The sequence below is a fragment of the Pholcus phalangioides genome, unplaced genomic scaffold (assembly GCF_987345545.1).
Source record: "Pholcus phalangioides strain wild (caught in Gottingen) unplaced genomic scaffold, Ppha-v1.0 ptg000008l_1, whole genome shotgun sequence".
Lineage (NCBI taxonomy): Eukaryota > Metazoa > Arthropoda > Arachnida > Araneae > Pholcidae > Pholcus > Pholcus phalangioides.
The window spans coordinates 42742327-42866901 of NW_028301601.1; the positions used below are offsets into that span (position 1 = coordinate 42742327).

Here is a 124575-nt window from a genome sequence, read left to right on the forward strand (position 1 = left end):
CGCTCATCCTCAATGTTGTTAAGGCAAATGAGAGATCTCTGCGAAGGTCACGTTCATGATAATTTTTTGAAAAATTTATGGTTGCGTAGATTGCCGATCACAGTGCAAACCGTCCTGGCCATTAGTTCCGAAAATTTGGACAAATTGGCACAGATGGCAGATAAAATTTGCGAATGCACTGCTGTGTCGGTTGCTTCCGTAAATGTCTCTCATTTGACTGCTGGTAAAAGTGATGAAAGCGCAACACTAGTTGATCTCAAACATCAGGTAAATGAATTAACAAAACAAGTAGAGAATTTGACCGAGTTGAGTCACCGTCAATCAAACAATAATCAAGGTCGATATCGCTCTAATTCTAGAAATCGTAATGCAGTAAAAAAAGAAAATTGGCTTTGTTGGTACCATTTTCGATTGGGGGAAAAAGCAACTAAGTGGGTTTCGCCCTGTTTCTATGGGTCAAAAAACGAGTCAAGCAATCAGAAGTAGCTGCGGCTTCTGGGAATTTGGTTTTAAGTTGCAGGCTGTATGTGAAAGATCGCTTAAATAAGTCTGAATATTTGGTAGATACAGGTAGTGATGTTTCATGTTATCCTAGATCATTTATGAGTAAAGAAACTGCTGTGAGCACATTTAATCTCTATGCTGCGAATGGGACATGTATAAAAACATATGGTGTCAAATTGCTCACTTTAGATTTAGGATTACGCCATACATTGCAGTGGCCATTTATCCTTGCCGATGTCAGCAAACCTATTATAGGGGCTGATTTTTCACAGCATTTTGGTTTGCTTGTTGACATTAAAAAACGCAACTTAATTGACCCCTTGACAAATCTTGTGTCTCATGGTCGTGCTGGTTTATGTGAAATTCAGGCAGTAAAAACAGTTTCGGACAAATCTGTGTATGCCGATCTTTTGCTCAAGTATAAAGAGATCACGCACCTCAAAATACTGTAAAGCACAACACGTTACATTTTATACCTACCGTAGGCCCTCCTGTTTCAGCCAAAGCACGCATATTAAATCCTGCGCAGTTGAATATAGCCAAGCGAGAATTCGATTATATGCTAGATAAGGGTATTTGCAGGCCTTCAAAAAGTAATTGGGTCAGCCCTTTACACATGGTTCTCAAGGGTTTGTCTGACTGGCGACCCACGGGTGACTACAGAGCTCTGAACCGCATTACTGTACCGGATAAGTACCCTGTACCACACATTCACGATTTCTCGCATATGCTCAATGGAAAGTGCATATTTTCTAAAATTGATTTGGTTCGTGCCTACCACCAAATTCCAGTTAATCCACCGGATATACCCAAGACTGCCATAATAACACCATTTGGGTTATTTGAATTTCCATTTCTGAATTTTGGCCTCTGTTCAGCAGCACAAACTTTCCAAAGATTTATCAATGAGGTTATGCGTGGCTTAGACTATGTTTTTTCATACATTGACGATATTTTGGTTGCTAGTGAGAATCTGGAGCAGCACAGGCAGCATTTGGAAGAAATTTTTAAACGTTTTTTGGAATATGGTATTTTCATTAACGAATCTAAATGTGAATTTGGCAAAGAGCAAATTGAATTTTTAGGTCACACAATCAATCAAAATGGTTGTTGTCCTGCTAAAGAAAAAGTTGATGCAATCTTGAATTTTCCCAAACCTATAGTCCGTTTCAAGTTAACTTTGCAGTGAAGAGGAAGCTGCGAGGGAACCTCATCACTCGTTGCTATGGCAACAAAAGCCTTTTAACCAATGTATCGATGCGCTGCCTCGGAAAGGTATGGACGATTTCTAGGGTATCCGCACCAAAATGTCGTTGTGGTTGCTATAGATTTTTGGATAATGGTAAAAAATATTTTTTTCTAATTTAAAAATTTCAAACGAAGAAACATCGGTTCAAAACGATATTTTTTCATTATTTTTTCAAAATCATTAAAAAAAATTGAAATATTCTGTATAAATGATCATCATAAAACTACGATTTATGAGAACTTTATTTTGCGGCGAAGGAATACACTCTCTACCTTTCTCTCCACTGCAAAGTTAACCTGAAACGGACTATAGTGATATTAGCCAACTTAGACGATTTTTGGGGATGATAAATTTCTATCACCGTTTCATTCCATACAGTGCGGTCATTCTTGCACCCTTAAATAAGTTACTGGTTGGGGCAAAAAAGAATGACAAGCGGAAAATCGAATGGAATTCGGACTTAGACACAGCTTTCGAAAAAGCAAAAAATGCCATGGCTGAGGCAACTTTATTGTACCATCCTTCAGCAGATGCTAAAATGGCTTTGGTCACTGATTGCAGTGGTTTTGCGATGGGTGCTGTATTACATGAAGTAACACCTGATGGTCCAAAACCTCTTAGTTATTTTTGAAAAAAGTTGTCACCTACAACAACCTACACCTACAATGTAATTATTTAGCTTATGATAGGGAATCGCTTGCTGCATATTCAGCAATTCAGTATTTTAGGTATTTGTTAGAGGCTAGGCCCTTTACTTTATTTGTGGACCATAAACCCCTCATATTTGCATTTCAGCAAAAACAGGATAAATGCTCACCTCGTAGGCTTAGGCAGCTTGACTTCATTTCACAGTTTACCACAGATATTCAGTATTTACCAGGTAAAAGTAATATTGTAGCCGATAGTTTATCCCGCATTTGTGAAATCCAATTCTCCTCATTATCAGACATGCAGTTATGGAGCAAAATGCAATCTGAAGTTGAGGAAATGAAAAATATCCTGGATGGTAATATTGATTGTAGTGTAGAATTAACGAAACTGAGGATGCCTGCTTCCGATGTTCACCTCTATTGTGATAGTTCTACTGGAGAAAATAGATTTTGTATCCCTCAAACCTTAAGAAAAAAACGTTTCGAACAGGTGCATGGCTTATCTCATGCTGGCATCAAGGCCACTAAACAATTAATCAATAGCCGTTATTTTTGGCCTAATCAAAACAAAGACATAACTGTTTGGTGTAGAGCATGCGTGCTATGTCAGAAAACCAAGGTGCATAAGCATACAAAGTCGCCTTTGACAAAATTTTTAGTCCCCGATGAACGTTTTTCACATGTTCATATAGACTTGATAGGACCACTTCCTCCGTGTCATGGTTTCCGTTACTGTCTAACGATGGTAGATAGATTCACGAGATGGCCCGAGGTAGTGCCACTAACCGACATGACGGCTGAAAGTGTCGCCAGAGCGTTGGTACATGGGTGGATTGCACGATTTGGTACACCTCAGAGGATAACATGCGACAGGGGTGGACAATTTGAATCTGGTCTTTTTCAGGCTCTTTCCCGAATGCTTCGCATCCAAATTGCAAGGACCGCTGCATATACCCCACAGTGCAATGCAATGGTGGAAAGGTTCCATAGGCCACTCAAGCAAGCATTGATGTGTCATATGCTAAAGCCAGTCCTGGAAGGCCTCGACTCAGACTGCTATGAAGCTCTCCCATTGGTTCTTCTTGGGTTAAGGTCAGCATACAGGAGTGACCTTGATGCCTCAACAGCCCAGCTGACTTACGGTTCCTCACTTCGTCTCCCTGGTCAGCTGTACGATGATCAGCCATTGTCTAACCCTCCCGACTACATTGCCCGATTGCAGAGGATCATCAGCTCTCTGAACCCAACGAATCCTGTGCGGCATGGACTCCCAAAGATCTACGTCCCGAAGGAGCTCACCACCTACACTCATGTCTTCATCCGCCGTGGTCTCTTCAAGAAGTCTCTCCAGTGCCCGTACGAAGGTTCATTCCGTGTTGTGCGTAGATTGACCAAGGACTTCGTGGTGGAAGTAAATGACGAAGAAAAGGTGGTCAACATCGACAGATTAAAGCCGGCATTTTTGCTGTTGGATGAAGCCGTTCAGAATGACTCATCACGTTCCAGTGACAGTTCCAGTGATAAGAACAAAACTTACATCTTCCGATACGGTCGCAAAGTTCGGTTTCGTCTCACAAATGAAATGTGAGACTGGCGGGGGAGTTGTGTGGCGGAGTTTCGCCAACGCTTGGCGTTAAAAGTGACCACGCCGATTACGCGCGCCAAGCGACCGGAAGAAGAAAAAATATACAGTTGTTGCGAGTCAGTGTAAATAACATGTTGATGTTTTTTCGTGTGTGTTAATTTTTGTAAATAAATTAATTTGGTGATTGTTGACAAGTCGTCTTTTAATCAGAGTGGAGTTAGATGAGCGTTATTAAATCAACACTGTCAGAATCCCAAAGATGATACAATTTATGTGAAGCCGCAACTCTGAGAACAGTACGCAGGGTATTAAAACGAGCAACGGGTGAAAACAAGTCATCATAATCTTGACCTTTTCTTTGCGCAAAACCTCTTGTGACAAGCCTTACTTTCATCTTGTCAAGTGATCCGTCTGCTACCGTTTTACCGGTAGGAAGTTCTGTCAGTTCCCATGTTCGATTCTCTTCCTGAGACCTCATTTCTTCCTCCATGGCATGATGCCACATTTTCGCTTCAGGTGAACTTACAGCTTCACTATAGGAGTTAACACCAGTCAAGGTACTGACCAACAGCACATAGTTTTCTATAAGAAAAGGGGGTGGGCTGCGTTCTCGAAGAGGATACCGCCTTTCGAAAACTTCTGGGTTCTCTCTTGGCGTTTATCATCAGTCCTCAGGGACACTTGGATGTTGTCATCTTCATCACTGCACTCATCACAGTTTTCGATGAAATCAACAGTTTCGGATTTGAATGATGATTCTTTACAGAAAATAACGTTACAGGTTAATTCGACAGCATTTTTACATGGTATGTATAGTAACATATGTTACGGTAAAATCCTGAAGAGTGGTAAATCCTAGGTTTTACCAAGTCGAGTTGGTGAAAGCCCGAAATTCGCTTGAAAACGTATACATTTCGGGCTGTTACCAAGCACTTCGGTAAAAGCTGACATTTAGTGACTTTCATGAAAATCAGTAAAATTGCGAATTTTCTGATTTTTATAAATTTCAAAGCTTGTCTTTCAAAACTTCTTTTTCTGGATTTATCTTCCAGCTGTCAAAACCTTCGTAGTAATATCGGCGAGAGACATCATCTTCGGATATTATCAAAGACTTTGCAAATAGGAAATGAAACGCGTTAGCGGGGGGGGGGGGGGAAGAGACCTTCAATGCCCGTGCTTAGAAATATTCACACTATAATTTAGTCTTAGAGCTTTAGATTAATTACACTCATAGTACTGACTATAGATATGCTACATTTTCTCTAGAATACCGTTCTATTTGGACCGGATTTTACCATCGACGAAGCAGAGTGGATAATGGCTGAAAACTCTTTGTTAGAAGAAGTCGATTGGTGTTAAGTTGAGAAGGTTAGATTCAATTATGTGTGCCTCTCATGGGCGGAGATACAGGGGGGGGGGGCATTGTCTCCCTCCCCAGCGTCTCAAAGGTGGAGTCGACTGATCTAATGTATATATGAGCTGACATCATCACCTTGCCCCCCCCCCCGACTTCCAATTCAATCCCCGCCTATGGTGCCTCTCAACTTTCTTTTTCATTGTTTTTTTTCCTTCATGAGTATATACATATATTCTTACATTAACTCCGTTTCTTGAATAGGAGGTCATGGATCAGATAGGCCATGGAAGAGACTATGACCCTGGCGAGGGTACATCCAGAGTAAGTTTTTCGAATGATTATATTTTTTCTTTGTATATTATGATTTATTTTTATCTGCTGTGATGCCACAGCTCCTTTCTCTTGCAGGTCACGAAATCATACGTGTTGCAAGAAAAACACCCGTTTTAATACGGAACAGATCACATATACAACTCGGATACGAACGGAGGTTCTGACAGATCCGACAACCAGATTAAATCTCCAGATTTAAATCCAGTTAGAAAATAAAGCAAAAATTTTATTTTTTATATAGATCGTGATTTTGAATTGGATGATGTTTTTTGATATAATTTTTTCAAATTGTAAGTAAATTCAAAATACCTGCGCGCTTCTTTAACCTTGGCAAGCTATATATATACAAGAGTATTCTCCCGCTGCACACAAGTTAACTTCTACACGGGGCCCCTCTCAAATCATCATTTCAAATAACATTAAAAAAATTAACAAAAGTAAAGAAAGAACAAACAACAAATGTAACATGAGCGATGCTCCAAGAAAGGAATTCGGCCCTTAGGACTAAAACTTCTGAAAATCAAATAAAATAAAGGATGAATTTTAAAATAAGATGATGAAAAAACGAGTGAGCACGAGGGGAAACAAATTCTTTGCTGTAGCATGCCTTTCATGCTAGTAGTTTGTTTCAGACCAGCTTTTCCATAAAATGACGACCCTTTAACCAAGGAGCTTTCATTCCATGCGCCTTGAATTCAAGTTATGATGACATCACACGGTATGCTTCCGGGAAGGGAGCTAACGATAGTAGTTCAATGAATGGAGGGAGAAAATTAACGTTTTTGAACCGGTAAAGTTCCTCCTTAAAGTAAAGAGAAACACAGACAGCAGAAAAGCGCAAGACCAAGGTCATGGTTTCTTTTGATAAAAAAGTGGAACAAGTGATCTGGGCCTGAAAATACATAATAAAAGTGACCAGTTTTTAATTTTTAGTGGAATAAGTAACTTGCGCCCCTGCACATGTGATACAATGATATTCAATCACGTCTGGGAATGTGTTCCAAGTTTTTTTTTGGTTTTATCATTTACGTTGATATATATATTTTGAAAGTTGTTTTTTATCATTTCTTTCGTCAAAATCTGCAGTTGAAGTGGCCTACTTGTTTCACATTTTTCTGTCTTAACTCTGATCTGATAACTGGTTTTTTTTTAGTCAAATAGATGAAATGTTAGTGGCCCTGAATTTCAATTATTCTGATTTAAGTTCATTGTTAGATGAAGATAATAATTATAAGAGGGATGATAATTTGAGGGACTGTAATGATGATGAACGAGATGAAAGTGAGGAAGAAATTTTTGTTTCAACACAGTGGGGAATACATACAAATCAATTTGATGCAGTTTCTTTTCAGTTCAAAGGTGGGATGTACTGAATATCAGAAGTCAAAATCCATAGAATATTTTATGGAGTATTTGGATGAAGGCTTTTTAAAAGCCATGACAGACTTCACAAATATATTTACATTAACTGGCAAGAGGCTTAATGTAATCCAAGAGGAAATGTAGACGTTTGTTGGTTGTAGTGCTTTTTTGACCTGCTATGGGTATCCTAGAATTAAAATGATATGGGAAATGTTCACGCAAGTACCAATTATTGGAGACAACATTACTATACTCTGTTCGCTCTAACTTGCGTCCTGATGTAAATAAACCGCTGTACCAATTTTTGATATCACTCTGCATCCTTTATCTCTATTAGTTGTAATTTCACCCGCCCCTTCATTACGTGTTCAGAACACGTGCGTATTTTTCTCAAACGTGAGATTGTAAATTCGTTATGAAGAATTTTCCTGGAATTTTTTTTCACTGTTCTCCAAATTTTGTTGAAATAAAAACTGTTGATAACACTAATTAAAATAGAAAGAGGTATATATCTCCCAAACAAAAATTCGAGAAGGTATTCTGTCGTTATCATGGCACACTCCTCAAGAGTTGGGATGACAGGGTTCCAGCCCGGACATTGCCTGACACAATTCTTGTCATTTTTTTATGTTTTACGCTAAAAGTTTACTACATAGAAGGGTTGTTGAAAGGTTGGTCTGAGAGCCCGCCAAAGATCACAGCCTTTGGGGGGGGGGGTCTTAAGGCAGGATGTGGGGCCATGGTCGTTACAAACGCTTGTGCGAGTTGTTTATTATTTTACGGCAGATAGTGAGAAAAAAAATCTTCATTTTTTCTTCAGAATTTTACTATTTTATTTCTAAGCTAATTTACGCCGTATGATTTTCCTGGGCCGGATGTGCTACCAATTGTAACGTGAAACAAATTATGAACAACTTACCGTTGTGTTGTCGCTTTTTATTTTTCTTGCGGGTCTGTATAATTAAATATTTCATAATAATCCACGGGCTGTAGCAGTTCCAATTTGACGAGAGAGTCATCCACATTATTTCGTTTATTTACTTCAACCTGTTGTTGATATTCTGTTTTTTGTCAAGACAATTTCAGTTTTTTATTCGTGCGTAGGTTGCGAGCCCCTGGACTGGGATCTTTAATGGGCCCCCAGGCCAGGCTTTCTCACGGAATCTATAGTATCTGTCATGAAACTAACAATGAAAAACGAGCATTACTCTTTCGAACCAGATTTTCAAAACTTTACCTTCATGTCTGCGTGATAGTCCTCAGACTTTTTCGGGGCTCGCCGACTCCGACGAAACCAATATCACTTCCTCCCAACAAGCTGCTCAAGCAGAAGTACGAATTCTTTTGAAATGCGTATATTCACCACGCACGATAAGCGACCCCACCCCCACCCCCCGTATCCAGTGTACGTCAAAGCGAGTGGGTGAGAAAAAAATCTTATTGACAGCAACTTTGTTTGAGTCCAGAGCAGCCGCAAAGAAATGAATTTTCAAATGGCTCTGCCAAACAAAATAGACAAGCATATTTCATTTATGTCATCAAACGATAAAGAAGAAAGCTCTTTTTCTTTCAAGACCTCTTGAAGAAGCGTATACAAGTGTATATCAAAATCTGTTTGCGAATAGGAATAATAATAATAAAATAAAACTTCCATTTATAAAGGGGACAGTAATGTTTGAGGGAGAAAGGGGTATCCTCTCAACACCCACCCTGAAGACATAGCAGCAAAACGGCTTTGCCCGATCTTTAAAAAATATTTTTTCCCGTCTTCCAGATAACTTTGAAATAATATGGAATCAATATTAAAAAAAAATAAAAATTATGAGGTATTTTATGGTATGAGGAGCAAACGACAGGCCCGTCATTTAGGAGGGCCCCCCCGGACTTTTGAAAATACACTACAAATGGTATATATATATATATATACAAATATATATATATATGCGTACCTTTAGTACATGCTCTTTGCCCCCCCCCCCCCCCGGAAAAAGTTGAAATGACGGCCCTGGGGCAAACGACAAAGGACTATAATTTTTGGCAGTGTTGCACAGTAAGAAAAGGTGAAATGTTCTTCAACCAATCATTTTGGTAATCGCACACGTGCTTTTATTTACATCAGGACCCAAGTTAGAACGAACAGAGATTAAAGACCTTTTTTTTTAAATTCACATAATTTAGAAGTCGTGAATGACAATTTTCAGAAGGAAGTTAGAGAAAAGGATAAAAATTTTGGAAAGTCAGACCTCTGCTAAACAAAATTCGCGAACGTTGTTTGAAAAAGAAAAGACCGAAAGTTGTGCCAATTGATGAACAAATGATCCCTTTCATGGACAGATTTTTATGCAACAGTATGTAAGAGGAAAGCCAAATCCTGTAGTATTAAAAGAGTTTGTTATGTGTTAGTCATGTGGTTTGCCTTTGAACTTCATTTTTTATGAAAGAAGGTATCTCCAAAAGATACAAGTCTCTTGGACTTGGTGGGAAAAGTTGTACTGAAACTTACGAATTCATTACAACCTGGCTCATCAATACATGTGGACAGGTTCTTCACTTCAGAATTGCTGCTGGACTTCCTACTTAACAAAGAAGTTTATGCTACTGGCACACTAATGAAGAACAAAGTTCTAAAATTTTCGAATCTAAAAACAGATTCGGAAATGAAATGTGAAGGCCGAAGGTCAGTTGACCAAATTGTGAGAAAAGATTTAAAAAAAAAACGTGCCTTCTAAAATGGTTTGATAACAAAGGTGTGTTGTTAGTATCAAGGGAGCATCCCATAACAAACTGCGCGTGGTCCAAGAAAAACAAGGCATACTTGAGCATAAATGCTCATCCATTGTAAAGAATTACAATAATAACATTGGTGGCGTTGATTACCTCGACAGCACTATTAGCTACTATAAAATGAAACATTGCACTAACAAATGGAGTGTGTGCGTTATACTGCACGATAGATTTTGCCATGTCAAGTGCATGGCTCGATTACAGAAACAAGATGATAGAAAGAAAGAATGACATTGTTGATTATTTTGCTTCCAGCCTGGATATTTCGAATACTACTAAACTAGACATGCATCTCGTCCATATTCCTCAGTGGAACTTCTAATTGGTACATGTTGGAATGTGTGTGTAGTGAACCTTCTGTGAAGTTTGTTATGTGTAGTGCTGCTACCTGCCATTAATTTTCTAACTATGCATGAAGTGTAATGATTGAATAGTATACTGTTGTAGGCCTGTTGCTCTCTGCAGCGAGACGTTTCAACCAGGAAATTGGCTCATATTTGTGCCTTGAAGTTGGGAACCACAGAAAACCAACTTCAGCCGACCACCACTGTGGCAACAGTGGGATTCGAACCCGGGTCCTCAATGTGCCCACTGGTGGTCTTTTGGTGCTTAGTGCTCCGGACATTGCATCACTCTTCCACCATGGCCCAAACCCTCTGGGTGACCAGCTTATATCCCCTTTGGGGACAGAGTGGGGTCACAGTCGTTTCTGGTCCTCGAGATGAGAGTCCGTCACTGATTCATGGGTTAGTGAGTTGCCAGCTCAAATTTCTTCTCCTGTTTTAACCGATGATGAACCCCTTCAAAAGCGTAGAATCAAAACATGTATTCCGCATGAGGCAGCACACGTTAAAGAGGCCAGACATATGCCTGAAATGATTGGGGACAGAAGCCGATGCAGAAATGCCAAGTGACTGTACGCTGTATAGACTAAGTTGTTTTTGTGTTTCACATTCACATCATCAAGAAATTGTTTCATGAAAACGTAAAATAATATTGTGCCTATAACTTATTAATAACCTATAATTATGCTTCTGCATAGCATATTAATTATGCTTAATTTTCATGCATTTTTGTATTTATTGTATTGTGTGAATAAACTAGAAAAAAAACTCTTCGTTAAATTCAAGACATTCTGATATGCCTCATTCCTAATTTATCACACATGTCCCTAGCCCCCCCCCCCCTAAATTTTAAGACAACATTGAAATGTCACTTCTACTTCAAACTGTTCTTAACTAGTTAAGTAACTTTTATAAAGTATAAGACTTTTATTTTTGTCTCGGATCTGAAGAGGTTAAGATTTGACACAGAATAGCTAAAAACTGTGTTATGACTGTTGTAAATATGACCAACTCAAAAGGTGACCGTGCAAGCTTGATGTCGAAGGAGCATGTTGTGTTGTACAAGATAGTGAGTGATGTTGGGATAGCAATGGCACCTGTCGTACTACATGTATTTGTGTTAATTAAATTAACAATTAGAAGTTCTGGGTGATTATTCTACAATGACCACCGAGTTTTTTGTGTTTTGTTGGTGTAATTATTAGCTCCATTTCAAAAGTTACAGCAATTGGACAAATATTCTCAGTTATGGTCATTTTTGTAAAAATAGTCATTTGAGGGTTCCCAAGGCACTGTCAAGGGTAAAGATCTAATTATATTGTATATTTAATTGTCCTAATCATTTTTCTTGATGTTCCTGTGTATTATAATTTTTTTTTCCTATGTCACACATTTTGGAAGTAGTCCCAAGTCGAGGCCTCCATACAAGACTTTAGTCACCAAAGAATGATTGTTGATCTATTTCTTGCGCATGCACAATATGAAAAGGGTTACTTTTCTTCAGCTTTAAAGAGTGCTTCGGGCTGTTTTGCGTGGCAACACATCGCCTTGTACCAGGGTCATTAACGATTTCACGTTTATTTTGTCATTACTGCTCATGTGATATTACGAGAAAAACCTGATTTTGCAACCGTTCCAAGCTTCACACCATTGGTTAACCAACAAAATGTACTTGACCATATATCCTGCTTTTAAAGAAATGTCCTTGTTTTTTGGTCTAGAATTATTTCCACTTTTCTTAATTGTGTCAACTGGAGTTAAACATAGAAAAAGCAGAAATACCTACTCTGGGTCTGGCTTAGTAATTTTGCGACCAGTTTAAAAAAATTTGCGGCCCCCCCTCCAAAAATTTTTTTTTATGTAGTCTCTTCGACTAATAAACGGGTTACGAATATAAATCTTGAAAAGGGGAAAAAATCGTTTGAGAAGAACTCATTTTTTTATATTTCAGAAATGTGTTGATAGTTGGGGTCATAATCAAAAGAGCCTGAAAGTTTAGGCATTAAAATTTATTCAAATTATTAAAGTAAGAGTGAGCAGAGAAACGAATTGAAGTTTAATGGATACACAAAAAGAGCCGTCCGAACTGAATGAACGCAAAACAACGAAAGTAAATAAAACATGTGTTGCCACAAATAAAGCATTAAAGTATATCACGGTTAACGGTTAGCAGGTAATTTTTAAATATTCAATATTCCCCCTAAAATTAAACATGCTAACAAATCAAAAAAAAAAAGAGAACAACCAATACATAAGCACAGATGCAAGATTACTGAACGGATACAAAAGGAAAAAAAATATATATATATAACGATACACAATGCAACACATCATTTTTCCTTCAATGCCCACATCCCTATCATTTCTTTCAAATGATTAAACCTTCCACAAGGAAGTGGCTTAGTGAATAAATCAGCAGCTTGCTCTTGAGTCGAACAGTTATGCACATCTAGTTGTTCTTTCTGGTACAGTTCTCGAATGAACTTGTATCTCACATCAATGTGCTTGGTTCTGCAGTGAAACTCTGGATTTTTTATGAGTCTGATGGCAATCTGGTTGTCGACCTGCAGTAAAGGAACACCACTTGAAATACCAAGTTCTTGAAACAAGTAATGAAGCCATACTATTTCTTTTGCAGCTTGACTCGCCACCACAAACTCAGCTTCAGTTGTAGATAGAGCCAGGCATTTCTGACGTTCACTCTACCCTGTTATTGCGCCACTGCTGCACAAAAACACCATGCCTGAGGTTGATCTCCTTGACACAGGATCCCCTGTGTAATCTGAATCACTGAATGCTTCTAAAGCACCAGCTTTGGAATCAGATGAGTACAAAATACCCCAATTTACTGTACCCTTTAGGTATTTCAATGTCCTTTTCACAACATTCCAATGACACTCTTGCGGTTTGTCTAATACCGAGAGAGCATACCAAGCGTGTAAGCTATATCAGGTCGAGTGACCGTAGCTAGAAACATGAGGCTCCCAATAGCCTCTCTGTAAGGAACATCAAGGGCTGGAGCAGCAGACATCTCTGCTGTTAAACAACACTTTTCAATAGGTGTGCCTACCGGATTTGCATCTGTCATATTGAAACGGGCTAAGGTTCGTCTGCAATAAGATTCCTGATGGATGAAAATCGATCCATCATCCAAATAATTAATTTGCATACCCAAAAAGTACTTGGCATTATCTATTACAACTGCAAATTTAGATCTGAGTTGGTCAAGAAGTATATTTAGCATTTTCAAGTCCTTGGAAAATATCAGACACTCATCCACATAAAGGATAAGAATAAAGGTTTTCTCTGCATTAGCAAACAAGCATGGATCTGAACTTGAAGATTTTAAGCCATGATTTCCTAGAAATTTGCTGAATTTTTCATTCCAGCACCTGGGGGACTGTTTCAGTCCATAGATGCTCTTCATCAATTTGCAGAACTGATTTGAACCATTCTCGAAACCTTCTGGCTGGTTCATGTAGATTTCTTCTTTTAGTTCTCCATGAAGAAATGCTGTTTTGATGTCAAACTGAGCAACTGTTCTGAAACGTTAAGACGCACCACTATATGTCGCGGAGGTTACTTACGATTGAAAAATAATCATTACGTTTTCAATTACAATTTACCTTTTATTCATTCATTGAAAATACTTCGACACCGTGAATTACACTAAACTCGATACAATTTACATTCAACATGGACACTCTCACTCCACCAAATTAAACACACAATAATTATATATATAGTTTGAATCACTCACCGTCATCTCGGGGCAAGGTTTCGAACTATCCCCTACATTGAGGGATCTCGACCCGGGGTTAGGAGGAGAGAGAAAGAGTAAATTCACGACTCCTCAAGCGCGACATGTTGGTCGTCCAACCTCCAGCAATACCTCTCTCTCTGGCAAAAAACCTCGTGTGTTCCCAAACCAAGTTGGTGAAGAACCTCTGCTATTGGTCAAAGGCAATCGCCTGATTTCTGTAAGGGGTTTCATTGGCCCAGAGGCACAATGTCTGTCTGCAGAGTTGTGATGGTGTTATGTAATACGTACTTATTCGGTGCTCAAGTGCGTCTTAGAAATACCTGGTGAGGGAAAGGAGAGCACACGTGTTGCATCCCATGTATGTATGTATGTATGATGTGTGGTTTGTGGTTTCTCGATGGGAAGAGAGTGTGTGTAAGGTGCACTCGTGACACAACCTTTAATTTCTTCTTAGCAGCCACGCTTAACATCGTTCTCACAGTATCCCAGCGAACAACTGGACTGAACATTTCAGTGTAATCTACACCAGGTATCTGTCCAAATCCTTTAGCGACCAGACGTGCCTTATATCTTGTCACTGCACCATCTGCATTTTTCTTAGCTTTGAACACCCACCGACTCCTATGGCTTTTCTATCACTTGGCAAATCCACCAGCTTCCATGTCTTGTTTTCAATTAGAGAATTCATCTCTTCTTGTAAAGCAGCTTGCCAATGACTTGAATCCTTTGATGACATTGCTTCTGTGTAAGTGACTGGTTCATCACATTCTGCCAGCATGACATAATCATCAAACTTGGATGGCTTCTTCAGCTTCGACCTGTCTCGTAAATTATACGTATCTGTGTCTGGCTGCGATTCAACTTGCTTAGAACCATCTGTCTCTTCTGTAACTTTTTCAGTAAACTCTGGATTGTTGATGAAAATCTGCTTGCTCGTGATTTCATTCTTGAACACAACGTCCCTCGAAAGCACTATTTCATCTTTACTGGGTATCCATACCCTGTAGCCATCTTTATCGCCACAATACCCAACAAAATATCCTTTCTGAGCTTTCTTATCAAACTTTTTTCTTTTCTATTTTGGAACATGCACAAAACATTCAGCACCAAACACACGTAAATGATTGAATGGCGACTCTTTGTTATACCACAGTTCATAAGGAGATTTTTCCTCAACACTACTCGGTCCAGTTCGGTTGATAACATAGGCTGCGGTATTAACAGCTTCTGCCCATAGCTTTTCTGGCAATTCCTTGGCGTGTAGCATAGCCCTGGCGGCTTCCACAAGAATCCGATTTTCCCTCTCAATTGCTCCATTTTGCTCTGGTGTGTATGGCATTGAGTTTCGGTGAATCAATCCAATTTCTTTTACAGTGGATTCAACTTCGGAATTCTTGAACTCTGAACCACCATCAGTTAGTAGCTCTTTAACAGTATGACCTTGAGTTCGTACTTCAGCAAGAAAATGCTTCACCTTTGAAGGAACTTCAGACTTTGCCTTCAAGAAGTATACCGATCTGTACCTCGAGAAGTCATCCTTGAATACAACATAATATCTGCTTCCACCCAACGATTTTTCAGGCATCGGCCCACAGACATCTGCATGGATCAGTTCACCAACTGTAGTTGGCCTCGTTGTTCTGGTACTGAAACTGAGTCTATGCATTTTACCATATGCACATGCATCACAAAAATTTCAACTGAACTGAATGTCCATACCTTTACTTTTGAGGAATTTCTGTACATGTTGATTGTTCTGGTGACCTAGTCGCTCATGCCACAGTTGAATATCAGAATTTTTCACAGCAAGACAAGCTTTAGAAATTATGACACGCATCAAAAGCTTGTACACACCACTGATTTGACGAATTCCAACAGCAACAGTCTGCTTCCCATTTCGGAACTCTCTTGTGCTTTGTGTAGCAACTTCGATGAGACCATGATTCAGAGCAGATCCCAATGAGAACAGATTCTGGTCAGATTTAGGGACATACCAAGCATTTTTCAATTGACCTGGTTTCCACTTCCCACATACCAGCATTTCCACATCAATCGTGCCGTATCCTTCAGCATACATGAAAGTTCCATCACCAAGACAAAGCGGTTTTGGCTCATCAAAAGGAACATACGAAGAGAAGAAATCCAAACGAGTCGATATGTGATGAGAAGCCCCCGAATCAATTATCCAACAGTCCTTGTTAACATCTGTGACAGACATGAATGCTTGTCCCTGAGAACTCTGGTCAGAAGTTTCATAATCTTTACTTGAACGGCAGTTCTTTTTGATATGACCGACTTTCCCGCAGGAGTAACACTTCACAATTTTCTTCTTCGGCTTTTGAGTTTTCGAAGTTTCGAGCTTTTTCTTAGCCATCGAACTAGCATTTTTTGCAATAAATGCTACAGTGCCTGGTACGGAACTGCTAGATCTCTGTTCTTCAAGTCTCTGTTCGTGAAGCCTGAGACGTTGTCAAAGTCGCTACACTTCTTTCGTTATGCGGAACTGACTCCCAAGCGTTTTTGAACTCCAGGTACTCACTCGGAAGAGTATTGAGTATCCTATTCAGCAACATTGAAACAGGAAGACTTACATTTTCTTCTTTGAGCTTTTCTTGCAAATCTTGCCAAATTCGTCGCAGTTTTGATACATGGGAGGCGATACTGTCAGCTGGATCCTTGGTGTAGTTAAATAGCTGCGAATACAGAAAGTCCAAGCGTCTCTCATTTTTCTGTTCGTATACAGTGTGCAATGCATTCCACAGATCTCTGCCAGATTTAAGGCAGGTAAGAATATGCTGCTTTGACTCACCGCGAACACTCGACCCGATTATATATCGTGCAATAGCATCACCTCCTCAAAAGCTTTGACATCAGCGGTAAACTTCGTGCGTTCAGGCTCGGTTGCGTTTTCATCCAATGAAGCAGGATACGTGACTTGTCCCGAAACGACCGGCATCACTTTTTGTATAGTCAGCTGTAGTTCCACATCGAATTTCCAGCTTGTCCAGTTCTGTATACCTTCCAACTTATCGATGGAATGAAGCTTCTCCATTTTCCCACTTGAATTGGAATCTTAAGCTCGAAAAGTAAACAGATACTAAATTACGTTTCCGAAGTCAAAATTCCGCAACCGTAGACACATGACCATTAAACAAACTCACTACGAAGTGGAGGGTCATTGGGCCCATAACCTATTCAAATTATTAAAGTACGAGTGAGCAGAGAAACGAATTGAAGTTTAATGGATACACAAAAAAAGCCGTCCGAACTGAACGAACGCAAAACAATGAAAGTAAATAAAACATGTGTTGCCACAAATAAAGCATTAAAGTATATCACGGTTAACGGTTAGCAGGTAATTTTTAAATATTCAATAAAATTGGCAGAAATAGGCAAACAAAAAGGCATTAAAAAGGTATTCATAAATTATGGAAGGAAATATAACTAAAAACTAAGGTATTAAGGGTTCAAAAACTAGCTGACAAAGTGGTTGCACTTAATCTGTCTACTGTTTCAATTACAGTTTATAATAACTGCATTATTATCTGAGTAATATTGATTTCAAGCCCAAAATAAAGTATTTGAGGTCCTTCAGGTCAATCCCAGGGCCACGGCGGGGGGTTAACCCTCTGGCTGCTCATCCCGCGATTTCCACGGGCTACTCAAATGTAGCAAAATCTGCTCATCCCGCGATCATGCGTTTTTCTTCCTTTACTGAGGAGCACATCCCGTTTTTTCCCCGTTTAACCACTGAAATAAATTATATACAGTATTAGACGTTTCATTTATGTTTTTGCCAACAGATATCGTTAGTTGTCCACTAAATTGCGCATTTGAAGACACGTGGTATTACCGCTCAAACTTCACTTTTTGAGTGAAAAAAATTACACAATTTTTGAAGCAATTTCGGTCCACAAATTGAGCAGTCAGAGGGTGAATGCTCCTCCCCAGAGCCAACTCATATAATGTGTATGCATATATATGAATTTGTATCATCATGCCCCCCACCCACGTCTATTTCTGCCTCTATACATACACCTCAGATTTACTTAATAGTAGGCAAACATATTGTCTTATCAGAAAATGACCTACTAGGGCTACAAGCAACGTAGCCTACATCCTAAATTTTCGGACCTTTGTGCTCTTTCATGTTTTTATGCATAAGCTCTGTTCATGAAACAAAATACCTTTAATGCTGTACTGTACTAAATGAGTAATTAGATTGAGGAAAAAAAATCAGAGCATCTTACTTTTTTTTTTTTAGAAGTTTAGTCAAAACTGAGAATTTACACATTGTATATCCATCCGAAATAGATGAATGATTCAGATGGTGGTGACTGAAAAGTACTCATACCTCCCTACGGAAACATGACAGTTCAGAGGTTCCCAGGAAGGCATGCAATTAACACTGGTATACAGTCGAAGTTGTCTCGCTTCGGGGCAGTCATCATCTAGAGATGTCCATGCTACAGACCAGATGGCAACTTTAACGAGAGTGGAGATTTTCAAAGGGAAAAAATTACTAGATTTCTTTTGTGGTGTCCCTTTCGTTTGATGCCTCAAGCATTTTTTTTCCCCTTGGTTAAGGGGACACAGGACTGTTGAAAGGTAAAACTAATTTTTTTATTTAAAAAATTTTCCAGATTTTCCAGAACATTTCAATAACTCACTTTTTGTTCTACAAGCAGTAGAAATAGAGATAGATGAGAATTTTATGTGTGACAAATTTTAAATTTCACAAGTTTAAAAGGACTTCAAGCCACGTGGCCTCGTGTTTACCTATGTTTTGCATTTATATACATTTGTTGTAGAGTTTGATTACGCTATCTACATTCGAAATATATCTCGCGAGTCTTTCTTCCTTTTTCTTCATTGAGTTGAAGAAAAAACTGTTACTCACACATTTTTTTTGTTTACATATGCTTTTTGTGCCTCAGCACGAGTCTATCACGTTCTTTTGTGTTACATTACAATTTAGTTTATAATTATTTCACAATTATTTTTTCATGAGAGGTTATTTGTTAGTGTAGTTATTGTTCAGTGTGAGTAAAACCCTTTAATTAATCTAATGGTAAAGGAAAAATATCGAGGATGAGAATGCATTGAACATACTTAAAGATTTAAAGTTATGTGCAACAGCAGTTCACATCTTCAGTGAATATTATCAGTATGATTACAGTCTCAACAATGAATATAAAACCATTTTAATGAAATAGGGAAAATTCCATTGAAATATTACTGAAAACAATAAAGGCAATGCAAAATTCATATTCATGTGTGGTGTCATGTGTGATTTGTTGTGAAATCCTGTGTTGTCATGTTGAGGTGATGGGCATCAGAAATAAGTTTACCAAGTTTGAAATAAGTTACTAACTTCTTCTCATTCACTTAAATAAGTGATCTCATTCAAATTGTAACCATGTTTTTTGTATCACACTTACCACTAAATCCATTCATTCTAATATACCACTACTTATAAAAAAAACCAACATTGAGGATTTTTTTAGTCAAAAATCAACTAGTCCTTGACTATTATGTCAACTGATCTATTTTGTCAGTTTTGTTGAGTCAGTTGCTAATTTGTCTCAAATATTACTCTCACAGAACTTACATTAAATAAATATAAATATATATATATATATACATACTGCAAAATAAATTCAAATGAATTTTTGCCTCATTAGTTCTCCAATCTGTTGCTTTTTTCAACTTACTGTGTGTCGAGCATTTGAAGCGGCAGGCATCTCAAAATGCCAAATTAAGGCATGAAAACATGATGACAATGTTAAAAACTGATATTATTGAACATTGAGCCTTTTCTTATAAATCTGTAAGGTATGGGTTTGAGAAAAAAAAAAATCATCAGAATTCATATTTCACATTCTTTAAATATGTTTTCATATCATCATTATTTGTAATATTGATGTGTAGACATCAATATTTGTCCCTGCATGCAGGATATCTCATGAACCATGTTTCCTACTTCCATGAAATTTGTCTGGTATGTGTCCCTTGCCTAGGCGCATAGAATGAACTAGAATGGTAGATATCCATTGAAATTTAAAATTTTTAGTAAAAGTTAAATTTTGAAAAATTTCATAAAATTTGAAATTTTAAAGTTTCTGAATTTTTAAAAATACTTTCACTTTGCATATCTTAAAGAGGCTAGTTCAGTGCATTGAAAACATCCTAGGGCACAAAACAATTTTTTTTTAATGCAGAAATTCAAATTTGAGCAGATGAAATTGCACACGCAGTAGTGGTGTGTATGATTTTTTTTAAAAACATTTCCAACTTTTGCTAGCGAACAAAAACAAACAAAAAATATTTAGCAAATTTGATGGATGCACATCATATTACACATACTTCAGATGTGACCCTCAAAAATTTGAACAAATTGGATGAATTAGGAATTTTTAAATATATGCTACATTTTTCTGTATTTCTCGGAGTCCTGTGTCCCCTTAATATAGCCATTATTCTTTAATGGCAGAAAGAAAAACCAGCCTTTTTTTTAGGGGTAAAGAATATGACCCCCCCCTCATCTGCATATACTCTTTTCCTCTTTAAAATAAGCTAATGCCATACCTAATAACATTAGCCTTTTTTCACAATTAATAACAGTTTAATGGGGAAAAAATTAATTTTAATCAAAAATTTCCAAAACATTTGGTGAGAAAGGAAAGGGTTTTGTTTGAAAAAATTGTGACCCCTGACATTTTACGGCCCAGTGCGACCGCACTTTTCGTAGCCCCAAAGTCCAGCCCTGTACATACTCCAAGGTTCCCCAAGGTGGAACTTTGGAGATTGTGAGGGGTTTCTTATGGTTCATAAACCCTGAACAAGTGAAAATCCGAATTATTTTTTTGCCTTTACTTGACCACTCCCAAAAAATAACTGGATGGGCTGAGGCAGAGCTCACACTATAAATTTACTATAGAGCACCCAATGGAAAATCTGACTTTAGGGGGGGGGGCTGCAGGAGAAGGGGTATGGCCAAACCAAAATGCACACTTGTCCCACGTGATAGAGTCTTCTTGTTTATGGTATCACAGCCCTATAAGACTATTAGCCCTGCTTGTTCCCCAAATTGTCAAGGTATAGCTCAAAAGAGTGACAACGCTTAGTGTCATCTGTTTTATTATTCTAAAAGTTTGAAAATTTGTGTGTCTAAACAAAAGCCTAGCCTGCCACCTGGGTGCACCACACCCTCACTTAAGTAGCCCCTGCATTCTATGGAAAATGGAAACCACACCATGGGTTTCGGCATACAAAAGCATCATCAAGTGAAAAAGAAACATGATTTCAATGTCACAAGTGCCAAAAGTCCAGGCATTTTGCTCAGGACTGATAGTCAAAGAATGTGAAAAAAGATAAATCTTCCTTCAAAGCAGAAGAGAAGTCTGTAATCATTTGTAGACAAACCACAAGTCAAATCATTCTTGTTTTTGGATAGTGGAAGCACATCTCACCTCACATATGTTGTGATGACTCCAGTTTCAAAAATATCATTGAGGACTCTGATAATGGAATCACATAAATCTAGCAGCAGTGAATAAACACGAAATTCCTAGGAAAAGAAACCGTGGAACTGAAATCCAACAGAGACTTTATAATGTCATAGTACTTGCCACTATGGTGGTTGAGTGGTAGACTCACATTGCTAGGACCCAGGTTCGAACCCCACTGTTGCCATAGTGGTGGTTGGCTGAAGTTGATTTTCTGCAGTTCCCGACTTTGAGGCGTGAATGCGAGCCGATCTCCCCATTAAAAAAGCTCACTACAGATAGCAGTCTTACAACAATACTATTATTCAATCATTACACTTCACTCATAGTTAGAAAAATTGATGGCAGATGGAAGCACTACACAGAAACAAACTTCACATCAGGTTCACTACACATTCCAACATGTACCAATTCATTAGAAATTCCTCGAAGGAATATGGATGAGGTGCATGTATGGTTCAGTAGTAGTAGTGTCGTGGGACTAGCTATCGTAAAGGCTAGACATGCATGCAAGAGTGTTGTTGTTGTTATCACTTGGAGCCAGTCAAGCATGGTGGTATATTTCTGTGTTAAACAATAGTAGTAAGACAATAAATGTAACATGGTGCCAAAATGAGCTTGAACCAGAAGAAAAAAAAAAAGTCATGCACAGAGTGAAGTCGTTTCAAATCCAGCATGTTCAGAAGCTTCCGTGAGTACTCGCCTGCTGCTGTCATTAGGCCTAGCCGGGCAAGAAACAGCAAAAGCATGGTGGAGCTGGTATCTGCAATTCGAATGGTACTCAATGATCGTTGGGCTAGAAAAAGCCTGTTCCGATGCAAGTAGCTTTAAATATATCGGCAATAGGGGTCGAAAAATACAATACATTTTCCAATGAGCAGAAGGAAACTCTTCATTCAATCATAAAAGCATTTGAAAGTTACTTCACGCCAAAACATTATGTACGAGTGCTCCGTGTTTAATCAAAAGGTACAAACTGCTGGTGAGAAGTTTTAAGAGTTCTACAGCGAACTTTTGCGACAAAGCAATTCTTGCGAGTTGGGGACACTGCATGCTAGCTTCGTCAGAGACAGTGTCATGGTCATCGATATTCAAAACGAATCCCATCGGGAAAAATTACTGGCAGAAGAGGATTTAACACCGGATAATACATTTAAAATCTGTAAAGCTGGTGAGCTCGTCCGCTATCAGCTGACAATGCTTCTTTTCACAATCAATAACAGTTTAATGGGAAAAAATTTAATTTTAATCAAAAATTTCCAAAACATTTGCTGAGAAAGGAAAGGGTTTTGTTTGGAAAAATTGTGACCCCTGACATTTTACGGCCCAGTGCGACTACACTTTTCCTAGCCCCAAAGTCCAGCCCTGTAAGCACTCCAAGGTTCCCTAAGGTGGAACTTTGGAGATTGTGAGGGGTTTCTTATGGTTCACACCCCCTGAACAAGCGAGAACCCGAATTATTTCTTTGCCTTTACTTTACCACTCCCAAAAAATAACTGGATGGGCTGAGACAGAGCTCCAGCCTGGGATGATTTTTGTCTTAATAATAATAGATTAAATAAACCAAAAATCAACGTGGTGAGAAAACAAGAAGCTGCCCAAGAAAAGTAAACAACAATGCTCTTGCACGCATGCCTAGCCTTTACGATAGCTAGTTCTATGACACGTAGTAACATTGAAGAATACATTGTATGTTCCTGAACTGATGACAGATTTACTATCTGTGAACAAAATCACTGAATATGGACAAACTATTATTTTCAAGAGGAATGAAGCTCTTGTAAAGAACCAAAACGGAGAAATAGCTTTGACTGTACCCATGAAAAATGGTCTGTACACATATGGAACTAGTAATCGACCTGAAAATTCAAGATATACAACAGAATTCAAGATTATGACCTCCAACAAGAAATTAGGTCATATCAATGAAATTGATCTAATGTCTGCACAAAGAAACAATGCTGTTCAAGGAATGTACTTTAATTCAAATGAAGAACTAAATGACTGGAAAGTGTGCATTCAGGGAAAAATTATAAAAGTCCCATTTGAAATGAGAAAAGATCCAAAACAATTGGACTTACTTGTTGGAGATGGTGCATTCAGATGTTTGTGGGCCGATACAAGTAACATCTCCTGGCGCGAATCAAAATATTTTATAACCTTTAAGGATGAATGTTTCAGATATTGCGGAGTGTACTTCCTGTCACGCAAAAATGAAATGCTGAAATTCTTCAAAGAATATAAAAATGAAGTTGAAAATCACACTGGCAAAAATATCAAATATTTGCAGTGACAATGGAGTGTACTAGTACATACTGAATTCGACAATTTCCTGAAAGCATGTGGAATCAAGAGAACATTATCTGTGCTGCCATATATGCCAGAACAGAATAGTCTAGCCGAGAGGAAAAACAAAACTCTTCTAGATAAAGTAAGATGCATGCTAATTGAATCTAGAGCTCCATTTTCATTTAGGGCTGAAGCCATTCATACTGCAAATTATTTATGTAACATAATGCCTTCAAAAGTGATTAAGCATAAAACACTCCATTTGAAAGATGGACTGGAAGAATTCCATCTGTAAAGCATCTCCAGATTTTGGGATCAAAGACTTGGTCTAAACCCCTTCGCTTACACATCAGGGTTTAAGCTAGATAAAAAATTCCTTTCACAAAAAAGCGAAAATGGGGAGAAAAGCTTTAGCAAAATGCTGCAATGCTAATGTGATGATTGATGGTTGGATGTCTACTCGTTCCGTACCTCCTGTACGCATTTTTGCAAAAATGGCTGCCACTTCTTCCGCAAAAATACGACCGTAGCTTAAACTCTGTTACACGTGCATTGGCAAGTCCGATGTTCTTTATTTTACAAATCAGCAATAAGTATAGTAACCTCGTCCTAACCTAACCACACGTTAGAAAAAGGGAAGGAGGAAGAAAAACCAAATGAAAAAGTAAGACAGCTTAATAGATAAGATAAGAATATAGATACAAAGTTAGATTTATTTTCACCCTCACCCCACCTGTTCTCTTTTACTCTTATAAGGTACATCATATGTGAGGAAAAAAATCCCCATCAGGGTATACAAAACATCAAAAGGGGGGGGGGAAAAAGTAAGGTTGTAACAAAGCTTCAGGATGATCAGGAGGCAAGGAAAGAAAACAATGAACTTCTTCGAATTCATTCCACTGGTGTTTGGATTTAATGTTACATCTTTTGACCGTAAAGTGGTGAGACAAGAAAAGAAAGAAGGGGAAGTTAGATCCAAGAGGTAATGTTGGTATGTTTGTTGATTGTGCTGTAGAATATGGAAGAATAACAAAAAGCAGATATTAAGAAGACACCATGAATAAGGCAAATACATGAGAAACAAAAAATTCTAATGCATTTCCACACCAATGGGTGTCGTCTTCATAGGAAAAATATTTAACCACTAATCACGCTGACAGTTTCCCACTTGGGTTGAATACCAAATCTTAACGCTTGGTTGCTCAGAGAAAAATGTATATATGTTCACTTCAAACGTCGTGGTCAGAATGAAGCTGTGAGCCTGTGTGGGGTACTAATGCAACATCTTGATTAGACGCTTGTGGAATGGTGCTACCCGATTGGTGTATCGAATTTTTTTAGAATTCTTGCTCGAAATGAATTAAAGCCATGACGTCGCGATCAGTAGTGCAGATTTATTATCGTTTACTAATATATTTTTGAAGGCCTGAATACACGTGCTTTCGTAGAAATCTAAATCAACTGGGGATGATGAAAAACTAGCTTCCTGAAATTTAAATCTATGACCCTCTTGCCAACAGTGAGCGGCAATGGTCGATTTTTCACATTCCACACACACCAAGCATGTTATCTTGCTTTTATGGGCTTCCTTGTCTGCCCAATATAACCAAGACGGTAATCACCACATGGAATTTAATAGACGTACCATTGTTTATTCTGTGGTATAGCATTGGTATCAAATGCATTAAGATTTTTTGTGTTTTTCGTGTATTTGTCTTATTAATTGGTGTCTTCTTAATATTCTTACGCAAAGTTGATCAACTCTTCCATAAAAGCAGAAATAGCCAGAGATGTGAAAGTACTGAACACTTTATACAATGACAATAACTCAAACAATGTTGGCGACATTGTAGAAAGAGAAGAAAAAGTGTCCAACAAAACAGAATTTAAAGTTCCTATCTCTGTTATGGAAAACTCTGATCAAGATGAATCCTCAGAATCTGATAGAAGTCAACACCCAGACAGATGATAAAGATCAATCTGATGAAATTGAAGATAAGGATGAAACTAGATTCTAAAGAACAAGACCACAGATTTGGTTCAATGACTATGAAATGTCAGCTTATTGCGAATTGAAAGCAGCACTCAAAAGTCCTGATGCTCAGTCATGGATTGATATGAAAAAAATTATTCTTTCACATTTAAAAAAATGATACTTTTGAAATTGTTTTAAAGAAAAATTTGATGAACATGTATGAAGATTCTGAGAACAAGTACTAGTCTAATGGAGATCTTGAACAAAGAGAAGCTCACTTAGTCGAAAAAGGCTATGATCCACGCCCAGAACTTGGTTACTATGAAACATATGCTCCTATAGCAAAGTCAAGTTCAATTAGGCTATTACTGGCATTAGCCATTGAAGATTTGGATCTGCATCAACAAGTTGTTTTTACAGCATTCCTAAATGAAGAAACTGATGACATTTTCATGGAAAAACTACAGATGCTTAAAAAACTTGTCTATGAGATAATGCTTGAACACAGCTCAGACACTGATCATACAGTCCTCTTGAAAGCCAGAAAGATGCTTTTTGATCTGAGAAATAATGAAACACACGAAGTCTAATTTAAAAAAAGTGTTATATGGACTGAAACAAGCAAGTCATCAATGGTTCACAAAACTTGATAAGCTCGAGGAACTTGGATTTCAATCACTGAATGCTGTGTGTGTGTGTGTGAGAGATTCATGTCTATATTCTTCATTAGAATGGGGAGAGAAAACTATTGTTGCAATATATGTGGATGATCTTATTTCAGTCATGAATAAGGTCCAACAATTTGAAAAATTGAGCTTATGAAATCCTTCGAAATGCATGACCTAGATATGGTAATGGAATCAAATTGAAAGGTGTAGATGGAAAGATTATAATGCCAGAATGTAAGCAAATATCCACTCTGATGGAATCATTTCTGTCGAAAGGGAAAAATATAACATCTGCATATCCCTATTAAAGTTTTATTGGTTCACTTATGTATTTATCTATAGGTACTCTACCACAGCGGTTCTCAACCTTTTTTTGCCCATGGTTCCCTTTCAACCTTTTTTCATTCCTGTGGCCCCCCTTGCAACCATGATCAATTTCCTACTCCCTATTTTCCCGTTAAAAGACAATTGTTCAAATATTGTTTGAAGTATAAATATGTGTTTGAATTTATTTTTAATTTATGAAATTAACAAAAAAGCAAAATAAACATAATACAACATTTTATCAGTAAAAAAAAAATATTTTCAATCAATGTAAACATTGCGCTTGAAGACGACAATGTCATCAAGTTACTGTATAGGATGAAGTTTGAATTATTTACAAATTACTTTTTCTCAGGTAAATATGAATTTGAGTGAATCAAAATTTCAAAAAAGAAATTATAACCAATTTCAAATAAGAAAATTATCGGTTTATTATAATTTTGATATGAGGAGATTTACATTCTTCATGGAAATCACATCTCGTTGAATGTCAAGCTATCTCCAAGTGGTCTTGGTTCTTTTTTGGTTCATAATGTGACCTCCCCCACAGGCGAACGAAGCAACGTGTGAGTTGGCTTAAACACAACACAATATTTCACATTACAGACCATAGGCGTATGCAGAATTTTCTCGAGGGGGGGGGGTTACTTTTTTTCAATGCAAAATAACACTATAATCTTAGCTCGGGAGGTTAGAACCCCGACCCCCCCCCCACTTTGCGTACGCCAATGTAACAGACTACATGTAATGTACAGGGTGCATCAGTAACAAGACGTATGGTATTTCACTGGCAAACCACGTTGACCCTACAGGAATACTTTCAATTCGAAAAATTATCCAAATAACGTGTAGTACTCAGATATGCCATTCATGTTTTTTGCAAGGGGTTGTACAGTGATTCTGATAAAAATGTTAACTTTTTATACGGACATCGTGTGCACAAAAACTCAATTACAAAGTTGTTGTCCGGCTCTTCTGATGCCAACAAAATCATTTTATCTGCATTTAATGTTTTTTTGGTTGTCTTCAAATAAATGTTACTGTCAATAAAGTGACACTGCATATATACATTCATCTTGAAACCTTATAGTTATTGATAACACAAGCTTATGACAAGGACTCTGATTTCTATGACCTAAAAAAGAAACGTAGAGCTAATAACTTATCAGCAACAATGTTTTATCTTTAGGTCATAAAAATCAGAGCCCTACTTATGAGAAATTGGTTACACACGCAAAAAAATCATTGTGTTTGTTTTCGTGAAACTCTTAAAATTTGATATTTCAAGTGCTAAATTTCATCTTTCAACTACTCAAATCTTTATCCTGACATTGAAATACCCTGCCAACCAACTGAAAATCAATCAAATCTTTGTTACTTAAATAGGGGGAAAATTGCAAAAAAAAAAATATATATAGATATATTCTATGCATTTTGTTTGAAATTAAATTTGTTTGGTCACTCTTTAAAAAAATTTCTTCATGGCCCCTTATCAGCAGCCATGGCTCCCCTTTTGTGATATTTTCCTCGATGGTTCCCGGTTGAGAACCACTGCTCTACCTGACATCACATATGCTGTTAGCTATTTAAGCCAATATAGTAATTGCTAAGAAAAACCATATTGGATGTCAGTGAAAAGAATCCTACAAGGTAGCACGAATATCATTAGTATACCAGAAGACTGGGAAGGTGATAGTTGGATATGCTGATGCAACATGGGCTTCATGAGGATTTTAAATCGTACACTGGTTACTGTTTCCAGTTTGGAGGTTCTGCTTTATCTTAAAGAAAAAATAGAACCATTGCTCTGTCATCATGTGAAGCTGGGTATATGTCCCTTACAGAAGATACCAGAGAAGCGATTTATCTGAAAGAACTGATAAATGAATTGGGACTGCATCAAAACCAGATAGTTATATATAATGACAATAAGTCAGCAAACAACATGTCAAGGAATCCATTTGTTAGTTCAAAATCGAAATGTATCAGCATTTCATTTGAGAAAAGGTGGCACCTGGTGATGTATCAGTGAAGTATAAGTTCACTGAAGAAATGGAAGCAGACATTTTGACAAAAAGTTCTACACCTCAAAATTTGTTCAAGTTTCGAAAGATGTTAGGACTCAATTGACTCTGATTGAGGGAGAGTGGTGGTATAATCTATTAGTCCCCCAATAGTATTTCATTCAATCTAGTGCACCCCTCAGGGTGCAAATTATGTTTCTTATGTGTGGCAACATGTTTTCTATGTTCAACTTTTTATATCCTGTCTTTCTGTCTTAAAATGATTGCAGTTCGTTCAATAACATCTTCAACTGATTACATTGCACTTCCTTTTTGTAGAAGAAAATGTAGTAATAAATTTCAACTATTATATATATGTATATAATTTATATTATTATAAATTACCTATTTTCCACAAATAAAAATAAGATCATTTCCATTTTTTTGGTTAAATTACGTAAAAAAAAAAAAGTATTTTCATTATTCTCTTAAACTTGTTCTTAAAATACAAGCAAGAAATAAAAACACAACTTGAATACTGTAGAACAATGACATGTTTTACAGAGCTCAGAATCTTTCAAGATTAGCTGAACTAAATGAATTCTATAACTTTATTGCAATAATTGAAGTGAATTAGTGAATCATAAAAATTTACAAAGACATAACATGTAACATTTTCGGCCGAAACCTGCCCCTTGACGAGATATCTCATTCCTGTGTAAATGGAAGAGATACATTCAAACTCTTTCTCCCTTCCTTTGGGATTACGATTGGTAACTCTGTTAAACAGAAAATTGTCTTTTATTTCCTTTATCTTAGCATTATTTTTTTCAAATCTTTCCCCTCTCTAGAGTTTGAGGATAAAAAAAAAATAATATTCAATGGGGAAAGTATAGCAAGAGGGGGAACCTGCTCTCTCCACTCTCATTCCCTCACTTTATTTCCTATGTGTAAACAATGACATGTTTCCGAGATTTATCTCTACTAGTTCAACTGCATATCATCCATATTTGTAGAAAGCCTGTACATTGGGGAGGGTTTAAAAATTGATTTTTCAAAAACTGATATATTCTATTTTTATAATACTTTATTATAGCAAAAGTACAATTCTTATGCAAAAGCTATCCAGTTTTACAAATACAAAACATTCCATCTTACTGGTAAGAGTTTTGTATTGAAATAAATAAATAAAAAATTTCCTAAACATCATTTGTGAATATCTTTTCCTTCAGTATTTGTTTCTATAACATCATAAATTAAATATATATTAAAATACAAATCTTTTTGCAAAAGTATGTGTTAAATAATTATGGCTAGAACTAAGAGATGTTTCGCAGCAGACAAACTCTGTAGCAAAATAGTAAATGGAAATATAAGGTTGTCCAATTTTTGACAAATTTAAATGGTCAGAAAAACATACACATTTTTTAGGGGGGTGGGGGTGGGGTCACTGTTCCAAAAGCAATGGATTCAGGACCTTCCTCAGCATCCACAATGTTTTTTCACAATTCTTGTAAAGTAGAAAAATACTTCGCTGAAAGCCTTATACAAGTTTGCACTTTTTTTGTTGTCTTTTCTGGGGTTCAGGGCGCAAGACTGCTCTAACTGCTTCATCAAATACCTAGAGAGAAAAATTTGTTTTTTTTTCATAGATCAACCAATACAGTAAACTTTAATAAAATGACCATTAAACATAACGCAACAAATGCAAAAACACATTTAATGTATAACATGCCAATGTATAAGCGAATACAGGTTCGTCAAACACAGGGTGGGGAGGTGGTAATCCACCTGTTATTCTTACCCATGCATGGTATTCCTACTACACTGATACAATTTTCTAAGTGAAGGGGGGGCAATTATACTCTTCACCTTCACCCATATCTATTTATGCAACCAGACATATCAAAATATCTCTCATAACGATGAATTTTGAGCTTTACCATGGGGAGGAGGCAACACCAGGACAACATAATCATAGTCCAATTAATAAAAATTCATATTTTTTTTAATTAAAAAAAAATTTGATTCAAACCTCGTTTAAATACAGCATTCCATAGACACCAAAGCCTAGGGGCTCAGATCAAATGCACCCACTTCTTGAAGCAACTTAGCAAAGTCCATCAGTAGTTTATAAATATTCAATGCAGTGCATATCCTCTTGCGTTAGTATATACAAACATCTAGCAACACTATATATAAAGAACCCCACCCCCAAAACGCTTTTTTTTCATCAGAGGTTCTACAGCAGTGTTTGTTAGGTACTGGCAGGGGTGGGAACTCTGCACCGATTGCGCCAAAAATATCTAATTTTGTATCAGTGTGCCCGAGTTTCGAAAAAGGATGCCATAAATTTTTTGTTTCTGCCTGCAGCAAAACAATTCTCTCTCAGAAGAACGTGTTTTATTCTTCCGTACATCTGCTGATGTACGGAACTTCCCTTCTTTCCAGCTTTCATATTCACGCTATCTCGTGAACTTGAAAAATAAAAATCTCTGTTGAAAAATAGTTTGACTACTGCAAAGTACAGTACTGCATTGGGGGAAAAAACTTGTGGGCTAACCATATGTGCTTTTTACACTTTACAAGCACTACAAAGATTTTTTTGTCTTTGTTTGAATGAAGATTTTCAATCTAAAAATATTTAATTTTTATTTATCCTTCACAACTTTACCACAAGACAAGATATAGAACAAACATGTCGACCCCCGATAATCCATCCAATCTCTCCTTGAAAAAGTTGCTGGAAGTCCAGATAAATTTACGAAATTAGAGAGAGAGAGTTTTTTTAAATAGATTTTCGGATTTTCCCAGAAACCATGATATTATGCATGATCATACAGCTGAAGATGGTTTACAAGAAGGTTCATCCTTGTCAGAAACTTTCTAAATAAAGGGGTACAATAGAAATGGCGACATGACCACAGAAAAAGGTTGCTATCGTAAGGAGTCCTCCACTGAAGGGTTAACGCACCAGCCTCTCAGTGAGTATAAAAAAGGCTGCAATTCGGAATCTGCAATAAATTGTAGGTTCCGGTTTAATTAGCCTTTGTGTGCAGAAAATGATCATGGTGCGACAAAGCTATTCAAAAATTCAATTCAGATGGTTTACAATTGTTGGCTCCCAACACAGTGACTGCGGCTTCAAATCAATGTATTCCAGGTGTTTCTTTCTATCGATTACAAAAGCAAACTTTATTTTCGAACTTGACACATTAACATGTGTAATCCCAATACGACTACACCCCTCTATCCCTTAATCAATTCCCTCTCAATACTGCCGCCTCTCATCCCTTTCAAATTCAACGTTCTTACAAGTTGCTCATTCACCTGAGCACAAAGTCACATTACATTTCTTCCTTTTCAGCGACTGTTCAATAGCTTCTTACACTCGGCCATCCTGACCTGCAATCATACTAATTGTCCCACAGTACTGGTCCTTATGTGTCAACCTCTTTGAATTATGTCTTGGTAACACTGGCTCATCTTCATCTTGCACTGAAATGCATTCATCATCTGACTCAGACTTACACCTCCAAGCTTTTAGTTGGCTAACGTGCGCTGTTGTTGTGTACAGATGACCTTTCACCATTGACTCCAATCCAGTAACCAAATACGTGTCATTCGGTAATACAGTCATAACAGTCCTCTGTACTTCTGTTGAGTCTTCATTGATTGTTCCATGGCTCTCCTCTCGGATTTCTCTTCATAACAACAACCTCACCTGGTTCGAACACTATTGTAGTACATCTGAGCTTATCGAAGCTGTTCTTCATTTTCCGTTGATTCTTTATGGTTATACGTCAAGCTTCTTTCCGTACTTCTGGATTCGTCCATGAGTTATTTTCCTCATATGCTAACTGTCTGAACAATCATCATTTAATCTTGGCCATGCACCATCTCAAATGGTGTCTTACCAGATGACTTGTTCATGAAGTTGTTCAGATTTCTTTCCATCAACTTGATTTTCACGTCCCAGTCTTTATGGTCTGTTTTCCCATACCTGTAGTTATTGATGACAATACAGTCCCATTTACTCTTTTGACCATCCCATTTGCTCTAGGGTGTTTTGTTGAATTGAGAGTATGGTTAATTCCATTGTCCTTGCAGTACTTTTCAAACTGCTGCGACGTAAAACAAGAACCACAATTACTTATAATTTGATCCGTTAGTCCAAAATCATTCACAAAGTTGTTGACCAATTTCATTACACAAGTAGTTGAAGTATTCCTAACCGAAAACAATCATGTGAATTTGACGAAGCTGTCAATGATCACTAGTAGCTCCCGATTTTCCTACAAACTTTTGACAAAAGGTTCCAGATGATCCATATGTATCACCGCAAACTGTCTTTCTCCTGGTTTGAGTGCGTGCAGCAATCCCTATTGCTACCAGCCGGTAACTTATTGACTAAACATTCCAGACACATTGCTATATGATGTTTTACATAGCATTTTATGTATGGGAACCAGTACAATTCCTTGATCTTCCCAACTGTCTGTGTTAAAATGCCCCATAAGATCATGGAATTTGATTACAGTACCTTTTCGCATGCACTTCGGAATTACATACAATAGTTTGTTTTCCTTTATCATCCACCTTCCTGAAGAGCTGGTTATTCTTCAGCTCATACCCAAGAACTAATTGTTTTTCCTCCTTGGTCCGCTCCATATCGTTTTTCTGTAATATTTCTCTCTTTTTCTTCAGTTCATCATCTGAATGTTGGATCATTAGGATTTGATCTCCCTCAGCGAGAGTCAAGCATATATGTAATTTCTGATCGATAAACGAGTCTCTAGTTTCTTTTGACTCTGCTATAGGTTCTCTACTAAATGCGCCTATATGTTATTTTTGATCCTGGTCTGTATTTAACCTCAAAGTCATATTCCTGAATTAAATCAAACCATCTGGTTATCTGTGGATCCATGCATTTCTTCACATTCATGTAGACCAAAGCTTGACAGTCAGTGACGATACTGAACTTGATCCCAATTAGAAATTGTCACAACCTGTTCTTATGTCTAAACAATCGCCATCAATTCCAATTTACTCGAGTGATATTTACTCTGTGGTCTTCTTGCTCACACAATATACTAGATGCCACTTGCCATTCGTCCCTTTCTGCAACAATATTCCCGCTAACCCAATTGAGCTCATGTCACAATGGACTTCGGTTTCTGCTGTCGCATCATAGTGTGATAACATGGGTTGACACATCAATGCATTCTTCAGTTCTTCAACGGCTCTCGTCTGTTCCTCGTTCCAAGTAAACTTTTTGTTCTTTCATGTCAATAGTGTCAATGGATGAGCTTTCTGTGCATAGTTCTTTATGAATCTAGTCAATCCTAGAAATGTACGTAGTTCATGAACGTCACCAGGAATCGTAAAGTCCTCGACAGCTTTCAACTTCCTTGGACCTGGCTGAATGCCTTCTGCATTGACAATGAATCCTAAGAACTTCAGTTCTTTTTTCCCCGCATTCACATTTCGTTACTTTCAGCATCAATCTGGCTGTTCTCAGTCTTTTTGAATACTTCTCTAATTTGCTCCATCATATCTGTCCAATCCTTCAGTGGTATCAAGATATAGTCGAGATAGCACAAGACTTTCGTGTTCATGAGTGAACTCAACATTTGACACATCAGTGTTTTAAACTCTTCTGGTGCATTTGCTAACCCAAATATCATACGTTCAAACTGTCCTGTTTCATCTGGAGTGATGAATGTTGTTTTCAACTTTGCCTCTTCCGTTAATGGTATCTGCAAGTATCCATGAGCTAGATCCAATGACGTAAACACTTTACACTGGCCAAATTTTCCAATAAATCATTGATTCGTGGCAATGGTAATCTGTCTTTCACCGTCTGATTTTCAAATCAACAGTAGTCCATATCTAATCGGTTTTCACCAGTCTTCTTCACCAATAACACTGGACTAGCATACGATGACCTAGCTCCAGTAACTATCCCATTATCTTTCCATTCTTTCACAATATCGTGGATTGCCCTCCTCTCATACAAACTTGTTCTATACGGCGGTGCACAAATAGGGTCGTTCCTTCTACTTCCTTGATGTCCATCTTAGTCAGTGATGTGCATCCAAGTTCCTCAATGAACAATGCAAAAACATCTCTATACTCATTAACCAATGATCAAACCTCATGCTTTTTTTCTTCCCCAGTTGAATTATCAAACTATCTCATCTAGACGAATTCTTCGTCCTTTATGTTCTCGTCTCTCACACATAGTAGAACCCACATTAGTGAACTTCTTATCGCAAGACTGATTCATCACATAGTTCATCCTTCGACATCACACTTGAAACGGCATCATCCTCACAGGATACTTCAATGTCCCTGAATCCCACGACGACTTTACTTACACAGCAATCAGTTAAAGATCTTATTTCTTCATCAACTGGAACATTTAAATTCTCATGTAGTAACTTCGACTTCAGAATTTCAGCTTCATCTGATTCTTCTAACTCCCTCAGGATCAGTTTATCAACAACGTTTGACGCACAACCAATACACTGTCCTTCACCAAACTTCATGCCATGTTCCCGAAAATTCATAATCGGAACTTTGTGTTTTCCCCTTCACGACTTCCAGCAAGACATCAGTATTTCCATGACTTCCTTACATTAGCACCAGTCTGTCTTCTACATTGTCTGTTCTGGCATCAATGATCTCCATCGTTGCACCGTCAACTACTTCTGGATTCATGGTTATCAGCTCTATCCTTTCCTCCTCATCTCCAACATTTCCCTGAATACATAGCAACTCACTGGCGTGCCACACGTGCAGTATTCCTCCACTCCCGGCAAACTCTATTTCCGGCGACATCAGATAGTTCCACCCAACTATCAAATTATACCACTGTGCATCATCATTGATGACCAACACATCCACAGCTGACTTTGCACCATTCACTTCCAAATCCACGTTAAGTTTCCCAAGTGCAACTGCTGATGGATTCACCAAATCTCCATAACTGAATAATTCTGATTTGGGCACGTACTTGAGCTTCACCTCCTCCGCTATGAACTTCTTTAACAATGTCACACTACTTTCAGTGTTGATCAAACACATGAAATGAGACATCCATCATTGATCCTAGCATTTTTGATGCAGTTCCCTTCGTAACAATCAGCACAACCATTTGCTGCCAAATCCACTTTCTTCATTGTAGTCTGATCAAAATGCTTTTGAATATGACCGGCCACACCCCAAAGGCGGCATGTTAAATTCTTCTTTCTTAAACAATCACACGAGACATGACCAAGGCATCCACACAAAAAGCATCTGGGCTCCCAGTCTCGCTGCTTGTTGTCTCTGGGAACCATTGGCCTGACACGTTGTCCCTTGCTGTCACGAAGAACTTCACTCATACACGAGGTCGATTGTTCCGGTTCAAAGTCCTTTCCATCATCTCTCCTTGGATCAACGTGCACAATTCAATACTAAGCAACAGTTCTTTGGCGAGCATCTACTCTTTGGTTCAAAAAATCTAGATTTTTGTTCATCAGTCCCGGCGACCTTGTGACTTTTCACATCTTGATCTCGAATCTCATAATTTCATATCCGCCAAGCTTCTTCGCTAATTCATCAGGGTTCACAAAGCTAGACCCATGGATTGATGAAATGTTCATGAATGTTCATCGGCACCAGCAATTTCATCTACTCTGTGACGATCACTTTCTTCAAGGACTTAAACTCAGTTACACCCAGAAGTGACAGCCACTCGGAGAAGACATTCAACTCATACCCGAAGTTCTTCCAAGTTTACTTCAGACGTCACGTGTGCTGGATAAACTTCTGCAGGGGCGCAAGCGCCCCTCATCTATTTCGGAGCAGCAAATTTCATTTTTGGAGCAGAAATTTTGAAAATGGAACAGAACTAAAAACAAACTATATATGCAATATAAGGAGTAATTTTTCTGTGAAATGCCTAAAAAGTTTTGCCAAAAATGGTTGAAACAATTCTAAATAAATTTCCTTCACAAATTAAAACCCATTTAAATTTTTTCTGAATTATCTTATCTGTCATTACTAAAACATGCATTACTGAAATGACGAATAAAAATTATGAGACTCTTTTCAAATTAAGCAACATGCATACTAAAAACCTAGGCAACAAGAATTTCTGCTGCTTGAACACCAAAATCTTATTCATCCTGATATAGCAAAAAAAAGTACGTGCAGAATATAATAAGGGTTTCCGTGAAAAAAATTAGCTTCTCACAAAATTTAAAGGAATTATTGAATTTAAAAGCAAAATGCAAAAAACGAGAAAAATATAAATACCTTATTTACTTAAACAATTTCTCAACATAATAGCATGTTAATAGATTACGAATCAGAGTCGCTTTCAGAAGTTCAACATCTCGATGACAATTTTTTTGAAATATTTGATGCCCTCGAACATAAGATTTTATGTCTTATTCCATTAAAGCATTGGATGGACAGATTTTTCAATGCTCGAACAGACTTTTATTTATTTGTTAACAATGAACTCTCTTTCACTCGTTACCATGTGCTAAAGATAAAAAAGCCTTCACCAAAATTGGCAAAATTTTGAACTTTGGGCTGCTTTCAAGGTTATAAAGTTTGAATATGTCTGCCCAATATCTATCTATTCTCTGAACTGATTTCACTTCTTGTAATTATTTGCATTGTAGTGCAACCCATTCATCACACATAATTAATAGTTCTGTTGGTGATACAATATTGAGCAACATCCCAGCAATACGTGAGGGAGTAATGTACCATCCCAGCAATGCACGAGAGGGAGTGCAAACGTTTCATTCTCTCCAGCATGTTTTGGAAAGGTAGGACATTAATATAAAAAAGGTATCTCACAGAAGTTATGTAAAATGAGCACATGCTCCTAGTACAAACTCCTTCCTTTGACTATTGTTAAGAGCATGCCCCTCCCCCACCAATGCAGTGGCCAGTGGCGGACCGTGCGGCCATATTGGGCGCCGCTCTAGGAGGGGTGGCAAATGGAATTGCAAGGGTGAAAAAAGCTTTGTTTACCAAAAAAAAAAACGCAGTCAGTAGCGCCAAAAACAGATTCCGCATGGGTAGAAATTGTTTTCCTCGAGCCGCCGCTGTGTTCACCAAATCCGGATTTTTGCAATGTGAAATTGCCACGATCGGCAACTGCAGACGATAATCACACGACCGCATAGTGACTAGATGACAAAACTATGAATATTTTAACTGGAGTTTTAACAGATCCCATTTTTTTCCAATGATCTTCGAAAAATGTCGGTAATTTAAACGAGTAAACCAATCCTCTTTTCGATGTATGCGGTCTTTGAACGCAGGTTGGCAGCCACGAAATTACCGTAATTTTCAGTATATAACCCGCAGGAGAAAAAACGGTCTCCGAAATCAGAAAATTTGGTATATTCATTCAGGGACTTTGATAGCCCGCCGGTTAACCAACAGTATAGGACTTTATACTTCAAGGTAGTAGAACTACTTTCCAAGGTCATGACATAACGCGATTGTGGTAGATGGTGGGAAGTGAAAAAAAAATTCAAGTTTCTCCCTCCGTAATTTTTTCCGTGTCTCGGAAAGAACGCGTCCCGTGAACAAAATTTTCATGCTTCTTTTTCCTAAATTCCCGGTATTTGACGCACTACAGTGCATTAGCGGTACCTCCGCGAACCAGAAACAAGAATTGGCGCAAATGCGCAGGGATTCGGCGCCTTGGCGCACCATGTAGCAAGAGAACTGTTTCGGCGCAATTGGCGCAGCTCTTGCACCCCTGCTTCTGCTATATCTTCTGTCATCAACTTGAATATTCAGCAACAGCCCTTTGACAAAAGCGTAATCGTTAATCCTCTCTTTGCATTCGCAAATTGCAATTTCTGAAACTTTGTAGGGCAGCAACACCAATAGGCTAGTGACCCACTGTTCCTCTGGTATTTTTGCGAGTTCAGCTTGGCACTCGAAGTACTGTAAATAGACTCAAATTTGTTATCAACGTCAAATTTCTATATCCTCTTCGTAAAATCACACAAAACGATGTGATGGCTTTCAGTGTAATCCTCAATATTTTGCGATGCACACATTATCTGAAGACGATTCAGTTCATACTGCTGCAGGGCTTCAACATCTCACTCCTGCCACTGGGCTTCGGCTTCTTCTATCTGTCGTCGTGCCCTGGCTTTTTCTTGACAGGTTTTGATGATCTGCTCAAGGAGTCCTTTACCAAAGTCCTCTTCATAATTCTTTGCATTGACAATAAGGGTTTTCAGATCGGCGACTTTGTCATGTGAAAACTGTTTCTTGCCCAATTCCAATGCCAGTATCTCCAGGTCTTTCTTCCGTCCTATCCCCAGAAATGACATTCGGCTCCTATTGCAGTCCCAGGGGTTGAAAACGAAAATTTGGTTTTTGTAGCAGGAAAAATTATCTTTGTAGCAGCAAAAAAATGTTTTTTTAGCAGCATTATAATCAGTTTTGTAGCACTTTAAAATTTTGGCAGTAAATAAAATACAGTTTTATATATATATAAGGAGTAGCATACACATGATTACATTTTACTTTAAGAAACTGTGTTATTTCAGCTCAGAAGAAGGGGGGTGTCGCCCCCCCCCACAAGGTACAAAATACATAACTTCCTCTAAAAGAAATAATTTTTTTAAATTATTAAATCAAAAAAATTTTGAGACTTCTTGATATTTATATTTGTACATTCTCTACAATATAAACAAATCAGAGGCTTTTAACATACAGACACATGGTGTGTTTCAGAATTCAAAAACAATTTGAAAATGAGTGTTTTTGGATTTCGCTTGTAGACTTGGTAGTCACTAATTAAAAAAAAATCACATAAGGAGAGGCTTGAAACACTCATTAGAAAAATAATTATTTTTCTTGTTTTTGCCACTGATGCAAGTCTAAGCAGTGCTTTTGTTCTCTTCAGTTTCAAGCATTTTTGAGCATTTGATCTTGCTTCTTTTACCAGAATTTACCCATTTCATATTTAAAATAAGCGTTTCTTTTCGAGTTCGCTCTTGATCATTACCTCAATTTGATTCAACATACTCCGAGATAACTTCTTTTGCTGGGTCATTATTTTAAATTATTAAAATTAATGATTACCATATATAAGTCTATTTTTCCCAGAGACATTTTTCGCTGTTCCTATTTTTTAGCTATAATTAGCCACTTCGCTTACTTTTGATATCATATTTGGTGACAACTACTGATTTTTCGTACTCAAAATCCTAATTCCCCATATTTTCCCTGAAAAAACAGGGTCAGCCTGAAATTGCAAGGACTGAAAGAGTATTTTCTTTAGAGATTTTTCATTCAAAGATTAATTTAAAGACTTTTAGGGATTTTTCTATGATGATACCAAAAATTGCAAGAATTTGATTTCCGACCAGTAGATTTTAATAAGGCTGAAAAATCAGAAGGCTTCCGGGTAAATCGGAAGCATTGGCACCTATGCTGACGGTAGGAACAATACATCATGAGGGAAGAACGACAAATCGTTATTTGTTCTTTTTTTAGGTGCTGTTTTAGCTGGGAAAAATGATTGTGACCGTTTTATTTTTTGTTGGTATAATAGCGCCATCTGCTGTGGAAATTAGGAAAAATGACATTGCCAAGGGTGTGCACTTAGACGTCCTTCTCTCAGTTTTCAAAATTGTTAACCCTAGCATAAAATGAATCAGAGGATGACTTTTCTCAGGAAAAAAAATTACCTGCTTTAATCCTCTTTGGGTGAGAGCAGAACATTCTAAATATTTAACTGCTCTAATTTTAGATGCAAGTTTCTGTCCTTGTTCCCTTTTGATTGGAACCAAGTTTTGTTCTGCTAACATTTGTATGGTATCTTTCTCTTCTCGCAAATCTATTTTAGTTCCTAGAAATAAAGTGAAAGCAAATTTTAGAGAAATTTCAAACAAACCACTTACATCTTAATTTGAAAGACTAATGATACGCAATTTTATATTTAAGAAATAGATGCAAAATTTACAATTTTGATGCATAAATGTGAAAAATTAGATTTTTTTTACTTTTCCCTGCAAAATCTTGATATTTTGAAGTAAAAATAGGTCTTTATTTTACTGAAGTTAATTCAAAAATCCAAGTTCGTGAAATATACAATCAGGTTACTTTTGTTTTGGAGTCAGTAGACTCAGAATCTTATCTGAAAAAAAATTATGGTGAAGGCAACAGTGCAATGGAATTTAAATGAATTCATTTTACACACAACATTCAATGGAACAAATCAACCATTTCAACATATTGTTAAGGTTCCAAGATGTGAAGCATTCACATCATCTTTGTACCCAGATTTATTATTGGAAAGCTTAAGCAATTTTTTTTTTCAATGATGTGCCAAGGGGTGAACTCATTGATGCAGGGGTGACTCATTCTTAATCATACTACTTTCATTGACCCCTATTATGGTCAAACTTCTGTTGAAGTCATGCAGATTTTAAATGCAATAAACTACTGCTTGAACTTTGCAAAGGCAGCTATTTAAAGCTGCCTTTGAGCAGCTAAATTCTGCCCAGTCCAGCGAATAAGGTGGATGCTAAAAATATTTTAGTATCTACAACGCCATTATTAATGATGGAAGGCAAAAGCTTAAGGAAAAAATGTATATATGTTTTTTGGGATTTTCACCCTCTCAACGTGGTATGCAACACCATGTTCCATTGCAATTTTTGTTTCTCTTGATGTCTACCAACAACCCTCTGAATTTGTCGGCTCATTAACAAAACATTCTGCATAGCAACTCAGATAACACTGGAGTAAAATGAGGAGATGGAATGACCTAATTAAGAATCTTTTCTATGTCAAATCACCCAACCATGAAACCCATGGTCACAGATTTTAAGAATTTTTTTTTATTTGTTGCTTTTACCATCCTTATTAACCATGTGAAATATTATTTGCATATCTCTAAAACTTCTTGGAAAAAAAATGTTGAAATTTATGAAAAAATGACGCAGATGACTTTTCCGCGGCTCAAGTTTTAAGCGGCATTGTTTGGGAAAATAAATCATAACTTTTCAATTTTCAATATATTCAAGTGAAATTTTCATTAAAGTGTTCACAAAAGACATACAGGATATGAATAAAAATAATTAATACACTTACATTTGAAATTTACATGTAAAAAAATTATGTAACCTCTGTTTTTTTATAGAATTTTCTGTTTGAAAAAATACAATTTTACTAACATAAATTTTTAGACCAAAAGCACAGCAGTTACCAAAACAACTTTTATTTTAAATTTCTCCAAAATATATGAAGTAAAATACTGGAGAAAAAAAAAGTTTTTTTATCATTAATAATATTTATTCTTGCTTGCAACACAAAATTCATCGAAATAAGACTTAATTGCTCCAATTTCAAATCATTCAACTAGACACTGAAATGCAACCCATCATCCTGGATTACAATTATTATTTTTTGTTTATTGCTTCTACCATCCTTGTTGACCATGCAAAATTTCATGTAAATACCTCAAAAACATTGAGAAAAAAAATGTTTTTAACCCTAACGAATGACGTCTCTAAAGCTAACCATTCAAGCAATATTATTTATGAAAATATATCAACTTCGCAGATTTTGAATACATTCAAATAAAATTTTCACTAAAATGCTAACAAAAAATGCAGATTACGAATAAAAAAGAAAATTTAAACCTTAGAGCAAATCCTATTAATATATTAAGACGACGACTACAGATGAGTAAACATTTTGACATTTAATACATTTGAGTAACAAAACACAATTGTACTTATATAACTACATTAATTACATTTGTACATTTTGACTTAATATAATTCACGCTTAATAAAAAGAAATTTATATTTTATTTTTCATGTAAACTTATACGTTTATTACAGTATTCACTAAATTAGGTTTTATGAGTAGTTAATGCAATAATTCAAAACATTTAATAAATTTCAAAGTTCTACGATTAAAAAAATTCATGAAATAATTAGAAATATTAATGTAATGTGTCAAATCAGAGTTGTTGAAAAAAAAAAAGATTTCTGGTTTTAATTTATACTTACAATAAATTCATTTATTGTTGAATAATTTTTTATAAATTAAACCTTCATAATCAGATTCTCAGAAAAGTGTTCAAATTCAGAATTAAAATAGTTAATTTCACTTTTAATTGATCTATAAATATTTCTTATGATGCAACAAAGGCAAAATTTTACAATCTGATATATTTTTGCATGAAGAATTATTCTGTATTTGATAAATCCAGATATTATTATTAATCACTAGCTATAATACCCGGCGTTGCCCGGGTTTTCTTCATTGAGGCTTTTTGGATCATGTGATATCTCCCTCTTTCTTTGAGGGACATACAAACCATGTTCAAGTTGAACCAATATGGTGACTTACTGCGTGACTCGCGAAATAAACAAATCTAGATTTAAAGAAATGTAGAAATGAATATATATATTTTTTCTTTTTCAAGGGGTGCCAAGTATTTCGATCCCCCCCCCTCTCTCCCGAAGTTCTAGTTATTCATCTGCCGGTTTCTGCTTCAAAAAATATTAAAACTATGGAATTTCTTCGATGTACTTTATGAGCCCATAATTAATTTTAAAACAATCTAAACTATATGAATTTATGCAGTTAGACAATAAGGCGATATTAATTTTCATACTTGAGAAGATATAAATAAAAAGTTGAAATCAATGTTACTGCATGAATATCCAATTCAAAAGTAGGTCTGGGGCTAATTACTTCATATTCAATTTTCTCTGGGCTTCGTATATCTCTAAGCAAACTCAATATTTCAAAAATCAAAAATTCAATACAATTTTTAAAATTATTAATGTGGCAGGAAACCCCACTAAATTTCAACATTTCTATTCTGGGGATCATCCTTTGCCTGACCCTCAAGGTGATGCTGATGATGATTATGGTGTCTATTCAAAAAGCCTCATTAATGAGAGTATTGAAAAAGGGGCAAACCATTACAAAGGCAAACTATTATGCATATACTAATAGGATTAGAGAAGTGACAAACCATTGTAAAGGCATAAAACACGTCTGAAACGCATTGCTAGGGAACCACGGTAACCAAAGTAAACGTTCGGAAAGTGATTGTTGAGGCCCAAAAACCATTGTTGCAAGACAGTTTTTTGCCCATTTGGGGCACTTGCCCTGCTCTGACGAAATTTTAAAGTAGCCTATCGTTCAAGTTGGGTCCCATTTGGTATATATGCAAAATTTGGTGATAATTGATCTAAAATTGTAGATTTGTATAGAGAACATGCACACAGACAGACAGAAAATCAATTTTATACATATAGATACATGTATTTTGAAATTTTTTTAACAGGCTTAATTATAAAGGTATTTTATCAAAACAGTGTTAAATTTTTTTTTAATTACTTTGATTTTTACAGCATATATTTTAATAAACATATATTCAATACTTGGGGGGGGGGGGGAAGCAACCCTGACGCCTTCAGCGTCCAACCCCCTCCCCACCTTCTCCAATGGACCTAACTACTCGCCACATCTTTAATTATAAAGCAAAATATTCCTCAGGCACTGCGAATGCCTGCAAAATAGTTATTCGATTGCCAGTGTCCCACTCTGATTTTGATAATCAATGCACTGCCATCATAAATACAGCATAATACTCGATGCACCACAATAGGCAATACAGCACAATAAGTAATGCACCACTGAATGCAGTCATCACAATAAAGAATGCACCACTATATGAGGTGAATTACAACACTCAAAGCACCACTATCAGCAATTAAGCACAATACTCAATCCGCCCCTGTATGTGTAATCACAATGAGAAATACAGCACAAAACGCAATGCACCACCATCGACAAAGCAGCAAAATAAGCAATGCACCATCATCAGCAAAATAAGTATTGCACCATAAGGAATGCACCAAAATATGCACAATACATAATGCATCACAATAGGCAAAGTACCATAATATGGAATGCATCACCATACACCATAAGCACTGCATTATAATAAGCAATACAGAATGTGATGAACTACAACATGCAATGCATAACAATATGCAAAACACACCACAATAAGCACTACTACTACCAAACCAGACATGCACCTCGTCCATATTCCTCTGCGGAACCTCTAACGAATTGGTACATGCTGGAATGTGAGTGTACATGTAGTGAAACCTGACGTGAAGTTTGCTTCTGTGTAACACTGATTATATGCAGTGCTGCCATCCGCCAAAAGTTTTTCTAACTATGAGTAAAGTGTGATGATTGAATGATTTATCGTTGTAGGCCTGTTGCTTTCTGTGACGAGACTTTTTAATGGGGAGATTGGCTCGCCTTCACGCCTCAAAGTTGGGAACCACGGGAAACCAACTTCAGATCGGGATGAAGCTGAACAGCGTCGGAACAACCGGTTCCCGCACATGCATGGAGAAAAAAAGAAATGAAAACAATACAACAGTTTTTGTGTTGCCAGATGTCAACTACCACAGTTGTACAATATTATTCAAAGTTCATGTGAATATGCAAATTTATTTGTCACACGTTATGTTGATTCTAGCACTGCAGAATCTCGATATGGATTGGTTTCTGTAATAATATGAGATGAGGAATTTTTCCTTACGCAGTGAACAGACACGTTGATCCTTGGACGCTACATTTCATTTCACCTGTGATGTTTTCATCCCGTTACATTCCAGAAGTCATGAGTAAATAATTTAGCTAAATGCCTTAGCATTGCTCGATCCGTTGATCAAACTCTTCATCTTCTAGTCAGAAAATCGCCCTGCCAGTGTTGAAGTCCCTATGAGATGTCGGCTCTCGGATATTCGTCGGGTTCATGTCACCTTGGATGCGTGATGCTGTTCCTATGAAGCTTTCTTTTGAAAGTTCACCTGGGGATCAATCAAGAAGTGAATTGCTCGTTCTCATGACATCTTGAAGGGTGTAATTGATGGACCGATTGGGTGAGAACGTTTTGAATCTGTGATATATTAAATGTTAAAACTCTAAAGAAAATTTACCTATGCATGTTGTGCAGATTTAAAATGTTTTGTAGTAAAATCTAAAGATTAATGCTGTGATAAAAGTTTTAAGTAAATGAAATAGTTGTGATATCATTGTTGTCATGTCTGACAAAATTATATAGGGAAAGACAAAAATGGAATCTGGAATGTAACAACAGCTTAATATTTCGTTACAGATACGCAGCATGCGATGCACCACAATACATAACAATATGCAATACAGTACAATACGTGATGCATCACAATAAGCAAAGCACCATAATAAGCAATACACCATGTGATGCATAATATGCAACGCACCATATTGCTGTGCGCCACAATAAGCAGTAGGCACGACATTATAATAAGCAATACAGCACATGATGTACTACAATACGCAATACAGCACATGATGTACTGCAATACGCAATACACCACAATAAGCAATACGATATGTAATGCATCGCAATAAGCAAAGAACCATAATGAGCAATACAGCATGCGATGCACTACAATATGCAATGTACTACTATTTACAGTGTACTGCAATACAGATCTTGAAATGTAATGCGCCACAATGAGCAATGTATCACAATAAGCAAAGGACCATAATATATGCAAAAAGCACTGCATTACAATAAGCAGTACATCACACAATGCGCTGCAAAGCGCAATTCACCACAATTAGCAATGCACTACAATAAGCAATGCAGCATAATACGCAATGCACCACCATCGGTGATTCAGTGCAATAAGCAAAACAATATAATGCGTAATGTACCCCATTGGCAATACAGCACAATAAGCAATGCACTACAATATATAGACACTACAATAAGTAATGAACCACAATACACCATAAGCACTGCATTAGAATAAGCAATATGGCACGTGATTCACTAATACAAATACAACGCCACGACAGGCAAAATGCCCAATGAGGTAGCTGAGAAAAAGATGCCCATAAAAATATGGATGTCATATATTTCCAAAAAAAATATAGCAACCCAATTAAAAATGCAATTAACAAAAATTATAATCAACTAGCTGATACCCGGCGACGTTGCCCGCTCCGTAAAAAATTTATATATGTATAGTTTATTAATTATTTCTTACTCAAAAAAATTTCTGCATCAAGTAAGAGAAAATTACTTTTATTTTCAAATATTTTAATTGAAATCTTCAGGCAATCGCTTGTGGATAAACAATATTTTTTCTTTTTCCATCTGGTGTGTAGATGTACAAATTTTTGCTATTACCAACACGCGAACAGGTGACGAAAAGGTGTCCGTGTGAAAAACAGGGCTCAAGTAAGTTGATACCTGCCACTGCTAACGACTGGCCTTGCGCTTTGTTGATTGTCATGGCAAAAGCTAAATGAATCGGGAACTGTGATCGCTTGAAAGTGAATGGCATTTCTTCAGTGATAATTGGGATACGTGGAACGAATACTTCTTTCCTTTGGCACATCCAGTTAGAATCGTCGCTTCAATGATGCAATTGTGCAATTTCTTCACGCAGAGTCTGGTGCCATTGCAGAGTCTCGGTGTGTCCAAATTTCTTAAAAGCATTATAGGTGCTCCGACTTTGAGGGTCAAATTGTGTGGTGACACACCCGGAATATCCAAAGGAGTTCAGAAATTCTGCAGGATACAGAACTGTCTGCGCTGTGTCAACCGATTTGTAAGATGTGGAGTCTCCTGGAATAATTTTTAGGATTTTTTCGTTGATTTTGTTCACACTGACATTTTTCGGTGCAGAATCGCTCTCAGAAAGCCACTCATGGTTTTGGTCATTTTGTTGAATGTTTAGGAAGACTGTCTGCAAGTTCTTGAACTGAGTTTAACAACTGGCAAAATTCATTTGGGAACGTAATCGGTCCAGTGCTTGGGTCTACTGGTTGGTCAACTGATGTGAAAATGATAGCAGTGCTGAGTCATTTTGCAGTTGAACTCGCATGTTGGTGGATAATGATAATTTTTTAACTTCGTGCCAGAGTGTTGATGATTTGAGGAAAGCATTGAGTTCATCAGTTGGCGTTGAACATTTTTATTCCCAGTTTTGTCAGCGTAGTTGTTGTTCTCTGTTGTTAGCGACGTCATACGTCCAGCTTGTGCAGCGAATATTATTCAAACGCCTTTTACGCATTTTTTAAATTGAATCTACACCTATACGATGGGCGGTTGATGAGATAAAGGCTGCATTATCACTTACAGGACAACCTGTATATAGGCTAGCAGAAATACCCGGCGCTTCCCGGGTTTTCTGCAATTAAATTGGAAAAGTGACAAACCGTTATAAAAGAATAAACTGTTATAATAACAGAATTAAAGGTGTGACAAACCATTGTAAAGGCATATATTCACGTCTGAAACGCATTGTTGGAAACCACGGTAACCAAAGTAAACGTTCCGAAAGTAATTGTTGAGGCCCCAAAACTATTGTTGCCCGACAGTTTTTCGCCCATTTCGGGCATTTGCCCAGCTCTGACGAACTTTTAAAGTAGCCTACGGTTCAATCCCGGACCTGTTTGGTATATATGCAAAATCTGGCGAAGATCGGTCTAAAACTGCAGATTTGTATAAAGAGCATACATACATACATACATACTTTCACATTTATATATAAGATATATACACATGATAAAATACTATACAATGCCCATAAAGAATACTTATGGTTGTCTTATTCTAAGAATGGATAGCTTCTCAATTTACCCAAATGCATTTTACCCAAATACGTAATGAGTAACAATAAGCTACTGACTAATATTTACAGTGCACCACAATAAGAAATGCACCTATATATTCAGTGCAGCACAACACGCAATACACCACAATAAGCAAAACAACACAATGCGTAATTTACCCCCATCTGCAATACAGCAAAATAACAAATACACCACCACCGTAGGCAATACAGCACAATAACAAATACACCACCACCGTAGGCAATACAGCACAATAAGCAATGCACTACAATATGCAATGAACCGCAATACACCAAAAGCACTGCATTAGAATAAGCAATATGGCACGTGATTCACTAAAATACGTAATGCATAACAATGCGCAATTTGCCAATATTTACAGTGTACCACAATACCCCATGCACCGTAAAACAGCACAATATGCGATAAATCGCAATAAGCAAAGCACCATAATATACGAGCCATAATAAGCCATGAGCACTGCATTACAATAAGCGATACAGCACTCAGTGCACTACAGCACGCAAAGCATCACAATCAGTAATGTGTGCAATCAGTAATAGTGCACCACAATAAGTAATGCAGCACAATACCCCATGCACCACAATTCGCAATACGACACATTATGCAATGCACCACAATTTGCAATACGACACATTATGCAATGCACCACAATTCGCAATACGACACATTATGCAATGCATCACAATACGAAATAAACACTGCATTACAATATGCAATGAAGCACAATGTGCAATGAAAAGCAAGAAAACAATGAGATTCATCCTCAACTTGAAATTAAACCTGTCAATTTCCCTATAAAGATATTTGTCCAATGCCCCGCCCTGGGTACCCGGACCCTGTGTGTTGGGAGCACTGGTGATGTATACATACCTCTGGGTACATGCACAAAACTTGGTCCCTACAGGCCAATCAGTTCCTGATGTGTTCAGGTGTTAAATGAAAACTTGACCTGTTATGTGAAGTGCTGCCACCTACTTTTCTAACCATGAGTGAAGTGTAATGGCAGATTACATACTGAGTAGCAACTTTATTATGACCACATGATAGTTTTAAGCAAATGAGCTATGGTTGACACCGTTGCCTCCAGAGGGTTAGGCTAGTATAAAAAAAGGAAACCTCACACAGTTCCTGACAAGGTTGGTATAAAAACCAAAAAGCCCTTCTATTTGAATATTATCATAATCGTTAATTAAAATAAAATGTTTATTAATGTAATTAGTACTATTCCCATATCATTTAATCTGCAAATATTTCTTATATTTTAACGAAAACCAAAGTTTACAATTTGCTCAACTAAATGAATAACTTTATGAAAATTCTTAATACTATTATTAACCATATAAGTGTTTTCTCCAGTTACTTTCAGTGTGCTTAATTAGGAAGTTATTTTGCAAAAACTGATAAAAAAATTAAGTGGATATAATGTATTTGATGCATAAATAATGCAGATTAATCAGCAATGATTTACGTATACAGGGTGATTATAACCAAAGTTCTGATTTCAAAACACTGTAAAAAAAAAAAAGAACCATTGTCAGAATGACTTGAAATTTTACATGAATATTCCTGAAGCAATGGAATTTTGTATGGCATAGTGGAAAAAAATACTTAAAAATGTAAAATAGACAATCCTGTACTCATCCAGTGCATGAGAAATTTGTTCGAAAAAATAGCCAACTACGGCAAAACTATAACTTAATTAGCATTGCACACAATTTCATAATTCATGGAAACATCACTAAAATGAAGTAATTGTACCTACCACTTGCTCAAGAAATGTTACATATGTTTCCCACCGTGTTCTGGCTATGAGGTGAGAGTGCAAAAATGCTTGTTCAACTACAGATCAGAGTACGCCATGATCATGATGTGAATATTCTTGCAATTCTCCAAAATTTGGTAATCCAACCATTGTTAATAACATTTTGAGCTACCCCATCCAGAAGTTGCAAGGGTCAACTGCTGTTCACATGGAACCCTACTCCACCTCAGTCCTCGAGGGTCTTACAGTCAGATGAACTGGTGGCCGGCCAGGTGTCGTGTCATCCTGTTATTGTCAAAATGGTTCTTAAAAAGCTGCTTTGCCTGTATTGCAATGTGCATCGTGATACAAGTTGTGTTATCCACACACTGATGTTGAAGTGCTGAAATGTGGTTTCACAAAATAGATTATACTGCTGGCCAAGTACAGCATCATCTACTTGCACATTTTGCACTACTTGCACTTTTTCCCTTTTGCGAAAGAAATTTCCATTGCTTCAGGAGTATCCATGCAAATTTTTAAGTCATTCTGACCAGTAGTTCTTATTGTATAGTTTTGAAATCAAAACTTCATTATAATCACCCTGTACATAGCTGATTATATTTCATTATTACAAGATATACAGGAACTAGATGTTGTGAAGATATTTATTATTTGAGATGTTAATTTTTTTAAGGAAGGAAAAACTCATCTCTGCCTCTACCGGGAGTCGAACCCGGGTTCAAATATCTTCACAACATCCAGTTCCTGTATATCTTGTATTAACAAGTGGAGAGTGACATTCATGTCATATATTTCATTAATCTGTTATTATTATATAGTAGAACCTTTATTAACTGCTCTTAGTGGTGAAAGCATTAAAAAAACGATTGATTATTAAGACTGGGTGATATACAGTATGAGATGTGCAACTTCTTATGGGAAAGAAAATGAAAATGTTTGCAAGGTAATGAATGTAACTACTAGTACGCTGGTCTTTGTCCTTTAGAGACAGCTGGTGTCTTTATTGGATTATAAGACCAGCTGTGCCCCTGCCATGATGGTGTCACTACTGTTGCTGCTTCTTCGTGAAGCAGTTACCTATAAAATGCATGATGCAATTCTCATTCATGAACTTGCTAAAGATAGAGCATAAAAATGTAGCCAAAAGTTAGGAAATATAGTAAGAATGAGAAATTTTGGTTTTTGTATACAACTTTAAATAACTAAGATACTTCATAAGGAAAAAATATATATATATTTAGGATACTTTTATGAGACTTTTTGAAAAAAAAAACCTTATACCATCAGAATGCATCCTAGGAATATAAAATTTGTGGTAAGAATGAAAAATTTGTGGTAAGAATGAATTTATATAATATTTTTCAAGAAATTTTTTTTATTTAGGCCACACGTTTATTTGATTTTTGAAAAAAACCAAACTTTTTTTTAAAAAAAAAGACCACTTATTTAAAACCAACGTGGTTTAAACCAAACAAACCTGGTTCCCGAGACCGTAGTATTAGTGAATTGTTTGTGAAGATATAGGGGAAAAAACTTGATTTAACCGCAAACTTGAGATGATTGCCACAGCAAAATTGCTATATTTGTGAATGTTCAAGAGCAGCTATAGTTAAAGTATTCAAAGACTGGAATGTTTCAACAGCTGCTGTTGTGAAGATGAATACAAGAAAGAAAATTCAACTGCCTCTGTGGGAAACGAACCTACATACTCTTTCACTTGTCAGATGAGTGCGTTATACTACTATGCTACAAAGACAACAAACCTCCCTTTCCTCAGAGCTTGAGTGCACTAAACAGACAGTCAGACCTAACTCAGACCAACTGCTAACACTGCCACCAGATTATGATTATCTGAAGATGTCACTTTCTGCTATTCAGATGCCAGTTCCAACAGTTGGCTGATGCAAAAATGAAAATTTGATTTTAGTAACAGCATTTTTATCAGCTTTGTAGCACTTTAAAATTTCGGCTGTAAATAAAATAGTTTTTATATACATATGTATATAAAAACTGTTAAAAGTAATCCTGTGTATGCTACTGCATATATTATATTCAGTAGCATACACAGGATTACTTTTTACTTTAAATGTTCTCACAGCTCAGAAAAAGAGCTTAGCCCCCCCCCCCCCTCCTCCAAGGCACAAAATACATAGAGAATTCCTCTGGAAGAAATTATATTTTAAATTTTTAAATCATAAAAAACTTTTGTAAAAATATAGATATACCAAGAAGTCTCTCATTCTCTACAATATCAACAAATGAGAGGCTAACATATGGTATTTCAGATTTCAAAAATAACTTGAAAAAGAGAGTTTTTAGATTTAGCTTGTAGACTTGGTAATCACTAATTAAAAAAAATCACTAAAGGAGAGGCTTGAAACACTCATTAGAAAATAATTAACTGTCTTGTTTTTTGCTGCTGATACAAGACGAAGTTGTGCTTTTTTCCTCATCAGTTTGAAGCATTTTTGAATGTTTGATCTCTTGCTTCCTTTTACCAGAATTTACCCATTTCAAATTTAAAATGATAAGTGTTTCTTTTTGAGTTCGCTCTTGATCATTACCTCAGTTTGATTCAACATACTTTGAGATGACTTCTTTCGCTGGGTCATTCTTAGAATATTTATTAGAAATTCTAAGAAATTTAATAGTGTGATTAAACTATAGACTTAAATTAGTTTAAACTTAAACTGTAGTAATTTAAAAACTGTGGAATTAAATTATTTTTAATTTAAACTATAGAAATAAAACTATAGAATGATGATTAAACTATTAGAAATTTCATAGAATGATTCGATTTTTACAAAAATTCAATCCGAGTACATTTGTTTCACTCCATATTTTTCACGGCCTTTCTTTCATTTCATTACTTTTCTGGGATTTCGTCACTTTTCCATGATTGTACACACCCCGAATTTACAAGCGGCTTTTGCGCCGCAACTCCTGATGGCGAAGACTGATTCGCAATTGCTGTTTTCCAGTACAATAATACGCTCTTTCGCGAACTTTTCCATTCTGTTTAAGGATGCACGAATGTTTAGTCAAGTACAGCCAGCCAGGGAAAACTGATGCAATTTAAAAAATAATGTAAGGAATGCACGTAAGGAGTCAACCTTTTTTGTAAAAAAATAGTTAGAAAAAGCGATCGAGGTCCTCCCCCCCTCCCACTGTTTTGCCGATGAGCAGCAATTCCCATAATTTGACACAGTTTTGTATATTGTTGGAAGCCTGGGCACCGAATCCTGGGGTAGGGGGCCTCAAGCTAATTCCATTTGTGGCTCCAAGAAACAAAAATTGCAGGAAAAACAAATGATGTTATCAAAAACTCTGCTTCTATTGTGATGCTTCTTCAAAGTTTCTTGAGGAAAAATTTTGTTTTTAACGCAAGATGGCACAGAATTGAAGAGTTTCACATTTTTATAGCAAAATTTTATTACAGCATAATTTGACTGCCTGAGGACAGTGGTTCGATTCCTTGCACAGGCAATTGAATTTTCTTTCCTAAAGTCATCTTTGCATTAGCTAGTTATTGAAACCATCAGTTTGAGAATGCTGTTACTGTCTGTACTCTGTAACTAACAAGAAAAAACACCCTGAATTTGATCTGGAGTGCAAGAATATTAAACAATGAATAATTTCAAACAAGTTATGTAACCCACCATGTTATGTTTTTTCTTGAGAGGTTGGAATAGAAATAAATATTTTCAAGATAAATTTTTCAAGATTTATAGATAGTTATTGGATACAGGTAAAGAAATGTTTTCTACAACTAAGATTCTATTATTGATGAATGAAATTTTCCCATATTGATTATAAGCTGCTGCAAACTAAACTATGGAATTTTCACTCAAAGTAGTAAAATCAGTGTATACACTGCCTAAGATGACATGCAAGAAAAAAAATTGGGTAGTATATATCTTGAAATACAATGAAACTTCAATAGGTAGCCACCTCCTCCTCATGCAGACTTCTCTTTGCGGCAGCTTTTCTACAAATAGATGATAGGTTCCATAAAACAGAATGCATAAACTACCCCATTCCACAGCCACCTGTGCATGCCGTCTGGCTAACCTGTCTGCTGTCACTTCATAAATAAGAGTTGAAAAATGTGTTTTGTGAATTTTTTTTAATGTATTTGAGTTGATGGTTCTCTTTATCTTTACCTTTTAATCTTTATACATCAGCATAAATACCTATTCAGATCAATCAAATTTGCTTTTTGTACGTGACACTCATGCCCCCTTCCCCAAGGGTGTGGCTGACAGGGCTCCAGCCTGGACGATCGAGATTGTTATCTTCATTTTTTTGTTTTTTCACACTAAAAATTGACTTTACAGAGTTCTGTGAAAAATCTGGCCTGGGGGACCTGCTAAAAATCCCAGCGTGGGGGGGGGGGGGGGGTGGCCTGCTGCAGGATGTGGGGACCCATGGTGACACTATCAGGTTGGAAACATTTGTAAATAGGATGACAAAGGCTAATGCTGTGCAGCTGATCCTGGTTGATAAGAGTGTAAAAATTTGCTTATGGGGGAACAGGATAAATGAGACAAACACAAAGCGATACGAAAACTAAAAAATATGCTTCTGAAAATTGAGAGCCCAGACTCTTCCTCCATTGATATGTTGGAAAATCTTGGTTTAAAAATTGAAAATAAAATTATGAAAGAAAAATTCAGAAAAATGACAACCAAAATTCTTGACTTTACAAAATGAAAATTTGTATTTGCATATATATGTTACCATTAAAGTGTATATGTAATGCAGTTATTTCATAGAATAACTGGTTATTTCATGAAATAACTGATCAAATGAATTAAAGTGTGTGATAGAACAATAATTCCACACTTTAACTAGTTATTCTACGAAATAACTAATGGTAGACACTTAAAGTATAAAATAAACAATATAACTGAATTATACAGCATAAAAAATGTGTATTTAGTGATTATTAAGGTTAATTTAGGTATTAAGATGAAAGGTAAAAGAAACATGTTTACCTCTCACCCTTACTGAAAGCTAAATGTGAATGTGTTTCTTTTTGAAATTACAGTTGAACAGAAATTAATAGATTGTTATTATATGAAAAATAACTAGTTAAAGTATAAAAGTGCATTTCATGCTTTCACTGACTTGATCAATTATTTCATGAAATAACTAGTTATTCTATAGAATATAAGATTTTTTAATACTTTAATGGTGACATACAGATATGCACTTGTATATGTATTTTTTTGGGAGGCATTGCAAATAAATTGAATACAACATTTTTCGATGACATTTGAAAATTGTTATTTTGACAATACCCCGTCCCTCATGAAACATTTTTTTCCTCTGATTCGAAAGTCACCTCCACAAACAAACTACCACTATTTTATAGAAAGGCAAACGGCCGCCTTAGAAGTTTCACAGAATTTTAAAATAAGAAAAATCTATAGTCACACCTCAACAAAAGACAATTCTTCAGCTGAAATGGGATTTCCCATATATTTATATGAAAAGCTTTAATTCGCTTCAAGCGTGACCCGAAATTTGACAATAAACACTATTGGATGAAGGAGAATTCAAAGCAAGATGAGATACTGAAAATCTTTTTATTTTCCACAATGTACACAATCCAGCTGAGCTCATAGGTATGCTCTTATGTGATGTGGTCAATTCATTTCTGAGTCTCATACTTATGCAGATTGAAAAATTTCCTGACCATTCATTTTGATATGAAGAGACTTGTACTGAAAAGACATGTGCAATGAAGACATTTAAGTCTCAGCTTCTTTTTTTGTGTGTGTATGCAAATACATTTTTCTTTAAGCTAAATGATTCATTTCAAATGAAATGCCTCAAAAGCTTTCTGGGAAAGAAATTATATATATATATATATATATATATAAAGTGATTCTAATGTGGGCATGAATTAATCAGGCTGAAGTAACAGTAGTTCTAGTAATGATTGGTGAGAAAATTCAGCTCACAATGTGGTTGTGTTATGCTAGTAAGTGAATCCACATACACCAAAGCACCCATTAGCCGAGGTAAAAATACAGTGAAAAGAAATCTTTGTGAGCCGAAAAATTCATAAGCCGAGAAGCAAGTTTTAGCTGAGGTATTTCCTGTATAGTCATTATTTTAAATGAACATTCAAACACATGCAGTAGAACTATATTATCATCTCTATAGGGAGTTATTCAAATTCTTGGTAATCTAAATTTCTTAGCATACTGTATAAACAAACAGTTATTACATAGCAATAAATTTCTTCCTAAAAACGTATGTCGATGCAGTGCTTATTCAAAAGAAATACAGACATGTTTTTCCTTACCTACTAAGATTATGGGAGCATCAGGACAATGATGTTTAATTTCTGGATACCATTTTGATGTAACATTTTCAAATGACGATGGACTGACAACGCTAAAGCATATGAGAAAGACGTCTGTCTGAAATTGAAAGTTAATCACAATTACTTCATTTTAAAAAGTCACTTTTGTTTCTATGAGGACATCCAGACAAACATGGTCTGCCCATCCCATTTTTCATTTGAAGGGGGGAGATTCATACAGGGTGGTCACATAAGTTTATTTACTGGGTTGAACTGAGACTATGGGAAACAAATTGATTCCAAACTCAAGAAATCATTTTTTTGCTGCATTTGCTCAAGACATACATTCTGCCACTGCAATATGTCACAATAAAGGCCTTAGTTATCAAATTAATGAAAAAAGTGCAATGTCAATACCCAAATTTTATTGAAGAATCAGAAAGAACTATGAAAAACCACCAAGAACATTGAAATTCTTGCTTGAAGTTCAGATTCGTCTGCAAAAAACCCCAGAATACATCAAGAAATAGGCTGTTGAAAGTCTTTCCTTGTTAACTAGGAGAAGACCCTTCAACTGCTTGAAGGAATCGACTTGAAAGTCCATTCTGCACCTTCTTGTGGTGCTGTAAGTAGCTATGTTTAACACGTGGTGAATGGATGCCGATGGGCTTCCTCCAACCCACACTGGCCAGCGTGGAGGATTATGGCCAAAAACCCACTAAAAAGAAATGTGAACTGTCTGTAAACTAAGGCTCTCAGGAGATTCTGAAGGGCGAAGAGATCGCTACGTATGTCCCAGTCACGTGTGTGGTTCGTTACTCATAGGGAAATCAACCAGAGGACTCTGGAAGTTTGTTCAAGAGTCTGATTGGAGATGCCCAGCTGAATCTGGACCAGAAAAGACGTGCAAAGTCGGCTATTGAAAAATTCCGAGATGTCTTCCCCATGTCATCAGTTGATGTTGGTCGAACCAGCTTAATGCAGCATCGCATTGACATTGTCGACCATTCACCAATTAAACAACATCCTAGAAGACTTCCATTTGCCAAGCAAGAAGAAGTTGGTAAATTGCTACAAGAAATGTAAGGCAACAACATAATCGAGCCATCAACGAGTCCATGGGCGTCGCCGATCATACTGGTGATAAAGAAGGACAGTTCCACTCGATTCTGCGTAGATTATAGAAGATCAAACGACGTCACCAAGAAAGACAGTTATCCGCTGCCAAGGATCGACGAAACTCTTGACACTTTTTCCAGAAATCAGTGGTTCTCTACCCTGGACCTGAAGAGTGGATATTGGAAAGTGGAAATCCGCCCGGACGATTGAGAAAAGATGGCCTTCACGACCGGACAAGGACTGTGGCAGTTCAAGGTGATGCCGTTCGACCTGTGCAACGCTCCAGCTACTTTCGAACAAGTGATGGGAGGCCGTTTTACATACTGTCTTACGAATCATGTCTCGTGTACTTGGACAACATAATCATTGTGGGAAGGACATTCTCGGAACATCTAGAGAATTTGAGCAAAGTCCTCCAGAAGCTGAGAGATGCCAACTTGAAATTGAGTTCGGCAAAGTGCCATCTGTTTAGACACGAAGTCACCTACTTGGGTCACATCATCTCCCGAGAAGGAATAAGGACAGATCCTGAAAAAACCAAAGCCGTGGAAGACTAGAAGCGGCCAGAGAATGTACATGAGCTGCGGAGCTTCCTGGGACTTTGCATATATTACCGAAAATTCATCTGAGGCTTCTACAAGATAGTGAGACCATCCACCGCCTCACTGAAGTCAAGCAAAAATTCCTGTGGACTGACGAGTGCGAAAGGGCTTTTACGTCTCTCTGAAATAAGCCCTAATATTGGCGTTCCCAAGAGTGGACAGAGAATTTATCCTCAGCACGGATGCAAGTAACAATGGGATTGGAGCTGTGCTGTCACAAGTGAATGGCAAAGAACACGTCATTGCCTACTTAAGCAAGAGTATGTCCAAGCCCAAAAGAAATTATTGCGTCACGAGGAAAGAGCTACTCGCAATTGTCAAAGCTGTTGAGCATTTCCATCACTATCTCTACTGTCGAAAATTTCTCCTTCACACGGATCACGCTTCCTTGAGCTGGCTATTGAACTTCAAGAACCCAGAGGGTCAAGTCACTTGATGGAAACAATGGCTGCAGGAATACGACATGGAGATCCATCATCGCAAAGGAGTCTCACACGGAAATGCCGACGCTCTATTGAGAAGACAGTGTCCACAAAACTGTCGTTATTGACTCAAGGCAAAGGAGAAGTAAGAGCCGGTGAAACCTCTAGTGAGACAGATAACATCAAGTCTCAAGTGACAATCCTTGGAGCGACGAGAACACCAGGAAGGCCCAGCTAGAAGATCCCAACATACGACCAATAATGGACTTGAAAGAATCCACCGGGAGTAAACCAACATGGCAAAACGGCGACTCTTCTAGTCTGACGACCAAAAGATACTGGGCGCTATGGGACTCTCTGGAGGTGAGAGATGGTGTGCTGTACCGCAAATGGGAGTCGGAGGATGGAAAGATGTTCCGGTGGCAGATCGTCCTACCAAGAGCTCGTTTGAAAGTTTTGAAAGAGTTGCACAGAAACCTGACCGGTGGATATTTCAGCATCACCAAGATGCTCCAGAGGGCCCATGAAAGGTTCTATTGGGACAAGTCCTTTGATCATTTTGGTCGCACCACAGTCATTTTCTGCACACGAGGGCTAATTAGACCGGGACCTGTAATTTATTGCCAATTCCGAATGGCAGGCTTGTTTTTTATACTCATCGAGAGGTTGGTGCGCTAACCCATCGATGGGGGACTCCCTGCGGTAGCAATTTATTGGGACAAGTCTAGGAGGACAGATGTGGATATACTGGTGACCATGGACTATTTTACCAAGTTGCTAGAAGCATATCCCGTTCCTTATCAAAAAGCAGTGACGCTGGCTGAAGTTCTGGTGCGAAATTGGGTGTCTCGATTCGGAGTCCCCTTGCTGATCCATTCCGACCAGGGAAGGAACTTCACTTCAGCGGTTTTCGGCGGGATGTGCAAGCTTCTAGGATCTAGGAATGGAGAAGACGCAAACAAACGAGCTCCACCCGGAATCCGATGGGATGGTCGAGAGATTCAACAGAACCATCTTGAATCATCTCTTGCTCTTCGTGTCGAAGAATCAACAGGATTGGGATGCAAAGTTACCACTTTTCCTGCTGGCCTACCGAACTGCCATCCACGAGAGCACCGGATGTTCACCAGCACAGATGCTGATGGGACGAGATCTTCGGCTGTCTGCTGTTTGGGCGACCGCCAGATGCTTCTCTTCCACCGGAAGAATACGTCCAGGGACTCCCGGAGCACCTCGAGGACATGCATAGAATCACCAGAGACAGGATTAACATCGGCTCCGAAAAGATGAACCACTACGATGCGAAGGTCACGTCTCATGACTTCAAAGAAAGAGACCTCGTCTGGCTCTGGAACCCGAAGCGCCGGAAAGGACTGTGCCCGAAACTTCAGACATCATGGGAAGCCCCTACAGAGTAGAGACTGAACAACGTTGTAGCTCAGATCCAGAAAACGCCATCCTTGAAGTGCAAGGTGGTCCACTTCAACAGACTGGCCTCTTACCGCAGTGACAATTCGTCAATTTAAGGACTGAATTGTCGGGACAAACAATTCTATGAAAGAGGACAATGTTACGATCTATAGATGATAGATGAAACGATTTGATCGATGGCTCTCAGAAATATCGAAATCAGTTGATACCGGTTTCAGTTTGGCGGAAATACCTGCTATTCGCAGAGAACTGGTGGGAACATTCTAGAAGTCCCACCCCTCCAGACATTGGTTAAACATCCCCATACTTGGCGCCACCAACTTGGAAACTGTATAATAGAATTTTGTAGAACATTCTTTTTCTCGAAGTTCCCACCAGGGTTATACATAGGGAGGCAATCACAGGAGAGGGAGATTTTAGAGCAGGGTTGGGAGATTTTTGACACATGACAATTTTTGACGGTTTAAACTGTCACGTCAAAATCCTTTGTCAAAAACCTCAAATATTGCTTTTCGATATAAAAATTCCCATTGGAAATGCACATGTTAATTGCATGTAATGTTTAAAGTGACTATGTTATACAAAGAATAAATATTTAATGATTCTAAAATAATTGTCTACTCTCAACAAAATTATTTTGCACAATATATATATATATATATATATATTTTTTTCCCTTATAAAATATACAATTTGAATAAAGCATAGCATAAACACGAAAGGGAAAACTATGGAATGATTTGACATTCTCTGATTCAAAATGATTCTTGACCTTCCAAAATTTCTTCAACTGCTTATATGTGTGTGCATTGATATAAACCATCTGCTGTACTCGTTTTACAGCAGATAAGAGTTTAAAAAAAGGTTTATTACATCATATATGTTAAGAAGACACCAACGAATAAGGCAAATACACGAAAAAGTCCTAATGCATTTCAACACCAATGGGTGCACCATTGGTGTTGAAATGCATTAGGACTTTTTATTTTCGTGTATTTGCCTTATTCGTTGGTGTCTTTTTAATATTCTTGGGCAAAGTTGATCAACTCTTGTCAACATCATATATGTATGGTGATTTCTGTTATTAAATTATCTAGATAACCACTGATACTTAAAACTATACTCTTGTTGTGCATAACATTGAAATATATCTAGCGATCAAAATACTAAATTGTAGGACTAAAATGTCATTTAATTTGGCAATACTAGCTTGTATATGTCAAACTTGGTTTATTCTTACTTTTGCACTATGATATGGTACATTTACTAGCATTTATAATGCAATGGTTTTCCAATTGAAGCTGTATTCAAACGTGCAAAACAAATGCTTTGGGTATCAAGTCTTGTCAGCTCTGCTTTGGTTGAAAATACTCTTTAAAACTCTGTGAATTTATACACCCTGATCTAAGAAATTTTTAGGGGAAAATAAATGAGTTTAATTAGTGCATCAACAGATGCTGCATGAGAATTTTTATATGGAATAAAATTTTTGGCAGATCAAAAAATTTAAAATAACAAAATAGATATTTTTCCCCAGTAATTATCATTCTGAATATATAAAACCCTTTAATCTAAATAAAAGTAAGTATTTTGTTATTTAACATATCTATCAAGTTAACAAAAACTATTTGACATCATTGACAGTAAGATTTTGATAGTTTTAATACAGAGTTAGTTTCTGGGGTCAAAAACCTAACCCTGATGCCCTATCATACATATTTTGAATAAGCAGCTCTATTCCACTTAGCAAATTAAACACAGGTAATGAGTAGCTTAGATAAATAAACCATAAAATTATATTTTATATGTACTAGGCTCTTTATGTTGAAAAATTCAAAATTGCAAATTATAATTAATATTTTGTTTTAATTATTGTAATAAATTAATGTTTAAAAATAAAACATTGTAATATGCCAAAAAGTAAGTTTTTCATCATGTTGTACACCTATTGTGTTCAAAACATTGCCAAAAGGCATTCATTTAGGTTTTTGATGGTTTTCGACAGTTTTTGATTGTTTAAACCAGTTTTTGACAGTTCAAACCAGTTTTTGACAGTTCAAACCAGTTTTTGACAGTTTAAACCCAACCCTGTTTTAGAGACACTCCATGAAAAGTCAGTTGTGATTGAACTTTGCGAGAAAGTTGTTAGCTCTCTGATTAGGTTGTAAATACGTGTAAATTGTTGTTCTGTAAATAAATCTGTTTGTCCGTCGAACCGCTTCTTGTTTTGCAATCTCGAAGTCTTGTGAAAAATTATCCAGAACAATATGAAGAAACAAAGAAACTGATGAAAGACAGGAGAGAATTTCAGATCAAGAAGAATGACCCGAAATCAAAAGTGGAATATGCAGAACTTCGCACGAAAGCGGATCACAGAAGATATCAGGAAGTTTAATTGCGATATTGTAAAGAAAGCACTGGAAGATAATAGGAGCTTAAAATCAGCAAAACAAAAACTGTTTTGGGAGGGAAAGGAAATTTTTGCACTAAAAAGGAAAGATGGAAATGAAATCATTAGTATTGTTGAGGAATTTTATAATACTCTATACAAACATGAAGAACAGGATTGTGACAGAGGAAAGGCAGCAGAAAGAAAATGAAGCTGAATTTGTAAAAGTAGCACCTGCACTGAAAGAAGAAGTTTACAAGGCTATAAGATGTATGAAAAAAGGGAAATGCCCAGGTGAAAATGGGATTTCAATAGACATTATTAAAGAAGCAGGAGAAGAATTTGCCGGTATGCTAGGTGCTTTTGTTCCAAATTGTCTCACAAAATCAGATGTGCCTGAAAATTGGAATAACGCAATGATGGTTCTTTACAAAAAGGGTGAAAAAGAGGATATCAAGAACTCTCAACCAATCAGTCTGCTATCAGTAATTTATAAAATCTTCACCAAAGTGCTGACATATAGGCTTGAATCAAAATTGGATGAAGCTCAACCAAAAGAACAGGCAGGATTTCGAAGTGGATACAGTACAATGGATCACAATCAGGGAACATATAGACACAAGGAATACAAATTACCATTGTGTATGGCCTTCATTGATTTTGAGAAAGCATTCCTTTCTGTCTTCACATCTGTTTCAAGAAAATATATGTAATTGGTATATTTGTCAAGAAAATTAATGACAAAGTAACTGCAATGATTCGTTTGGATAAAGAAAAAGCAAAGATTAAACTTGGAGTCAGACATGGTGATACTATCTCACCAAAACTCTTTACTGCTGTTTTAGAAGTATTCAGAAAACTGGATTGGGATAAAAAGGGAACTAAAACAAATGGAGAATTTCTCAACCATTTGCGTTCTGCAGACGACATTGTTATCAGCAGTAATCCAGACAAACTAGAAGAAATGATACAAGAATTGGCAAAGGCAAGTATTGAGGTGGGCTTGAAAATGAATCTGCAAATAACTAAAGTTATGTTCAACTTCTTTGCGTTGAAAAGGACAATCTTGCTCAACAACAGAGATAGAAGAAGTAGAAAGCTATGTATACCTGAGACAAGAAATTAACATGGACAACGGAATCATTAATGAAATAAACAGAAGGATCAGGATTGGATGGAGCACTTTTGGCAAAACTGTGTAATTCTGAAGAGTCACATGCCATTATGCCCGAAAAGAAAATTTTTAACCAGTGTGTGCTACCAGCACTGACTTATGGAGCTGAAAAATGGACACTCACAAGCAAGACTATACAGAGGATACAGACAACACAAAGCAAAATGGAAAGATGTATGCTAGGCATCACAAGGAGACAGTAAACGAATCACTTGGATAAGGAACCACACAAAGAAAGAATGAAAGAAAGAACCACACCATGGAAAGAATTGAACGTTTGAAATGGAAATGGGCTGGGCATATTGCAAGAAGACAGGACAACAGATGGACCACAAGTATTCTAGATTGTGATTTCCATGGGAAATCGGTCAAAGCCGTCCGGATATGATATATATTTTTTCCCTTGTGGTTATATATCTTGTAATTTGTGGTAGAGAAGTCAAAGCCGAGCAAATAAGATCCACTGCAATTTCTTGATTGGGATCGAGCATGCATTTCGAGATGCTCCAAATGAGAAGAAATGTCCATTAGAATGGTCTGCATTTATGAAGCTTCAGTGGACACTGCATGAACTGCAGCAGAGCTTTCCGCAAGTATGGCATTGGATATTTCTGCCAATTTATCCAGGCTATCATTGGATATTTGTAGGCAGCCGCTGGAGGAAAAGGGACTTCAAAATATCATCTCATCCGTTGCCCAGCTTTACTTCACATTTCCAGGAGAAGGCGTGATGGTTTCTGGTCACCCAGTTGCAATCCAGAAATTAGGTCGGGCAACCGCTGTACCTCCGAGTCTGCATACTGCTTGCACAAACTGTGTTTTAGCGTAGCGTAAGATGTTGCAGACGAGTTAGGTTCAGGTTGCCCTGCTAGTAGTTCTCTCGCTATCGCTGGCAGGGACTACCTGTGGGGAATCGGTCAAAGCCATCCGGATACGATATACACTGCTGGCCACCGTAAATGCAACACCCTGAAGGAAGCATGCAAATAATATGAAATTTACAACATGCATTAGCGGAGGTGAGATATGCAAATGATTAGAATTTCAGCGCAGACGCACATCACGCGCGCCTGTGGCGCCACCTCAAAGCGCTATTTAGGGCTTGGAGATTTCGACGATTTGAAGTACGGCAATTGTGTTTTTCTTGTGGTTTTTTCAAAAAAAACGATCAATTATGCCTCGTAGAAAACAGCGATCATCTTTTGCTCAAGTATCCGAGTTCGACAGAGGAAGGATAGTGGCCTACCGAGATTGTGGATTATCTTTCAGGGAAATCGGTAGTCGTGTTGGACGAAACCAAACAACTGTAATGCGGATATGTGATCGTTGGATGCAGGAGGGTACGACGGACCGACGTGTTCGATCGCATCCACCTCAGTGCACCACTTCACGTGATGACAGGCGTATTGTGCGTATGGCAGTGACGGATCGCTCAGCCACATCACGAACCATAGCACAGCACATTCAGTCTGTACCGCATCATCCAGTGTCTGCGCGTACCATTCGACGCCGTTTACAGCAGAGTGGTCTGTCCGCAAGACGTCCATTGCTTCGTCTACCCTTGACGCAGAACCACAGACGTCTCCGCCGCCAATGGTGCGATGAAAGAAGGATGTGGACGGCACAATGGAATGAAATTGTCTTTACTGACGAGTCACGCTTCTGTCTGCAACACCACGATGGTCGGATTCGAGTCTGGAGACACCGTGGAGAGAGGATGCTGAACAGCTGCGTTATGCAACGCCACACTGGTCCTGCACCGGGTATTATGGTATGGGGCGGTATTGGATATCACTCTCGCACTCCTCTAGTACGCATTGCCGGTACTTTAAAAAGCCAGCGCTACATCTCCGAGGTGTTGGAGCCAGTTGTCCTTCCTTACCTTCAGGGCTTGCCCACAGCCATATTTCAACAGGATAATGCACGACCACACGTGGCACGCATTGTCCAAAGGTTCTTCGTCAATCGCCAGATTGAATTGCTTCCCTGGCCAGCTCGCTCTCCGGATCTTTCGCCGATAGAAAACATGTGGTCCATGGTTGCTCAACGATTGACCCAGATTACATCCCCAGCTGCCACACCAGATCAACTTTGGCAACGCGTGGAAGCTGCTTGGTCTGCTGTACCCCAAGAACACATCCAAAGTCTCTTTGAATCAATGCCGAGGCGTGTGGCAGCGGTAATCTCCAACAATGGCGGCTACTTTGGCTACTGATTTTGGCAGGAACCACACTTCACAGAAGTCTATAAATTTAATCATTTGATGCTTTGTCAACATGTTATCTACAAAATAAATATTGTTGCGATATCTCTTGTCTTTCTTGGTGTTGCAATTTGGGTGGCCAGCAGTGTATATTTGTTCCTTGTGGTTGGTAGAGAAGTCAAAACTGTCAGGAGATTACGCTCTTTTTTTGGTTGTTTTGGCACATGTTGTTGCGCATGTGTGTTATGTCTGTTCCATGCGTATGTAGTGTTTTTTGTGGTTTGTTTTTGTTAATCAAATAAATTGAATATATTCTAGCATCATTCATCACTACACCCTCATGGTGTGAAACATCCGAGAAGGTGTCCCCATGCAAGATGGATCAGGAAAGTAGCTGGAGTCAAGTGGATGGCTAAAGCATCAGATAGAGCAGAATGGAAACATTTAGAGGAGACCTTCATCCAGCAGTGGATTGAAAATGGTTGCTGATAAGGATATCAATAAATAAAATACTTAGCCATTTAAAAGGCTAAAACCAAGAGGGGTTATTTTGCTATCAAGGTAATATAGTGACAACAGCACTTTTGTAAACAATGATTTTGTGTCCAGCGAGTAAGCGGTTTGGTAATTTTTACTCCAGTGCTTGGTTTATGTATCTCCACTTTTAACATAATAAATCTGTTATTAATGTTAAACCAGTTCTTGAAACATTGTTTATAATAATGGCGAGGAGGAAGTGTTCCAATAAAGGTAAATAAATCAAAACTTGTACGTGCTCAAAAAGAAACAGATTACGCTACAGTTACAATGTCGAAAGTAGACCTAATTGGTCAGTAGTCAATTTATGATGATGCCAATGAAGATTTTGACTTGTACATCGAACGGCTCGAGCAGTAACTAACGAAGTGGAAGATGAAAAATGTGTGCCGTGTTGATCTCCGTGCTCAGTGAAAAAACATAAAAATTGCTTCGTAACTTCCCAATGGCGTGTCCACCCAAGGACTGAGTATGAACAGCTCGTCAAATTGCTTCAAGAACATTTTCATCCTGCACCGATTCCTACTGAAAGATTCACTGACGAAATCAAAAGGAGGGCAAAAGCATCGTGGAATTGAAATGGCTTGCATGAACGTGAGTTTTTGGAAATTTTTTGGGCAAGGCTTGCGGGATAGATTCATTTGCGGTATTTGCTGCAAGGCAACTCAAAAACATCTACTGGAAAGGAAAAAAAATTTGAAACTTGCAAATGCCATTGACATAACTGTAGCAATGGAACTCGCTGAAGAAGGTTCTAGTAATATCAAGGTTACAGCCGCTATACTCTCATCGAATGTAAACAAAGTGGGCAAATCGACTTATCATCAAAATAAGCCAAGACGGAGTAAAGGTGTTCACAGTAACAAGGCTCAGAAATGCTATCAATGTGGTGCGTCACATAATGTTGAAAAGTGTAAATACAAAAATGCTAGGTGCCATGCCTGCAATAAAATTGGTAATATTTCTCCAGTATGCAAGTCAAAGCAGAAAAATTTCACTGCTAAAATGATATCTACTGCAGATAAATCAGACACTGAAGAGTATAATTTATTTTCAGTGAATTCAATTAATAAATTGAATGAAGAATCTCGTTTCTTGGTTAGCGTACAGATCTGTGGTAAAAAATTAGAAATGGAGTTAGATACTGCGGCAGATGTAGCCATTATCTCCGAGTACCGACTGAAGAAAAATTTACCCCATGTTGTTTCCAGATTTACAAATGTATTTCTCAAAGATTACAATCAAAATCTTATTGATGTTTCTGGGGAGGTGACATTGTAGATGTCACTTATGAGAACCAGACTTCCAAGTTTTGTACTATAATTGTCAAAGGAGATAGACCAGTATTGTTTGAAAGGGACTGGATAAAATGTTTCAAGTTGAATTGGCCTAAAATATTTTCTATACACAAAGTGAATGAATCTAATGATCCTGCTAAGAGGCTGACTGATAAATATTACAAGCTTTTCGAGGAAAATTTGTGGAGCATTCCAGTTGGTCAACACCTCTTGTGATCGTGCCAAAAAAGAATGGTGATGCTGTGGTGATTTTAAGGTCACTGTGAACAAGTATCTTCATCAAAATCAGTATCCACTGCCTACACAGCAGGATTTGTTTTCAACTATCAACGGTCAAAATGTATTTTTCAAGGTTAGATTTGAGTCATGCTTATCAACAAATCGAACTAGATCAACGCTCTCAAGAATGTCTTACTTTCAACACTCACCTAGGTTTAGTACGTTCACCGAGATTGTTGTATGACATAAATAGTACATCTGGAAGTTCTCAATCATCAATTAAAAAGATCCTTCAGGGTTTGCAATCAGTGATATGTTTTCAAGATGATATTTTGATTTCTAGTGATACACCTGATGCACATTTGAAAACATTAGAAAAGGTATTTAAATGATTTTCTGATTATAATGTCTAACTTAATTTGTGAAAATGTAGTTTTTTGCAAGAAAGTGTAGAATTTCTTGGCCATCTAATTGACAGTAAAGGTATTCATCCTACTGATGAAAAGATTAGGTGCATTAAGCAAATGAAAGTTCCTACTAATGTTACCGAACTGAAATCATTCTTAGGTCTCTTGAACTCAAAATTCATTAAAAATTCTTCTATGCTCTTGGGTCCTCTATATGATTTGCTTCATAAGGACACATCATCATGAAAATGGTCATCTCAGTGTGCAGAAACTTTTCAGAAATGTAAAAACATTCCATCATAAGATGCAGTACTTGTCCCTTATGATGAAACATTGTTATTTAAAAGTATCTGGGATGTTTTTTTTCATTTGGTTTGGGAGCTGTTTTATCACGTCATAGACAATAAGGAATGTCCTATGTTTCTAGGACATTAACTAAAGCTGAACAAAATTATTCTCAAATTCAAAAAGAGGCAGGAGCAATTATTTTTGCTATAAAAAAATTCAGCAATATTTGTTTGGTAAACCTTTTGTATTGGTAAGTGGCCATCGCCTTTTAATAAGCATTTTTGTACCAGACATTGTCCCTGTAATTGCGGCAGCTAGGCTGCAAAAGTGGGCTTTGTTGTTATCTTCATTCAAGTACTCTATTGAGTACAAAAAAAAAAGGTTTTGATCATGCCAATGCTGATGGATTATCTCGTGCTCCAGTAGAATTTGAGATTTGAGACAGATGCACAATCTGATGTATTTAAGATTTCATTTTGTGAGTATTTGCCGATAACTAGTTCAGATATTGCCAAGGCAACTCACAATGACCCAATTTTGGAAATGGCCTTGAAGTATGTTCAGAATGGTCGGCTTGAAAGACTCAATAATGAGGCTTTAAAACCATTTTTCATACGTAGGGATCAATTGTCCATGGACTGTGGTCATCTCCTATGGGGAATGTGTTAATTCATTCCAGAAAAATTTAGAACACGTTTATTAGGATTTACTGCATGATACACATTTCGGAATTTCCAAGATGAGAGCTATTGCCAGAAGTCATATTTGGTGGCCACAATTGGATAAACAAATCGAAAATCTTGTTCAACATTGTTCTGCACGTCAGAAAGTAAGCAAAGCTTTGCTAGGAACGCCACTTCAACCGTGCGGGCGTGGTCCAAATTTCCATGGGATAGGGTGCACATTTGATTTCGCACAAAAAGATCAAAAGAATTATTTTTTGTTTGTTGATAGCCACTCCAAATGGTTGGAGGCGATACAAATGCCTTCTGTTACTTCTGTTAGTACCATAGATGCTTTGCAACAGTTATTTTCTCGACATGGTTTACTGTCAGAGTTGGTTTCCAACAATGGTCCTCAATTGGTTTCAGAGAAATTCCGATCCTTTTTGAAATATAATGCAATTATTCATACTGATACCAACATATCTTCCTCAATCTAATGGGCTCGCAGAAAGGTCATTCCAGACTTTCCAGTATGCATTCTCAAAAATGTAAAATGGTCCAAATGATCATAGACCATTGAATAAGAAAATTTGTCAATTCCTTGATGAAATATCGTTCTATACCTCATTGTACAACTGGTGTATCACCCACTGAATACCGCTTACTTGCTGGAGACAAAAACATGTTTACAAAAGTACTGTTGCCACTTTTTGATAGCAAAATAACCCCTCTTGGTTTTAGCCTTTTAAATAGCTAAGTATATTTATTACAACTACCATATAAAGTTCTCGTAGAAATTCAAGAAAGAAACCCTTGTGAACTATATATACTCATTTATTATCATCATTATGCTGCCACTGTGAGCAGTTGTATTCAGTGATTCCTATTAGCAAATTTATCTCGCCAGTTGTATCATCAACAGTGATGCCACTACTACAATACTACACATGCACCTGGTAAATATTCCTCTGCAGAACTTTGAAAGAAACAAATTAGCACAAGTTGGAATGTGTGTTATGTGTTCTGTACATAATGCGAAGTTTGTTTCTGAGGAATGCTTATGTGTTCAAGACAAAACCAACTTCAACTGACCACCACTATACCGTCAGTGGGAATCAAACCTGGATTGCCATAACACGAGTTGACCACATAGTCAGATGCAACTATGGAAATTACACTATAGTTCCACTCATTAAGGGGTTGGGGGAATACAGGTTTTTCAACAGTGAGGGTTTTAAGAACTCAGGTGATGTGTATTCTAAATGACATCAATACATCACAATACTTCTGTAAAAGGTTAAAAAGAATTCCAGAATACCAGAGTAAAATTCTTACTTGTGGATATGACAATGGACGAAGTCTGTCATAGTCTTCTTGTCCAGCTGTATCCCACAAACCAAGGCTTACAGGAATACCATCACACATCATTGCAGCAGAATAGTTATCAAATCTGGGTTGGGTAGGGGATTTGAGAAATAACTAAGTAAATTGAGAATTGAATAAGAAATTCAGATTTGAAAAGTATATACTGTGATACCTTGGCTAACAAAGATAAATTATTCCAGAATCATGTTTGTTAGTAGAAACAAGATTCCCCATAGGTTTCTATGGAAAATCACTTTTAATTCATTCCAGGTACTGCATAAAAATAAAGCTAAGACATCAAGGAGCGTTACAAAAAAGCCAAAACATAACCAATGGTTGAAAAAGTGAACAGCTTCTAAACTTAATAAATGAGAATACACAGGAAGATGGGATACTGAAGATATTTTTAATTCGGTCCGCCACAAGATAATAATCAATACTATACTAAAATTACTGATTCCTCACAACCTCATTTGTATAGTGGAGAACATGCTAAAAGATCAAACGGTTGTGATTCCAACTGATGGAGGAAACGCGGAAAAGCATCAAGCCATGGGCTGTCCTCAAGGCTCATGCAGCAGCTACTATGGTCTATCGTGCTTGACTCACTGCTGAAAAAGAATTGGGGACCGGATGTCTATGTCCAAGCTTTCCCCGAAGATCTGGTCTTTGTGATCTTAGCGAGAATCCTCAACGACATTGGCAGCACTGTGGATGCCGTGTTTGACGAACTGTTGCAATGGCTAGAGGATCATCGTCTCAGCATGGAGGTGACTAAAACTAAATTACTATGGCCCCACCCCAAGAAAAAGTGTCCCTGCATAAGAATCAATGGTGTTCGACTGCAAATATCTAAATGCATGAAATATCTTGGAGTGCATATTGGCCATCGACACATGTGGCGAAACAAATTGATAAGGTTCAAGACACCATGCAAAAATTAAGACGCATAGCAGGCCCAAAGTGGGGTGTACACCAAAAATTTAGGAAAATTTTGTACAGATCGGTCGTACAACGGCAAATTTCATACGCAAGCGCTATTTGGTATAAAAACCCGACACAAAGACTCTGTAAATTACATCAAACTGGTGCTTAAAAAATGACCTGTTACAAAAGCGGCAACTGCTATGGGACAAGAATGTGTAACATGACGAACTGGGATCTCTTACAATCCTTATGTTCATTTAATTTTGTTTAGGCCCCAGGGTTCATTGGCTACCGGAAACCACCCGAGGCTTCCGCTGACAATCCGGTTTGGGTCAGTTAGTTCGCTTAGTCTGATGGTCGGGGGGTAGTGTCTCCTAGCCGTCGAACGAGAACCATACAAATTCTGCTTTACATCCATGTCAGAGATCCCAATAACTCATCTAGTTACCTTCTCTTTCCCTCTGGGGGGTTCCGTGGTGAGGTAGACACCTAGGAGTGTCTATCGGATGATGTGAACTAACACGTGAAAACCTGGACATGACGGTGAGATCGATCCCTTTTATTGTTTCATCGTAATATTGAGAGAAAAGCCTAACTGTGATAATTGTTGATAAAACGTTACATTAACAGCTAATATATAATTTAATAAATGTTTATAGTTTAATCAAAATCTTGTTTCTTTCATTGTTGTCATCCATTCAATGGTTACTGGGGGAAAAAATGTTAAAGAACCGGGAAATGCAAGGCAAACGTTGCAAATGCACATAAAGATGCCTACAAGATACAGAAACGCGTCCGGTGGAATGGTACCATTTGGTCTAGAGAGAAAGTGATTATGATAACTGAGTACAGCCCATTACTGACGTATCTAGAACGTTTCAAGAAGTCGGACAACGCCATGTGTGCTTGTGGTTAGATTGGATCTTTATGGCATTACTTGACATTTTGCCCGAATACAAAAAACTGCATTTTGGTGCTATCCCCGAAAATGGTCGACTGTGTTTCAAAAGCAGTTTTGAAGAGCCCTACGAGTCTTGCTCGGGTGCAGTGGATTATATTGTTCCTCATTAACAACTTACACCACATACATACTAAGAAGACTGGCAGTGCGCGTCTAAGCAGTGGGAGCGATGACGAGTTCAAACCTGCAAGAGCCCCTGGGATTGATCTTAAAGGAAATATGATCTTCGACCACGTGGGCGTCAACAGAAGTAACCAATAAATGGAAAACCGGAGCAAGTTCGCCTGCAAGGAGGAGATAAATCAAGTCATTGATGACAAGGACGAATTAAGTGCAATTTACTCGGCTATAAGGAATTGTGCTGATCTTAGTTCACCTGGTGACGATTCCTGTAACGACTTGCAGCTTAGATGATGACGATCTGCGACTAATTCACAGAGATTCAAAATTTTATATTCTAAGATTATCAGCAATCATTCAATCAATAGACAATTACTAGATTCAATTACGAAAATGTTGCCTTGTCTTTCTTAAGCCCCCCCCCCCCCAAATACACATTTATAAGTGCAATATTAACTGAAATAGTTGAATTCAAATGAGGGAAAGGACAGCACATGAACCATAAGAACAGCATACAACAAACTTCCCTTACATTAATATACACTGCAATTTTCTTCATTTTCAGCGATTCTGGAATTCATATACCTCTGCTAATATTGCACTTAGATATTGCACCTTAGATCAGAGATTTTTTTTTTGACAGGGCAAAAATTTCCTAATTGAAGTTAGAGAACAGGAACCATATATATAAAAAATCAAATTTTGTATGTCCCATACATATACGTGGTAAATTAAACGACATATCTAAAATAGGCATGTTATTCAGATACTTTTTTCATAACTACCACATCACACAAGCATGGGACTGAGATCTTAGTTCAACCTCATCTGACGTGAATTCAAAATTAATTCTTCAACTCCAGGAAGTTGTCAAGTGGAATCCTTTGTCACATTTTTAAAAGGGGGGAAGGGAAGAAATGTTTTCTAAAATGAGTTCTATGTCTAATTCGAGTTGGTGAAAAATATGCATATGGTATATAATAGATAAATACAGAGTATTTCTCGTCTGTATTTATGAGGGGTGGGGGGAAAGCAAGAACAAGATCGTGAATGAATGGAATTTTTTTTTACTCTCTACAGGGTTGCAATATAATACCAGTGTTGCACCTGAAAGAAATGCTGAAACACTTTTACCCTTACAGCTGAAATTTGCCCACATAAGGTGTGTTAAAAGTATGTTTCTTGAACAAATGGTTCATGAGCTATTTGACATGAAACAGACATTTTTACTCGGTATATAGCTAAAGTGTGTCCTATCTTTGAATATACTGGAGCAAAACATAAGAAATAATTCCATGCATATCAATGTATCTTATGATATAAAATAACTTTTTTTATCAAACCGAGCATAACTCAGGTATATCACCATCTATGGGTGATTTACTACCTAGTGAGTTGTGCCGGAAGTGTAACTGTGTGTACCTAGCAGTCTGAGTGCATATGTAGTGTTGCTTGATTTCAGTGCTGCCATCTATATTTCAGAAGGGAAGTGAGTGATGTGTTATGATTGAATTACATTTGTGCTGTTTGTAGGTCTGTTGCTCTTTGTAGGAAGATTTTTTAACGGGGAGATCGGTTCGCATTCGTGCCCAACTTCAGCCAACCACCAGTATGGTGACGGTGGGGTTCGAATCCGGGTCCTCGTGATGAGAGTCTGTCACTATGACCACTCGACCACCATATAGCAGCATATAAAATAACTGATCACTTATATGAACACACACTGGAGCCCTTATAAGTTATTAAAAAGTTCTTTGGATTTCCAACAAGTGTTGCAAAGTAAAGAAAAAACTATATATCGAAAAAGAACACACAGTATTGAGAGCAAAATCAAATTTAAAAATTACTCACACAGTAGGTACATATTCCCCAGGAAAACTATCAGTTGTATATGATATTAGCATACATGTCTTTCCCACAGTTCCATCACCAACAACAACACATTTTATTGGCCGTCCTGATGATACACTTCCAACTGGGAGTCTTTGCATCTGGGAATTCCTATAAATGTATTAAATGAAAAAAAAAGTAAGGAATACTTAACAAAAACACATTTGATAAATCAAAATAAAGTTATTTCATGGTATTCTCAGGTTTTTAATTTGTGGTATCTCCCCACTCTACCAATGTAACTTTTTCATGCTAAAAAATCATACAGAAAATCTGTCTACTATTCTATGTGTGTGTATTTGCACAGAGCTGACTCCAACTTCTTTATTCGCATTGGATTGGATTTTGGTTTTATTAACCCAAGGACTAATTAACTGCACCAAAACAAATGACCATATAAAAATAAGATTAAATTTGTTCTTGTCATGTCAAGGTTTGCATGATAAAAAAACACAATGTTGCTTGAAAAATAAAACTGACATAGAACAGTGTTTCTCAACTGCCAGGCCATGGCATCCATCATATCGTGAGAGATCACCTTTGGATCATTCTAATTGTTTATTTGCTATGCAGTTTTCCTGAACAGAATAACGAAATTACTTTAGAAACTTTTTTTTTCATAAGCAATACATAATTCAAATCTCTGTCCACAAAATCCATTACATCCCAATGTAAACCACCCCAAAGCAGAACATGCCAAAATCTGTGACATACATTGCAGAACAATTAGTGCTACTCTGTAGAACAATCTGGAAGAATTTTAAGAAAAGTGTAGTGAAGAAACACTATTATGGTAATTTCCACTGCAGAACATTTCTCAGTCAGCTGAGGGCTCGTTGCAGAACAATACAAAGCTTTGTGGGTAAACAGGTGAATGATTTCTGCTACGACAAGCAGGAATAGCCATGGGGGTTCCCTTTGTTCAACTCCAATGGGAATATCTTTCTCAAGGTGATCCTTGTTCACAAGGCTATGCGAATGGGGTGAGGGGCAGTCTGGTCTTCTTCCCTCAGAGAACTTTTTCCTTTCTTTTCTTTGAAGTGCAACTTTTAAGTGCTTGTCCTGAATGTCAGACAATTTTACGAAAATTAAAGTGCTCTCTCATGCTTGCCAAAAAAAACTCCCATGGCTATATGGGTGTTTTTTTATTATACATTTGATACATTGTTACTATAATCTGAATATTCTTAAGTGAAATACTACTTTACGTTTTTAAATATTGATGCCATGGAGACTGAAAATACATGTGCTAGTAATGCCAGTAATCAAGAGGCATCCTTCTCAACGTGGAGGTATTAAAGAATGAGAAACTTTTGGACAATTAAAATACTTAACCCATAAGATAGGGACAAAAGATACTGCTGTTGTTGATCATTCATAAAAAATACTCTTACAAATCCAATTACAACTTTGAATGGGGAAATCTTCCCCTTTGTCATCTGTATGGATAATGTTAATCATCAATCAGCAAGGTGCAGAGAAAATACTGTATTCCGGACATGAAGCTTAATAAGATATTGAAGCAGTCTGTGTCTAGTTCTCAGAATTTTGGACTTTTTATTTTCATAATTTAATTATGAACTTATTTCCTTTTTTTTGGAATATGAAATTTTTTTAAAATTTGTAATAAGTGAGCAAATTTAAATTTCATCATGAATAAGAGACGAGGGACTTTGTTTAATTTTGGAGTTAAAAATCCTGTATCAGAAATGAAAGTGAAAATACTGATTTTTCCAACTCAAGCCAGCAGGACAACTATCTTTAGTTTCAGGTTGTGCATAACGAGGAAAAAATAGCTAGTGTTAATCAGAAAAAAAAAACATTCATCCGTAAATACAATAACAATTATTTAAAATTTGGTTTCATTCTTTGCCCTGACACTGATCAATTGCCAAGATCTCAATGTGTAATTTGTGCTACTATTTTGGCAAATGAAGCCACCGTGTCTCATCCGACATCTCAGCACAAACATCCCGATTTTGCAAACAAACCTATTGCGTTCTTTATGCACAAAAAAGGTGTTCTTCAAACAGAAAAGAAAATTATTTCTCTAACTTCAATGACTGACGATTCACTACCAACGACATCATATTTAATATCACAAATAGCCAAATGCAAAAAACCATATACTATTGACGAACTCGTCAAGCCTTCTCTGATTACAGCTTGCCAAGAAGTGTTAGGACAGTCTGCGGCAAATAGAATAGACATTTAATTGTCAAATGACACCATAGAAAAGCGCATAGCTGGAATGGCACTACACACCAAAATGCAACTCGTAGAAGAAATTAAGACGTGAAAATTGTTAGCAATACAACTAAATGAATCCAACAATGTTCAAAACCATAGCATTTTGCTCATGTATGCTCGCTTTATTGATCACGGTGATAATGACGCGAAGGAAGACATTTTGAGCATTTTGGAATTAGCTGCAAACACAACCAGCAACAAAATTTTTGCAGTTTTGATAATTTTATAAAAGATAAAGGACTGGATTGGCAAAATTAAATTGGAGTCTGCACTGACAGTACTGCTACAGGTAGACATTTTAATTCCGTCGTTAGAATCAAGGATATGGCGAGTGAAAATAACTTATTATCAACACATTGTTTCATTTACAGGCAAAACCTGGTTTCTGAAAAATAATTTCTGAACTTCACAGTCCTGTTGCTATCAGGGTTGTAAAAACCGAGCCTGGGTGGGTTTTTTGGGCAAAATGGGGAAAATTGAATTTCCCATTTCCACAACCACAAAATATCTAATTTAAACATGTATGTACATTCTTTATGTGTACATCTTACATTATGTCTAAATATATATTTTTAGTGCATGTTAAACTTTGTATTTGATTAATAAAATTGACCATACAATAAGGGAATAATTGTTCACTTACAGCCCCGGGTAGGTTTTTTGGGCAAAATGGGATGAAAATTAAATTTACTTTTTTCACAACCTCAAAATATGTAACTTAAACATGCATGTACATTAGGGTGGGTTGAAAAAAATGTTTTTATTTTCAAATTGCTATAGTGCGGAAAAGTTGCCTCCTTTAATAAAAAGAATAACAAAAATTTTTAAAATCGGTTGATATCTTTCCGGTCACGCATAGTACTCATAACACTTGAAGTTTATGGAAACTGACAAAATTGAAAATTTTGCTTAATTTTTTTAACATTACTTAAAATTGAATGATCGACACGCAAAAGTTTATGTTTATTTTATGGTTCAATAAAGTAAAATAAATTAAAACTTAATATTTCAATGTTTTTAGGTCACACAATGTGTTTGAAAAACAGGAATGACCAAATTTTTTCTAGTTTAATTGAGCAGCTCTTCGCGTGCTTTGTCATAACAAAATGACCCAGAACTTACCAAGAAGAGGTGGCTGCCCATCGAGTTCCACCTACACCCTATCCAATTAACCAACCAAAGTAGGAGAGTGTGTATAATTAACATTATATTTAAAAACTATTTACCAAAATTGTGTGACACATTCAAAATCTGACGATTAGGAGAAATCAGGCGTAACTGATCTTAATAATAGTGTAGATCTGATGCAGCCATCTCTAGCTTCATGTCTACATACTTTAGTTGAGGCCTCTAACACATCTCTGGATTGTCCGAGTGTGACTGGGAAACTTTTTAATGGCTCTGATGTTAGTGTCGGAATTGATGAATATATAATTACATACTTCCCATAACATTGGGGGAGGATACAACAGGCCAGTATTCCAGTAAATAATCTGGCCACTGTGGTGGTCGAGTGGTCATAGTGACAGAATTGGATTGCGAACTTCGAGGTACAAATGCAAGCCAATCTCCCCATTAAAAAGTCTCGCCACAGAGAACAACAGGCCTACCACGATAAATCATTCAATCATCACACTTCACTCATAATTAGAAAAACTGGTGGCAGATAACAGCACTACACATATATAACAAGTATTACACAGAAACAAACTTCACGCCAGGTTTCACTACACATACACGCACATTCCAACATGCACCAATTTGTTAGAGATTCCGCAGAGGAATATGGACGAGGTGCATGTCTAGTGTAGTAGTAGTAAATAATCCGAAGGCAATTGGTAGCTTTAAAGTTGATCTTAGGTAGCATAAAGTGTCTGAACTGAACAGAACGAACCAAGCACAACCAGGCTCTGTCACATTAGCAATGTTAGCTCAGTGCCCAGAAGGGTGCGGATGTGCGGGAAAAAACTCCAGTCGGTAGTCCAGCCAGTTAATCAAGGAATCAAGAGAAAAAAAAAGTGAGAAAATTAAAAATGTAACAGAAAATGATAACAATTAAGCTAGGTTAATGGAATTAAGCTTAACATGAAGTGTTCAATAGTTTTTAATTCAGAGGCTGATTAACTTGCTTTTAAAATTCTTCTGTACCCAATCTCTCTCGAATGTGTTCTCTGTCATCAATGATCATAGCCAATAGTAAATTTTCAGGGTGTGCAAAGAACGCATTGTGTTCAATTACTGGATTAACAACTTGAAGTCGTCAAATAAATACTGCAATGTTTGAACTGCTAGAAAAACATGTTGAGCACATCACTGAAATACTTTTTATTTTTGATGTGGAGCCGTGACAGAGGACCAGGATCTCGAATTGGCAAATCAGAACAGTGAAATTAACAAGAATATTTTCGTTAACCCTCACCCCTTTTCAAAATAAAACAACTGCACTGTCTTTTGTTATCAAACATCTTTTCATCAGCTTGTTTTTGGTGTTTTAGGCTTTTGACACCTTGTTTGAAAGAGCGACTGTCATAAAAATTTTTTACATCCGTCTATTTAAGATGATTTTTGCTTACTGAGGGCACTATTTGCTGTTTTGAACAGCAGCACTTCAAACGAGCTAAAAATATTTTTATAAGTTTTCAATTTTTTTATACTTGGAAAGAAATTGTTACAAAATGAGAGAGAATTTCGGAAGAATCAACACGATGCTTGGCGATTCAGCACTCATTATTTAGCAAGATTGGCGATCTGACACTCGTTATTTGGCAACATTGCCGATTTAATGCTTGTTATTCTGCGGTTTCTAAATTAACATTTGTAATTCGGCGGGCATGCATTTTTTACTCCCGGAATGAAAATTTTTTCATGAAACATCAGGATTTAACACAATGATGATCGACTACAGTAGTCGGTTGAAGTTGGTTTTCTGTGATTCCAAACTTCAAGGCGCGAAGGTGAGCCGATCTTCACTTTAAAAAATCTCGCCACAGACTTACAAACAGTACAAATGTAATTTAATCATAACACATCACTCACTTCACTTTTGAAATATAGATGGCAGCACTAAAAAATCAAACACTACATACGCACTCAGACTGTAAGGTACACACACAGTTACACTTCTGTCACACAACTCACTAGGTAGTAAATCTCCCATAGATGGTGATAGACCTGAGTTGTGCTTGGTTTAAAAAAAAAATCTAGCAGTGCTGCTGTTCGGCGAAGTTGGTTTTCTGTGGTTCCCAACTTCGAGGCACAAATGCAAGCCAATCTCCCCTTTAAAAAGTCTCACTACAGAAAGCAACAGGCCTGCAAACGTTACAATTATAATTCAAACAATACACTTCACTTCGGAAATATAGATGGCAGCACTTTCTTTTTTCAAACAGAATACAACTCAGGTCTATCATCTATGGGTGATTTACTATTCAGTGAATTGTGCCCCAAATTTAACCATGTGTGTACCTATAAAAATGCGTAAATATATAAATGTGTGTGTAACTTTTAATTGCAGTGGATCCTGCTTATGTTTTTCAAAAAACTGTCATAAAAACGTTGTAAACAGGAAAACACTTTAAACAGGAAACCTTAATAAGAATTACTTGGAGTTGGGAACACTAAAATAAGTTCTACTAAGTGGAAAAATGTTCAGAACGGGAATGTTGTAAACGGGACTGACTATATATGTTTTGGATTTGCTACATGCGCTAAATGCCACATGTTAAATTCTGTGTGTTAATGGGCTTCTTTGCAAGCTTTTCCTACTAGTAGGCAAAAAGTAAATGAACCTTTGGATAGAAAATGTTTCTAAAAGTGAATTATTTGATTCACAGAGATAACTCTGCATAAGAGTTATCTTCACAAAGATAATCCTCCTACCCAGAACATGGCCTATCACTGTCTGAACGAAGTGATATAAACCAGGTGATCAGAGACCCGGGGCATGCTGAAAAAAATTCATAGAGATACCAGTGAATTATCGAGGGACTTACTTTTTCCGAGAGAGGAACCCACTTTCACTCAAAAACGACTGATTTTTTAAATAACATGGATCTTGGGACCCAGGTAAATTAGAGTACAACGACATCTCTGAATGTGTATGTATATATATATGATTTTCTGGGTGTTCTCTATACAAACCTACAATGTTAGACCGATCACCAAATTCTGCATATATATGAAACAAGACTCAACTTGAACAATGGGCTACTTTGAAAGTTCGTCAAAGCAGGGCAAAAACTGTCGGACAGCAATGGTTTGTGGGCCTCGACAGTAACTTTTGGAATGTTTATTTTGGTTACCGTAATGGCGACAATAAAACTAAATTAAGACATTTTTTGATAAACTATTTTTTCTCCATTTTGGCTGCAGAGAAGAAAAAAATGGAAAATGATGACAATATGAGAAAAAATTCCAAACCTTTCCCCACATCCTGCAAAGAAGAAAAGAAAAAAAACGATAGCTCATTTAGGAAAACTAATTAGTTGTACAAGGTTACTTAAATTAACAAAAAAAAAATGTAATTTGAGAATCACGTTTTCGAGTGCTTCTTGTACTTCGATGAATTGAGAAATTCGGCCGGCGTTCAACTTCCGTAGAATCGATACGCACTCCCAATGGAAACCTTGAACTCCAGAGGTGAACGGAAAAATTTGCTTTGACTTGCGGTTAAAGATCTACATCACAGCAGACAATTTTTCAGCTTTCAGTAAGCACTCTTTCAAGATGATTAAAACAAGACGCCGCTTATGATGGTGATGATGATGAGTTGATGAGGCTTGTTCATCCAAGTTTTGATGTTTCGTTGAATTTTCATTGATTTCGCATGCGACCAAATGCTGTCCAAAACTCAATTCTTTTTAGAATTTTATTATTTTATATGCAACGGAACCCCACAATAGACATTCAGATTTTTATTTCCACGTCATTGACGATTGGGTGCTGCAATGACCATATTCGCTAGAGAAAAATACGGGCCATCACCAATATCCAAAGCTGCATTAAGCGGCTTTGCCAATACCTGATTCTAAAAGTAAGCAAAGTTGCCACCTTGTGCTAAAATCACAGAAAAGTCGCCAATCAAGGAAAATGAAGAACCACTCAAAAATCGTCAACGAATAAGGCAAATACCAGGAAATACTAAAAAAATTCCTAATGCATTATGACACGCTATGGGTGTCGTCTTCAGAGGATAAGAGTTTCCCACTTGGATTGAGTACCAAATCTTTAATCTCGGTTGCTGAGAACGAAAAAACAATGTTCAAGTCAAACGTCGTGGCAAGAATGAAGCGAGCACCTGCGTCTTTTGCAACAGCCTGATTGGCTGCTTGCAAAATGGACCTATCCAATTGGTCTAATCGAATTATCTTTAAATTCCCGCTCGTAATGAATTTAGCCATGCAATCGGTGTGGTGTTGATTTACTGTCGTTTACTAATTTATTTTCAAAGGCTCGGATGTATGTGCCTTCGTAGAAGCCTAAATCGGCCGTGGATTTCACTTTGTGCAAAACTCTCGCTTCCTGAAATTTCAATCTATTGCCCTCTTGCCACCAGTGAGTGGCAATGGTAGATTTTTCACATTCTTGTCGTCGAATGCATTAGGAATTTTTTAGTATTTCCTGGTATTTGCCTTATTCGTTGACGATTTTTTCAGTATTATTAGGCAAAGTCATCTACTCTTTCATATTTTAGACAACGGGTCTACTGTGATGAATACGCAGGGCCGCAACTAGATACCTTTTCAGCTGGGGCAAGAACGCATTTTGGCACCCACATGTAATGTAGAAGCAGTTAAAGGGTGCATTTGGTGCCCCCTTCCGTTCAGCGCCCGGGGCACAAGACCCACCTGCTTTCCCCTCCCCCTAGTTGCGGCTCTGTAAATACGTTTAACACTTTTCGCAGCTATGACGGAAGCGTGAACGCCTGCTGAATAGAATTCGGTTCCTGCTGAAATGTAAGTGGTCGGGGATCATCTCGAATTTTTTGACTGTATATCCTGCTCGCAAAGAAAAACCCCTCAGGTAAGTAAATCACTTAATCGTACTGAACATATCCTACTTCGTCTTATCCTAGGGGTCGTTCAAGTATTACGTGAGCAAATTTTTAGCCATTTTTGACCCCCTTGTCAGCAAAATTTCGTCATCAGCTCTGTCGCTCTGAATCCTAACGCTGTGACGGTCAAGGCCGACCGTATTCGTGAATATAGGTGGCGAGCCCGAGATTCGCTCTCGTGGCAGTCGTGTTCGAGAGCACAGCGCTTGCTCTCTTCAAGCGCTTTGTTCGAGAGTAGTTCGAACGAAGTTGTTGTGATGTCGCCCACGCGGTGTATATTTTGTTGTAAGCCGGATTTTTTCCCCCCAGATGTAAATTTTCAGTCCCTTCTTGAAAATAAATATAGTAGTTTCAACCCTACGAGGCTACAATTTGGCGTCCATCGTGAAATATGACGGGTTTTTTTTTCAACTCGAGGGAAATCGTGAGCGTTCAGCCTGAACGTACCTACGAATTGGTAAGTGAAACTTTCGTCGCAGATGTTCGTCCGATGTTCGTTTTCAACCTGAAAAGAATCCATCGCATTAGTTTTTTCGAATGTTTATCCGTGTTCGTTTTCAACTTGAAACGAAATTCGCGAAAGTGTTCGTTGAATGTGAAAATGTTTAATGTTCGTTTTTTTTTATGTTGTTCCGCACGTCTCAAAAGTGTAGATTTTTTTTATTGTTATTGAAACATTCGTTTATATATAGTGTGACATGGCTTATTTAGCAAAAGGAAAGAAGCAAGACCTCATCGTTCTAGCTCAAGCATTGGGAGTAGCAGTGTCAACCGACATGACAGTCATTCAGATAAAATCTGCAATAATCAACCACGATGATTATGATGAGGACTTTATGAAAGAATTCCTGCTAACTGTCATCGATGAGAGAATTTCGGACTCTAAACGCTAAGATCAACGAAAACAAGCCACGCTTCAAGCGGAAAAAGGAAATCGAAGTTGGAAATGCAATTCGAACTTGAAAAACTCAAAACTTCAACCCGAAGTCGCTTATAACAGTGCCAGTCTTATGTCAACGTCACCAGAACTTAGATTTGAACTTCATAAACTGCTCCCGAGTTTCGACGTTCAAAATGACGACGTATCATTGTTTCTATCTCTCGCTGAACGGCAACTCAAATTGACAATTAGGTCCCTGAAGAATTTTGAGTATCCCACCTCATCACAGTCCTGCCGAGTAGTGTAACATCGCTCATCGCACATGAACCTGAAGATAAAGCATCTGATTATCAACATGTAAAAGGGGTCCTCCGGAAACGTTTCCAATTATCTGCTGAAAAATTCCGTCAACTGTTTGCTACTCACAAGAAATCGAAAGACAGTACTTGGCGTGACTACTATTTCGAGCTCAGGTCGTTCTTCGAAAATTGGTTAACTGAATCGAACATCACAACTTTCCATGGGTTAAAGGACTTGATCATTACTGACCAGATTAAAAATAAAGTCCCTCCTGAATGCAAAGAGCATCTAATGGATGAGTGGACAGAAGTAATCTCACCCACTGTTCTTGCCGATAAACTGGATGCCTATGACAATATCAGAAGTTTTTTCAACCGAAACAATTTTTCGAATAAACCCGAACAAGTTCGTAAAACTGTGCAACCCCAAAAATCCGTACCTTTACATGACAGATCGTCTATCGTTTGCTATGGATGTCGTATGCCAGGGTTCATCAAAGCAAAATGTCCAAACTGCTCTCCATCGACTGCGACAGCTGTGAAATCACCAAACAGCCCTATTTTGTACAGCTGTCAACCCACAGACGCTCAGGTATCGCTACCGCTGATGGAAATTGAAGTATGTCAAGATCGTGGTCTCATATGTATCGACACAGGTGCGACACACTCGGTTGCAGGGGAACGCTTATACAAGCTTTTCCTAAGTAAAAATATACCAATGAACAGTGCCACCACGACTATTTGTCTGGCTGATGGTACCCGGTCTATCAGCAAGGTCTATGAAGTCGCTGTGGTGGTCGAGTGGTTATAGTGACGGACTCGCGATGCGAGGATCCGGGTTGGTCGGCTGAAGTTGGTTTGCTGTGGTTCCAACTTCAAGGCGCAAATGCGAACCGATCTCCCCGTTAAAAAGTCTCGCCACAGAGCGCAACAGTCCTACAACGATAAATCATTCAATGATAACACTTCACTCATAGTTAGAAAAACTGGTGGCAGATGGCAGCGCTACACATAACAAGCATTACATAGAAACAAACTTTACGTCAGGTTGCACTACACGTACATGCACATTCCCGCATGTACCGATTCGTTGGGGGTTCCGCGGGGGGGGGGGGCTCGGAGAAAAATGGCTCGGGGATCCATGATGTTCTTAAGTCAGCCACCTCGTTGGGCAATTTGCCTGTTGTGGCGTTGTATTTGTATAAGTCAAAGTACCTGTACGCGTTGGAAATCGAACTATTGATACCACCTTTTTAGTGTAACCAGAAGCAAAGAGTAACCGATCGCTGCTGGGATTAGACTTCCTGACGGCAGCAGGCATCGCTGTGGATCTAAAAAGGAAATGTTGGTTTTTCAGTGACACTCCCCATCACCAATTCTCATTCCCACAGGTTCCAGCGGCTGATTGTGCAGTATCAGAATCAGTGGACCTCATGCATTCATACCGATTGCGTGCTGACGAGGGAAGAGATTTGACTACCGAGCAAAAGCGTCAACTTAGCACCCTGCTAAGTAAGCCTGTCGCAAGGGGTCGCAAACCTGTCCCGCCTGGACTCTTGAACATCCGAAGTCAGAGAGAAAGGGGGACGCAAAAAGGTCGAGGCCTTGATAGAAACAACGGCTATGCCCGGAAAAGACGATGCAAAGAAACAAAGGGTCGCCGCAAACCCTCCGCTCGACGCCAGATATTTATTCAGATGTCACGTCTGCCAGTTCGTTCAGAAGAGTCAGTTTCAGAGACACGTTGACGAACAGAACACTCAAGAAACCATTCCATGTCCACAAAGTCACCAATTTCAAGCAGCTGCAAGGTCGTGTCCGCCAGTCGCTTGCAGGCTGCATACGTTGGCGGAATCTGCCAGTCCACATTCAGTCGGAAATTGCAGATCATAAAGCACGTCATGACCCACATCAACGAGGCGTACGCCGAGGAAACGACAGCGTCATTGCCAGAATCGCGACAGCCGATTCGCGTCCAGGTGATCGTCTGTTAATACTGTGAGATGACCTTTGAGGACGAATCTGTCTTCGAGATCACGTAGAGTTCCACAAGACGAAAACCGTAGAAGCTCATTGTCGAGGCGCCAAAATTCTGCGGTGTCCCAGAGATCTCCATGTAGACATGATGTGGCCAGTACATCTTCACCTCAGGTATCACTTGGAGTGAATCATACATCAGCATTTCGACCTTGCACAGACACCTGTGATGCCTATGCGGCGACGAGGCCGCCCTCCGAAAAAGTCGTAGATTGATCTACCTACAAGCCATCGTTCTCGTGATGAATTATATATATATTATTTTTGAAAATGTGTGTGATTTTTATTTTTTTTGCCCTCTACTATTGAAATGTGTTCGTCAAATACTTTTGATTGTTTATATGCACCGTATTGTTTATGTTTGAAGACTCTTCCTGGTTTCATACCGAGACGGTTTCATGAAACCAGAGGGGGCGTCTGTGACGGTCAAGCCCGACCGTATTCGTGAATATAGGTGGCGAGCCCGAGATTCGCTCTCGTGGCAGTCGTGTTCGAGAGCACAGCGCTTGCTCTCTTCAAGCGCTTTGTTCGAGAGTAGTTCGAACGAAGTTGTTGTGATGTCGCCCACGCGGTGTATACTTTGTTGTAAGCCGGATTTTTTCCACCCAGATGTAAATTTTCAGTCCCTTCTTGATAATAAATATAGTAGTTTCAACCCTACGAGGCTACAACGCATATTGGTAGGATCAGAGACGTACACGGATGGCGGCAGAGGATCTCGTGCTCCCCCCCCCCCCCTCCGACGATAAAAAATATATTTTTTAATGCACAAAAATATTTTTCAATTGAAATTTCGGAAGAAAATACCTTTATACGTTATTATAATCAATTTCTGTTAATTTCAATGCTGTTTGAAGGTTATGAACTCAAAATTTATCTCTAATAAATTAATTGCGAGCCATATAATGATGAATCACAAAGGTCCTTGGCCCGCGAACCAAATATAGCCCTGGAGGTTATCTGATGCGGCATAATTAATTATGCCGCATCACTTTATTTACTTAATTAAGTTCTTCAAACATAATTTTGTAAAAATCAACTAAGTGGCTTTTACAGATCGCTTAAGTGTCCCGTGGTACAATTCCAGAACATTTAAGCGGCCCGTGGCATATTTTCAGATCACTTAAATGACCCGGGACACAGTTCCAGAACACTTAAGCGATCCGTGACACATTTAGAGATCTCTTGAGTGACATGTGACGTAGTTTTAGATCACTTAAGTGCCCCCCAGTGCAGTTCTACATCACTCAAGTTACCGGCGGCACATTCTCAGATCATATAAGCGTGATCCGCGGCATATAATTACGGATCACTTGAGTGATGCGTGACACAGATCCAGAGCACAAGCGGCCCGGACACATTCCCAGATCTCTTAGATCCGGGAAACATTTAGAGATCACTAAAGTGGCTCTGTAGGGCACTTATCAATAAGGGGGGGAGGGTGTTGCTTCAAGTGCCAAAAACTATCGAAAGGTTTTCTCGTTTTTGGCGCACAGAGTAAGATGTCATTAAAAATATTTCATATTTTCATAAAGGGTGGTTGATGACGTAAGCATTATCAGGGGTGCAAGCGCCCCTCATCCATTTTGGAGCAGAAACTTTCATTTTTGGAGCAGAAATTTTGAAAATGGAACAGAACTAAAAACTAACTATATCTGCAATATAAGGAGTAATTTTTCCGTGACATGCCAAAAGTTTCGCCAAAAATGGTTGGAACAAATAAATTCAAAATAAATTTCCTTCACAAATTAAAGCCTATTTAAATTTTTTCTGAAGTATCTTATCTGTCACTACTAAAACATGCATTACTGAAATGACGAATAAAAATTATTACTCTTTTCAAATTAAGCAACGTGCATACTGAAAACCTAGGCAGCAAGAATTTCTGCTGCTTGAACACCAAAATCTTATTCATCTTGATATGGCAAAAAAAAAAAAAAGTGCATGTAGAATATAATAAGGGTTTCCGTGAAAAAAAATTAGCTTCTCACAGAATTTAAAGAAATGATTAAATTTAAAAGCGAAATGCGAAAAATATAAAAATACCTTATTTGCTTAAACAATTTCTCAACATAATAGCAAGTTACAAGTTACATAAAAAATTTTTTTTGCTGTTTTTCTCAGTCTGAAGCCTCGTACAATATTTTCTATACGAATCACGAGTCGCTTTCAGAAGTTCAACATTTTAACGACAATTTTTTTCGAATTTTTCATGTCCTTGAACATAAGATTTTTCCCTGTTCAAACAGACTTTTGTTAACATTGAACTCTCTTTCATTGTCTGCATTACTCAATGTGCTAAAGATAAAAAAGCCTCCACCAAAACTGGCAAAATTTTGAACTTTAAGCTGCTTTCAAGGTTACAAAGTTTGAATATGTCTACCCAATATCTATCTATTCTCTGAACTGATTTCACTTCTTGTAATTCTTTGTATTGTAGTGCACAACCCATTCATCACTCATAATTGATAGTTCTGTTGGCGATACAATGTTAAGCAACATCCTAGCAATACGTGAAGGAGTAATGTACAATCCCAGCAATGCACGAGAGGGAGTGCGAAAAACAAGAGAGGGTGCAAATATTTCATTCTCTCCAACAACATGTTTTGGAAAGGTACGTATATATATGTATAATTGGTATCTCAGAGAAGTTATGTATATATAAAATGAGCATGCCCCTAGTATAAACTCCTTCCTGTGACTATTATTAAGAGCATGCCCCTCCCCATGGCCCCCACAAGGGGTGGGCTGACAAGACCTCCGGCCCTGGGAGGATTTTAATCATTTTTTTGTTTTTTCACGCTATAAATTCATCATAAAGGAGGAACCGTGAAAGTCTGGTCGGGGGGCCCGTAAAAGATCCCAGCCTAGGGGCCATGCCCTTCCCCCACCAATGCAGGGGCGGACCGTGCAGCCATATTGGGCCCCGCTCTAGGTGTCCCAAATGGAGTTGAAAGGGCGAAAAAAGCTTTGTTGACCAAAAAAAGACGGTCAATAGCGCCAAAAATAGGTTATGCATGTGTAGAGATTTTTCCTCGAGCCGCCCCTGTTCGCCAAATCCGGATTTTTGCGATTTGAAATCGTCACGATCGGCAACCGACGACGATAACCCTTAGAGGAGAAATATAGTTACTTATTATAGTAGTTCTTATATTTCTTCTCGATGCGATAACCACACGACCGCATAGTGGCTGGATGACAAAACTATGAATATTTTAGATGGAGTTTTTACAGATCCCGTTTTTTCCCAACGATCTCTGAAAAATTTTGTTGATTTAAACGAGTTAACCAATCCCCTTTTGGATTCTTCGCAAAGGCGCGGGAGCAATCTTGCGGGAAATGAAGCGAATTTACGCCGTAGATACGCTGTCTTTGAACGCAGGTTGATAGCGGAGAAATTACCGTTATTCTCAGTATATAACCCGCAGAAGAAAAAACGCTCATCGAAATCGGAAAATTCGACATATTCATTCAGGGACTTCGATAGCCCCCGGGTTATACCAATAACGGAACCGTTATTGGACTACTTCAAACTCACGAGAGGACGCGATGTGGACGATTGTGGTAGATGGTTTGAAGTGAAAAAAATTGAAGTTTCCCTTCCATATCTTTTTCCTTGTCTCGGAAAGAACGCGTCCCGTGAACAAAATTTTCATGCTTCTTTTCCTAAATTCCGGGTATTTGATGCACTACGTGCATTAGCGGTACCTCCGCGAACCACAAACAAGAATTGGCGCACCATGTAGCAAGAGAACCATTTCGGCGCAGCTCTTGCACCCCTGCATTATAGAAATCCCCCTCCCCCATCGATGATGACGTAATACTTGAACGGCCCCTAGGGGGGAATGTTACTTCAAGTGCCCAAAACTAACGAAAGGGTTTTCTCATTTTGGCGCACCGAGTAAGGTGCCATTAAGAATATTTCATATTTTCATGAAAGGCCGTAGATGACGTAAGCATTATCCAACCCCCCCCTCCCAATCTATGTTGACGTAATACTTGAATGACCCCTAATCATTAGGGATACGTAAATTTCGTATTTGTGAAATAATCGCGATAAATGCGAAATTTGCCAATTTTGACGAATAAATACAAAAATTTGAATTTTTACTACTTTTGTGCAAAATTTTTATAATTTAAATTTTATCGTTATTTCTTCCGTGTTTCCAAGCTATAATTGACACCTTAAAAGAATACGAAATTATATATGAAAATAAAGGATCTAGTATCAGACTCTGCACGTTACATGACTGCGTACTTGAAATTATTAAAAACACTTCTTGGTAACAACATTTTGCATTACCAATGGTGGGCGCATAAAGTGAATATTGTGGGTGACGCATTCATTAAAGAATTTAATTCTGTTGTGACCAAGGCGATAAATTTTTTTGCACTCAAGAAAAATGAGCAGTGCGTAGTTAAGCTACCAAAAATGAAAAAAATATATCACTGTATGAGTGGGCTATTATTACTGGCAGCAAAATTCTTCCCGACGCCTGTAGTAACCAAGCAGAATTCGTGGTTCAAAGGTGTCATTCATCTGAGCGAAAATCATATATTGCTGCTTTTCGCAATAAATATGAAGACGATTACTCCAACATAAGTTTCTTAAGTTTTGGCAATGAAATTCTAGTTCCTAAAATACGGGTCCTGTTGACTTTCGTTTCCGAGTTCTGTAGGAAAATTATGCTAATCGACAATTTGAAAGGATCAAACTTTTCATCCGCATGTTTTGTGGAGTAAATTTATAGATTTGAAACCTTTTGGGCTCAAATTTCAAGAGCATTTTTACGAGAAAAAAAACTGACAAATGAGTTCAGTAGTCTTGCTTATCCGACATAAACGGGCCGGCAGACGGATAATACGGAGGTGTTAGGGAAAAGCCTATCAAAAACTGTTATAATTTTGCACATTACGAACCTAACAGACGTGCCAACTTTTGAAATCCAGAAATCCCGATATTCTCCCGAGGGGGGGGGGGGTGTACTTCCACCCCCCCTCCCTCCCCCGACACTCATAGACTCGATCAAAAAAAAAGTTCATGAAAATTTTTTTCGAAATTTTTTTTTTTTAAATAAATTAAGAAAAAGTTACATTCTCTCCCCCCCCCCAAGGCAGGTTCTGCATTGCCCCTGAGAATATAATTGTATGCCAGTCTTTCCATGCAGAATAGAGAAATCACATCTACATACTGTTCATAAAGTATGTTTCCTTTCGTGGATGCTATCAGTGATTGATAATCTTGGGTATATGAATTCTTAAAAGCTTTATATTTAGCTGTATATAGCTTAAAGTTTTATATTTTCTTTCTGAAGATGTGTAATCGGAAGAAATGATTAAAAAAAATTCAAATTACAAAGCTGCGGACGAAAAAACGTGTTTACCGTGCGGCTGTTAATGGAATACAATAACGATTATACAGGAATTTCGGCAACCAAGGGCTTCCCCCTGATAAATTATTGCCGATAAATGCTACGAAAACGAAGTCGCGTCTTTGCCAGTTGCTTAAATGCGGTCACAGAGACTTTTCCTTACGACTGTCCTCTTTGGGTGTTTTCCCTAACGACGATAGTTATTATTGACGCCACGACAACGTGAAAGCTCGCGTAAAATCTAATTTTCTGCCAAAAATCCGGAGAAATTTTAACAAATCCGGAGAGCGGGAGGAAGGATGAAAAATCGGGAGAGTTGGCAGGTCTGCTAATAATCATGTTCACAGCAAAAAATAAAAAATAAAATGAAATGAGAAAATGAACTTACAGTTACAGAATATTTTGAAGTTAAATAAAGTGGCATGACGGAACTGCTTCCGTCACGTCATGTTGGTTTTTGTTCCGAGTCCTTGGAAAACGATTATTTCTCCGAAGACTCCTCCCAGATTAAGTGTGGAGAAAGCATAAATAGCACTATGGGTATGGGTGATTGTATTGACCCTGATCTTGTAATTTCAGGACTTTTAGCAGACGATGATATTCTAGAATCAATCAGAGCAAGCGCTTCATGGTTCGAAGAAATAGAATCAGAAGGTTCACTGAAGTACCTGCACCATCTCTCCATGATGCACTAAAAACTCTAGATGTGATACGTCGCTTCCTAGGCAGTCAGGAAAGCCGAACAATCGCGGTATAAACTGAATAGTGTAGAAGAATATTTGTCTTCTCTTCGGAAAGAAAAACAAGCAAATATACTTGATTATTTTTCATTAGGTAAATTTTTTTATACGTTTTATACCTTGAAACAACCCGAATTGAAATTAGCATTTTATTTAATACAATTATTAGAATGTATATATTCACGTACACAAAAACGATCGGACAAAAATTTAGAATGAAACCCCGCTAGCTCGACATCCGCTCAAGTCGACATGTTTGTCGATACTTTTGGGGTGTCGAGTTACCGAGAGTCTACAGTACTTCCACAGGCTGCAACTGAAGACCGTCGTCAGACCAACCTTGACCCCCGCTGTCCCCACAGGGCGGGGGTGGAAGATAGACATAGAGAGAAAGATAATTCCAACGGCCGCCGGGTCCACTCATAGCACAACCTTGCCTGCAGGTCTACGTATTCTGCGACGGCGGACCAAAGCCCCATCGGTCCACGTCCCCTCTTGGTGGAATCCATTCGTCATTAGAGCTAAATGAAGTATTCATATCGGAGTACAAAAGTTCAACCCTCTGGTGTGGTGGAATAATCATCTCGTTATTCTCTTCAATAAATCTGATGGGTTTCGCAATATGTACGCGACACGATTTCTTTTGTAGAAATTGTCGTCGCCATAAGATCCTCTTGGCATCTGAGAACTTTCCGAAGTGGAATTATTCTGTGTACGTGCATTCTGTAGCATAATGCACTACGATTCCTTGTCAACCACAGTTACATTTCGGTGTGTTTCTCTTGCCAAATCTATGAATATAGGCAGGGAAAGGTCCGTGTTCTGTAAAGAAGTGGACGATTTCCCTGATCCAATCCAGGCTCTTGAATGAAACAGCAGGAAAACCGGACACGACTCCACATTAACATTCCTTAGGAACTTCTAATGTATTGAAGTCGCGTCGGAAAAAATCGACTATCCCACATAGCCGACCACCCCAACCAGCAGCACTGACCTTGTTGTAGAATACCATTTATGCTGTCATCGCAAGTTCTATTTGAGTCACTTCTTTGCCCATGATCTGGGGAAAGGCAGTATTACGTCAATTGTTGAATTTTTTGTGGCTTCTTTGGCAAGAAGATCCGCCTTTTCATTACCCCAGATCTGGGCGTGTGCCTTCTCCCAAGCCAAAGAGATACAGTCCAGAAAGAGTGCCCTAATATCTCTTGCCATTTCCTGTGGGGACGATGGATCCAGGATGGCGTAAAGAGACGAAAGGGAATCTGTGTATATTGTTCCAATTTCCCTGAGTTTGGTAGTATGCTACGTGCAGTATTCACCGACATGGTCTAAACTGTAGTCCCAATTTTTGGATAAGAAATCAACATAGATATGTTAAAAACATGAATTTAACCAATCTGTGTCGATCTCTCATCACAAAATTGTGACTATAGTTTAAACCATGTCGGTGAATACCGCCCTTAGTTGCTTCCGACAGTGAAAATAATTCCGCCTGAATAGCTGTACCATCCTGGGTCTTTGATCCGTCTGTAAATATATTAGTGTTCCAACAGGAAGGGATTGTTCTTTCTTCAGCGTAACCTGTTCCAAGTTAGACATCGCTGGGTCTAGACCAACCCCTTCTTTTTGGTTCAAAGTCCTCAGGCATGTCTCGCCGTTGTCCAGTCTGATAGGCGTCTGCAATCGAGTCAGTAGCGAAGTCTTGGCTTCCAATTCTGGAATTATCGCTTTCATTAACTTTGAAATTATCAATTTCATCAATGCTGAAAGTATCTTTCATTAATTCTGGAATTATCTTCAATTACTCTCATGAAAGGAATGCGACTCATGAAAGAAACAGATCTAAATTAAAGAAACAGACTTGTATCTTTTTTTTTCTTCTTTTTTATGGGAGGTAGATACTTCGAAATTTTTTTTTAAGTTCAAGTTATTGATCTGCCTGTCTTTGTGCATCAAAGTGATAGGGAGTTGCTCCAGACCAACTTAAACAGGAATGCAGCATGGGCAAATGAATGGAGCATGACGTTTAGCGTTGACAAGTGCATGGTCGCTCATTTTGGTTCAAACAACTCACGGCTCTAAAACGTGTCACTATCCCGGATGCAACTAGGGTCACCGATTTGGGAATTCTCATTGACGAGGGGCTTAGATTTTCTGAACATTGTTCAGCGGTGGTGAAAAAGACATTAATTTTCATACTTGAGAAGATATAAATAAAAAGTTGAAATCAATGTTATTGCATGGATCTCAACTCAAAAGTAGGTCTGGCTAATCACTTCATATTTAATCTCCTGGGCTTCGTATATCTCTAAGCGAACTCAATATTTCAAAAATCGAGAGTTCAATAAAATTTTTAAAAATTATTGATGTGTGGAAGAAAACCCGCCAAATTTCCGCATTTCTACAGTAAAATCGGCAATTTTAACACTGATTTCTATGAGGATTACCCTTTTCCTGACCCTCAAAGCGATGCTGATGATGATTATGACTATTCAAAAAGCCTTATTACTGAGAGTATTGAAAATGTGGCAAACTATTATGAAGGCATAAACTATTATACATATACAAACAGGATTAGAGAAGTGACAAACCATTGTAAAGGCATATACATGTCTGAAACGCATTGCTAGGGAACCACGCTAACCAAAGTAAACGTTCGGAAAGTGATTGTTGAGGCCAAAAAACCATTGTTGACCGACAGTTTTTTGCCCATTTTGGGCATTTGCCCTGCTCTGACGAAATTTTAAAGTAGCTTATTGTTCAAGTCCCATTTGATACATGCAAAATTTGGTGACGATCGATCTAAAATTGTAGATTTGTATAGAGAAAACACACACACATACAGACAGAAAATCAATTTTATATATATAGATTTCACCCATGAGTAGTGTGGACCCACCTTAACTATTTGCTTCAGTCTCATAGTCTTACACCTAGACTTTTCACACACAAAAGAAAATTCATTATGTCATTTTGATTGCTCTATCTTTTATAATAATAATATAAAAAAAACTTACAATCTTCAGTTAATCAAGAATCTTTCAAAAAGAAAGAAAAAAAAAATCGTCAAACAGTTCTATTTTTTCCCTTCAACCATGATTATATGATACCCAAATTTAGTTTTGATAGGTGGATCTGTATATGATGGATTCTGCAAATTGCTTACAGGCAAAGCAAATGCTGCATCTTGGAAAGGTCCAACCATGGAGCCACGAATCATCCAACCTAAATCACCCTGTAGAAAAAAAAAATTGATTTTGGAAGCATGAAAGATGTCTGTCATTGTATTCTTTCATTGAAAAGTTTACAAAAATAAATAAATACATATATGTTAATTGGCCAATGCTTCACTGATTGGATGAGAGTTTCGGCCACAGTTGGACGTGCTGTGATGTAAGACTGTCACATTTTTTTTTTTCATCGCCAACATGGGATACATGGCTGTATATAGTCACGGCCGACTAGACATTCAAGGCCAGATAACTCCTCCACGTGACGTCACATATTCCGTCTTTCCCCTTAGCTAAGGCTCTTCTAATACGAAAGTTTTTCAAGGAGCTCTTTCTTAGGCGATACAAAAAATAAATATCCCTCCTTTCAATTTGAGAAACTCCGTTTGTTTTGGATGAAAATGCCACATATATATATCCAATTTTTTTTTTTTAACACTTTATCAAGAAACTATCACATTTTTCCGTTAAAAAAAATGTTTTTTAAAAATAAAGTAAGATTTATTAAGGAATGACATAATTTTTGATCCGCAAATATGTTTTTGAGTGAAATTAATACAAAAATTATCTGCTATGATTACTCGTAATTTTATAACACATTTTAATCAAAATTATCTCTATAGTATTTATTCATGAAGAACAATATGCTGTTAAAGAAAATAAAAACTATTTTGATATATATAAAACTTAAATTACTCGATTTTTTGAGATTTTTCATCCTAATATCAGAAACTGGCCAACCGAGTTTTATTAACACAATTATTCTTGACCTTGGAAACTAAATTTAGTCACATTTTATTAATATATTTCAAAATATGTTCATCACTCAATTTAAAAAAAAAGCTGCAAAAAAAATTCCATGAAAAAAACTGCAGAAAAAAAAACTAACACTTAAAACATCAAACTGTTTTTATTTCTTTACATTGAAGAATATATTACACAAAATTTTATTCCAACAATAAATTTTGATGCAAAATAGTGAATGAAATTGGCAAAAAGTCCACATTTCATTCAGTATATAAACTTTCATTTGCAAATTGGGTTTCTCACTATCATTAGATAATTACTGTTTACATATGTGAATACTTAGATACATAAATTCTACATATAGAGATATATAAAATTCTTAATTATAATTAAATATACATATATTTACATGTACACATTTACGTTGTAGATTGATTCCAATCAAGTTTTTTTCACCTACAATCTTTCTTTTCCAAATTGTAAGCTTTCTTACATGCTCGTTAATAAAAACCTTAATTAGATATATTTACATAAAAATAAAAATTTACCTATATACATTTACAAATAAAAACACATGCACACATTTACTTTGTAGATGAAGTAATTCAGATCAAATAAGAGGAGGGTGATCAGTTTAGCGTGTGAATTTTTTGCCTTCAATGAAGTAACAGAAATGCTTCATTAGTTAAATACGCAGCAAGAAGTTCTCAGCCATACTTGTTGTAACAAATCTGAGTTAGAGTCAGTTGTTGAGAGAAGAAGCTTAGCGGGGTTGCCAATCATTGTTGACATTCTGCTGAAAAACTCCAACAACCATATCAGATGCATTGGTCATTACAGCAAGTTCTGTATCAGGAGACAGATGAGCGAGAATGGTGACATCAATGAGCTGTTGCTAGGTTGACTCGAATGCTGTAATACCTTCTTCAGACCACTCGATGAGAGATTTGTCATTTTTCTTGGTGCCTTTGAGGTAGTCGTTAAGAATAGCTTGAGTTTCGCAGCACTGGGAATAAATCACTGGTGAAAGTTTATTATTCCGAGATATTTTTGTAGATTTTTTACTGTCTCTGGTCTCTTGGATGACATTGATTCGTTTGGATGTTGAATGGATACATTCAGCAGTGATGTGATGACCAAGTGATGTGATGACCAAGACAAGGTGATTTCAGGTTGAGCTAACAAGCTTTTTTCAAGATTGATTACAAGAACTGCATCCTTGAGTCTCTTGAAAACTTGTCGTAAATGGATGTGATGCTCATCTACACTTTTTGAAACAATCAAGAGGCCATCAATGTATAGCCTACAAAACAGAAGTCTAAGCCTCTGAGTACAGAATGAAAAAAACGTTGGAAGGTCTGGGCCGCATTTCGTAGGCAAATGCCATTCTGGTGAATTCAAATAAGCCAAATGGTGGTGTGGTTATGATGGCAGTTTTTTCAATATCCTCTGGTGCAACTGGTATGTGATGATATGCACGAAGCAAGTCGATAGTGGAGAAAATTGTGCAACTGTGCAAGTTTAATAAAAAGTCTTGCAGGTTTGGAATCAGGTATCGACTCGGTTGAGTGATGGCGTTGAGACCTCTGTAAACACCACATGGTCTCCAACCACCAGTCTTCTTTGGCACCAGGTGTAAAGAACTGGCCCATGAGCTCTGAGAGGGTCTGCATATGTCCTGTTGCAGCATTTAGTCAAATTCCTTTTTGACAATTCACAACTTGTCTGGAGCTAGGCGACGTGTTTTGGCAATAATGGGCGGGCCTTTTGTGGCAATGTGATGCTTGACATGATGAGGTAAGTTCTCAGAATGGATGATTCATGAGTTATGTCGCTATGGTGGTCGAGTGGTCATAGTGATGGACTTCACGAGGACCCGGGTTTGAACCCCACCCTCACCATAGTGGTGGTTAGCTGAAGTTGGTTTTCAGTGGTTCCCAACTTCAAGGCACGAATGTGAGCCGGTCTTCCCGTTAAAAAGTCACACCACAAAGAGCAACAGACCTACAAACAGTACAAATGTAATTCAGTCATAACACATCACTCACTTCTCTTCTGAAATATATGGCAGCACTGATATATGAAATATATGGCAGCACTGATATATGAAATATATGGCAGCACTGATATATGAAATATAGATAGCAGCATTGAAAAATCTAACACAACACTACATATGCACTCAGACTGTTAGGTACACACAGTTACATTTGCAGCTCAACTCACTAGGTGTAAATCGGCCATAAATTGTGATAGACCTGAGTTGTGCTCAGTTTGAAAGAAAGAAAGATTCATGAATCAAACAGGAAAATTTATCTAGCAGAATTCTGATGCAGTCGTTCCTGATGTCGTGAGAAATAGTCGTCAGTGCACAAGAAGGACCAGAGACAATTCTGCTGGAGGAGCAAAGTGAAGTGACAGGGTCAATGAGGAATGAAAGTTTGATATCTACGAGTAAGCCAAATTCCTTGGGGAAATCTGCACCAAGTATTGGTTTGGACACATCTTCCATGATTAAAGTCCAGAAAAGTCTTCGTCTTAAACCAAGATAGGAGTATAGACGTTTGGTGCCAAAAGTGAGAACTTTGGTAGAGTTTGTAGCATACAAGCAAAACCTTTTTTCTGGAAAGGGTCGTCGATTTGCTGTTATCAGTATCATGCTCTTATGTCAAACAAGAAATGTCTATTACTAGAGAGATTGAATAGAAAAATATTGGAAAATTGGCTGGCATCACAGGTCATCATCAATGATGCCCCGGGTCGTTTTCCTGATTAGATGAGCTGACATGTGCACAGGGCTTTGTACATCTCTGAGCGTCATCTCCATAGTGCCTATGGTACCAGCAAATGTCTTTGCCACAATGAGTCGAATCTCTACTACTACTTCGTTGGAATCGTGATAGACTGGCCGAGCATTGTCGACTTCAAGCTCTTTTCAGTTTTTATACCTTATTAGTTAATTTTGTGATCTGAGATGAAAGAAAGAGGCGAGCCATATTTCATGCCATGGTGACTGAGACATGCTATTTTCTAGTTTCACAATAGCCATAATATTCTGTTTCGCGTAATCACAAGTTTCAAGAATTTTATTGCCCACGTCAGCTAATTTTGACAATTCCGAGCTCACTGACTGAATTGCTTGCGCATGCTGTGGCAAAAGCTTTGGCCATAGAGATTTGAGAATATTGTCACTTACCTTGTTTGCCACGAAGTTTTTCATGGTCAACGATCGTCCAAATCTAAACCGGAGAGTAATTTCTTGATTTGAGTGCTCTCTGATTTGGACATTCTTGATGTGATAGCCTCTTTCAGTGCAGCATATGTACGATCATTGGGCGGAAAAATCACTAAGTGATTTTTTCTTCGGAGACATGACGATGTCACTGACCACGATGCTGTACTTGTTTCTTCACTTGCCGTTTTGAACTGGGCCTCCAAGTGCACGAACCACAAAGCTGGCATCTCACAACAGAAAGGGAGTGGCTTGATTGTCACACTGTCTGCTGGCAGGTCCTGAGTGATGGAGACATCGGTCGGATTGGTTGCCATATCATGCATGTTCAGAAAAAAATCTGGGTCACCAAATATAGCTATGGGAGCTGACTTTAAGCCATCACTATAATATTTGAAACAGTAGATTAAGCAACATAATAATTATTTATTTACAATATTAACAAAGGTAAATTGAAACAGAATTTGGACAAAAGCAGGGACATGTGCAAAGATGTGACCGGGAAATATAAACTTTATACAACTTTACCGCACACCAACTCCAGTCATAAATCGCCATACGCAATTGCCAACCAGAGGAGTTGGGTGGAAAATGAAGGTTCCATCCATCGGCGGTCGCCCCAGGCTCGGTAGGTAAAGAATTTGCTTCTAACGTTCTATGCCCCGATTCGAACCCATGGACTTTCATGAAAATCTTCATAGTGAAAGATGAGCATCTTACCACGGCACCACTCGGGCGCTCAACAGCTCTCTAGCCAGACGGCCTTGACTTGGGATTTTTGTGATATTGCCACAAGAAGGAAAATTATATAAGTGCTGGGAAGACACTATACCTTCAACTAGACCAGTGTTCCCCAAAGTGGGCAATATTGCCCCCGGGGGCAATGGATACGAGCTATCTAACGACGTGAAAAAACTGATATCGTTACTCATGTGGAGCGTGACACCAGAATCCAGTTTTCCGACCACATGCCTATAGTGACAGCAAGGTATCCTTTTTCTGAGCGACGCTCACTTTATTTTCACTTGCGCTTCTGGACATTTTTCTGGATGATTCTTTTTCCACTCTACGTATTTTTTGCATCTGTTCTTGACCTGGCGGGGCTTCTTGCAAAAATAGCACTTTATGGAGTTTTTCTTCTCGATATGGCTTGATATGAGTTTCATCATTCTTTCGGTAATGATGCTGCCTGTATCCGCGTGTTGCTGCCTTCTTCAATACTCGGCAGTGACCTTTTGCTGGACAACAGTGAATGCCAACTTGGTTTAGGCACGTGTTTCCAATGCGGTGATTATCAGATCGAAGCTCCTTGGCAGGCTGCTGAGTAGCATGGTGGTACTCCATTTATCCAATAAGGATTCCTCGCTGAGGTCCCTCAGCTTCAGAGAACGTTCTTGCATGCGGACGATGTGCTCAGGAACATTTCTGCCCTCTTCTAGCTTCAGGGAACAGATTGTCCTCATCAGATGAACCTTGTTGGTGAGGCTGCTCTTCTCGTGATACTCCTTCAGGGCAATCGACATGTCCTTCGCGGATTTACTATCACGGATGTGGATGAGCTGATAATCCTCGACAGTTAGTCCAATATACGATTGTGCTTGGTTGTCGGCTTCGTCCCATAGATCGAGTGTCTTTCGATTTGCCTCACCTGGATCAGGCCAGTCATTCTCGATCACTTTCTTGAAAAGTTTCTCTTTCATTCGAAGTTTCACTTTATATTTCCAGTTTGAATAGTTTTGATTATTCAGCTTGACAATATTATCCTTGATGCTGGCCATTATCGTGGCGACGGTTCCTGATGCACACGATAAAATGAATAAAACTGAACTTCTACCGAATTATGTCACCGAGACTACTGTCATCTCAGCGCGTGAAAAAGCATATCAAAACGCGACCGTCTCAAAAGGTACGTCTCTGGGCCCCATAACCTGTGGGTGGGCAGAGTGTAGAAGGGAAAGAGATGATGACGAGAGAGAAATGAAACACACGTCTAGTCAGACGAACGACATTTAATACAAGCAAAGAGAATAACTATCATACAGCAGAAGTCAAGTGGAGGGTAAAAAAGAAAGTCCCAAAAAGAGGGAAAAGTTAAGTATATGAGAAAAGAACATGAATACACACAGTAAAAGGGGGAAAATGATGTTATTCCAACAAGGGCTGCCTTAACCCATAACTGGTGTGGTGGGGTAATTTTGTGACACCACACATTCTTCATCTTGCCACCCCTTGAGAAAGAAATACATCTGGACCATCTTATTTCAGTACTTTTCAAACTAGTTGTTTATACGTGTTTGACAAATTAATCAAGTTATTCTACTTTTCTTACTTCTTTATCATTGATCGAAGTTTCCGTGGGGTCAAAATGACGCAAGTGGTGCTGGACCCCACCACACCGCTTGCATCTTTTTTTTGTCTGTCAGCCGAGGTGTTCAGATCAAAATGGCACATCAGAAGAGAATCAGCTTTCTCAATAACGATTTCAAATTAATGATTAAAGATCGGATTTCTGAGACGAGCTTGATGATAGTGTTGTTAGTGAATTATACACAAGATCTGCATGATTAACATGGTGGTGTTTGCAAGTACTGCGTTTCTGACTTAGAATAAGACTAATTTTGGTGCTTGTGAAAATATAGTACCGTATATACTTGTGTATAAGCCGACCCCCAAAAAATCCATGCATTTCAGAGTAGGAAAATTTTTATATTTTCATGCAAATACGAAAATCTACAATAGAAAATGATGCAAACTTTTTAATCCGTTTCTTATGAGTCTCCAAGATCATCGTAATCCAACAGATCATCATAAGGTGCAGAATCTTCGTTTTTATCTTCATTTGGGCTGTCATCGCTATTGTCACTTTCAAAGAGGATATTATTTTCAGTTCTGTCCATTACACTGCTGATGTAACACATTTCGAAGGATCGGATGATAATTTCGGTGGAAACAGAATTCCAGCCTCATGTATCCATTGGCACACTAAGCCAACGCCAGGTTTCTTCAAGGCACCACTTTTTGTAGTTTCTTTATCCTACATTTGATCCAAAAATCCTCAAATAGTCTTTGAGAAGCTTGTTGATGCTCACAAGACTGTACAATCGGCGTTAGCCTACCTGGCATCAAAGCCAATGATGTTTTCGATTTCCCTTTGACATTACCGGTTCTGTGGGGCTTGAACATATCCCATACCAATAATGCTGGTTTTTTCACGAACAATGCTCCGAGTCTTTTGTTCCATATTCCCTGGATTCATTGTAGAATACCCTTTTCATTCATCCAGCCCTTTCCTGGGCTTTCATGATCATTCTTGGTGGGAACTTCATGTTCGGGGGAATTTTCTTCCTTTTTAAAATCACAACTAGAGGCAATTTCTTTACATCGGCCATGCACGGTAGCATGACTGTAAATCATGTTTTTTCATGGCCAGGTGTTCTAACAAAGATGGGTTTTTTCCCGAGTTCATCAACAGTTCTATTGCTTGGAAAATCGAAAGTAATTGTAGTTTCGTCCATATTACCAATTTGTGACAGCTCAAATCCCCATGTCTTTTTCGCAGTTCAATTATGAACTTCTGGAAAGATTGAATTCTGCTCTTCTTCTGGTAGTTTTTGTGCGATCTTTGTTCACTTGCGTAAGCACACATTGAAACGGTTCGTGAACCGAGTGCACCAACCTGGGAATGCATAGAACTTTTCTGGTTTTGTGTCTGAATTTAACACTCTCGGCTAGTTTCGATGCTTTTAGATGAATGTCTGTCCTTGTCATGATTATACCTTTCAGTTTGAGGTGTAGCACCCATTCCTTCAATTCCTTCTCAAGAGTTCAGGGAACACCAATACTTTTCCTCGAAGAGTCCCTTTTTTGTCTTCTGCATTGCTGAAAGTTTCTTTCATTTTCCATCACATACTTTTTCTCGCTTCTCATGGACGTTATTATGTCCGAGCTGCAGCACAGTTATTGTTTTCTTCGGAGAATTTGATAACTTTCAGTTTGAAAGACGCATCATACACAAATCTTCTTGCTTTCTTCATTTTTTATCATTGACATTGATACTCCAATACAACCATAGATCAATGTTTTTTCTGTGGATGATCATGACTTGTACTGACCCGAAAAAAAAAAAGACCATGTGGATTTAAACTGGAAAGCACTAACACAACCACCATCTATAGCTGCAAAAATCACTCTGATGATTTGTAACATCATCTACCACTACTAATCTATTGTTTCAAAAATAACTACTGATTGCGGGGGTCAATATTTTCTCATCAAAAACCAGGGTTGTTTGGTTTAAACCATGGTTTAACCTTGGTTTTAACTAAGTTGTTTTTTTTTAAAAAATCAAATAAAAGTGGCCTAAATATCATTTTATTCCCTTGAAAAATATCATATTGGTTCATTATTAGCCAAAATTTTTCATTTTTACCACATTTTATATCCTTGGGGTACATTCTGATGGCATATCTTTAAATGACATAAGATTTTATAAGTGGCTTTTTTTCAAAAAGTCTCATAAAAGTGGCCAGAACATATATATTTTTTTATATGAAGTTTCTTCGTTATTTAAAGTTATATACAGAAGCCAAAATTTCTCATTCTCACCAAATTTTCTAACCTTTGGCTACATTCCAATGCTCAATCTTTAGCAAATTCATGAATAAGGATTGCATCACACATCTAAATGTAGTGGTGTATTACCTCACAGGATTTCTTTTTCCCTTCACAAAGAAGCAGCAACAGTAGTGACACCATCACGCTAGGGGCAGGTGGTACTACGTATAATCCAATAAAGACACCAGCTGTCCCTAAAGGACAAAGACTAGTGTACTAGTAGTTACATTACGTACTTAATATTCAATTTTTTTTTTTTATACTTTCATGGTAAGCCCAGTTAATCAAGGTTCTACTGTATAATAATAACAGATTTATGAAAAATAATCAGCTATATATAGGGTGATTATAATTTGAAGTTTTGATTCCAAAACTATTCAATAAGAACTACTGGTCAGAATGACTTGAAAATTTACATAGATACTCCTGAAGCAATGGAAGTTTCTTTCGCAAAAGGAAAAAAAGTGCAAGTAGATGATGCTGTACTTGGCCAGCAGTATAATCTACACTGCTCAAAACAATTAGGGGAGCACATGGTTTTAACAAAATTACGCAAAGATGTATACCGATAAGTAACATAAAATGAATTATCCATAATTTAAAGCCTAGCAGGAAACGGAAGAAGAAAACTTCATATGCAAATCAAAGTTCATGACGTCAAAAACCAGAAAAAAGAGATAAGGGCAGAAATCGGGTTGTTGCAGAAACGTCTGTTTTACTGCCTTAACTGTGAAATTCGATTGCACAGTATTTTTTTTTGAGACAAGGTGACTTGAGGATGTCTCAACAACGTGATTTACCGGAATCCATGACATGGCGTGTTATAGGCAGACTGTAATCCAGGCAAACACAATGTAGTGTCGCGGACGCTGTTGGAGTCACCAGAAGTGTTGTTGCAAGGCCGTGGAATCGATTCCAAGAAACAGGAAATGTTAGACGTCGACCAGGGCAAGGTCGGCCACGCGCCACTACAGCAACTGATGACCGGTATGTACGGTTAACAGCCCGTCGAAACAGAACAGAGAATGCTATGCAGTTGCAAAGACGGTTGCTCTTGGCAACAGGACGAAGGATGTCCAGCCAAACAGTACGTAATCTGCTTCATGAGGGAGGGCTCTATGCACGTAGGCCAATGGTCTGCATTCCGTTGACCCCACGCCACCGTGTGGCCCGAAGAAGATGGGCTGCTGAACATCGAGATTGGGAGCAACATGATTGGAGCCAAGTGCTGTTTAAAGACGAGTCCCGATTCAGTCTGGAGTGTGACACCCGACGTGTTCTGGTATGGAGGGACAGGGGCACTCGAAATAACCCCACATTCGTTCGTGAAAAGTCACAATACAGACGAGCTGGTTGGATGGTATGGGGTGGAATCAGCATAGGCGGACGTACGGACCTGCATATCATTCGGAATGGCACTTTGACGGCCCGAAGGTATGCAGACAAGATACTGCGACCTCATGTCATCCCTTACGCTGGAGCCATTGGAGATTCCTTTGTTATCCAGGATGATAATGCCCGACTGCATAGAACTCGTCTGGTGGAGAACATGCTTGAAGCTGAAACAATACAGCGTATGGAATGGCCAGCGTGCTCTCCTGACCTGAATCTAATCGAGCATGTCCCAAACATGCTCGATTGGATAACGAATAAAGGACGACGCATTGCTGCGCGACCAAGGCCGCCTGTTACTGTCCGAGACTTGCAGATTGCACTTCTTGAGGAGTGGAACAGTATTCCCCAAAGTCTGATCGATAATCTCATCACATCCATGGCAAACAGGTGTGCAGCAGTCTTAGCTGTTCGAGGAGACCACACGCCCTATTAAAACTCATACATCATGTCTAAACAGTACTTTTTTTTTATCGTTTACATGTAATCAAATTGTTGGCCTAAATACTTCTTTTCATGTTTTTTCCATATTTTCAAAGAATTAAAGCTTAATTCCAAATTTTTTTACGTCTTTTTTCTGTATTGTGCATTGATACGCGTGTACTACCCATTGTATGCCATACAGCCACATACGTGGCTGTCTCGCACGGTTTTCTTCACTTTTTTGCTTGCTCCCCTACTTGTTTTGAGCAGTGTATTTTGTGAAACACATCATTTTGGCACTTCCACATCAGCGTGTGGATAGAACAACTTCTATCAAAATGCACATTGCAATACCAGCAAAGCAGCTGCTGAAGACCCATTTTGACTGGATGCACCTTAACCCTTGCAACTTCTGGCTGTGGGGGTACCTCAAAATGTCATAACAATGTCATAAACAGTGGTCAGATTGCAAACTTTGGTGAATTGCAATCTCCAGCACATTCCCTATATGTTAGAAGTTCCTCAGGAATATTAAAGTGGGGAGCGTTTGATTTAATAAAGCTGAATTGCAAGCACATCCACATCATAACCATGGCATACTCCGATCTGTTGTTGAACAAGAGTTTTTGTGCTTTCAACCTCATAGCCAGAACACGGTGGACAACATATTTAACATTTGTTAAGTAAGTTGTAGTTTTTTGTGATGTTTCCATCAGGGTTTGCAGGTTTTTGATGGTTTTATTTGTCACGTCAAAAACCTTTGTCAAAACTGACAAAAACCTAAAATATTGCTTTTCGATATAAAAATTCCCATTGGAAATGCACATGTTAATTGCATGTAATGTTTAAAGTGACTATGTTATACAAGGAATAAATATTTAATATGATTATAAAATAATTTTCTACTCTATACAGAATTATTTTATGTAAAATATAAATGGTTTTTTTCCTTATAAAATATACAATTTGAATAAAGCATAGCATAAACACTGGAAGAAAAACTATGGAATGATTTGACATTCTCTGATTCAAGATGATTCTTGACCTTCCAGAATTTCTTCAACTGCTTATATGTATGCTGTGATATAAGCCATCTGATATACTCTTTTTACAACAGATAAGTGTTTAAAAAAGTTTATTACATCATATATGTGTTGTTTATGATTTCTATTATTAAATTATCTAGATAAATTACTGAGATACTCTTATTGTGCATAACAAATTTTTCCACAAAAAAAACTCTGCTTATACACGAGTATATACAGTAAATATTATTTTAATTTGTAAAGTTTATTTTCTGAGTATATTTCAATCATATTTGTTCATATTTTAATCATGAAAGTTGAGTTTAAAAAATGTAATATATAATTTAAAATTTCTTCTTCAAAGTCGCGTATCTGTCTGTTTCTTTCCAATGTGTCTTAATAAAAGGCCAATTTTGAGAAAATTAAAGAAATATGAAAAATTACTTAGTTTAATTAATTGATAAATGAAGTCACTTAAAAAGCCCATTGGTTTTTATGAAAATTTCTTTTGTTGATTTTTAAAATACATTAATAATTGCTGGGGTCAAAATGGCATCACAATGCTAGTTAAAAGTTAATAACATAATAGGCTCTAGACAGAGCCGTCTTAAGAGCATCATGGACCCCCGGGCCAAATGGTTTTCCAGAGGCCCTACCTTGTAAGTTCTAAAAAATTTCAACCGGATTTCATTTTTGTGAGGCAGTGATTTTGAGATCCCCAGGTCAAGGCCGTCTTGAGATGCCATAGGTCACAAGCCAAGTGATTTTTCTGAGTCCCTACCAGGCAAATTTACATGCATACTCCTGGAAAATTTGGAACAGCTGTACTATAATCCTCCACCAATCTTGGCTATCTTTTTTCTGACAATACGTTGCCAAGGCCGACATAATGACGCTGGGTTGTTAATCATTCTTCCAGAATGTTCATTGAGCGTTCCCTCTTTCATTCCATATGACGTCACCCCATAGATGTCACTAGTTGCTTTGCTTTTGTTTTCCACGCCGTTTTGAATGATTTAAAACCATTGAGATCCCCTTTTTTTCTTTGCTCCGTATGTGGGGTATATACAGCTTGGTTTCTACATTGGAGTGTGTGGACTAGATTTAGAGATGCGAGGTGAGAATATTCTCCTGGATGTAAAAATTGGAGAATAATCGAGAATATATTCATTTTTCTTTTAAATAATTTAAATTTTTTTACTAATTTTGTTTATATTATGAAATATAAATCAGTTTTCATAGCCTGGAACATTTACAACAAAACAATTTTTGGTGTAATCACCCCGAATGACAACTTTTAGTTCGAGGTCATGATGAGAGGTTTTAAAAGTTTGGTAGTGAAGATTTTGGAAACCTTAAAAAATTATTTTAAAATTAGTTAAATTTTTAAAAATAAGTTCACAATAAAAGAAATTAAATCAAAGTTGATTGATAAAGGAAGCTATTCTTATATAATCACCTTCATTCTAAGAAGATACAGAACTGTTGTTTTTTCAATACACAGACACTTATAAATTCTGTATTACTCACATTTCTTTAAAAGTTGCATGATTCAGCCCTGTTGGTTTAATTTTCTGGCTTTCTAACTTCCAATATTGTGGTCTACAAACTTCAATATACCCATCTCTTCCTAACAGGAAGATGGACAGGGACAGAGAATATTCTCTCAAAGGACTACTAGTATAAATTACTAGAGAATATTCTTATCAAATATAATTATACAAAAATAATAATTATTATTCTCAAGTCATTTATGAAGAATATTTATTATAATACATGTTATTACATATATTCTTGATAATACTCTCTGGAAAGATTTCGGTAACTGAAGAATATTCTCATCGAGGAGAATATTCAAGAATATTCTCTGGAAGGACTATTATTAATAACTTCAGAAAAATTCTTATTATTTCCTATAAGAAATTTTTCCCAGTGATTTATGAAAGTAGTCCTTCTAGAGAATATTCTCAAGGATATTATATGTAACTATATTATAAATTACAGGAGAATATTCTCATCAAGAACTTCTGTGAAGTTATTTATAATAGTAGTCCTAGCAGAGAATATTCTCGAATATTAGAGAATATTCTTCTGGATGAGAATATTCTCAGAAAGATTATTTTCGAGAATTTTACATCTCTAACTTGATTATTTATTGGATATCATCATCTCTGAGGTTGTACCTTTAATTTTTGTTAGAGAGACTTCCACGTCCTGATCAGCTTATTTGAAAGGGAGTTTGGGTTTTACTTTTTAAAAATAGAATATTTATGCCGTGATTATTTTATTTATTTTTTAAGAGAATATTTACTATTTATGCAACAGGAAGGACCGTTTTGACCATGGTTTATTTAAAAGAGTCAGGGTTTTTTCACTTATCGTATATACTCGTGTATAAACCAAGTTTTTTTGTGGAAAAATTCGTTCCTCAAGTGGGGGGGGGGGGTCGGCTTATATTCAGGTCAGTTCTTGATGAGGAAATATCGAACACCCACAATCAGTAGTCATTTTTGTAGCAGTGTTCGAGAAACCGGCATTATTGGTATGGGATATGTTCAAACCCCACAGAACTGATAATGTCAAAGCCAAGCCAAAGAAATCGAAAACATCATTGGCTTTCATTTCAGGTGGGCTAACATCGTTTGCACAGCCTTTAGATGTGAGCATCAACAAGCCTCCCAAAGACTATTTGAGGAATTTGTGGATTGAATGGATGAGTTCTGATTATCAAGAAACTACAAACAGTGGTGCCTTGAAGAAACCTGACATTGGCCTAGTGTACCAATGGGTACATGAGGCATGGAATTCTGTTTCCGCTAATCCTTCAAAAAAGTGTTGCATCAGCAATGCGATGGATGGAACTGAAGATGATATCCTCTTTGAAAATGACAATAGCAATGACAGCCCCGATGAGGATAAAAACGAAGATGCCACACCCTGTGAGGATCTGATGAATTATGATGAGTTTGGAGATTCAGAAGAAACAGATTAAAAATTTTAAATCATTTTCTGTTGTAAATTTCCGCAAGCTATTCATTTTCTATGAAAATATAAGAATATTTTTTTTCTCTAAAATGCATGGATTTTTTGGGGTTGGCTTATACGCGGGTTTTCAATTTATTGCGGTTTTGGTGGTCCTGAAGTGGGGGGGGTCGGCTTATACACTAGTACATACGGCGATTTAAAATGTTTCATTTTTAACCTTGATACCTTATGTTGTTTTGATGAAAGTGATATTTTTCATTACTATTATTATTATGCTTGTTTGTTTCCGTTGTTCTTATATTTTCTTTGCTGGCGATTTTTTTTCCACCGTTCATAATCAGTTGCAGCCTTGGCAATGTTTTGTCGGCCATGCTTGGTGCCCGTGAAATGCAGTACTCCTCGAAAATTTCAACTATATCTGATTTTTGTTAGGTTCTGGGCCTTGAGAGATTTCATACATTCCGAAGTACTCAGTGATTTAGTTCACTACTTATTCACTCAACACATGTAAACAGGCCTTAAGACATAAGCAGTGTTTAATTTTTTACCCCTTGCCTGGCTTTATCTTCACTGTACTGAGTGGCCACTTCATTGAACTTCATACCACTTTTCAATTTATCCAATGCTTCAAGAATTTTTGACTGCTTCTCACACAAGATGTGTCGAACCTAGGAAGACGATGAAATTATGATTCAAACATGTGGTAATTGGCTTCTCAATGAACAAATTAAGGAAAAATGGATTTGATGAACTGAATCAAATTTATTTATTGCAATGCTACTGCGAACGATCATGGAATAGACAAATCACATGAAATAAGTGGTTCCAAAGGAAATTCACCTTTACTGAATTCCGCCCTTTACTTTGTTTGGTTGCTGCTGGTGAGTCTTTACTCGAAACATCTCCATTATTCGACTTAGATCCTTTGGCTTTTGGCATTTCTATTGCTTGATCCCCAAAGCGGCTTGAATTGAAAGGTTAATGCAGCTTTACTTGATCCCCAACCTCTGACTTGTTGCATGCTAAACAAAACATTCGGTATTTTTATACCAGTGTTGCCAAAAGTCAAAAAAATTTTCGAACTAGATTCTTCATCAAAAACAACTAGAAACTATGCTTAAAACCACTGACCATATTTGCTCAAAAAAAATCCATCGCACCATCGTTGAAATGGCCAGAACATTCAAATATTCAAATCCTGAGACTAACTTTCCTGCAGCTATCTAGGCTGAGTTAGTAGCCTCTGCCATATATGTATTGAACAGAACAAGCAAGTCATCAGTGGAAGACATAAGTCCATATGAACTATGACTAAATAAGAAACCCAGGCATCTAATGTATATATGTATAGATGAATTGACATCATCATCGTGCGCCCCCCCCCCCAGACTTCCAAGTCAATTCCGCCTATGAACCCAGGTTGAAAAACCTACGAGATACGAGTGATAGGGTCAACACACATCGAGTGAGCAACACTGGAGAACGGGGCTAACGAGAGAGAAAGAGTTACCCCTGCTTAAGACGCCTTCATAACGCCTGTATAAAGGGTTCTACCCCGACTGGAGAGAGAAAGACGTCAGTTGTCTCTGCCGCAAGTTCACCACATCTACAGACAAAATGAGTCCAGATTCTGCGACCGTATTGGTCGAAACGAAGGTTTCCGGAGCTCTGGCTGTTTGGCTACTTTCCTTGCTTGGCTAGTTTCCTCTTTGCTTAGTTAGTTTTCCTTTTTATGCTATGCATCATTCTTCGTATATTTCTCACTTTTTTCCCCTTTTTTCGATTTTTATCCTTTAAATTTTAATCTTACACTTAATTTTATTTATTTAACAAAGACCTTCTCAGAGCCAAATTAAATTAATCGCAGTGGAAGATTTCCGTAGTAATTACTGTTATAATAAAGTGATCAGAAATGACGAGGAGAGAAAAACTTGTTTTCAGAGTAAAAGTGTGACAAAAAATAAAAAGAAACCGTTGTGGGGTAAATGCGTAGGCCCGTAATCAGAAATTTCGTTCGGGAAGGGGAGGAGAACGGTCCAACAATAGATTTGGCCATCTTTTCCCCCCTTTTCAGTAATTTTCTCACATTTCGTGGGGTGGCAGACCCCAAGTCCCCCTCCCTGTCGCTATGGCCTTGTAAGTAATAATAATGATGTGATCCTCACGTATTCCCAAGGGATCAGCATGATCCGTCCAGGGAATTTGTTAGTGTTAGTAAACATCCATGCCCGAACCGGGATTCGAACCCAGACCTGCACAGTGAGAAGATAGTTCCTTAACCACTCGACTGCCAGGCGGCAAGTACTGTATTAGCTTTCCGGTTATACCAGGGATCTTCAACATGTGACCCGTGGGCCACATTTGGCCCTTGGAGATTTTTGTCGTAACCCATAGATCATTTTCAGAAAATGATTAAAAATATTGAAAAATGATTTATTCCAGAAAATTAAAAAAATAATTTCGGAATCTCTCTCTCTCTCTCAATTCCAGAATTTATGACAGAAGAAAGAAATACTGCGGCATTTCTTTCGTCTTTCATAACATGTAACTACATGTAATTTCTGAATTTATGAAAGAAATAATTCTAGAATAAATGAAAGAAATATTTCTATGATTTATTTAAGAAATAATTCCAGAGCGAATCGATGAAAATTCAGATTTAATGAAAGAAATAATGTTAGAATTCAGAATATATTATTGAAAGAAATAATTTTTGAATTTAATAATTTCCGAATGAGTGAAAAAAACAACTTGCAAATCAACGAGAGATATATTTTCGTAATTCCTGATAGAAATTATTTCACAATCAATTATTGCATAATTATTGAAAGAAATGATTTCAAGATACGTATAATACAGTGAGATGGAAAATAATTTCAGAATTACCGAAATAAATAATTACAATATCATTTCAAGTGATTTCAGAGTGAAATTAATCTCAGAATTAATTAATTTAATCAGTAATTAATCAAAAACTTTTCAGAATTTGTGAAAAAAATATTTCATGACTATAATCAAAATTGAAAAATAATGACAATAATTTCAGAATAAAAAATGTCTTCAATTATTTTTCTCCCTGTTTAACTCGGGGCCCCATTGACCTCTTCTATTAAGGTGGTACAAAATTACATAAGTTGGTGGCCCGCGGGCTTCATGGGAAGTTTCAATTTTTCCCCCTGTATATGAAAGTTGAAGACTCCTGCATTATACTGTTCCGGATAATTTTTCACAAGACTTCGAGATTGCAAAACAAGAAGCGGTTCGACGGACAAACACAGATTTATTTACAGAACAGCAATTTACACGTATTTACAACCTAATCAGAGATCTAACAACTTTCTCGCAAAGTTAGATCACAACTGACTTTTTATCCAGTCTCTCTCTATTCGAGCCTCTTCTCACAACTCCCTACTATTTAAAGGTCTGTCGAAACTTCGAGAAAAAGGAACATTCTACAAAATTCTATTTTAGGCCCCTTTCACACGGAGCGGACGCGAGTCCACATACCGTTTCACACCAGCACTAAAGATGCGGGCCCGCCCGCATCTTTAGCATGCAATTAACACTCCGAAGGACAGTGGAAGTTGCCTCGCTCCTGGACAGTCGTCATCTAGAGATGTTCATGCCACAGGCTACTATGGCTAGTGGAATCACCGCGGGATGAAACTATAAACATTCACCTTGTGCGAGAAAAAATTACTAGATTTCTTTTGAGGTGTCCCTTTTCGTTTGATGCCCCAAGCATGTTTTTTTTCCTTGGTTAATGTAGCCCTGTTATTTCTTTAATGGCAGAAAGAAAGGCGGACTTTTTTCAAGGGTAAAGAATGTGACCACCTGCATACACTCTTTTTCTGCTTGAAATAAGCTAATGCCATACTTAATAACATCAAAAATTATATTATAGGGGCTTCAAACCGAAAGCCTCCTTTCACAATCAATAACAGTTTAATGGGGGAAAAAATTAAATTTTAATCGAAAATTTTCAAAACATCTGCTGAGAAAGAAAAGGATTTCTTTTGGAAGAATTGTGGCCCGGTGCGTCCGCACCTTTCGCATCCCCCTAAGTCCAGCCCTGGATGGTATGCAGTTGTATGTATTCTGTGAGTGCCGAGGATTGCGTTCAACTCGCGAAAAAGAATGGATTCAAATATTCGTCCTTGATCGGTTGTGATGGCAACAGGAGTTCCGAATCTCGACACCCATCCACGAATGAGAGCTTTCAGCTGTAGTTTCAGCTGTCATGTCTTGCGTTGGTATACATTCTGTCCATCTGGTATAGCGATCGATGATGGTCATACAGTATTGGTACCCTTCGGATGGTGGCAGAGGTCCAATAAAGTCGATATGGACTTGGGCAAAGCGAGTGTCGGGCATAGCAAATATTCCAAGAGGAGATTTCGTATGGCGGAAAATGTTTCGTTTTTTACATTTTACGCAGCTTCTGACGACTTCTTTTATGGATCTTTTCATGCCAGTGCCAGACCAAACAAATCTTGAGGAAATAAGTTGCGTAGTTGCCACGGTTCCTGGATGTGACAAATCATGTAGGTAATGAAATACTGCTGTTTGAAACCATTGCGGTACAAATGGTCGAGGACTGGTCTTCGACACATCGCAATATGAATGAAGATGAATCGGTTGATGCCAAAATGTTTTGCAATTCCTCGTCTTGGGTTTGAGCGTCAGAGAGTTCCTTGTAATTCAATGGTAGTAATTTGGATAGAGCGTTGATCTCGATCCTGGAGAGTGCATCTGTGACGATGTTGTCATTTCCCTGGATATGCTGAATGTCCGTAGAGAATTGCGAGATGAAGTCCAAATGCCTGAGCTGTCTAGTTGAACATTCATCAGGTTTCTCCTGAAATGCAAAAATGAGAGGCTTTTGATCTGCGTATATGGTGAACTCTCGTCCTTCAAGCATGTGGCTGAATCGACGGACACATGTGTAGATGGCTAACAAGTCTCGGTCGTAGGTTGACCACTTTTTCTGACTTGTCAGCTTCATCGACGAAAATACAATGGGATTCCACCGATTGTCATGATATTGTATGAAATATCCACCGATGGCAACGTTAGACGCATCAGTCTACAAACTGATTGGGGCATCTGGATCTGGATGGTGAAGTAAAGTTGCTTCAGCCAATGCAGATTTCGCTTTGTCGAATGCATCCTGGCATGTCTCATCCCACGGAAGAGGTTCTTCAGACTTTATGCGTTGGTGCTTTTTGCAGTTTCGTCGGCCTTCTAACAATTTCACCAGAGGTGTCAAGATATGAGCAGCCTTCGGATCAAAATGACGGCAGAAGTTGAAAAGTCCCAAGAATTTTCTAAGTTGTATGAGAATGGATGGCACGGGATATTTTGCGATGGCTTCGACTCGATCTGAAGAGGCTTGATGCCAGTCGGCGAAACCTGTACTTCAAGAAATGCAACTGTGGAAAGTCCAAACACACACTTGGAAGATTTCAGCGAGAGACCATAGTCGTTGAGTCGCTGAAAAAGTGCTCTCAGATGATGAAGGTGCTCCTCAGGTGCAATGAGAATATCATCAACAAAAGCATACGTGAATGGAAGATCTCGCAACACTTCATCGATAAAACGTTGGAACGTGGATGCCGCATTGCACAGACCAAAAGGCATTCGTGTGTACTCGAGGAGACCAAACGGTGTTGTGATGGCCGTTTTGTGGATGTGGTAGGGAAAAATCAGAATTTGGTGATATGCGGAAACTAAATCTACGTGAGAAAAAATATTTTTCCCGTGAATTTCCGCAGTGAAGTTTTGAATGTTCGGGACGCTGTATTTATCCTTGATGGTACTAGCATTTAGGGCTCTGTAGTCCCCTACTGGTCGCCAATCCAAAGAATTTTTCTTCGGGACCATGTGCAGAGAAGAGAAACTGCTCTTAGAAGGTTGAATGCAACCGAGATTGAGCATTTCTTGAAAATCTGATTTGGCCAGTTTCATTTTAGCTAGATCCAGCCTGCGAGCTTTAGCAGAGACTGGTGCACCAGAAGTTTCAATGTAATGCATGATATTGCGCTTAATGGGCTGGTCGGAACGCGGTGGTTTCGTGATATCGGGAAATTCGAGTAGTAATTTGTGATCGATGCTATCTATCTTCCGACACCACTTTAACAGAGTGAAGATCCACGCTATTTAAATGTCCCGAAACTTCCAATTTGGTATTTAAATCAACTAATTTTCTACTTCTAAGATCGGGTAATAAGTTGAAATAATGAAAGAAGTCGGCTCCAATGATCGCACATGACACATCACAAATGAAAAACGAAAACACAAACGATTTCCTAAGGCCTAAATTTAAGGTGAGTAATTTCCGGCCATATACTTTAATTCCGGTGCCGTTTGCAGCTTTGAAATTTTGAATCGGTGCTAATTTGAAATCATTTTTGGTTGCCGGTACAAGAGAACAGTCACTACCAGTATCAACGAGAAAGCGAATGTTCGTTTTACGATCGCGAATAAATAGGCGACGAGAACTTACTGGCAAGTGGCATGTCGCCGCTACCACTAGCCGTTGTCGCTTCCCTGATAGGAGCATGGCTTCGTACACTTCCTCGCGTTGGAACGGAACTTGCGATGATACCAACATACGTCAGAAACACTCGCGGGACTTTTCCGTCGGAAACGGGATTGATTTCGATCACAAGAATGACTGGCTTGTCTCAAAACAGCAACTTTTTGCCGTGCCGTAGTTGTTGTATTTCCTCCATCAGCTCGGAATTCAAGGAAGCTGCACTAGCTTGAGGGATCGATGGCTTCGTAATCTCTGATTTCCATCGGCGTTGACTCTAGGATGCGATCCGCGACTTCAGCTGCTTTCTGTGGTGTGAGTGGCTGTATGACAGCTAGAATCGAAGTAACATTCGGCGGAAGCTGCTGTAGGAACAGTCCCGAGAGAAGAGAGTCGGCAATGTCGTGATTTTCCGCACGCCGCTGCATGATTCGGAGAAGTTCGGACAGTTTCCTATCACCCAGCTGTTCCCCGGACATGAGAAATCGGATTTCTTTCGTTTTCGATTCGCCACATCGTTCGATAATGACAGCTTTCAGTTCTTCATACGGGTTGACTTTCCCGTGCTGCATGATGAAATCGCGTACCATTGTATCTATTTCCGGAGGCAGGTGAGAAACGCAGTGGTTGTACATAGTTTTTGAGTACGTTATCGGCTTCGGTGTTGCGAGTTCGAAAGTGGCTTCCCACATTTCAAACCACAAGGCGGGATCCGACCAGAACCTCCTAGAGATAGAAGGCTTCTGCACTGTTTGCCGTAAACGTCATTCAGACTACCTAGCAAGTTTGCCACATTTTGAAACACAGCATGCTATTTCGTTTCTTCTTATTTTGGCGTAGAATTTTCCTGATTGGCTCACTAATACCGCATAGTGATTGGATGTGGGGCACAGAAATCGCCAATTCTGAGCCCGATCATTTCTTTTTCTCACAACGATGATACTGGCACGAGCAGGGAAATTTTTTTCCCTGAATATTCTGAGGGAAAACGGACTACTTACTGACGTCACAAGCACACTGCGGAGGCCTTCTATCTCTTGGAGGTGCTGATCCGACGCGGTAAAAATTGGTATCCGTATCGCCGACGCTTCTGCCATGTTGTAAAAGGAAAACGATACCGTGAAACCACGAGGCGAATGAGAAACGATACACATAAGACGATCTTCACATACCTAAAAGGCTACGCCTGGGTCACCATTATCCTCTTGGTGAGTGATGGAGAAATTGAGAAAGACCATGGTTATGCTAGTTAAAATAAAATATTTATTACTATTTAATTTATAAACTTAAATTCAGGATGGTAATTATTGCGTTTTCATTCCGCGGTTACTGCCAGCCAGAGTTGCCAGGTCCTTAAAAAATTTCCAGCCAAAATCCTCTTCAAAAGTAGCCAAAAAATAGCCCAAATTAATTGAACATGTGCTGTAATCTATGAAGCTACAAGTGAGCTACAGTTTGACGATATTCTAGCCTACAAAGTTGTGGCTTATAGCTTTTCTTGTTATAGTCAGTAACTCTCTTCCCCCCCCCCCCTTTTACGAAAAAAATGTTTTTATTTTTTACCGAATAAATTGATTTCTTTGAAAAGTTGCGAAAGTCAGGGCTACACATTCTCTCCATTCTCTCTCCTGTAAAAACAGCCCAGAGATGGCCTGGAGTCGAGGCCGTCTTAAAAGCGTAATGGGCAACCGGGCAAATTGATTTAGCTCAGCCCTCTATCCAGACTGCAAATGCCTACTTATCAATTCACATGCTTAATCTCGCAAATCTTAACCATATCTCATCCCCCCCCCCCACTCTTCATTCAAGGCCTCCGTGTATAACGTGCCCGGGTTGGCCCATGCGTCAAGACGGCAGTGCCTCAAGTGCATAGGTGCCTACGAAATTTCGTACAATGATTTTAAAAATTGGATATGGGTCCCAGACCAGATTTTTCACGGTCTAGTAAACAAAAACAAATTAAGAACTCTTCTGGGTTCTTGGCAGGGCCGTTTTAAGAGCATCATGGGCTCCAAGCCAAGTGATTTTTCTGATTCCCTACATGGAAAATCCTCAAAAAATACAACCACCTCCCGTTTTTCTGAGGCCCCTCTTCTCTTGAGACCTGGGTGGGCCCATGCGTTAAGACGGCACTGGTTCCTGGGCTTGAGCGCTGCTAGCTCCACGCTAGTGGAGGCTACGGTTTCTTTCACTGGCTTCTGTGGTCTAGATACCGTGTTTCCTAACCTTCGGGCCGGAGCAACACCTATAGCAGAAGGCCTCCGCGTGAAGCTCGGGACGTCACTGAAGTTGCCCATTTCCCTCATAATATTGGATATACTACATTGGATATTTTATAACCGACCGGCAGCGGTATCATAAAGGTTGAAAACCACTGATTTTTTTCAAAACCAGGACAGTTTCTTAAGTTTTTGTTTTGCCGCCCCTTCAATTATTGGGTGTCAAAAGCATTGTGGTTGAAAGTTCTGGCTTTCTATAGTTGGGTGAGATACCCCCCCCCCCTCCACTTCTGTCTCGTCAGGAAGAAAACACAACATGAGGTGGGGACTAAAGTGAAAAAGAAAAACAAAGCGATAAACCCTAATTGTCTTTGTTTGCTCGCAAACAAAGACAAATAGGGAGAAATATATTCGCCATGTGAGCAACAATTTTGGAAAAACCACCCAAAAAACCACACCCGCCAAATCTAAAAATTTCCCGCCGAACCGTTTTGAAACCAGCCCAATTTGGCGGGAAAACCGCCAATCTGGCAACTCTGCTGCCAGTGGAAGTGTGTGTTTCTCGCCAAGCAAGATCAAATCTTGCCAAACATCGGTGGTTTCACGGAATGTACAACAACTTCGATATGAACAGCTTTCGGGCAAACAATACAAAAAACAGCGATATATTGCTTTGTCAAAAAAGATCCGTGACCTCTGTGCTGTTTTATGTTGACAGGCCCTCCAAAGTCATCTCCTTAAACTGAAAGAACGATTCAAAGAGGAATATTACAGTCATTAAAAAAGGTTATCATCAAAAGGTTATCATTAAACGATCTCCCACCCGTAAGATACCATCACCACAATTTTCAACGGATGTATTTTCAGAAGAAACATCCCGAGAAATATGTTCAATTGGTTCCAATGAATTAGAACGTCACTTTCTCAAATGAAAAATATGCTTTTTGAAAACATCGATAAGCTGCGGCTGCAAACAAATGTTTATAGAGCTTGTCAAATCACACAACCGGATAATATATAATCAACATACGTGTCGTTCTTAATGACGTCAGCAACAGCTGATAAGCTCTCCTCACAGTTCAAGGCCATCTGATGCAATGTTCTAGTAGCGAGGAAGGGGGTCGATGATGTCCCATAAGTTACCGTGCACACAGTTGATATTCCCTTATCTCTGCATCCTTGTGGTCTCTCCAAACTATTCGTTGATACCTTTGGTCAGCAGGATCAACTAGGATTTGACGATACATTTTTTCGATGTCCGATGCGTAAGCAATTTTGTGAATACGGAAATTGAGAAGAATAGAGAAAATATCTCGTTGCATAACTCCTCCTACTCCGATGATAGCATTCAAAGATACAGATGTGGATGACTGACAAGAGCCATCAAAGACTACTCTTAATTTAGTTGTTGTGCTAGAAGGTTTCAGGACACCATGGTGAGGCAGGTAAAAAACCTTTGTACCATCTGCAGCAAGATCTCTCGACGATACCTCTACCATGTGCCCCAAAGCTTCATATTCCTCCATGAAATGTTTATATTGAATACCCATTGCTGGATTTTTCTCAAACTTTCTTTCCATACTCAACAAACGAAATATCGCCGTTGGTTTAGAGATACCGAGAGTATCTGGAGAGTTTTTAAATGGCAATTTTACCACAAATCTGCCATCCTCGCTGATACGATAATTGTTCTGAAAATGTTTCTCACAAAATTCCTCTTCATAGGAGAGACAATTTCCATGAGACACTGTAGAAATCTCTTAAGACTCAAACTCCCAAAAGCGTTTCAGTGTTTTATCGATATCCAATTCAGATTGAAGACATATCAAATTAGCATTAGACTGACAGTTGCCATTAGCTTCATTATATTTTGTAGGAATCTTTCCTGACAGTACCCAACCAAACAATGTAATTTGTGTGATGAGTGCACTATCCTTATCCTGTATTTGCCCTGGGCGTATCAAAGAGAGAAATACTCAGCTCCAATAATAATGTCAATTTTTTTGCACTTATGAACGTTAACATCAGCTAATTTTAGAGAATCAGCATAAGAATTCAGTTCAACCGAACGAATAAACTCAGTAGGCAATGGAACCGTTAATTTTTTTTAAAATATACGAATCAATATTGTTACGAACTATGGGCGATAGATGGCGCAATCCTTTATCACAACCTTCCGTTGGCAACGGGAGCCGACACCGGTTTCGGTGAAGCACACGAATGCGTGATTGGTGGAGAACTGGCAGGGCGTGTAGAGAAAAATCCAGAAAGTCCCGCCCTTCCAGACATTGGTTCAACCCCTCCGTACGGTGGCGCTGCCGACTAGGAAACTGTAAAATAGAATTTTGTGGAATGTTCTTTTTCTCGAAGTTTCTCCGGGGTTATAAATACCATGGCGCTCACAAGATGGCAGTCTCAAAGAGACTCGAATAGAGAGAGACTGGATGAAAAGTCAGTCGTGATTTAACTTTGTGAGAAAGTTGTTAGCTCTCTGATTACGTTGTAAATGTGTGTAAATTGCTGTTCTGTAAATAAATCTGTGTTTGTCCATCGACCCGCTTCTTGTTTTGCAACCTCGAAGTCTTGTGGAAAACTATCCGGAACAAATTGGTGTCAGAAGTGGGATAATTGAAGACTTGCATGAAGACGAGAAGAATGGAAATGGATGAAATGCGAGAACAGCTGAATCAATTGATTTCTGTGATGGGCCAGATGAAAACAGGCACCAACGACGTCAACACGTCCATAGCTGCCGTCAAGGAAGATGTCACCGCCTCCATGGCAGCCATGAATGACAGGACACAGGATAGAGGCTACGAGTGCTGCCGTCAAGGAAAATGTCACCGCCTCCATTTCAGCCGTGAATGACAGGATAGTGGCTACGAGTGCTGCCGTCAAGGAAAATGTCACTGCCTCCATTGCTGCCATCAAAGACGATGTCACAAACTCCATTGCCGCTGTCACTGCCTCCATCGCTTACGTAAAAGAGGATGTCACCGCCGTGAAGAAAGATATCACCACCGCCATCGCCGGTGTGAAGGGAGACATTGCTGTCGTTGAAAACAGAGTGGATGAAATAGTCGTCACCGTGAAAGAGCTCTCCCACGAAATGAATGCAGTTGACGAGAAGCTCTCAAAAAGGATATTGGAGCTCGAGAAGAAAATTCAAGAGTCAGCTACGCTTTTTCCGGACGCTCACCAGGTCCTGCCAGCCATAGCTGACGTCAATCGGCCTAACATCAAGCCCTGCACGTATGACGGGAGGACATCGTGGTCAATCTTCAGGACCCAATTCGACATGATCGCCTCAGCGAACGGATGGGACTGTGTACTCAAGGCCTTCCACCTAGCCGCCGCTCTCCGAGGTGAAGCCACCGAAGTGCTTCAGATGCTCGCCGCCGAGGACCGATCCAGCTATGAAGCCCTGACGAGCGCACTCGAGCTAAGGTTTGGAGAAAATTACCTCAAGGACTTCCACCGACTTCAGCTCAAGACCAGGCAACAGAAGACTGGCGAAACATTGCAAGAATTGGCCATGGACATTGAGAGACTCTCGCAACTGGCATATTCCGATTGCCCGCCGGACATCAGGGACGGACTGATCCAGCTGCGGACGCTAAAAGAGCATGTCGCCCTCTTTGGGTACGACAGCGAAAAGATCCGTCCCCGGAAAATATTGGCTGTTCGGGACTTCACGATTCCACCAAGAATGGAAAGCATCATCCATGGCACAGCCGGGACAGCCAGGGACTTTCAGCTCGGACTAGTGGACTTCCCTAGTGAAAGCAAGAATGGCCTGCTGATTGCCGCTGCTCTGGTGGATTCATCGAAGGACGTCGTCCCTGTCAGACTAGTCAATATTAGCGACAAGCCGAAGGAGATTCGGAAGGGCGAAGAGATCGCTAAGTGTGTCCCAGTCACGTGTGTGGTTCGGGACTCGTCGGGAAATCAACCAGAGGACTCCGGAAGTTTGTTCAAGAACCTGATAGAAGACGCCCAGCTGGATCCGGACCAGAGAAGACGCGCAAAGTTGACTATCAAAAAATTCCGTGATGTCTTCTCCACGTCATCAGCTGATGTTGGCCGAACCAGCTTAACGCAGCATCACATCGAACCGGGGACCATTCACTAATTAAACAACATCCTAGAAGACTTCCGTTTGCCAAGCAAGAAGAAGTTGGTGAACTTCTTACTGGTTTACAAAATTTGAGTTGTGCATGTTTAGGATGGCTCGCTAATTGTCATTACTGTCATCACTAGAGCCGTGGCATCTTCTGAGAGAAACGGTCACCTCGAGTTTAATTGACCTTTGGCCACAATGTGCGCTCCAGGACACAACCATTTCTACAGAGCCAACAGGAAATGCAAGTCAACAACATCATCGAGTCCATGGGCATCGCCGATCGTACTGGTGAGAAAGAAGGACGGTTCCACACGATTCTGCGTCGACTATAGAAAATTGAACGACGTCACCAAGAAATCCACTGCCAAGGATCGACGACACTCTTGACACGCTTTCCGGATATCAGTGGTTCTCTACCCTGGACCTTAAGAGTGGATATTGGCAAGTGGAAATACACCCGGACGATCGGGAAAAGACGGCCTTCACGACTGTACAAGGACTGTGGCAGTTCAAGGTGATGCCATTCGGCCTGTGCAATGCCCCCGCTACTTTCGAACGACTAATGGAGACCGTTTTACATGGACTGTCTTACGAATCGTGTCTCGTGTACTTCAACGACATAATCATTATGGGAAGGACATTCTCGGAACATCTAGAGAATTTGAGCAAAGTCCTCCAGAAGCTGAGAGATGCCAACTTGAAATTGAGCTCGACAAAGTGCCGTCTGTTTAGACACGAGGTCACCTACTTGGGTCACATCATCTCCCGAGAAGGAATAAGGACAGATCCTGAAAAGACCAAAGCCGTTGAAGATTGGAAGCGACCAGAGAATGTGCACGAGCTTCGGAGCTTCCTGGGACTTTGCACATATTACCGAAAATTCGTCCAAGGCTTCTCTAAAATAGCAAAACCCCTCCACCGTCTCACTGAAGTCAAGCAAAAATTCCTGTGGACTGACGAGTACGAAAGGGCTTTTACATCTCTGAAACAAGCCCTAACATCGGGCGGAGAGAGTTTTTATCCTCGACACGGACGCAAGTAACAACGGGATCGGAGCTGTTCTATCGCAAGAAGTGGACGGCAAAGAACACGTCATCGCAATCGTCAAAGCCGTCGAGCATTTCCATCACTATCTCTACGGTCGGAAATTTCTCCTTCGCACGGATCACGCCTTCTTGAGCTGGCTGTTGAACTTCAAGAACCCCGCAGGTCAAGTCGCTTGATGGATACAACGGTTGCAAGAATACGATATGGAGATCCAGCATCGTAAAGGAGCCTCACACAGAAATGCCGACGCTCTATCGAGAAGACCGTGTCCACAAAACTGTCGCCATTGCCTCGAGGCAGAGGAGAAGTAAGAGCCGGTGAAAACTCTAGTGAGACAGATATCACAAGTCTCAAGTGACGATCCGTGGAGCGATGAGAACACCCGAAAGGCCCAACTAGAAGATCCCGACATACGACCAATAATGGACCTGAAAGAATCCACCGGAAGTAAGCCAGAGTTTAAGTCTCGTTTGCTCTCACGATAATATTACAATGATATAATTTAACAATATTATAATATAACGAGCATAATAATAATGATATATTATATAATAATTCTTATATTGACATGCAATAAATACAGTGGCTTGCTGAAACACAAGTGCTATGTTTGGTTTCCTAATGAATCTATTATCATTATGAACCAATAACAAAGAAATGGGTCGGCACCCTATGAATCAATAAGGAAAAAAGATGGCCAAATCTATTGTTCTATCACTTTGGACCCCCCCCCCCCTGAACGAAATTTCCGGCAACGCCCCTGCCCTCCCCCTCTTGTCAGCAAAATTCCGTTATCACTGACCCTTATCTCATAACGAATATTGGTGGGAT

At 38.2% G+C, this 124575-nt stretch overlaps 4 protein-coding genes across 4 annotated transcripts; 1 reads left to right on the forward strand and 3 right to left on the reverse strand.

The window, feature by feature from the left end:
- Positions 1-3193: 3193 nt before the first annotated feature.
- LOC149084314 (uncharacterized) lies at positions 3194-3991 on the forward strand. The gene has a single exon (XM_089235302.1). The coding sequence runs from the start codon at positions 3194-3196 to the stop codon at positions 3989-3991; it is 798 nt and encodes a 265-aa protein (XP_089091428.1).
- Positions 3992-29149: 25158 nt separating this feature from the next.
- Positions 29150-81643, reverse strand: Mtl (Rac family small GTPase Mtl). Its single transcript, XM_089234684.1, has 6 exons — positions 81328-81643; positions 74504-74653; positions 70615-70729; positions 56526-56643; positions 40425-40585; positions 29150-30319 (listed from the first exon to the last, which is right to left on the reverse strand). Exons 2-6 carry the CDS (start codon positions 74641-74643, stop codon positions 30242-30244), a joined length of 612 nt encoding a protein of 203 aa, XP_089090810.1. The 5' UTR covers positions 74644-74653; positions 81328-81643; the 3' UTR covers positions 29150-30241.
- Positions 81644-95012: 13369 nt separating this feature from the next.
- On the reverse strand, positions 95013-110873 carry LOC149084316 (peptidyl-prolyl cis-trans isomerase NIMA-interacting 4). Its single transcript, XM_089234685.1, has 3 exons — positions 110661-110873; positions 110369-110488; positions 95013-95407 (listed from the first exon to the last, which is right to left on the reverse strand). Exons 1-3 carry the CDS (start codon positions 110757-110759, stop codon positions 95249-95251), a joined length of 378 nt encoding a protein of 125 aa, XP_089090811.1. The 5' UTR covers positions 110760-110873; the 3' UTR covers positions 95013-95248.
- An 8840-nt stretch (positions 110874-119713) lies between these two features.
- LOC149084317 (uncharacterized) lies at positions 119714-120124 on the reverse strand. Its single transcript, XM_089235303.1, has one exon. The coding sequence runs from the start codon at positions 120122-120124 to the stop codon at positions 119714-119716; it is 411 nt and encodes a 136-aa protein (XP_089091429.1).
- Positions 120125-124575: the final 4451 nt, after the last annotated feature.

What these genes read in the sequence shown, in the direction of transcription:
- LOC149084314 (XM_089235302.1), top strand. Translation starts at nt 3,194, where the DNA reads ATGACGGCTGAAAGTGTCGCCAGAGCGTTGGTACATGGGTGGATTGCA.
- Mtl (XM_089234684.1), bottom strand. Translation starts at nt 74,643, where the DNA reads ATGCAAAGACTCCCAGTTGGAAGTGTATCATCAGGACGGCCAATAAAA. An exon ending in GTCCATTGTCATATCCACAA is followed by an intron (nt 56,644 to 70,614) that starts GTAAGAATTTTA and finishes TTTCAATTTCAG; the next exon opens with ACAGACGTCTTTCTCATATG. An exon ending in CCCAAAGAGGATTAAAGCAG is followed by an intron (nt 30,320 to 40,424) that starts GTAATTTTTTTT and finishes TTTTCTCTCTAG; the next exon opens with GTATTTGATGAAGCAGTTAG.
- LOC149084316 (XM_089234685.1), bottom strand. Translation starts at nt 110,759, where the DNA reads ATGCCAAAAGCCAAAGGATCTAAGTCGAATAATGGAGATGTTTCGAGT. An exon ending in AAGGGCGGAATTCAGTAAAG is followed by an intron (nt 110,489 to 110,660) that starts GTGAATTTCCTT and finishes TCGTCTTCCTAG; the next exon opens with GTTCGACACATCTTGTGTGA. An exon ending in AAGATAAAGCCAGGCAAGGG is followed by an intron (nt 95,408 to 110,368) that starts GTAAAAAATTAA and finishes TTTTTTCTACAG; the next exon opens with GGTGATTTAGGTTGGATGAT.
- LOC149084317 (XM_089235303.1), bottom strand. Translation starts at nt 120,124, where the DNA reads ATGGGTATTCAATATAAACATTTCATGGAGGAATATGAAGCTTTGGGG.